The sequence below is a fragment of the Lygodium microphyllum genome, chromosome 10, assembly GCF_053477565.2.
Source record: "Lygodium microphyllum isolate KBCC chromosome 10, Lygodium_microphyllum_v1.1.10, whole genome shotgun sequence".
NCBI lineage: Eukaryota > Viridiplantae > Streptophyta > Polypodiopsida > Schizaeales > Lygodiaceae > Lygodium > Lygodium microphyllum.
In genome coordinates, this window is record NC_141144.1 from 37,158,049 (window position 1) to 37,302,227 (window position 144,179).

Here is a 144,179-nt window from a genome sequence, read left to right on the forward strand (position 1 = left end):
CACATTTGGAGTTTTCTTGGACTTCTTTTTCTTCGTCTCAAATTGGGGTTAACACCCAACTACACAATACCTTCCTAGGAGAGAGACGTGGGTGGCCCAATTGTAGGATTAGAGTTAGATGCTCCATTACAGCAGCAAATAGATGATGCAGAGAAGGCAATGTTCTCAATTTCCCACACAACTTCACCAGTAGGGCCTCTAGGGCATCAGGACCCTCCATATCAAATTTTGTCGGGATCGAGCTCCCAAAGCAGCCCTGGCCAAAGGCCCGCAAGGCCCTAGATGTGAGCCTCTGGCTAGGGCTGCTCTGGGGGCCCGTCGATTGGGGCCTTACGGGCATTTGGCCAAGGTTGCTATGGGGGCTTGATCTTGACAAAATTTGATATGGAGATCCTAATACCCTAGAGGCCTTATTGGTGAAGTTGCGTGTAAACTCAATGTATATATCTTTAGCACACTCCATGCATAGTGAGTCTGACACTAAACTTATGTGATGCATGACATTATCTATATAGATGAGTTTTCATCGAGGCAAGATGGCCAATTTGGTAGCCAAGGAAGGGTGCAATACTCATTATTGAAGGAGTATATTGGGCAACTTGTCCAACAATATTATTGTATTTCATAAGACATGCTCTCCTGCTTTTGGTGAGAACTTCCTGAAGTTGAGGACACTAAGGGCCATTCAAGACCATCCCGATGAACTCAAACTTGGAGAAAGTAGAGTTGCTTCGACGTTTGAAGCCACTCTACTTATTCACTAGTACTAGGTCTGGCCCACCTTTCTCCAGTGGCCTATGGTATGGTTGCTAATGTTGAAGACCCCAGTGTCATTAGATAGGAACTACTAGGGCAAAATGTATTGTTGCCTATGATCAAGAATAGCTTTGACCATGGGGAGCCTAGCTCAAAGAAGCCTAGGAGAGAGTATATGTAGTTATTGCCTAATGATATATCATCATTAATGTAATACACTTTGTAATCTTCTCTTGAAGTAATGAAAATTGATGTTTGTTGGATTTTCCTGCAATGTAATTTGTGATATGTGTCGTTTATTATTGTTTTTTACTTGAATGTCACATTTATTTTTTAGATTTATACACACCACAATTCGTACCCTAAATTTAATACACACTACTTTATTGAATTTGTATGCAACATGTATTTGTTCGAACACATGTAACGATAACTTAAAGACATAAATAAAATAAATAACAAGTGACTCAAAAAAAATAAGATGCCCCAAAAAATTTGTATTCATATTCATAACAATTTACATGGGATCCATTACAACCATGGTTTTACAATATCTCTTCAAAAGCTGCATTCCATATATGCTTAAGTAGTACACCCTTATCGTTATTGATCTTCGTGAGGACTACCCTTCCATTGCCAAAAGAAGCTCAATATCTTTAGATCCCTATCGGTAATGATGACCCTCCTTGCATGCATCGCTACATAGACCAAGTCTCCGAACAAGTCGATGAGGTAGGCTTCAGTAGCTTTCTTGTAGTGCAAGGAGGGCCTAGGAAGTCTAGCGTGATTGGGTTATTCCACATGTGATTCATCTGGAAAGTGCCTCCTGCTGTTCCTAATCAATATACCATCCATAATCTCTCACACTGCCCTCTAGAATGGAGCCTTTGGTATCAGGAGGTGCATGGTCTTTTGGTAATGGTGGATCTCGTAAAGAGCCAATGTGCCTCACCTCCAACGATGCTTGCAATGGTGGCATGGTGGTGGTGGTGGTGGAGTTGGGGGAGGTGTCCTCTGTGTATGGGATTTCTAGGGGGGTGTCTCCGGGCCACTTGCTTGGTATGTGCCATGTCTTCTAGGAGAGAAAACTCAAAATTCAAAAGTCAAAGTGTGTAAAATGAGGTGAAACTTTAAACTTATAGCCAAACTTTTAAAAAACCCTTAAACTTGAATTAATGTATCCAGACTTTGGAAAAATATGACCAATGATCCAATTGATGAGAAATTTTACACGTGGACTCCTCTAGGACACATCAACCACCCCAAAAAATTGGTCCCATCAGAAGCCTCTGGGACACCTGTTCAGAGGCTTGCGTTTGGATCCCAAACGTGAGCTTTCAAACAGGTGTCCCAAGGGCTTTTGATAGGACCAATTTTTTAATATCCATGAGTTCTTATGATGCTCGACATGTAGGTGAAGTTTCACTAGATTCCGATTTATAAAATTGACAATTCAATATTTCTTTGAAAATGCATTAATTGGATTATACTTCACTAATAACGAAAAAACTCACCAACGAGTGTGTGCAATTGCATATTAGATGTATTGTCAACCAAACTATGTGAAACATTGGAAACTTAAAAATTCACAAAAAAAATAAATCATGGTTATCGCATATCAGATATAGTATTGCCAAATCACTAAATACAGTAAAGATATAGTGCATTGGCCCATGTACAACTGATCATCGACATGTAAGTGATTGTGCATTGGATTTATCCTCAATGAAACTATTTACAAAATTGGAAACTTGAAAATTCACACAATGCAAATCATGGTCAAAATAGAATATCACATATCATATTTATCATTACACGAAACCATGAAATACACAGGAGATAGTGCATCGCACCAAGTATAACTAGAGCTAGGCAAAATTTAGCTCCATTTTGCATGCCATTGCTATCAAATACTTGAAGAACTGCTAGAAAGATAACCCAAAACTAAGCTCCTTACAATCTACAACCTAACCTGAGCTAAAAACATAAATCCAATTACAAGGTAGCTTCTCAAAGAATATTGTTGACATTAATATTAAATGCATTCTTATTGTTGCGAATCCTATGAATAAGAACCAGATCTATGGGCTTAATAGTGATATGTTGGGCATGAATGGCTAAAAGCTGACAATCACTTATTAGCTCAATCAAGTAGCTTTTAGCTTCTTCTTGGAGAGAAAGCAAGGCTTGGCTTGACTATCAGGCCACATTCCTTGCATGGTTCCTTGATTGAAAAGAACTTGTGAGTGATGATGCCTTGCTTGTAGATCATGTAGTATTTCTCACACCAACCTAGAGAATGGTACCTTAAGAATAATCAAGTTGGCACTCTTCTAGAATTTCCTTATCTCATATAGAACAGGTGTGCCTTGTCTCCATCTTCGCTTCTTATGTGTTGGAGGATGTGTATTATACCATGTGGAGTAGTAGTGGGAGGTGGAGCAACTGGAGCATGTGGACCACCATTTTTGGACAATGGCAAACCATCACTATTGACCACACTAGGGCCACCATTGTTTCCCATAGTAGTGCCACCATTACAAGCTGCAATAAGGCCACCATTGTTGGCCACTATGGGACCTTTGTCACTCACACTACACTCACTAGTTTCAGAAGAGTGTTGAGCTCTTGCTCTTGCAGGTGTCTTCTTGATAGGAAGCTTGGAATGTGCCATGGTTGTGATGATGAAGGATACAAAGGTGGAGGGTTAGAGTGAAGAGTAATGGGAAAAAATGAAAGGAGAGAATTGACTTAAATACGAAACTTTTAAACTTACTATGGTGTAAATGAACTTTAAAGTTATCATTTCATTTCATTTCTCCACCCCATCCCTACCTCTCTTTGTCTCTTGCCACCCTCCTCATGCCCCTCTCTCTCTAGGGGGCTAGTGAATGTTCCAAGGTTTGGAATTTTCATATCGTATCTCTAATCTCCTATACCACCATTGGAATAATTACCTCATAGAATTGGAATCATTGATGCCAATTCTATGAGACAATCGAAATCATTGATGCCACCTTCATGATCAATTTCCTTTTGAAAAGCTCAATAAGCTTGCCAGTGAGATCAAACCATGCCTTAAGTTTACCATACTGCCAAACTTTCTTGATCTACAAAGTATGGACCATGTGCTTCAAGTATATGTTGCACAAGAAGAGAGATTAGAAACACAAACTAATTCAAAATTATGATATTTTTTTCTAACGATGACAATACTAACCATGTAGTGTATTATGCTATTTGTAGTCCCATGCCTCCACCATGGGATTATGAAATTTAGCAACTATCTTTTTAAATGTATTGGCATCACCATCCCTAAATCTCAACTTTTGTAAGAGAGCTGCTAATCTATCTAGGTGTATCCACAGTTTTTCCCTTTGTAATCCTTGTTCGTCCCCCATTGCTCCAATCTGGAACAACAAGGTGCAATTTTTTTATATGCTTCATACTTCTCTGGTTGTTTTACAAGTATATTGCATTTCTCATCTCGAGGTGGAGATATAAACTTTCTAGCCTTGGGTTGGCCAAAGCATGGTGGTTTACAATGGATATTTCCATTCTTGCTCGATTTTTTCTCATCCTTTTTTATTTCTACTTGGCCCCTGTGCAATCCAACTTCATAGAGGACTTATTCTACCTTCTTGCATGTAGCATCAGTTCTGACACGGCTGTATCTTGTATGCAAAGCATATACATTCATATCCTAGCTTCTCAATTATTCTAACCAAATAATGCAATGTGGAAAAGTGAACCCTTATTAGTGGCAATTTCCAAAATAGGGCACCAGTTTCAATCCATTGGAACTAGCATTTCATTTCTCATGACTTTCTAATCATGTGTTGGAGCACCTTGTTTTCTTGACTTGGCAAGCCATTCTTTCTTTCCATCTTTTCCTTTCTTCCTAGTTTGCATGTAGTATATGCACGGAAATTTTACATTTTGCTACATTTGATAAACCAAACAAACACTTCAATGTTTTTAAATCACTTGCAAGATGCCATTCAACTTAATAGTTCCCAAACCCCTTGTTGCTCCATTATTTTGATGTTGAATAATACTAGGTATATTAGTGAGGTTAAAAAAAATTTTAAGCACTTCATGGTCCTCCTTTGGTACTTCAAATGCTACAAGCCACCATATTTCACTCTCTGATTACACATTGAAGTATAAAGGATGGTTTTCATTGATGTTGGGATCCAATGCTCGATTCATAAGTGTTATACTCACACGTTCAAGTTTTTGCCCCTTGATAATCTCACTCTCATCAAGTTTGAGGACAAAAACTATAAACATATTATAGAACTTGACCATAGCAATCTGAACCCTATATATATCCAATACAAAGTATTGGTGAATTGGTTTAACTAATCGGATGCGTTGACGTGCTTTTTTGGTTTTCAAAGTGGGCCAAATCTCCAAGGTTTCTGTAATCATCCTCTTTATGTTTCGATTCTCCTTCTCTAAGTCCATAACTTTAGACTTTAACTCCATATTCTACACATGTGTAGCATGCCTAGCATCTTCAATGATAGACATTGCTTGTTATAGGCTTTGGTTCTCCCTATCCTTCTCAACCAATAATTTATCATTTTCCATTAAAGAATGAATATTTCCTTATAATCTTGTTTGCATATTTGTTAAGGCTTGATGAACCCCTGCTAATCCTTGTGTGACAAGTCTGCATGTAGATCCATAAAATCCTTCATTTCCTTCACAAATAAACTTTACAAATGATGTAAGCCCTTCAAATTGTGGTGGCCTTTGAGTGAGTGGATCGGGTGGATAAATGCACCCATCAACCCAAAGGTCCACCATTCTTTTCCTTGCATTTCTTTCTTGTTGCATCCTTTATCTTATTGCATCATCCCTTTCCATAGTTCTTTTGAACATTGATGCATATTCATCCTCCAATTGAAAGTGAATATCTCTCTCTCTTGGTGTGTCCTGCACCTGCATTCTGTAAAGAAAAATGTATGCCAATTTTAACTTGGATTAACATTTAAATCACACAATTGCACCCCTATGATTCACTATATATGTGTTCTTTATTACCCAACTGGATCTTGTCTCTTTCTCTTAATTTCAATCATGATAAACCCTAATCAACCCCTAATCAACCTGTAATCTTAGCTCTTAATGTACCTTTAATTAGCATCAAATCTTATCTTCTATTCTATCCAACACACACACACACACACACAATCCATGGGGATGTGCCTTATTTCCTCCAAGTTTCTGCCCTTGCACTAGTAATAGGGCCTCGAGAATCTATCTTGAGTCATGTAGATCGTTTGAGTAGGACTCGAAGGCATGGAATTTATAACCAGAGCCCCCCCTGGCATCCAAGATCCTTCTACATTCAAACTAACCCATGGAGAGACCTCTCGTGGTGGGTTTGGTCCATGTTCCTGTCACGGTTATTTGGAACCCCCTTGGCTAGGGTTGGTGGCCAGCTGGGGGTAGCTTGGCGTGCCCTCCTTGAATTCAACCTGAGTCATTAACCAGATTTCCTTTTGTGAGCTTGAGTCATACATTCCTTTTGTAGACATTGAGTCTAGATTTACAGCCACAAACAATCAATGAAGGTGAGTGCTGAGGATATCTGCTAAGGTGGAGTCCTCATCTTTGACGCTGGCATCACCCTTCTTAGTCTTTCCTGCCTAGGCGTCATTTTTCATTTTTTTCCGAGGGATAGAGAATACCCTCTTTCTGATCTCACTACTATGTATTAAGGTAGAGCAATTACGCTATAGTTTCAGATGGCAGCTCCCCTAGGTTACTTACCTTTGGTTCCTATCTTAAGATCTTGGTTTAGGGTTTTGTTTGGTCAATTGGTAATCATCGTTTCCATCTTAGAACTCCATTGGGTTCTAAGTTCACCCTAGGGTCTCCTCCCTTCAAGATAACAAGAACTTGTATTTACTCCTCTTGCAAGTCCAAGCGTAAACCAAGTCTATTTACCATTCCGAAATAGTTATGAGCATTGAATGTAGCTTGGCAAATAGTCATCATTCTCCTCATGGGTACTACATTCGAGCTTCCTTGTGTTAGCTTTGGGATGTTTCATATTTTGAAAATGATATATCTAAGAGTATTTTGGGTCCATCGTGATTGGCTATTGGGGTAAAGTCCAAAGGATGTGTTGACTCCAAGTCAAAATATGGTCGTAAGGATAAATCAATCTATTTGCAACTAAGGTCCTAGCTAGGTCGATCTAAATCTTGGCTTTGCTTATCAGCCAGGACTTCATTTACCAAACCATTCCTTTCAAATAAGCTCAACATTTCACATGTGCATCTTAATCCACCTTTTTAGATGCATATCCCATTATGTGGTGCGATTGGGGCTATTCATGATGCCATGCAAATCTAGATGCAGGTCTGCCATGAGTTGTCGATGTGATGCGAGATCCCTATTCATAGAAATCCATGCAACTCAAAAGGTATGACCTAATTATTCAAATGCAAGTGTACATGCATTCATTGTAAATGGAGTGCAACTGATCTACACGGAATATTTATGTACCCTGACAATCTATGTTGTATCTATGAAAGTTCGATCCTAATACTTGACTTGTTTCCTCTATAACCATAGATACGTAATCTATTTTCCAACAACTCATGATTATTAAACTCTTTTCAGCTACCTTTCAAAATATGCAAACTATCTGATGCAAGGTGTGACTTTTTTCTAATGACACCCATGCATAAATTTTTTATTTCAATTTCTAGATATGGTAGCAGTACCTGGTTCTGGAGTGTCGAGTTAGCGTTCGCATCTGATAAACTGTTCGTGTTGATGATGGCGTCTTTGCTCGATCCTTCTCCCGTAGTCACGGCTTTTCCAGTTACTTGGGAGAGCTTACGCTTTGGGGCCATTTTGGAGCTGGAAAGTGACCTTCACTTCTCTTAATAGACTCCTTGGTATTGGATTCCCCTATGCATTGTCTTGAATTTCGCAATCTCTTATCCACTTTAAAGGCAATTGATGGAGTGGTTACAGGACTCGCAATGGGAAGAGAGGGTACCCAAGCCTTTTGCCCACAAGAGTAGTCATACTTGGCCTCTTTTCTCTCTCTCTCTCTCTCTCTCTCTCTCTCTCTCTCTCTCTCCCTCTTTCTTCCTCTCTTACTCCAGGTTCTATTTCCCTCTCTTTCCTTCTCTCTTCCTCTCCTTCACTACCTCTCCCTCTCCTTCTCTCTTTCTTAAATTGACAGCAAGGGAAAGAGAAGAATAACAATTCTGCTTGTTGAAAGAAAAAGGGGGGGGGGATTTAAGGGAAAGGGTGACAATTAGCAAGGGAAAAGAAGAGGGTTTCCTCCTGCCCGTTTAAGTAGGGGGAGGGAATTCATAAGGGTGATGTGGGTAAAAATTGGGGGGGGGGGGGGGGGGATGCTATGATAGGGGGTCCTTAACTACACAAGACCCCCAAATCTCCTACCGTCATGCGGCCTATCAAGGGGGGGTTGGAGGAGGCACAAGTGTGCCTCATCAAAGTCATCATTGGTCTCGTGCTCTTTGACGGTTCTTTTGCCTGCCATGTGAGCTCCTTCTTTTTCATCGTGATCTCCTCCTTCCCCGTCGAATACCAGACGCCACTTGCCTTCACCTCCGTTTCCTCCTAGTTTAACTCTCCCTCCCTCCACCATCAAACATTGTTGATAGGGGGGGACGTAATTAAAATCATTACGTTATTTTAAACAAATCATTCATTAAAAAAAAGGTTTCTGAGCACTGGAGGCGGAGTTAAAAAGGAGGAGGGAGGGTCTTTATAATGGCGGCGGCGATGGGATGTTACATCCTTTCTCCCCTTAAGGAATCAGGATGTCCTCATCTCGAAAGGAATTGGGGGTATTGTTGGTTGAGAGTACTTTCATCAATCCATGTGGCATCTTCTTCTGGATAGTCATTCCACTGGATGAGGTACTCTTTGAGGGTTCTACTCCTCAATCTCTTTTCTTGGATTCTATGTGGCCAGAGTTCAAGGACTCCTTGGCTTGGCATTACAACTTGTTAATCATTGAGTACATGGCTAGGATCAGATACATATTTCTTTAGTAGGCCAACATGGAATACTTTGTGAACCTTTTTACCATCAAGAAGTTGGAGTTTGTAAGCATTGGACCCAAGACATTTGAGGATCCTATAGTGTCTGAAATACCTTGGACTTAGTTTCTTGAATTCTCCCAGTGAAGGAACTCTTCTTGGGTCGTACACACAAATAAAAACCATATCTCCTTCTTTGAAGAGTCACCCTTGTCTATTTAGATCCACATAGGCTTTCTGCCTATCCTTGGTGGCTCTAATATCTTGTTTGATGGCATTGACTTGCTCATCCATCTCCTCAAGCATTTTTTTGGAAGCTTCTACCCTCAAGGTAGGATCTGAAAAGTTCAATGGAGTACATCAATCATGCCCATACAATGCTTGAAAAGGTGTCATTTGAATGCTTTGTTGGTAAGGAAGCATTATAGGCGAACTCTACCAATGGTAGATATTAGATCCATTTCCTAGGTTCGCGACAACAATATGCCCTAAGAATGTCTTCAATGACTTGGTTGACTCTCTCTCTTTGGCTATCAGTTTGAGGGTGATAGCTATACTGAAGTAAAGTTGAGTCCCAATGGCCTCGGATATCCCTCTCCAAAAGTGAGATGTGAAGAGGGAATCGCGGCTACTAACGATCCTTCTAGGTAACCCATGGAGTCTGAATATCTCCTTGATGAATAATATGGCAATATCTAAAGCTTTATAGTTTGTCTTGATTGGATTGAGGTGTGCAACCTTAACGAGCATGTCTATTATGACCATAATTGAGTTGTATCCTCCTTGGACTGAAGGTAATCCAACAACAAAGTCCATGTTGATAAATTCCCACTTCATCTGGGGAATGTCAAGAGGTTGCAGCTTTCAAAGCATTTTGACATGTTCCCCCTTAATGCGCTGGCAAGACAAACATTCCGTGACATATTTGAGCACTCCCTTGAGCCTTTCCCAATGGTTGCTTTTCTTGACTGTGTTGAGGGTCTTGACATATCTGGGATGGCCTGAAAAGGGGGGGAATCATGTGCTTCCCAAAGTATTCTCTATTTGAGTTTTCTGCTTGAGGGTATGCGCAATCTTGTTCTAAAGTAGACAAGTCCCTCATTGAAAAAAAATTCTTGGTACTTGACCTTAAGTTTGGCGTTTTGGTCCTTCCGCAAGATCTCCTTCATCGTCTTCAGATATTCTGGGTCATGGATAGCTTCCTCCTTTGCTAATTCAAGGATAGGGTTGCTAGGCATTGATACCATAGTTGCCAATGATTCTACCATCGAGGGTTCCTCCATAATAAGAGAGTTGAGGAACACTTTGCGACTTAAGGCATCAATAACTACATTCTCCTTGCCAGGTCAATACCTGATCTCAAAATCATATTCATGCAAAACCTCAATCCAACGTCGTTGCCTCATATTGAGGTTAGTTTGTGTGAAGATCCGTTTAAGGCTTTTATGGTCTGTGACCAAAGAGAACTTGTTACAAGAAAATAGTGCTGCTAAAGCTTGAGAGCATGAATAACTGCTAGTAGCTCCAAGTCATGGGTAGCATAATTTCTTTCATGGGTTTTTAGCTTCCTCGAAGAATATGCTATAGGATGACCTTCTTGCATTAGTACATAGCCTAGTGCAAGTGTACTAGCATCCGTGACAACTTCAAATTCCTTGCTCAAGTCAGGGAGCTTTAGAATCGATGCTATCACTTAGCTATTCTTGAGCTGATCCGAACTTGATTGTTTAGTGGGCGTCCATGCTATGGCAACCTGCTTCTTCAACAAATTTGTAAGTAGTGCTTTGTGTTTCTTTTAAATCGGCCAAGTAGGTCTTAGTGACGTTGGTGCTTTTTTTAGGAGGCCGACTAGGCCTTGTTAAGGCCTAAAGGCCTTAATGAAGACCATTAGGCCAAATAGCATTTGACCTTTGTAAAAAGGACGAAATCATCCATGATCCTTCACGACAATCGATGTTCCTCGTATCAGTCGGTTGCAGTCAATTAGAACCTCTCATCATCTCCACATACAACTAAGTGGCTTAGTCATTGCAATGAAGAGCATCATTATCGCTAAAATGCGAGTCAATTCTCTTTGCTACAATGAATAGTGCTTGAGCGTGAGCTGACAATTAATATTGCTATAATATTTTGACTCAACTACTCTTGACGATCAATGTTCGATTGTATCGAGTCATGAGGGCAGAGTGGTGGGCTGACACTACCGTCGAGTCTCGATAATGCTATCTACACACCCGTACAAGAATCGACCGAATGTAGGCTTGCGCTGCAACAAAGCGGCCGATTGACTCATCTCACCGACCCAATTCAGTCGTCGCGCATTTCCTCCATCGCATGGTCCCCTCACCACAAGGCCACTTTGATCGCCCACTTGTCGGCCAGTGAGTTAGGCCACGGCCACCAGTCCCCCACCAGTTGCCGAGCATAACGGCCACAGCCGGACCCAGTCGCCACCAAGCAGAACCGCCGCCCACCACCACATAGGCAGCCTGCTCGACCATCTCACCAGTGCCTCATCCCTCCACCATGCTACAGAAATGAGTGGCCACGTGCTGACCACCAAGGCCATCAGACTTAGCAATCGGCTGCCAAAAACAAGGCCGCCGGCTCCTGATGCTTGACTAACTAGCCACTACCTCCACCACCTCATACTAGGGATGGGACCACTCGGACGGTGGCCTCACAGCCCTTCTCTCCACACACCATCTTGCCATTCAATTGGCCGAATCTTGCACGACTGCTGAATCTTCCGTCACGGTGAATAGGCCATGCACGCGGCCGAATATGGCTATTATTAGGTTTAACTAGGGCCTTACTAATGATCATAGGGATCATTCGGCCTTGCAAACGGCCAAATAGGCCATTATTTTATCATGTAAGAAAAGAACCCAAAAAACTTGTTGAACTTCTTGAAAAAAGGAAAAGGGAAAAATGCATTCATGTGCTCTCGGGCATATTGGGTTAACCTTCGTGTATAACTAGAACCTCAGTCATGAAATGCTCGATTGCCAACCTTGAACTTGGCATGCTCATACAGAGGCGTAAATGGTAATTGATAGGTGCATGAGTCTATTGCAACGAGGTGACAACCACCCATCAAAATAGATGTTTGATCTTTTTATATTTAGATGCAATGGTTATGCTTTGAGGCATTGACTTCTCAAGACCCCCAATGGCAAAGGCATATTGTGGTTGGTTGGATCAAGCATCTCTGATGCACACATCATCCAACCTATGCTTATTAATGCTTGACTTGCTAGGAATAATGTTGCGATTATCACTATTATCCAATACTTTACCCTTGCCATTTTCCTTGTGCTTGTATTCGTACATTTTATGGCACTACAATCAAATATGCACTACAAGGAAAGATAGGTATAGCGACGGTGGGTAGTGACGCAAGAATAGCGGCTTCGCTATTTGTGTCGCTAGCAACGCCCCACAGGGAAAAAAAGAGGGCCGAAACCCGAGCGCATTTCATTTCGCGCATTTTCGTTAGACATCTCAAGAGGGAGAGAGAGAGAGAGAGCGACCGTTTTGCATAGAGGGTGAGAGAGGGAGAGGAAGAAGGCTTGCCGTCGCTGCCACCATTCGCGAAGGAGAGGAGGAGCCGCCGTCATGAAGAGGAGCCGCCAGACCCTTGCCATATCTTTACGGTGAGTCCATTCTCTCTCTCTTTTGCTTGTTTAGGGTTTAATTTGTGTATATTGGAGGGAGAGGAAATGAGAGAGAAAGAGAGGGAGAGGGAGGGAGAGAAAGAGAAAGAGAAAGAGAGAGAGAGGGAGGGAGAGAAAGAGAAAGAGAGGGAGAGGGAGAGGGATGGGGAGGAAATGAGAGAGGGAGAGGGAGGGAGAGTGCATTCTCTCTCTCTTTTACTTTTGCTTATATGATTTGTGTATATATATTGAGAGAGGGAGAGGAAATGAGAGAGAAAGAGAAGGAGAGGGAGAGGGAGGAAATGGAAGAGGGAGAGGGAGAGGGAGAGGGAGGGCAAGAGAGAGAAAGAGAGGGAGAGGGAGTGGGAGGAAATGAAAGAGAAAGGGGGATGAAATGAGAGAACGAGAGGGAGGGAGAGTGTATTCTCTCTTTTTTATTTATTTTTTGCATAATTTGTGTATAATGAGAGAGGGAGAAGAAATGAGGGAGAGAGAGAGGGAGAGATAGAAAGATAGGGAAATTAAAGAGAGGGAGAGGGAGGAAATGGGAGAGGGAGGGGGAGGAAGAGAGAGAGGAAATGAGAGAGGGAGAGGGAGAGGGAGAGGGAGAGAGGGGGGGGAGACGAAAATATAATAGGGAAATGAGAGAGGGAGAGGGAGGGAGAAGAAATGAGAGGAGAGGAAGAGAGCAGAAGGAAATGAGAGAGGGAGAGAAGAGAGAAAAAAAGAGAGAATGAGAGGAGAGAGAAAAAGAGATAAGATGTTAAACATAATAGGCAAAGAGAGAAAGAGAGGATGTGGGTGAGGGTAAGGGCGAGGGAGAGAGAGGAAATGAGAGAGGGAGAGAAAGAGAAAAAACGAAATGAGAGAGGGAGAGGAGAGAGAAAAATAAATGAGAGAGAGAGAAGAGAGAAAAAGAGAGAAAGATCATTAAACCTAATGGAAAAAGAGAGAAAGAGAGGGTCAGGGTGAGGGAGGGAGAGGAGAGAGAAAAAATTAGAGAGGGAGAGGAGAGAGAAAAAGAGAAAAAAATCATTAAATCTAATAGAGAAAGAGAGAAAGAGAGGGTCAGGGTGAGGGAGGGACAGAAAATGAGAGAGGGAGATAAAGAGAGAAATGTAAATGAGATAGGGAGAGGAGAGAGAAAAAAATGAGAGAGAGAGAGAGAGAGGAGAGAAAAATCATTAAACCTAATAGGGAAACAGAGAAAGAGAGGGTGAGGGCGAGGGAGGGAGAGGAAATGAGAGAGGGAGAGGAAGAAAGAAAAGGAAATGAGAGAGGGAGAGGAGAGAGAAAAAAATTAAGAGAGAGAGGAGAGAGAAAAAGAGAGAAAGATCATTAAACTTAATGGGAAAAGAGAGAAAGAGAGGGTCAAGGTGAGGGAAGGAGAGGAAATGAGAGAGGGAGAGAAACAAAGAAAGGGAAATGAGAGAGGGAGAGAAAGAAAGAAAGGGAAATGAGAGAGAGAGAGGAGCGAGAAAAAGAGAGAAAGATCATTAAACCTAATGAGAAAAGAGAGAAAGAGAGGGTCAGGGTGAGGGAGGGAGAGGAAATGAAAGAGGGAGAGAAAGAAAGGAAGGAAAATGAGAGAGGGAGAGGAGAGAGAAAAAGAGAAAAATATCATTAAATCTAATAGAGAAAGAGAGAGTTAGGGTAAGGGAGGGACAGGAAATGAGAGAGGGAGAAAAAGAGAGAAAAATGGAATAAGAGAGGGAGAAGAGAGAGAAAAAGGAATGAGAGAGAGAGGAGAGAGAAAAAAAGAAAAAATCATTAAACCTACTAGGGAAAGAGAGAAAGAGAGGGTTAGGGTGAGGGAGGGAGAGGAAATGAGAGAGGGGGAGAAAGAGAGAAAGGAAAATGAGAGAGGGAGAGGAGAGAGAAAAAAGTAGAGCCACGAGAGCGAGGAGTCGCACTTGTATCCCATGTCGTACTGCGGGCTCACTGCCTCCGTATCTTTGCAGCATCCCCCTGATCCCGAAGCACTCCCTCCCTCTGGCCAAAGTCTGGAGCGTCGAGCTCGTTTGCTCGAAGCCGAAGCATCCGATCGCCTTGAAGTAGATCTAATAGAGTGCCCTGACAAAGACCGAGACAGCTCTTGGTCTGCCATATCTCTGAATCTCGCAATCTGGTCTGGAGACATGCGTGTGAGGATACCATGTAACTCCTTATCGCTCATCCCTCGACTCATCCGAAAAATGTTACCTGCACATATAAAAAATGATGTTAGAATAATCAATTTAAATCATACAAAGTACAGTAATATAAATCATTTTTAAAAAAACTTCACTTAAAATGCATATCTTATGTACCCTTATAAGCGATTGGTCAACGAATTGAGTAAGTGGATGCTCCAAGTATGAAGTATCCTATGGTCCCATGTTAATCTCTTAACACAACTCCGCATACACTAGAAGGTCGATAGACATGTCATCACAAAAGAATGAGTCCACCTCATTCTCAAAGAATTCTTGGAGTCTTGTATTTCCATCATTGTTAGCCGATGTTGGCTCCAAGCTTTCGACGGCCTCCACCCCTTGCAATATCGACCCCTCTATTTGCATATTATCTTCATCTATGCTTCGAACATCGCTTTGATCATATACTCTCGCACTTCGGGGAGTTGAAGGTATAATATACCACCATCGAGGTTGTCAGGGATTTGGATAGAAGATTACATGTTCACAAATACATACAAGAGAGTTCAAACCATTGTGACATAAACCATGTCGTAATACAATTAGCAAACAAATGAGTCCATGCACCTGTTCACAATAGACTGGCAACACAAATGTGTCGCGCAAATCCGTCCTTTTTTTTTTGGAATCTATTTCGAGAAATCCAAATGGACCTCGTCGAACTGTTGCTCCAGCTCCTCCAAGTACCACTTTAAACCATTGCATATCGAATAGTATCATGGAGAAGCTACGGTAATCCACCATAACAATACTTTGCAAGTTCCCAAAATACTCCATCTCATCCACAACCGTGTTTAGATCCATTGCTCGTCACCGGCTCTCTTGCTCGAACCTTGCCATAATACCGCAATCCATTGTGAAGTGCATTTTGTCAATACGCTCCACATGAAAATGTCATCCGCTCGACCATGCTGCACTATATATTTTATACTGTACATTGAAACACTCAAATTATATGTCGCATATAAAATTTAGATATGACAGATTCTAAACCCTCATCACCTTTGGACTACATCCCCTCGAGAATTCCCACTCCTCCATTGAGACCTCTGTCCCTTCGCGAGATGCTGCGGTCAAAGCTCCATGCAACCATCGTGTTGACATGAACCGCGGCATCTCCTCCATGCCTTCGAGATATCGAATCGGTCGATGATGTGTACTATGTCGGAATTCAGCTCGCGCTTCCTCTCGATCTTACTTAGCGATCCAGTACTTGGCGAGCCACGTCTCCATAGAGGCATGGTACAACATACAAAAGTAATTCACATTCTCCTCCATTGAGGCATCCATTCTTTTTTCTATCCCATTTCCAACCACCACATCTCCAATCAGTCTATCATCATCCTTCAACGGCCATAGCATTTCATTGTCTGGATCCACCGTTGGTAGCCATTGTGAAATATGCACTAGCGCCTCAGACACCAACAAACCTTCAGCCATGCTACCTTCTAGCCGAGCTCGTTGTCGCACAAAGCCTTTTAGGGTTTTCATGAAGCGCTCCAAGAAGAACATCCATCGCGTATGGACAGGTCCAGCAATCTCCACTTCATCTACAAGATACACAAGAAGGTGGATTTGTATCGTGACTATACTGGTAGGCAGGTATTTCTCAAAGAGACAGACTGTCTCCACTGCTCCCCGCCTCGCGGATTCAATAGAAGATGTCTTAATCTCATTCTGTGAGATCCATTGCATCAAAGTTGACAACCTATAAATGGCCCCGCGTATTTCTAGAGTAAGACATCTTGCGATCGTGATCGGTAGTACAAATTGCCACAAATGAGAAAGCATTATGAATAATGGCTACACTCCAAATAGCAAAATGCGCACGCCAATTACAATCCATTCGTAGTACAAACCTGACATATCTTATGCCAGTCATGGGATTTTAGCCCTGATAATTGGTCATCTTTAGAAAATGCGGACCTGAGAGAACGCATCATACTCGTCGGAGTGCAGATAGACTTGATTACTTACTTCACAATGCGCTCTTCTTTAGTAGACAAAACCCAAGGAGCACGAGGAAGCTACATGCGACCATCAGCACTCAACTGCGGCCAAAGCGCCTCCATCTTACCTATCTTCTTCAAATCCATTCTTGCCCCTATAGTGTCTCTCTTTCCTGTGATGTGGTCCCATAGTAAGCTGCCCACATTCTTGAAAATATGCATGGGATCCAACAAGTGGTTGACCTGTAAGTGGATCCAATATGGCAACTCGTAGAAAACTAAGAACCACCGCATTCCATTTGGATGTGATTCCGCGTTGACCATTTTCAGCTCGAACCAGCTTGTGGCGTTCATACGTATTGGAGGTCGTCCAAGGAAACCTTCTCTAAGTTCATGATCCTGTGGCAAGAAAGCAGTGTGTCCTTGATATACCATCTTCTTCATGGTTCATGACCTTCGGGAGTCTAATTGTGGCCCGCACAATGGACATGCATCATAACTTGAGGTAACCAGACCTATTCCAACACCACGACCTAGTGAATAATTACTTGAACGAGATAAAATATAGATATTACCAACGAGAACGGAGGCCTACTCACCTAAGCACTCTCTGAATCTCGAAAAGTCATGCATCGTCCATATGAGAATGGCTCGAATATTGGCTGACCGCCGCCGACCATCGCGCTTGCTCATATCTTACACGGTGACCCCCTCCTCCCACAAAATCTTAAGCTCATCGACTAATGGACGAAGATATACATCCATATTTTTGACTTTGTAGCGGTCGAGGATGAGTAAGCTAAGGATGAGATATCATTTCTTCATAGAAAGCCATGGAGGGATATTGTAGTTGACAAGGACTATAGGCCATACGCTGTAAGAAGTTGAGCGCAGACCGAATGGATTCATGCCATCCATTGCAAGACCGAGCCGAAGATTCCTTGGCTCTCGAGTAAAGCTTGGGAAGGTAGAGCCAATGTGACTCCATGCGCGTGAATCCGCTGATATTCGTTGAACTCCATCGTGGACCTATTCTGCGTATACCACGTTGTCAAGCTCGCTACGCCGGATGTACGAAACATGTGGTTTATGCGGGGGATAAGCGAAAAGTGTCTGAGAAATTTTTGAGGGATGGTTTTCCCTTGTAAGTCCTGTCGATACCTGTGATAACCATACTTTGGATATATCTCCATAGTCTCGTATTCTCCTCGAAACAGTATGCAATTGTTGATACATGCATGGATGTTATTGTAGTCCATGCCAAGCTTTCGTAAAACATGTCGTGCATCATCACGAGACTCAGGCATGGTATTTGCACGTGGTAATATATGATATTTCAATAACTTGAAAAAAATCATAAACACCTTGAAAAAGTACAAATGTTTATAATAATAGTGCCGAAAAAAATATCAACGAAGCGTATGTACAAGGTACCTAAACAACTCGATCACACTCGTATCGTTCCACTCGTATTTTGCTTGCACACTTAAGAGTGCAAGCAGTGTCTTCAGCTGAGATACTCGGCACCCATCATATAATGGTATGGATGCTTCCTCTCTAAGCGGATCAGAAGTCTCGACATCCATGGGAATCAATGCATCGATCATTGCCTCCATCTCTCTCCAAGATTGTAGGTAGGTCTGGAAGGTTGCATGTCTCCTCTGGCATTGACGGTATAGATTGGCCATGCAAGTGGTGGATTGGCTCCTACACTTCATCCATCACACACCCACGTACTCTTCTAATTGGCCGCAAAGGGTGCACTCCTCCTTGGGATGAGACATCACCTCCCTGGATAGAAAATTTGCCAGCCGAGACCCAATCTTATTGTATATGGTATTCAATTAGCTTGCGAGTACAATGCATGATTGATATTAACTTAAAATTACCGTTTTCTTGAAATCCACAATCGCCTGATCAATGACCTCAGATTGAAACTCGCCAAATCACTGTATGTGTTCTATAGACAATCGGCATTTTCGTCTAATTGCTAGCTTGCATTGAGAGCAAGGACATGGGACACGCTGATTAAGATACGCCTCACGATCTTGAACAACAGGACCTTCATTTTTCATTTTGTCTATGTTACAACAAACAATTTGTTTTTGTTATCATTCTTTTCTTTTCTTAGATTGTTATCCTCTCCTTCCATCTCTCTCTTTTTCTATGACCAAGCATATAATATCATAGAACACTGGTATTTAGTACCTAGTACTCAGTACCTAGCACATAATATCATAGCATCTTAGTATCTAGCACCTAGTACTCTAGTATCATAGTACCAAGTACCCAGTACTATGATACTATGTAGCAGGTGCTAGGGTACTCTCTCTTTCTCTCTTTTCCTATTAGGTCTAATGATTTTTATCTCTTTTTCTCTCTCCTCTCTCTCTCATATTTCTTTTTCTCTTCTCTCCATCTCTCATTTCCCTCTCTCATTTCCTCTCCCTCTCTCACCCTCATCCTCTCTTTCTCTCTTTCTCTATTAGGTTTAATGATTTTTTCTCTTTTTCTCTCTCCTCTCCCTATCTCATTTTTTCTCTATCCTCTCCCTCTCTCATTTTCCTTTCTCTCTTTCTCCCCCTCTCTCATTTCCTCTCCCTCCCTCATCCTAACCTTCTCTTTCTCTCTTTCCCTATTAGGTTTAATGATTTTTCTCTTTTTCTCTCTCCTCTCTCTCTCTCTCATTTTCTTTTCTCTCTCCTCTCCCTCTCTCATTTCCCTTTCTCTCTTTCTCTCCCTCTCTCATTTGCTGTGCCTCCCTCACCCTAACCCTCTCTTTCTCTATTAGATTTAATGATTTTTTCTCTTTTTCTCTCTCCTCTCCCTCTCTCATTTCCCTTTCTCTTTCTCCCCCTCTCTCATTTCCTCTCCCTCCCTCACCCTAACCCTCTCTTTCTCTCTTTCCCTATTAGGTTTAATGATTTTTTCTCTTTTCTCTCTCCTCTCTCTCTCATTCCTTTTTCTCTCTCCTCTTCCTCTCTCATTTCCTCTCCCTCTCTCACCTTGACCCTCTTTTTCTCTCTTTTCCCATTAGGTTTACTGATCTTTCTCTCTTTTTCTCTCTCCTCTCTCTCTCTCGTTCCTTTTTCTCTCTCCTCTCCCTCTCTCATTTCCTTTTCTCTCTTCCTCTCCCTCTCTCATTTCCTCTCCCTCCCTCGCCCTCACCCTCTCTTTCTCTCTTTCCCTATTAGGTTTAATGATTTTTCTCTCTTTTCTCTCTCTCTCTCTCTCATTTTTTTCTCTCTCCTCTCCCTCTCTCATTTACCTTTCTCTCTTTCTCTCCCTCTCTCATTTCCTATCCCTCCCTCACCCTAACCCTCTCTTTCTCTCTTTCTCTATTAGATTTAATGATTTTTTTCTCTTTTTCTCTCTCCTCTCCCTCTCTCATTTTTTTTCTCTCCTCTCCCTCTCTCATTTCCCTTTCTTTCTTTCTCTTCCTCTCTCATTTCCTCTCCCTCCCTCACCCTGACCCTCTCTTTCTCTCTTTTTCCATTAGGTTTAATGATCTTTCTCTCTTTTTCTCTCTCCTCTCTCTCTCATTTCCTTTTCTCTCTCCCTCTCCCTCTCTCATTTCCTCTCCCTCCCTCGCCCTCACCCTCACCCTCACCCTCACCCACACCCTCTCTTTCTCTCTTTGCCTATTATGTTTAACATCTTATCTCTTTTTCTCTCTCCTCTCATTCTCTCTTTTTTCTCTCTCCTCTCCCTCTCTCATTTCCTTTTGCTATCTTCCTCTCCTTCTCTCATTTCTTCTCCCTCCCTCTCCCTCTCCCTCTCCCTCTCTCATTCCCTCTCCCTCCCTCTCTCTCTCTTTAATTTCCCTCTCTTTCTATCTCTCCCTCTCCCTCTCCCTCTCCCTCATTTCTTCTCCCTCTCTCATTATACAAAAATTATACAAAAAATAAATAAATAAGAGAGAGAATACACTCTCCCTCCCTCCTGTTCTCTCATTTCATTCCCCTCCCTCTTCCATTTCCTCCCTCTCCCTCTCTTTCTCTCTCTCTCCCTCCCTCCCCCTCCCTCTCCCATTTCCTCCCTCTCCCTCTCCCTCTCCCTCTCCCTCTCTTTCTCTCTCATTTCCTATCCCTCTCTCAATATATATACACAAATTATATAAGCAAAAGTAAAAGAGAGAGAGAATGCACTCTCCCTCCCTCTCCCTCTCCCTCTCTTTCTCTTTCTCTCCCTCCCTCTCCCTCTCCCTCTCTCGCTCTTTCTCTCTCATTTCCTCTCCCTCCAATATACACAAATTAAACCCTTAGCAAGCAAAAGAGAGAGAGAATGGACTCACCGTAAATATATGGTGAGAGTTTGGCAGCTCCTCTTCGCGATGGCGGCTTGCCCTCTCCTTCACGAGCGGCGGCGGCGGCAGGCCTTCTTCCTCTCCCTCTCTTACCCTCTATGCAAAACGGTCGATCTCTCTCTCGCTCTCCCTCTCGAAATGTCTCACGAAAATGCGCGAAATGAAATGCGCTCGGGTTTCGGCCCTCTTTTTTTTCCCTGTGGACGCCACTATTCCTGCGTCGCTACCCGCCGTCGCTATACCTCTCTTTCCTTGTAGTGTAGTAACAAATCAATGCCAAAGATAGACAATCACTGATATAAGACAAATTGCAACTACCAGGGAATAGCTTCAACTAGCAGTGAGTGAACATGCAAGTGGCATCAAGAATTGTCAAAAAAACAATGTGTGAGACTAAGATATATCCCATAAGCATAACCATCATGCATATAGTAGATCTCACGGGTAACAAAAGAGACCAACTAAAGGCACAACAAACTAAGCAATGTAACACAAGCTCAATACATAACCAACCAAAATGTATATAATTCTAACAACATCATGACAAAGATAGGTGTTGGTCCAAGAGGAATGTCAAATCAGCACATTAAGCATCAATTGCATACATAAAGCATAACAAGAGCATGTATAAGTCACCAAGTCCCATAGGCTCACTAGAAGACTCTCAAGCTCAACTGCATAACCAAATGGTCAATGTAATATCCAAGTGTCAAGCAATGTCTCCCACTTGAACAAAAAGTGAATGTCACATGAGTAAACAAAGCTCAAAACATCATGTGAAAGAGGCATCCATGCATCCAAGATCCAAGTAGCATATATCCGAGAGCATTCGCATGAAGATTGTCAGTGCAAGTCAAGATGAAGCCCAAATGTCCATCATACATAGCCAAATTATATAGCATCCATATCAGACATCTAATATCCAAGCGAATACCCCGAGTATCATCCAAGGATAATAGGCATGAATTGTCTCAAGTGAATGCCAGTTGTAGCAAATGACAAAAAATGGCAATCAAAATGAGCTTCAATCATTGCTCAAATTCATTCTGGAACCATGACAAAGCATGTCATATCATCCATAAGCACTGGTACATCCCCCGAATAGTCGGTACCTACCCCAAGGCAATAGGCATATGCTTTCACTAATAAAATAAGCTTCACCCTGTTATAAACAGTAGCAAATTTCTATCCAAGCTAAGCAAATCAAGTGCTCTAATCAGCCGAAAATAATCTCCAATGCATTGACATAACATGCACAAGTGATCCAATATCAATCGATATCAATAGAAGCATCACATAAGCATGTAGTGGCACTGTAGAACTCAGGGCAAGTTGTCCCAAAACTGTGAATAGTAATGACAGTGAATGTAGAGCTCAAGTTCGATACCCAATGCAAAATACAAGTGTCGAGAGGTGTTGCCAATTATTGCCAATGTTGTTGAGTGCCATGAGCCTTTTAGAGGCTAAAGGAGTAGTTGAAATGATTTGGGGAGATTAAGCCAAGAACAAGCGCAAATCACACAGCCTATCTTGGGGGTGTTGTAGGGTGTGGTGAGGAAAATGGGGGGCGAGGCAAGCTCCAAGGGTTACCAAGGAAGGCTTGGAAGAGGTCCAATGCACCTGGAAATAGCCTAGAAAATACAAAGTATCAAAAGCATACCTTCGAATGAGAAGCCATGGCTACCAATGAAGAAACCTTAGAATGTAAGTTGCAGGTTAGGCTTGAGTTCTCGGGCAAGATGACTCTAATACCAATTGAAGGAAGTGAGCCCTGAAGAGTGGAATCATGGAGCAAAAGGAAGAGCTATGGTGGAAGGAGAGAGAGAGAGAGAGAGAGAGAGAGAGAGAGAGAGAGAGAGATACACAATGTGGGAACTCCAATCATCACAATGGATGACTAGCCTTCCCTTTCTTCAAATGTCACTGAAAGAATAAAGAATGAAGTGATAGTGATGGGTACTAGCCACTTGCAGTGTACAATGTGCAGCTATACGAGTATTGTATGTGGCGTAACTAATACATGGGGAGTTAGGCACAAGCGCCTTTACCCATCCACTTAGAAGCAATTACCCCCACCAATAAAGCTTCCACCATGCACCATGAGTGTATCGTTGTGAGTTGGACCTAGCTTAATTCAAATACCTTATGAAGGGAAACCCCCACACCTTAGCACAAAAATAACACAAAGGCCATCACAATTGGGAAGAAACAACCGTTTTCATGGATAGGAAGCTAGGTGCAACTAACTTATAAAGGGTGTTGTGAGAAACGCAAAGCAAAGTCAAAAGATATTGAACAAACAACTCCAATAGAGCTTAGACATGACCACGAATTAGAGCTACCATGTGACTTGACTTGACACTACAAAGGCCCATAGTTATGGCCTGGCTAATTAGCCTGCCAATCTACAATCATCTCATTCCACAATGTTGTGACACCAGGGCACCCATGCAAGAACCTTTTCCACAAGGGTGAAAACTAATGGTATAAGAAAAACCCCCAACCAAAATATCACTCTTGAAGTTGTGGCTATAAGAGTTCTACATGTGTACAACCATAGTTGTAACAAAAACCATCACCACTTGCAATACTCCTAGAATTCTGCATCAATGAATTTAGCAGACACTCAGTTGAGATAGTCTAGCTAGCAATATGCTACAGGAATCTCAATACTACATATAACTAAATTAGAGCGCTAATAAGGGGTACTACATCAGGCAAGGGATGCAAGGAGATCATCTCACCAATTGAACTCGTGCTTGTGCATTGGAGCCCCCTCCCCCTTGCCTCCATTACCCCATAGACCGCAATAGGAGCTAAGGGTCAATTAATGCTCAAGGCCAAGGACCTCACACTAGAAGGTGATATGTGCATTAGCTTTATAGTGGTTCTTAATTAACTCCACCAATCGATAGCTTGGTCACAGTGTTTAAGAGCTATCAAACTACTACCCTTGACCATAAGCATGAAGAACTACCTTGCAATGGGAAATAAACTCAAGACACATGCTCCCTTTGAGAAACTCTAGATAGGATGCATATAACTTTTTGGTCTATACTCTAAAGCTCTTGCTTAAAGTGTTAGGTTCAACATCACCAAAATGAGCTGGTAACCCAAATGTTGCATCCTAGGAAGCAAAGCTAGTCGCTTCCCCTACGACATCTCAAAGGGGCTTCATGTACTTGTTTCCACACCAAGAGAAAATCAATGAGACTCTTGCATCTAAAGATCAAAACTTAGAACCTCCAAACAAAACCCCACTTGATGAGAGAGCAAGAAGCCACGATGAGCATCAATAACCTCAAGACAATTGGGTTATTGAGCATCTAATTGTGTGCTTTTGAGTAAGGAAGTGCATTGGAGTGGCATTATCAATTCAAAAGGGATATTGATATAGTGGCAAGTATCTTCTTGCAAATTAGAATGGACAAGAAGACTTATGTGTGTCAAGTGAAGTCATTAGACAGCCTCACTTGAAGCTATAGTTACCTAAATACCCCAACAAATTAGAATGGACAAGAAGACTTATGTGTGTCAAGTGAAGTCATTAGACAGCCTCACTTGAAGCCATAGTTACCTAAATACCCCAACAAATTAGAATGGACAAGAAGACTTATGTGTGTCAAGTGAAGTCATTAGACAGCCTCACTTGAAGCCATAGTTACCTAAATACCCCAACTAGGAGCTTTGCAACTACTTCCCTACCTACAAACAATTCGAAGACCCTACACCAAAATTCCATGCGTGATTTTGCTTCATTGTAATTAGGCCCAATGAGGTTGCGCTACATTGAACAACACCCAGTTACACCCAAGGAACTTGAAGAGATCATACTCAAGTGAAGGTAACAATGTGTTGAAGATCAAAGGATACCACATTGCATAATGCTAAACAACTTCTTTGCACACATGATATGATATGGTGTAGAAAAGTGACGGGCTAGGTGGAACATAAGTTACACTTGGGACACTTGAACTATATTTGAGCCATTGGATAAAAAAGCAAAAGCCATTGTGCATATTCTTGATGTCGCAAGATTCTTCGAAAAGAACTAGGAAATCATGTATCTCGCAAGGGAAACCATTGCAATCAAAAACACGAGAGGAGAAAAATGAATTGTCACTACACCTAGCAAGCAAGCAAGAAACACAAGAATCACACATACAAAATGGTATGAAGAAACAACAAACCACATCAAAATCAATATGGGTATAAGGAGGGATAATTTATACTAACAATATCCAAAGGAAGACAAATCAAATTAAGAGCCTATGGGAGATCAAAATAAGGAGTGATTGTACCAAGCAATAGATCTCATAAAGGAATTACAAGGATGCAAGAGAAACCCAAATACAAAAAAGGCAAAGACAGAGACCATAGTACTTAAAGAATCCATGCTAGCCGTTAAGGGCAACTAGGCCACGTAGAAACACATGTAGGCTGTATTCAGATTGCACTCAGTTTGAATAGAATGCAATATCATCGAAGGACCAACATGAAGATGGGTCAACTCAACAACCTTAACCTTGAATGAGATAAGAATAGCGTTGCACAGAAGAGCCACAATTCTAATACACAATTTGCACCCAGTAGTGCAGTTAGGATCCCAAGGATCTGCATTTGAAAGGTTGGGGTTATAGACCTAAACTCGGAAGAAAATGAGATAATTCCTCCTACTTATCTTAGGTCCAAGCTTATAGCAAAAAGAGAACACATTGTTGATGCTCTTATCAACAAGGAAGCGGACTTTGATATTTTGACCTATGAATCGTGGACTGAAATAAGCCAGCCAAAGCTTATACTAACCAACACAATTCTCAATCCCTATGGCGGGAAACCCATATTCTCTCCTAGGAAAATGCATAATTCTCAAAACTATCAAGACCAAAAGTCTACCCATTTTATCCCATGTGCTTTCAACGTGGGAAAGAAAATACTTCTTGGTAGGGCTTTCAAGCAAACAACACAATGAGAGGTTGATTATGTAACGCAACTAATACATCTAAGACTCCCAACTATGAGGATAATTATAACTTTCAACAAGGGTGAGCTTGCCAATCCTCAACAAGAAAAAGGAAAGGAGCAAATCCTCAACTCAAAAGAGGTGCCAACTAGTGAGAGAAGTAAGGAGATGCTTGAGTAGATGCTTCAAGCACACCCAAAGAAAGAGAACATGTTAGCACGATCATTCTTCAAATGAAAAATCTGAGGAGAAATGCCAACAATAAAAGATGGACCGATAGAAATCATAGAAAACCTCAAAAAATACCCAAACCTTATTGGCAAAGACATTGGCAGAGAGTTGGTACGCAGCAATAGGTTCCACAATCTTGATGAATACTATGATGATATTCGAAACACTCTTCTATAGCATATCTCTAATGAGAAAACCGAAGAATGACACTTAACAATTACATTCAATAAAGTGCTTAGTCAATATGATATGCTCAAGATCAAGAAGATCAAATAATAAGCAAAGGGATGAAGTCAATTCGAGAAATGGTGGTTTAATTATCAACATTCGATATTTGAACTCAAAGGCCAACTAATGACTATCTTAAAGGAACGATGCGCCATATGGTGATCTGGAAGAGACCCAACCTATGTAGCCCCTACTTCCTTCCACACGTACTTGCTACTATGTGTGGTATGGTTTTAGCAAGACACATCCTAGATTGTCCCTTGCTGACAAAATTCTAATGAAAGAGGAACTACATGCTCCCAGCAAACTAGGACAAGGAATGGTACTAGTTGATGTTACACCATACTTATCCTTTCTAGCAAAGTTTTCACAACTCCTTGATGCTTACACTTCACTAGAGTATAATCTTGAGTTCTACAATTAGCTTCTAATACTCAAAGCGACCAGGATGCATAGCGATAAACATGTACATAAATTAAAAATGCTTTCAATGATTGTGTATAGATCAAACAATATGTTATTTGTTTATGTTTGTTTTTAAAGCCACACCCCTTATAAACAATGACTGTCAAGTAGAGATAACCAAAATCAAGGTCAATGCAACAAGACTCAAGTGGTACTTTTTCCAATAGTGCTATCAATGGAACACATGTATTCTCATATTTTTATCAAGTGACTATAGGATAGTCAAATGATTATATTGGTGGATCAAATATTTGAAGTCACCAAGGACTATCATCCCTCGGAGGAATTACCAAAAGCACTACCAAGCAATGAATGCATAATTGGAACATATCACTAGGAGAGACCTTAAAGACCACATCTGCAAGATCATGCTCCATATACAAGTTTGTATCCATTGGCATTCTCTCAAGTATTCTCTCTTTCCAAGAATAAGACACAATATCAACAAGAAGCCAAGCTCCTTCATTAATCGAGTCACAATTTTAGCAACACCTTGTATTGATTCCAAAGAATCACTCCATCATCACTTCTTACATATCAATTGGGTTCTCTCTCCTTAAGGACCTCCTTAAGTCTCTAATCTTACTGTATCTTTCTTAGGGAGGTTGGAAAGTCCTTTTGTATTATATTGTATTTTCAAAAAAAAAGAGGGGGATGGGGGAGGGGAGGGAAAGGATAATATGCATGCACAAACATAGCACCACACCCAAGGATCCTTAAGTTAGGTATGCATGGTGGCCTTGGTCAACTAGCTCCATCCCTAACCCCCTAGCGCCACTTCTTAGTCCCCCCACAATAAACTCAAGGTACATCGAGGACAAGACACACTTAGGGAACCTCGATTTTAGACCTATCTCCCTGAGTCACTCACACAAAAATTCTTTCAATCTTTTCCAATCTCTCACAACTACAACAACAATACAAGAAGCATCACAACCAGCAAGTTATCTTGTCATCATGTCCATGAATGTGAGCCCCATTGGCTACATGGTACTTTGAGGTTTTTCTCATGATGCCCCATTGACTTCTCTATCCCTCAACAACAATAATACTTCCCTTCACCTAACCGTCAACAATAGGTCCCCTACTTCATTGATTATCGACAAACTATAGCCACAGCCATCAAGTTGTCTTCTAACTATGTAATAGCATATGTAAGCATGTGAACTCGCATAATAATCACACCATAACCTAAACATGAATTGGGTCCTCAAAGTGTAGGACAAAACTCTAGCTTTTACCTGGAGTTCAACCTATCTTCTAATCCATATTTTGCGAGGGGGCAAAAGGAGGGGAGGAAGGGGGGAAGGGGGGGGGGGGGGGGGGGGGGGGGGGTATGCATGCACAAACATAGCACCCAAGGAGGGGATATGAATGCACAAACATAGCACCACACTCAGGGATCCTTAAGTCAAGTATGTCTGGTGGCCTTAGCTAGCTAGCTCCATCCCTAACCCCCTAGCGCCACTTCTTAGTCCCCCCACATAAACTCGAGGCACATCGAGGGCAAGACACACCTAGGAAACCTCAGTTTGCCTTTGACCTATCTCCCTAATTCACTCGCATAAAAGTTATTTCAATCTTTTCCAATCTCTCACAACTACAACAACAATACAAGAAGCATTATAACCAGCAAGTTATCTCACCATCACTCAATGGTGCTACACTTCTATTTAGCATTTTAATCTCTATTCAAGAAACCTATGTCATCATATCCATGAATGTGAGCCCCATTGGCTACACGATACTTTGAGGTTTTTCTCATGATGCCCCATTGACTTCTCTTTCCCTCAGCAACAACAATAATGCTTCCCTTCGCCTAACCATCAGCAATAGGTACCCTATTTCATTGATGATCGACAAACTGCAATCATCATGTTGTCTTCTAACTATGTAATAACCTATGTAAGCACATGCACTCACATAATAATCACACCATAACCTAAACACGAATTGGGTCCTCAAAGTGTAGGATAACACTCTAGCTTTTACCTGAAGTTCAAAGTAAGCTAGCTCCATCCCTAACCCCCAAGCCCCACTTCTTAGCCCCCCACATAAACTCAAGGCACATTGAGGACATGACACACCTAGGAAAGCTCAGTTTCTTAGACCTATCCCCCTTATTCACTCGCATAAAAAGTATTTCAATATTTCCCAATCTCTCACAACTACAAAACAATACAAGCAACATCATAACAAGCAAGTTATCTCGCCATCACTCAATGCTACACTTCTATTTAGCATTGTAATCTCTATTCAAGAAACCTATGTCATCATGCCCATGAATGTGAGCCCCACTAGCTACACGATACTTCGAGGTTTGTCTCATGATACTCCATTGACTTCTCTATCCCTCAACAACAATAATGATACTTCTCTTCACCTAACTGTCAACAATAGGTGCCCTACTTCGTTGATGATCGACAAACTACAACCATCATGTTGTGTTCTAACTATGTGATAGCCTATGTAAGCACGTGCATTCACATAATAATCACACCATAACCTAAACACGAATTGGATCCTCAAACTGTAGGATAACACTTTGGCTTTTATCTCGAGTTCAACCTGTCTCCCAATCCATATATACGTATTATGTAAGCAATCAAACTAGCACTCCCCTAGGGAGAGAGCATGAGAGGTTTGCCCTTACAAATACGAGTGAATGTAGCAGCTTGCAACTTTTACCTTGAGCCAACATTGTTTGTGGTGCCTAATTGATCCCAAACGTCCTCCCACCAAGAAATTCTAATTCCATAAGTCACATTCAATCCACATTACCACTCTTTGCTTGGCATCCAAAGTGTAAACCAACTCCAATTTCCACAAAGACCTTCCAATGACTCCAACATCCAAATCAAGCTCCAACCACCACCACCACCACCACCACCACTCTCCTTGTAATGATCCCCCAACTATTCCCAACATTCTTCATATTCGATGCAAGCTAAAACATGATACCTCAAACAAAGAGTACCATAGGATTGGCACCCGTCTAGGAAGGGGATTATGTTAACCATAAGATAGAAGGTAGCAAGAGACTACAGCGAATCAGCAAACATGCAAAGACGAAAAAAGTAAAGATAAGTGTAAATCAAGCAAAGGGTACCAAGGCATATAATTTTCGATCAAAGTTACAATCATATAATTAATCATTAAATCATTTTGAAAGCCGGATATAGCACTCATGCAAGTTGTAATATTTTGAAAGCTGCATGTAACACTCATGCAAGTTATAATATTTTCAACTAGGTAAAAAGACCTGTAGCTTGATAAGGGTGCGAACACTAGCTTTCATACACTCGTGATAGTCAATATATTTTAATATATATGCATAAAACAAGAGAAACTAGTGCCCAAATTAAGTGAAAGCTCAAACTCCAAACCTCAGATATAAAAACCCAAAAGTGAATGAATAAGCTCATTCTTGTGATATGCAAACTTGAGAGTATGCTTCTTATTCTTTCTTCTAGTCTATCTACTTGTGCTCTATCTTGAGAGTGAGGGACTTGAGAGATGAAGCGACTTCAAAGATGAAGCCCCTTCCTTGCATGCGCTCCTCTTTTTCCCCTTCTTCGGTGAGAGGCAGATTAGAGAGATTGGGTGGTCGTTCTTCTTTGCATTTCCTCTCACGAATCACATGCTTGTGGATCGAATCGGGAGCTATGGAGTAGAGGTTGTGGATCAAGTACCATTGCACGAAACGTAGAGCCACCATCGAGTCTTCACTTTGTGGCATTGAGAAGAAGTAAGGCAATGAATTCACTACACCCTTATCGATTCATTCATTCTTGCTTTCATGTGGTTTAGGAGAAGAATGGATAGATCAATGAGTTCAAAGGATGTATAGGCTATATGAGAGGTAGTCGTTGCCAAATCGGATGAAGCACTTGAAATAGTAAGCATTCCGTCAAGTCCGACAGTCGAGCTTGTGAAAGCTCCAACATAACAAAGCTCCCAAAATCTCCCATTGTATCTCAGTTCACGGTTCACAAGCAAAGTAATGCTAACAGCCCTCTTAGTTACTGAATATGGCTGAAAATCCAAAATTCGAGCACCACCACTGATCATCATATGTTGGTACTCCCATCTCCATAGAGACCTCTAGGAGTCAAAAGGGCACCTGCATGGCCCTCCATTTGTTTATACAACATAAGTCTTGGAAACGCAAGAATTGTCAATAGGTATGTAATAGGAAATGCCCCCCACCTCTCAAACAAAGAAGAAATATAGTCTTAAACCCAAACCTGAGCCTCCTAGACTGTGCAGAAACATGGCAGGTAGAAGGATCAAACTGTTGAATGCAGTCTGCAGCAGCTCCTAGCTAAGATATGCATCATAAAATTCAGCTCAGTAGAAGACCCTAATGCAAGACACATGATTGCTTTCTGTGGGCCATCTAGAGAATAGAGAAAAATGCAGTTTGCAATGGTTACAGGGCAGCAAAATGCTACAGATCTGCCGCTCCCTTGCAGATTGACTAGCCAAAAGGCATCTCCTTAAACCCATGTAGCCCACCTTGCCCAAAACACAGCGAAAAAGGTGTTGCAGGTTCCATACAGGCCACCGATGCACAAAAGGCAGCTTCCTGAGGTCCTCTAGCTGCAATGCAAGACCAGCATCTCCTGTCACAGAAAATACACATTTAGGGAAACACATGTATGGAATATGGAGAAATAGCATAGCCCAATAATGTCTCCAAACCCTGAAAGTCTCTAAAAATGGAGCGCTCCTAATGTAAACCACAAACCTACCCCCCGCCCCCCGGTCTCTCTTTCGGGGGGCCGTTTTTGGAGCAAGTGTAGGGCTCACAAGCATGAGATGACCTTACAGCAAAGAGACAATTGACCTTTTGATTACTTCTGGCATTCAGCTGAAGTGGAAGACCATAGCTGATACCAGGTTTAATTTAACTGTGATAGAAATGACAGCCCATAAAAAGAAAGATGACACCAATGCACAAACTTTACAGCAAACAAGGATGATAATCCTATAAGGAGCCATTAAAAATCCCTGTTGAATCAATTTACAAACTCGCACCAACCACATGTTTGCTCTTGGCCAATCAGAGACTTCCACCCACAAATGACACAACGTTTGTTTCATCATTTCTTGGAAACTTGCAAATACATGTTATTTCAATGCTGGAATGGTTTCCAGGGCTAGGAAGAGCTCCTAGCATCTGCTGGGATGTGAGTCTTGAAATCATAAAGCATCTTACAAATCTTAAAAGTAAATATGTTTTGATCTTGACTTCCCTACATCAAAAGAGGCAAATATGTGCCATTTTTTATAATGAAATTTTTACAGCCGGATTACTATGAGATAACCTTTAACTTTGGATGTATTCGTTCTAAATGTTGCTTCCTTGTGGTTGCGTAAATATGACTAAGTACAAAATCCTTGACCCAACCTGACCCAATGTGCAAGATACTGGTAGAAGATCTCAAAAAATATAGAACCTTGATTGAATCAGAAAGCCAACTATGCAAGAATCAAAATGGCAAAAAGAAAATACGGTTTGGAACATATTTGTTAGTGTGAAACAGAACAGATTAACTTGATCCATTTGTCTTCCATTGCAAGGATACTCCTTAAAAATGGATCATCAAGTTCTCAGATATAGAGGAACTTGCATATGTACACTAGCCATTTGAGTATTATGTATATTGACATTTTGAGTGCACGTGTACTGACAATATGAATGCACAATGAATCTTCCTGGTATGCAACATGTTAAGCTTTCGTCATATTGATCTCAGTTATGAGGAGGGGTCCTTCCAGCTTCCTGAAGATTTTACAAACCTGGTTTTTTTTACGAAACCTGGAAAACCAGGTTAAAAACTGATTACAACACTCATCTCTAGCTATTACTGACTTGCAGCTTCTACCATCCGTAAAGTAGGAATTCAAAACAGCATATTACCTCAGAACTATCTAGTTCAACAGTAGAAAATCTGTAGGGTTGTTAGGATCCAAGGCACTTAACAGTGCTCCCATTGCTCCTGCATGTCCTTCATGTTGCAAGAAAATAGCCTGCCATGTTGTATTGGTACATCATTATATAACTTGAATCAAGGACATGAAATGATTTGGTGCTTAACAAGAAAGTCAATGGTTTCAACAAGTCATGAGATCTAGCATTTAAGAATTCAATCACTTCAACAAGCACCAATACTTCAGAAACCAATGATACAAAAAACCCTGGCAGCTAAACTTCAGGTATCTTTTCCATACAAAGAAAAACTAAGTGCCCTTATTCAAGACAAAAAATAAGTTGAATACAAGTAAAAAGATGTGACAAGGATACTAAGAACCAAACCTTGATCTGTCCTTTAGACCAAAACTCCATTGCTACAGCCAACAACCGCATGGCCAACTGGATCTCAATACGATAGAAGCAAAGTTAGGCCTTCCTTTGACAGCTGATCATGAAAATTGTATAGAAGCTATGTATTCTCAACAAGCCATCAGGCACAGCCAATATGTTATGGCCCTCAAGTTGTTTTATTTAGATGCCACATACCTTGTTACCATGCATGAAACTACCAGTGAAAAGCACACGATCTGCCCCTGTTGCTTGTGCATGTAATTTAGCCAGGGATCCAATGTTGTTGGTGATCATTAGCAATGTTGCTTTGGCTAAGTGCTGTGGCATCTTCAAGGCTGCTGACCTCCTGGATGGCTGAACAAGCTGCCCTTCACAACCAACATACTATAAACTAAGAGAAACTGAGTGGCAACTGATTGTATAAAAGCTACAAAAGTAAATCATAACTAACCTTGCCAAAGGAACTTGCAACTGTGGTCGCAGCAAGACCCATTTCAGAGTAATCACCCCCTGTTGATTACAATGCCTTTTTCAGGGCACTCTTAAAGTTTTAAAACACATGCCAAATGCCTATAAGGACAATCCAACAAACTATAAGATTGAAGTACCATAAATATCCCCCACAAGCATGTCAATCTCTGTGGAATCACCTTCAGCTGCAAGGTCAATAGCTTCCTGAAAGCTAGGAGAAAAAGAAAAACAAAGCAGTACTTTAGATGGGATTTTGCTTCTTACCTGAGTTAGACATGGCAATTGTTACACTGCCATTGTGACCTCATTCTCCCACCCTTTCTCAAAACACAAATCCTCTAATCTTTATCTTGATAGGTTTATTGTGGTAGTTTTCACCATGAAATATTGAGCAGCAGAGGTTACAACATTTGGTCCCACTTGAGACAATTTTATAAGACAACTAATTTAACCAGAGTATGCAAAAAAGTGAGGTCCCTTGGTCATTTTTTGCCCCTAACCAACTTACTGAAGGGGAAAATATTACTGTGCAATGCCGAGATGAAAAGAGTGGTAGTACACAACTGATGAGATACCCTCTAGGTGGGTCACCATGCCAAAAAGTGGGGTCCCTTGGACATACATTGGGCAAAACCAAAATGAGCTGAAGACAATATCTCAACCCTCAACAACATTTTGGGAACAAAATGGAGACGAGATCCCAAATGGTGCATGCTAATGCACAATGGATGAGGAGCAAGAAAGGCCCCCTCTCAAATGCTAAGCGGTGGGGGTCCAACCCTCAACTCTGCAATGTAGTCAATCAAGGTTGCTCCGAGGTAATGCCTTGGTGAAGACATCAAATGACAAGCATCTTATCTGGGGTAAAATACTTGAGGATTATCACTGCCTGCATCAATTTTTCCCAAATAAGGTGGTAATAGACATTTATGTGTTTGGTATCAAATGGAAGAGAGTTTCATGCCAACACTACAGCACTGATTGTCAATCTACAGCATGTTGGGCCACTGCTGAGAATAGGCTAACATTTGTAAAATCTGTACCAAGCAATGAATATCTGATGTATCCCTATCAAGCAAAGAGTATCTAATGTAGCATCAAAAAAGGCCCAATACTCAGCCTTGCAGAAGAACCTGCAAGTATAGGCTGTTTTTTTTAGACCAACAGCTTAAGTCAGAACAAGAGAGAAAAACCAGCCTCCATGAGATCTGTAGATTCCCAAATGTATAGGTCACCTGTAAATATTGCAACATCTCATGACAGCCCATCAATGACACAGTAAAGCACTGGCAAAAACCAACACAGTAGTGCTCACAGAAAACCGTATGTCATGGGTGTTGGCTAAGTAGAGCGAAGAGCCAACAAGGTGCCTATATTTGGTAGCAACTATAAAGAATACTTCTGTTGATTACAGCTCCAAACAATATGTTTACTTATGATAAGCCATGATCTTGCTAAACTCTCTTCACACCAAGAAATCGATGAAAAGAGTATATAAAGCATCTCAAAAGTCATCTGTCACAGATGCATAGTGGCAGCCATCTTCACTGTGTGATAGTCAGTACTGACCACATCATCCATACACAAAATAATGAGATGGTACAGAATCTCAGCAGTAAAATCAGAGATATTGCACCCCCATGAGTGTGCTAGCACCTTCCCTACTAAATGGAAGTAACTGAGCAAAAACAGAAAAAAAAAGGCTACAATTTAACAAACTTGCATTGAGAATGGTAAACGCTAAAAGTAAGAAACCAACCTTGAGCATCCTGTCAGCACGGATGTTAGTCCAAAAAATGTGCTGCAACAGAGTGAAATAAACAATCAATGCAGGTAAGGTAATGAGAGATCTCCGCATAATCAATAGCTATAAATTTTTGACAATTAAATACAAGAAGCCAGATTGAACCCTTAATTTCCAATGTATGCAAGTCTTTAATCATAACAAAACTAAAATGTATTGCACCTATGCAAACAACATAATGTAAGCTCATCAAATCATTTCTCAAAAGAGTTATGAAACAAGACCTAAGCTGGAAATTAACCAAAGCTACTACATTTTTGGATACAGTCTTACACAAGATAAATGACCTGCAGGTTTGCAGCCATTAGTGTGCCTTTCCTGATGCACCACCAACTAGACATGTAAAAACAACATCTGTCATCAAATGGCATATATACACATCTATACTCTTCATGATAGAAGATGCAGATGCAGCCAAACCAATCAAGGGATTCCAACACAAATGTCAAAAGTTTATCACTTTCATCCACTGAATAGGTCAACCTGTGATAAGGCTTTCTATTGTTGTTACAAGAAACAACCACGGGTCAACAAGGTGCAAAGTGACCAAAAATATGATCTAAACTAAGCAAGAGAAAGGCACCAAATAGTTGGCCCCAAATAATGCCTCAATGGGATGTACATATCCGACAATATGAAGAGGCAATCAACTTCCATATCATAAGCATGGAACATTTGGATCTCAATCTTAAGATGGTGTCACTAGGATGTCTTTGTCCAAGCTCAAGATTAATATGTGATTAACTCCTAGCTCTTTAGCAAGCAGGACATTGCATAAGTTGTGCAAGACATGGGCAAGTCCATCAATGGTAAGCTTCAACAATGAGAGCCACAACATTAGTTAAATATCTAATATTCAAGTGGAAAGTACACATTTACATAATTTGGGGCTTTTGAACCTTAATGTCAGAAATTTCATTAAAAGTATTAAATTTGGATGGTTCCTAAACACCTTGTGCAATGTGATATGCACACAAGTGTAACATTCGGTTATTTTTTGGAACTTCACAATTCAAGAAAAAAGTATATATACTTGCAACCGAATGTGACAATTTCTTTAAGAAAATTACGACCATGGACACATTAAAGAAATGGAGACAAGTTGAGGGTTGCAAATCAGCAATGCCCCCCCCCCTCCCCCGGCCTACCCGAAGAAAAGTAATTTTGCTCAACCCAAGTCCCTTAGAGATAAGCTCAATTACAATCAACCTAAGAGTGAGGAAAGATATTCCTTGCACTCACAAGATCATGCAAAGGGTGTATATATGAATAAATATTAGGGTGTGCCATGAGAAAACATAGAATTTACAAACACGACTGCAATACAAAAACTCAAAACAAACCGCAAAAAAGCATGGAGCAAACTCGGCAATGCCCCCCCAACACTCCCTCCCCCACCCGAAGAAAAGTATTTTTGCTCAACCCAAGTTCCTTAGAGATAGCCTCGATTACAATCAACCTGAGAGTGAGGAAAGATATTCCTTGCACTCACAAGATCATGCAAAGGGTGTATATATGAAGAAATATTGGGCTTTGCCATGAGAAAACATGGAATTTACGAACATGACTAAAACAAAATAACTTAGACAAAAACACAAAAACGCATGGGAGCATGTTGAGGGAGGTGTCAAAATGTGATGCCCACCAGAGATAGATCTTGAGAATTGTAACGACCAGCTGCAGGCAGGCACCAAAACACAGCCTGTAGGAGTGTGTGACAGGTTGACGAAGACCTGAAAAAGCATGGCGGCAGCAATATGACCTGACTGAACCAAAGCGCAATTGTCCAAGACGAGATCTGATCGGGGTGGCAGCTGGGAAGTGCAGAACAAGGGCTGATGTCATTGTGGAGTCTGTCCAGGCAGTGCAAAATGTGAACAGCAGCTAGGCGACAGCAGTAAACTGCAAAATGCAAGTAGAAAACTTGTCATGGATTTGAGCAAGATGCTGGCATCAGAAGGAGACAGAAAAACATAGCAGTATGACTCCTCCAAAGGGCTGGAAAGCTGCTGGAATCAGGGTACCAGGGACTCAAGAAGGTGGCAGCAGTCACTAGAGAGGCTGCACAGCCACGTGGAAGGTAGTGGTGACGGCTGGAATGAAATAACTGGGATGGAATGGGATGCTAAGTGACTAAGCATACCATCTGCTTATAGATGGGGAACCAACCAAAAAATGAGTCAGCTTATGGGACACAAAAAACTATTTGTAGCATTGAAGTAGAGTTTTGGGGCTGTTTAAATGAGCTAAAAAAGGGACTGCAAGCATAGCTCACCCCATGTATACCCTAAGGCATCCCACCCCAAGCAGCCAAGGCATCGGTCAATAGGTGCACGTTGGCTGTGCAAGAACCTACCAAGACTACAAAGGCAATGGTTATCTTTCCTTGGGAATCCAAGTTCTTGGCATCTCAGAATTCCCTTTGAAAAAGGGGATACCAAACCCCGTCTGAAAGTGTGAATGGAGAAAATGTCTTTTTGTGGACTTGATCATGTAGCCTCACATAATGCAAGAACTAGCATTCAAACTCATAGAAGGGTAACAAAATAATTTTCTGCATAAAGTAAAAATATTTTGGGAGGCAACGTATTTAAGAATAATGTAACCTGATCGTTATCTACCTTTAGGGAGGTAGTGGTTGCGAATTCAACAAGTAACCGCCTATACTCAACCAACTTGACTTTCAGACCATCCCCTTCCTTGATGAAAAAGTCTTGTAGCTCATACTCAAGACAAATACATCGGGCTCAACCTCGCACTACATATCAATTTATGAGATGACTCCAACAATCAAACGCTAGGGGAGAATGTTGTAACTATCAATGAAACTCAGAAAGCAACCCCTACATCAACTCGACATTTGTTGTAGCATTGCAAGCTCTCCATTGATGGATACCAACCACTAGTTCCCAAAGACCTTGAGACTCCACATTTGTTGCATAGAGTTAGAACAAGTGGTAAAATTTGGCCACAGCAACTGGAGCATTAGTGCTAAGTGAGGAGCAAGGTGGGTAGGGAGGGGGAATAAGCGGACATGAGGATTGACCCCAAAGTGTCCACCATGCAAGCGGGTTGTATGCATAGTGAACCCATAGGTTGATATGGGCTGCTAGACATGGGCATGGTAGTTGCATGAGTAGCCCAAGGAGAGTGGATAGACACACTATATGTAGAGAATGGATATCCCTATGTTGAAATGGCCCATGGTGTGTGTGAAGATAAGCTAGGGTTTTCACTGAGAAAACACAGAATGTACAAACACAACTACTCGAGTGCTATAACCACTAGTCGGAGCTATAAGAGAGTGAAAAAGTGCCAAAAACTGGTCATGAAAGGCAATAGGCAGCTAGGCGATAGTAGAAGAAGTGTCAATCTTCAAATGATGGAGGCGGCTTGTCAATTTGCAAAACGCAAGGCTAATGCAATCGCCAAGAAAAGAACAACTTGTTGCCAAGTAGCAAATGCTGCAAATGCAAGCTAATCACGTGTTGGAGGTGTAGGAATTGTTGGCGATGGTTGAAAGCTGTGAATGTAGCAATGTAGGTTGTCCACACAAGAGAGTGACAACTAGGAAGATGACACCAAGTAATGGATATGATGATGTGGAAATCCGTGAGAGTTGGACAACAGATGGAAGGTGATTGATAACCAAAGTCTACACATAGAAGTGAGTAACCCACACACAAGGATAAGGCTAAATGATGGGCAACCTATCTATTTATAGATGCAGAAGGATTCTCCCAAGTTAGGTTTTTGCATGTGGGACATAGAAACTCTCTAGAACCGCCGCTCATTTAATAAAACTTTTGGTAATTCACATGTTTTTGGGCTATTTTAAAGAGCTAACCAATATGGAATGAATTTTTAGCTCCACACTACCTCTCATGCCCAAAACTAAAACCAAAAGAGACTGTAAGAAAATCTCAAGCCCATTGTTACCCCAAGGTGTCCCACCCCAAAGTAGCCAGGGCATTGAGCAAAGGGTACACATTGGCTGCCCAATAGCCTACCAAGACTACAGAGACACTGGTTATCTTACCAAGGGAGTACAAGTGATCACTGCAAAGAGAATAAGGCATTGGACAAAGGGTGTTTGTTAGCTACTACGTGGCCTACCAGGACCTACAAAGACAAATGAAATCACGTTGAACTTTTTATTCTTGAAGAATAGATTTGATTTGTGTTTCAAGTAACTATGCCCCATGGGGAGGATGAAAAGGAATGGTTAGATCCAACACATCACAAAACAAACAAGCTAACCCAAATACTCCAAGGTGTTGATGACAAGGGAAAGGCATGAAGAAGTATGGTGATGTGATGGTAAGATACGACCAGACACCCCCCCATAGTATTGTGGATGACAAAGCAAAGTTACGACTACTCGTAACGAAAAAGCACCCGTCACATCGTGCAAGCTACCCCCACCCCCCGACTCTTCATCATGCCCCAAACCCCCCCCCCCCCCCCCCCGGGCGCTGGATTCACTGCGCCCACCCCGGCCGTTCCCCCCCGTCGCCATCGCCAGCCCCCCTCCTGCCTACGGCATGTTGCCCCTACCTCATCTGGTGCCTGCTCATCACCCCCCCTCCTCCGCCTGCGCCCCCTTTGTCTACCCTCCCCCCCCCTCCCCCCCTCCCCCCCCCCCCCCCCCCGCTGCCTGCACCCACCCCCCCGGCCCTACCCCTACACGCGCCCTACCCCCTACATCCGCTCTGCCCCCCCCCCCCCCGCCTGCCCACCTTGCTGCCCCCCCTTCCACCTGTCCCACCCACCCCAACCCTATTCCCCCCCCCCCTTCCCCCGGCACGCGTTGCCTCCACCTTGAGGCCCGCACCCCCATCAAATAGACACACCACCGGCAACGAAAGCAGCAACTTCCTCCCCCCCCCCCCCCAGTTGCTCCCTCCCCCTACAACAACTCCCCCCTCCAGTAGCACAACAACTTGATAGGTAGGTTCTCAGTAGGGACGCGCAATGGAAACCTTTGGTCAGACGCCAATGCACTCAGCGAGTGCCCCCCCAGTCAAACACCTTGCACGTCATCATTTCTGAGGAACAACTCTTAGTTGTCCGGGCCACAGAGTTGGAGCTCAAAGAAACAATGATATTTAGTCAGGTAGTTGGACACTCCCCAGCGAGGGCCCAGCTACAAGATTGGCTCCACTCCACGCTGTGCATTGGCACAGCACAGATCGTGGAGGCAGTCCTCATGGGCCAAGGGATCTTCATGGTTCGACTCACCTCTACGGACGCAGCTCGGGAGTTAGTGGAGAGCTCGCCCTATGCCTCCACAAAGGGGATCATTCACATGGTTCCCTGGTATAGCGGCTTCACTGTGGAGACTTTTGGGCTCCACAACAGATTTCTCGGACACCCAGTCACCTTACTTTTCCCCGGACTGGTGGTAGAGTACTACCAGCTAGTGGAGGACTTCGAACGGCTCTTCGACACAATTCTTCCTACCTCTTCGCGGATGCAGTGATAGCCGCAAGAGTCCCGAAGGTACGAGTGGCCATGAAAGACACGAAGAATATACCAAAGTTCCTAGAGATTGAGACAAAGGTCACTCCTTTAGGTAGCAAGTCATTGTGACTAGGAAATCAAGACAATGCCTACGCTGCCACAACTTTGGGCATCATGCAACAACTTGCACGCGTTTCGGAGTCAAGGCGGTTCCTCTAACAAGCCCCCAGATAGACACCCAGAGACGATAGAGAGGGAGACGGCAAGGGGGGCCGCAGCTAGCTCCTCAGACATAGCCTTGACAGCAGGGAGCATGAGGGCGACCAACACCCCCTCGGCAAAGCACCTCGCAACCCCCCCTACCCGCCCCACCCAGCAGGACCGCAACCCCCCACATCCACCACCCGTGCCACAGACTACCACACCTGAGATCCCACAGCCCCGACACCCACCTCCCATGCCTCCCCCACTGACACTAGCCCACAGCCCCCCCCCCCTCCAAGGCCACCAGTTCCCCCCCCCCCCCCCACCTGCCACGTACCTCGGATCATCCCACCATCCCTCGATCTTCTTCTCCCCCACCACCTCGCCTGCCAAGCACCCCCCTTGATCCCCACCCAATTGAGGTGATCCCCCCAAATCCACCCCCCTTCCTCCCACAGGAGCTGATGAGCCACATACGCCGACATTCTCCACACACCAACAGTTTTCACCCTCCCACATAGCTACCAGCTCATCTACCCCTGCCGCCCGCCACACTTTCCTAAGACGGGCACAGCTGTTGCCACAGGAGTTCTTCCGCAGTGGCCCCTGGTCCTACCTGAGAGTTGCGGAGCACAGAGAGTTTCCACTACCTCTAGAGGTGGGGATCTTTGTGGTTCATAAGTCAAGGAGATGCAAGGTCCATCTACTAGCACCGCCGGATGGACTAAACGACGCTTATTTTCTTTAGTCCTCTCATTCAGGGGATTGGACGACGACACAGATAGAGGAGTTGAAGAGTCAGGTGGTGGACCACATCTCCTAGTGGATGGGAGAAGAAGGACTAGCACTATTTGCACAGCAATGGCCTAGTTGCATGATGGACATTAACTGGTGGGCTGGTGCCGAGGTCCCACACTTGAGCATTATCTTCCGAGCCCCTCCACAGTGGAGAGCTCCGAGGGATGTGATCGAGTGGCCCCCGACACAGGCGGCCCAGTTCTACTAATGCACAGAGTCACGACTCTCAGCATGGCTGATAGCTGCATTGATAGTACCACCTGGAGCATCTATCACCCCTATGGTCCAGCCGAGGGCCACCATGGGGAACTGGAGTTTGCCGTCCAAACCGTTTTTCCAAGCGCACCAACCTCACACCTCAGGAGAGCAGATACGCAGCCTTCGAGATCGGTACGGGAGGACTCGCTCTAGCCCAGACGAGGTGATGGAGATTGCCACCGACTACTACAGACGCCTTTTCTAGCAAGAGACGGCCTCAACTAGAGGACAGCGATGTAGGCAGCAGGTCTGGGATCACATCATCTCTCGTCACAGAGAAGATGGGGCGCTCCCTCCTAGTCCCCCTTCACAAAGAAGGAACTGGAGGAGGCTTTCCATACACAGGACAGGCAGAAATGCCCGGGAGAGGATGGTCTCTCTAAGGCCTTCTTCACTACCTACTGGGAAGTGGTGAAGGACCCCCTATTGATGGCCTTCCAGGAGATTTTCACTTCAGGACAGATGCCAAGGAGCCTTTCGCCAAGTCTTATCATTCTTCTCCCCAAAGGGGGAGACCGGTTGGAGCTTTCTCAGTGGAGACCAATCACCTTATTGTCAGTGGCCTATAAGGCACTGGCAAAGATGATTGGTAGGCGACTATGCCCCGTGCTTCTAGATATCATCCATGATACACAGACAAGCTTTGTCTAGGATAGGAGCATCCTCAACAATGTATTCACCTTCTTTGAGGCGATAGAGTGGGCTTAGCACAGTGGGCAAAAACGGGCCGTACTACTCTTGGACTTCGAGAAAGCTTATGACAAGGTGAACTGGGATTTCCTAGAGGGCACCATGGTGAGGTTGGCTCTCCCCAAGGCTTGGATTCGCAAGGTCTCCGCACTTTACAAGTCGGCCACCAGCAAGGTTCTCATAGGTGGTAGGTGAGGGGAGGAGTTTCGGTTGAGAGATCGGTCCAGCAGGGCTGCCCCCTAGCCCCATACCTATTCCTACTCTTTGCAAAGGCGATGTCTCACTTCCTCAGGTCACGTGTGAGCGGATTACGCGGACTCCGACTTCCAATGAGAGAGGAGACTGAGTTGTCAAACTCAAAGTATGCAGACGATATGGCACTCTACATAGAGGACGATGAGTTGATACTGAAGAGAGTGAAGCTAGCTCTTGAGGTATATTCTATTTTGCAATGGGAGCGAAAATCAACTAGCGAAAGTCGGTTGGTTTTCTCGTAGGCCCGGACTCTAGCACAGAGTGGGGCGTCCACCTGGAATTTAGATGGGTGAGCAGAGGGTAGACCGTTCGGTACCTAGGGTTCCATGTGGGACTCCACATCACTTCTACCCAACAGTTTCTTCTAGTCCTCAATTCTATTCGGAGGAAGCTGACATACTGGAGCACGCCTCACCTCTCACTAGCTGGCCGTCGAGCCCTAGTGGTTAACCAGGTCCTCCTAGCAATGGTCTAGTACATCACCTCATGTTGGTGCTTCTCCTCATCCTGCATAGTGCAGCTTTGCCGCCTAGTGCAAAACTTCCTTTGGCCCGGGTCAGACGGCTCCAAGGATTCCAAGGCCAAGGTGGCGTGGGTGACAATCATACGGCATCGGTCAGAGAGAGAGCTTGGGATCATAGACCCAGAGTATCAGAGTATGGCCCTCTTGGGCAAGCTAACTTTCCACGGCCTTACACCGGGAGGGCAAACCTGGAAGATCCTATTGCAGGAGGGTCTCCAGGATTGTAGACTGAGGCTTAGCAGTGATTGGAGGCCGTCCCTGAGATGGATCTTCACGTCAGCCAAGATCACCCCCTCCCCTAGATCACCTTTTCTACGCAGCTTGCTCCGCGTGTGGCAAGGCCTCTATAAGGCCCTAATCCAGATCCCCCCAGGCTACCAGGAGGAGATAGATCATTGACCGGTGATCTGGAATCCCCTTCTCAGGGATCAAAAAGAGCACAGATTGGCGAGCGCCCCCACATCCAATGGGCTAGTTGGGAGGCTTGCCCGGCTTGTACCATCAAGCCATGGTGGGAGGTGTACAGGATGGTGGACGAAGAGGTGCTGCAACGAGTATCAGGCTGCCAAAGAGGGGTGGAGTTGAGAAAAAAGGAGATAGACGCAACAATACCTTAGGAGTGGCTTGCTCCCCCAATACGAGAGCCGATAGAGCCCGCGGAGGTATGGGCCGCTAGGTTTTCACCAGCAGGCATCCCCTTATAGGTGGCAGGTAGAGTGGGTGGCGCTCCATCTGGGACCTTCACCGTACAGCGGGGGGCGTCTGGCTCTTGACAGAGGGCAGCAGGATGAGGGAATAACTGTCCTTTCGTGGAAGAGGATCCGGGTAATTAGCCTTCAAGGGAAGACATGGCGACTGGACCCTTTTGTCTTTTGATAGGAGCTCAGGAAGTGGCACCTTTGGATCTGGGAGGACAGGCCACTTGATGAGCTGGAGTGGGATCCAGGAGAGTGGCTATGGCCGGCCACTGCGGTCGCCAAGAAGCCACCGAGGTTCCTGGAGTACACCGCCAGGATTGGTAAACACATACTGATGCAAGAGGATATGGATTGGGCGTCGTCACGTAGCAGGCACTCAGCGGAGCACAACATCACGAAGCCTTTCCGACAGGCCTTTTAGTGCCGCCTATGGGATAGCTGGAGGCCAAGGAGGGTATCATATTTTTTATGGCTGGTGGCACATGGGGGCTTGGTGGTGGGAAGCTAGCTTCCCCAGATGCAGGAGGGAGGGTGTAAGCGCTGCACACAATAGCCTCTAGAAACCCCAAAGCACTGCCTTTGGTCGTGCAAGGCGGCGCAGCTCGTGTGGAGAGGAGCATACTAGATCCTTCGCCATATAGCACCCAGTCTTGGATGTATCTCATGGGGAGCTTTTTGCTAGCAGGTGGTCAGTCAGGGCCGTCACCTTCTGTATGAGGCCAGGATGCAAGACACGATATTCATTATCGAGGCACAGTCGTGCATAGTGGTCGGCTTAGAGGCTCTACCCATCCGCTAGGTACTGGAGGCCACAGCAGACTGCTCTAAGGTATGGAAGATCATAGGAAGTCTTACTGGTTGGCATATCTGGAAGGCACAGTGTCGAGGCTTTCGACGGAGAGAGACTTTTAGTATAGGCAACCTTAGTAAAGCTCTGGACCTCCATCATCCACTCCCTCCGCGGCCTATGGCATCACGTTCAAGGCGAGTCTAGGGCTCGTCAGGAGCTCTGATGTCATTTCCTATGCACTTGGGGCAGCTAGGACCTATTTTTCATGATGCAATCAGGCAACCTCAAATGGCAATACACCCCCCCTCCATGGCTTCTTGCCCCCATTCCCCTTAAGAGGCTTGTACACTTGATATATTTGTGACTCATTATCAGCTTTAGCTAGTCTGTTGAGCACGAATACTTCTTTGTATTTCAGTTTTTTTCTAATGTAATATAATCAGCCACACTTTATTTGCAAAAAAAAAAAAAAGATACGACCAAACTTCCTTCTCGGATAGGGTAGTAATCCATGATCAAGCACTTAATTACAGCAATCAATAAGAAAACATAAGCTGAAATTCACACCTCACCTTCATAATCTTGGACAGTATACACCTTGTTGGCCCCAAAACCAACGCCCCTTTTAGTATTTCTTTAACTTTATTGACTAATGGGCAAATTACAAGCTTGAGAAACCACAATCTCCTTAGCTGATCCAAAAGCCCCTTGCTATGGATGCAACCAGCAAACAAATTGGACCCCTTAAATTTCACCCAGGACTTTGCTTGATTGGACCCCAAATGGCCAAATGATGTCCCAAGTTCACAATGGATGGGCTAGCATATGAAATCCCTATCAATACTGCAAATTGCAGGTGTTGATTTCAATGTGCACTGCCTTCTACTAATGGCACAGGTGGCTGCTAAACCCTAATTTTTGCAAAAATTTACAGTTTACACCAAAATGTCTTTTTTTGTCCACAAAATATGGCTGAGATAAGCTATCTTTTGAGAATGGGCTGGAGAATGTGAGAGAATGACAAAGTAGAGAGAAATTCCTAATTTCCATGCATGAAATGGCTGAATTCTATCTGCTGCCTATCAAATCTGCCCTAAGAGCTATTGCTTCTACTGCCAAGGAAGCCAAAAACTGTTGTCACTTGCTTGTTGAGGCCCCCTGATGGCTGTCACCTGTAGCAATTTATTGTTTTGATCGGCTTTGCCCGGTTCTTTTGTAACAGGATATTGTAGCACTATTTTTGCCAAACTGCAAAATTATGTGCGCCTTCAAGCTTCTTTATGTGCATCAAATTACTGCTGTCATTGCTGCCAGCCATGATTTTCAGCCCAAATGTGACCAAAAAACCAGCAATTGCAGGCCCAAATTGTCACCCAAGTGACCAAGGTACAAACAAGTACCAATCAGCAATAAATGACCACACAGAAGTACAGATTTCAGATCTGTAATTAAATTTTCAGGAGCACCAAACCATGTGCTACAGCATTATCCAACTGATTACAGCTGTTCCAAGGGCATATGCATCATATTACATGAGAAATCCCAAAATTTCAGCTGCAATTTCTGTTGTACATGTACCCACGGGCATAAAATTTGACACGAATGGTCAAAAGCCCCAAAATTTTGTGCTCAAAGCATCAAACACACATCTGCATTTCCTCTATCATGCATACGACAGTCCAATTTTGCCAAAATAGAGCAATTTCAGCAAAACCCACAAATTTTACTGAGTGTTGATGTCTGAATTGCACGGAATTCAACCTGCATCTACATAAAATGCCCAAATGCGGCACAGATTTTGCCCAAACTGCAAAAGCCCCAAATTGCACGGGGTCCAACGTGCCTCAATATCAAGAAATTGGATTAATTTCAGCCCAATTTGCGCATGTACATTAAAATCCCCAAATCTCGGGGACAAAATGTCACAAATTCCTGCAATTTCTGAGACAGATATCACTGTTGCATCTTGTTCGCATCAAATCTGGACAAATCCCCAAATTTTCCAAGTCTTGCATGCACTAATTTCAGTGAAATTGAAAGAATTTCACTGAAATGTGAAAAGCCCCAAAGTTCCCAGACAAATGTGCACGAACTTTGCAATTTCTGAGTTAGATTGTCCAAATCTGTGTTAAGATCCCCAAATTTGGGGAAAGCCCCAAATTTATGGACCACAGTTGCACGAAATTCGGAAGCTGTGCCTCCACGTGTGAACACTCGTCAGTGGGCACAAGGAATCTCAAAAAAACAAAAAAGATTTTGTTAGAGACTATGACGGGTCCGTTGACACACCAGGCTTCGCCATGAGCCCTGCTGACGATTCCGTCCGTCGCGCGCTTGCCAACGAGCGTCGTCAGCACCCGCTGGTCAACATCCCGCCAACTACTGCTCGCCGCACCCAGTCCCACCGACTACTGCCCGCCACGCTTATGCACCAATCAACTACTGCTGCCCGTCACGCTTCTGCACTGCAACTCGAATGCACACTAGAACTGTCGCCTGGAGCAACTATCGCCTATCCACAACCTGTCACACGCCGTCCAGTCATCCGTCACTGCTACACGCCCCCGTCAGTCCTGTCACCCACGCTTGTGCTCTGATACCAGTTTGTAGGGACCGATTAGGCACGGAGATCGAGGCAAACAATCGTTACGCACAGTGAGAGACTCAAAGAGTGCGAGAGAGCAGAGTAGAGAGTGTGAGCACGTTTTCAAGTACAATGACGAGTGTGTACCTTTAGGTTTTTAGATAGATATATATGTGTAAGTATAAGTGCTAAGGGTGTGTTTACACCCGAGCACATTTAAAAGGCACAAGACCTTTATTCCCAACAAACTGATCATAAACTGTTGCAAATGTGACCCCAAACTCATTGCATATTGATTGCAAAAACTGATCACCAAGTTGACCATAAACTCTCCTCAAACTAATCAAAAACTAAGCCAAAATTTATCTGAATTGTGTCTCAAAACTGAGGCAAAAACTCATGCCAATCTGATCATAAATTGATGCAAAAGTATAGTTTCAATACCCGAATGAAACTCATACTTATTTACATACATTGCACAATGACTAGTACGTTGAGTAGTGACCTCATGGCAAACATAAAGTCAGTGTTCCATGTAAAGGCCCCTTACGCTCTCCCGTGTATATATTACTTTACACATGTGAACTCACCCTAGCGAGTGTAAGTGTACCGTACCCTAAAGTATAAATACATTCTTTTAATCTTTGTGTGTACCACACTGGTACACACCTATCCGTCAACTCACTCTCACACTCACTCATTGTTCAGCACCTCAATTGATGTGTGCTCTCTCTACTTCTGCTTGTACTCATCAAACTAGTATCAGAGCTGATGGTCCACGCAAGCAACTGCAACATCAACAGCCATAGGCAGAAGTCACCAGTTGCAGGCGGCATCCACGCTCACCAACTGCAAGCGACAGCCATAAGACCAAGTGGATGGGGTAGCGACAGTCATCAGGCTCAAGCAGCTAACAAGTAGTGTAGGCTAAGGCAACTTGCAAGTAACACACAAGCGTGACGGTGACCAGCCGGTTGGGACCAACACGCGGCATCAGACAGTGGCTAGGCAATCGGGACCAACACGCGGTATTAGACGGTGGCTAGGCGGATGGGACCTGCACGTGGCGACCAGCACACGGTGTATCGGGCAACACGTCAATAAGACAAGGTGGCTGACGGGTAGGTCAATGACCCTTTTTTTTTTAAACAAAAGTTTTCAATTTTTCTTCCTTCTCTACCGAGCGTTCACACGGACAAGCACAGAACATAAATCTGCGCAGATTTGCTCCTAAAAATTTGGGGCTTTTCCTCGATTTGGTGCCGAACACAAACTTCAGTCACTCTTGACCCATAAATTGCAAACATTGAGTTCACGGGCCTTAGAAATTTTGGGGATTTTCATGTGTAAGTGAAATTTGCTCCGTTGAGCCAATTCCTTTGAAATTTGTGCACTCTTGGATCCTGAAATTGGGGCTTTTGCAGAATTCATAAAATTTCTGCAACATTTGCCCGCATTTGATGCTCGGGCACATATATTGATGCAATTGGGGCAGTTTTACTGTAAAATTTTGGGGCTTTCCATATTGGTGATGCATTTTGAGTTGATTTCAGGCTAGATAGTGAAATTTGCAGCAAATTCACTGCTGAGTGCGAGAAATTTGAGCTTTGGACACTTCAAATGTTGTAAAAGGGCAGCTTCTCTTGGTAGAAGTATTGTTGAATGCTCACTATGCAGTGAAACAGTGGTAAATACAGCATTTGGGCTGTTGCATTTGGGCATTATGGTGATATATTACTAAAGTGGGAGCTGTCATTAATGCAAATGTATCAGATTTGATTCGTGAATATGTTGTAATGAAATCAATACTTGAGACTGAAATTGCAGCTAAACATCTACTTCTTGGACACCTTAACCCTTTATTGCAATTTTTTTTATTGCTGAAGATTGTTGGCAGTGCATCTACATTTGACATAAAGAATCTCTTTGAGATTCGTAAATTCGATGGCAATGGCTTTGATCTCTGGAAAGATTGTATGAAGCGTATACTCTTTCTAAAGGATTATGATGATGCTTTAGCAGAACATAAGCATGTTGCTTTGCCAAATGAGGATTGGGTTAAAATGAATAAAAAGACCATTACTTACATTAAAATGGCAGTCACAGATGACAGCTTGGTTGATATAAAGGGGCTTGATACTACCTATGCCAATTAGGTACATCTCATGCGAAAGTTGGTCAACTTGAAGCTTAATGAGTCTAAGCCTGTCTCAAAGCATTTGAATGCTTTCACTGATATTTTGAGTCAGTTACAGGATGCAGGCTTGCCAACTTTTGATCCCAAATTGAGAGCTATCTTCTCGCTCGTGACCTTGCCCGATTCATGGGAAGAATTGGTTATGTCATTGAGCAATAATCCCAACTTGACATTAGATGGTGTGCGTGGTTCTATTCTCAATGAAGAGATTGACGCAAGGCAAGTGGAGAAAACAGTGGATCAGCCTAGAATGTAAGAGGAAGAACTGAAAACAGATCTAATGCTGCAAAAAGAATAAAAATCATCACTTTCAAGTAAATATGGCACAATGGAATTATGCCACTCCTATCCTTGTGCATAGTTGAGAACTCATACTTTTCCATGTTGTCTAGGTTGAGTCTTTTAATTATTAAAATTATTTCTTGTTCATAGGCAATTACAGCCGCTCATAAGACATGGCTTCTGCTTTAAATCCTTTTGAGAATCTTCTTGCCCATAACAAACATTGCATCTTTGATTGCAAAATTAACCAAGAGATACATATCTATCTCATCCACTACCCATCCTGAGCTAGGCAATGGAAAAAAGCAAGATGTAACTTGTTATCAATGTAGTCGCAAAGGCCATAAAAAGCCCAATTGCAGGTACTTTAAAAGGGAACAAGAATGCAAGAAGAAAGCTAATGCAAATAGCAAAAAGAATGAAAAGGATGGCAGCTCTACCCCTAAAGAGAGAGAAAAAGCAAATGTGGTATCTAGTGTTGTTATTGAGGAGATAGAAAGGGATAAAGATGTTGATTTGCTGATTACATTTTCAAATCCACATGCTATGACAATGGAGGACATGTATATCACTAAAGCAGGTGCGATAGATGCCTTGTTGTCAGCTGATAATGGTTTGTCACAGTCATGGATTGTTGGCAATAGTGCTTCATTTCATGTAACTCCATCTTTGGAGTGTTTTTCTTCTTATGCAAAAGATAATCTTGGATAAGTCTACCTTGGCAACAATCATGCATGTGATATTGAAGGAATGGACACTATACACTTGACTCTTGAAAATGGTCAGGAATTGATCCTTCATGATATTAGGTGTGTACCTAGCATCAAGAAGAGCTTGCTTTCTATTGGGGAACTAGACAACAAAGGTTACTTCACTACTTTTGGTGGTGGAATGTGGAAGATACAGAAAGGGTCTATGCTAGTCACTAGAGGTGGCAAAAAGGGGACTCTATATTATCTCTACTACAAGGCACTTCTTGGAAAGTTTGTTGCAGTTGTTGACATGCAGTCGCACATGGAGTTATGGCACAAACGTCTTGGACACATGAGCCAAAAGGGTTTGCAGGCACTTTCCTCACTTGGAAGAGTTGATGTGAAAAACTCAAAGCTTGACTTTTGTGATGACTATGTTCTAGATAAACATGTAAAGGGTACATACTCTCATGGAACCTCTAGGAAGGCATGTATCTTGGATTTAGTCCATTCTGATGTATGCACCATGCCAATAAAAACTCATAGTGGTTTTCGTTATTTTGTGTCTTTTATTGATGGCTATTCTAGAAAGCTATGGGTTTACTTGCTTAAGTAAAAAAGTGAGGCATTGAATGCTTTTAAAAGGTTTTATGCATTTATTCGTATTCAAAGGGTTTCAAATTAAAATGTATAAGAACAAATAGCAAGGGAGAGTATGTATCAAAAGAATTCAATAAATTTTGTGATGCCAATGGGATTAAAAGGAAGCGTACAACTCCTTACAATCCGTCATTAAATGGTGTCACTAAGAGAATGAATCGCACGTTATGTGAGAAGATACGGTGCATGCTGTCCACAGCTAATCTCTCGCAATTGTTTTGGGGAGAGACACTTAAAACTACGGTGCATATCTGCAACTGATCTCCACATCATGCACTTGAAAGTGGCATTCTTAAAGAGATTTGGTCTGGCAAACCTTGTTCCCACTTAAGAGTCTTTGGCTGCGAATGCTACGTACATATACCTATTGATAGCAGGAAAAACTTGATATGAAATCTCATAGAGGCATCTTCATGGGTTATGCAAATGAAAGTGAAATGGGCTATAGAGTTTGGGTTCCAAGCATAAAAAGGGTGCTACGCAACCGGGATGTGGTATTCAATGAGTCGAAGCTGCTGAAAAATGTCACATCTAATGACTCAAACAAAAAGCAAGTGAAGTTTCAACATGATCAGCCTCTTGAGCAACCATCAGCTACTGAAAATTCAGCTCCATTTGATGCTGATTATGATAATCAGCGTATCATCATTGAGCCAGATGAATATGGGCAGCAAGGGGATGCTGAAAATCAGCTAAGGCAACAAAATCAACATGCTGAAAATGAATTACAACCACCTGAAATTGTATTACAGCAACCTGAACATGCAATTCAGCAGCCAAATAATGAGGTCATTGGCATTCCTTTCGATATGGATCCATTACCTGATAACACAGATCATTGGGTAAGAAGGTCTACACGTGTCAGAAGACCTATACAAAGGTTTGATCCCTCTTTAAACTGCATTTTTCTCACAGATGAAGGTGAGCCTCTTACATATAAAGAGGCTTTATCATGTGAATTGAAGAAAAAGTGGAAGCTAGCTATGCAAGAAGAAATGAAGTCATTGTATCTAAATGATACTTGGGATTTGGTTACATTGCCTAAGGATAGGAAAGCCATTCCTAACGATTGGGTCTATAAAATCAAATGTGTGGATGGCAAACCCAAATACAAAGCCAGACTTCTCGGTAAGGACTATACACAAAAAGAGGGCATTGATTTTCAAGAAGTATTTTCTCCCATTATCAAAATGACCACTCTTCAAGTATTATTTGCCATTGTAGCATCTATGGATCTTAAACCTGATCAGACGGATGTTAGAACTGCACTCCTGCATAGTGATTTGGCAGAAGAGTTGTAAATGAAACAGCCCAAAGGTTTCGTTATACAAGGGAAGGAGCATTTGGTATATAAGCTTAAGAGAAGCTTGTATGGTTTGAAATAGGCTCCTAGACAATGGTATAAAAAGTTTGATGCCTTCATGCTCTCACGTGGGTTTAAAAGTAGTGCATATCACTGCTTATATATTAAGAAGGTTGATGATGGAAGCCTTATTATACTTGTGCTTTATGTGGCTAATATGCTTATTGTCGGTACGCATAAAAGCCAGATTAATGCATTAAAAAGACAACTGAATTAATCCTTTTCCATGAAGGATTTGGGTGTAGCTGAACATATTTTGGGCATGCGTATGACAAGAGATAGAGAGCCATAGCTCTTATTTCTCTCACAAGAAAAGTACATCAACAAAGTACTAGATTGTTTTTCTATGGCAGATGCTAAGCCTCTTGGTGTTCCTTTACCACCATATCTTAAGCTTAGCAAAGCAGATTGCCCAAAAGATGATAAGGCAGTCAGCTCTATGAACGGTGTTCCTTATGCTTCAACTTGTGGTTCACTCATGTATGCTACAGTTGCCACTAGACCTAGCATTGCTCATGCAGTGGGAGTTGTGAGCAGGTTTATGTCAAATCCTGGCAAAGTACATTGGGAAGCAATGAAATGCATCTCACGGTACCTTAAGGGCACACAAAGAAAATGTATTTGCTATAGAAAGGGTACGTTAGATCTACAGGGGTATTGTGATGCAAACATGGCACGTGACTTAGATACTCCCAAGTCTACCAGCGGGTATATATTTACCTTGACTAGTGGGGCAATTTCTTGGTGCTCTAGATTACAAAAGATAGTAGCACTCTCTACTACTAAGGCTGAATACATTTCAGCCACTAAAGCTTCAAAAGAAGCTGTTTGACTTGGTCATTTGGTCAAGGATTTTGGGCTGCCCACCAAAACACCTGTACTTGGATGTGATAGCCAGAGTGTTGTATGCCTGGCTAAGAATGCCAGGTTTCATGCACATACCAAACATATTGATGTTTGGTATCATTTTATCAGACAGGTTTTGGATGATAGTCTAGTCACACTAACTAGAATCAAATCACAAGATAACCCTGCAAATGTTCTCACTAAAAGTCTTGCAAAGGCTCAACATGAGCATTGCATTAGACTTGTGGGAATTGATTAAAGGTTCGCTTAGGACCTTTAAGTGGGAGGTAGTTGGGTGTAAAGGCCCCTTACGCTCTCATGTGTGTATATTACTTTACACATCCGAACTTACCCTAGCAGGTGTAAGTGTACCGTACCCTAAGTATAAATACATTCTTTTACTCTTCGTGTGTACCACACTGATACACACCTATCCCTTGATTCTCACTCTCACACTCATTGTTCAGTACCTCGATTGACATGTGTGCTCTTTCTGCTTCCGCTAGTACTCATCAGTCAACACAGTATCTTGGATGCATACTAAATACATCTGAAATACACTACATACGAGAGTCGTCCACAACTAGTGGAGTGGAAGTGCTACCTTCCCCTTGAGCATCAAGCAATGCTCCAGACCCCTACCCTGTTGTGTACCTGATTGAACCTGAAGTTGGCTCTGACTAAAAGACATCTAGGTAAAGCTACAATAACTCAGGATGGTCATCCTCTTCCATCCACTTTGCATCCATTGGTGAATAATTCTGAAATTTCACCAAATATCTCATGGAAACTTTACCTGTGACTTTCTTTCTTTATGTGCCAATGTCACGAGAACATGAAATTCTATTGCTTTGCTTAGCATTTGATTAAAAGTTAACCAAATGTGCTAATGTGACTTGTATATGTGAGGTGGTGCAAGTCAATTAATTCACCATATGGGACCTAGGACCCTGAGATATCAGTTGGGCGCCAAAGGCAAAAGTTATAATAAGCTATGCTGGACAGATACTAGATGAAACTTGGTGTCAAATTTGAACCTAGACCAATTTATTGGCCACTAATGTCAATGGTGACATTAGAGACTAGACATGAATTAATTAATTAATGTTGGTCTAAGGATCAATAACTACTCAAGGATACTTGGAAAACAAACTGGCTTGGCTAATTTAATTATTGATTGATAAAATTGATTTTTTGAGCACTATAATAATTATTAAATTGGTTTTTAAATTTTATATTTTACAATTATTCTAGTGCTCAAAATGCTAGAAAATAGGATTAGAAAGCTGCCACTTGGAAAAACTTGTCCATGCAAGTGGAAAAAACGTTTCTAGGGGCTGGTGGAAGTCTATTCCAACCATTGTGAGAGAGGAGGAGACTATTAGAAAGAAAAGAGAGGCTATTGATGTGATTTGCGTCCACCAAGGATTAATCCTACAACATGTGACAGCAGTTTGGAGCCCTCCAGGAGCACGACAACAACCCAAGGTCCTTCTATTACAAACGACAACATACAAGAGAGAGCAGCAGTCTTTCCGAAGGTCCTAAACTATAGGTGACAGCTTTCATGGCTGTTTGAGCAAGGCAGTAACAGTTTTTTAGTATTTCTCGTGATGAAACTCTGAAATTTCTCACTCCAAGTATTATGGATCCCCCTTGGTCCTAGTCACATGCATCGCGCCACTGACTATCTCAACACAACGGCAAATTGGTTTGGAGGCTTGCTAGTCAATTTTGACAACAAGAGACACTCGGACTGGCAAAGAAGATCAAAGGATCTTAATTGTACTCCATCTATTTACAATAAAAATTAAAGAAATACCGCAAGGGGCACCAATTTTGGGACCAACATGGTGTCCAACATCCAAGATTAAAGTGGTAATGTATGCATTTGCAGTTTACATGAATTTTATACTTACTGTAATTAGTGCTTAATCAGGTTATTTACCACCCTATCCAAGGAGAAAGTTCGGTTTCTTAGTCTCTTTACCAGGATACCACTCAATCCCTTGACTTGGTGGGCCCGAGGTACCTAATTCAAGGTCAAAAGCTTTGCTCTGGTGCTAAAATTATATTCAACTAAGCATTACAATAAAAATGTCTTTAGAAAATGAGATAGGATCAAGCAAGGATAATGCCTCTCAAGAAGGGTCAATACAACAGCATGATGTTTCAAATGTGGGCAATGGGCATAAGCAAATGATGCAATTGATACATAGCAAGGCCAACTTGGAAGTGTCAATTCAATGCTTTTTGGATAGCAAGGCATGCATGCAATGATGGAGCAATCAGGATACTTAAGTGGTAGCACGATTTCATGCTATGGTTGGACAAGGACAACATATCCTTATGGTATGCAACAACCAATGCGTGATCTCCAAGGCCCAATGTATCGGAGTATAGTTGGTAATATGCATAACCCTATATACAACAATGTTGCCATGATGTTGGGGCACAAAGTGGTAACTTTTGGAATTGCAACAATGTAAAAGTATAAAGCATCGCAATGCTCAAGGGGAAGAAAGGCCTATAACCTAGCAGAGCTTTTAATGTAAGTAACGTTAGAGGTAAAGTTTCCATATGCTTCTTGGTGAAGCTTCCACATTGTTTCACCAATAGATGCAAACTCTGAGACTATACTTTTGTATTAGTTTGGAATCAATTCAGAATCAATTGGATATGAGCTTTTGCCTCAATTTTGAGATCAATTTCTGATCAGTTTCTGCTCAGTTTTTTATCAAATTGAGAACAATCTATGGTCACTTTTTGGATCAGTTTTGCATCAGTTCTTTCATTAGTTACTGATCAGTTTTTGCAATCAATTTGTGATCAAATCTCAAATCAGTAATGATCAGTTTATGATCAAATTATACTCAGTTTTCAATGGTTTACAACCGGTTCCATGGACAACAGCATGTTAGTAAATGCCATTGATAATTTCAGCCATGGTTATGCTGAGAATATGCTTTACTATGGTTGTGAAGTCAGAACAATTGAGAAACGTGAGTTATGGATGCATCCAATGGATCTCTAGCAACATTTCTAGCTAGTTTTCAGTTTTATGTTATGTATATGCTAGTTGAAAATTTTCAGAGGTTTGGGACATGTGGCATGGTTGGACAACAATGGCTAATGTTGTGACTATGATGCCTAATATGCTTTTCTTTTAGCACAATGCAATAAAATCGAGGACAATTGCAAGGTTTTCAAGGGAGAGATCCATCACAAGGATGTGAAATTTTATTGCTTTGCTTAGCATTTGATTAAAAGTTAATCAAATGTGCTAATGTAACTTACACATGTGAGGTGCAAGTCAATAAATTTATATCGTGGAACCTAGGACACTGAGATATCGATTGGTGCCAAAGATAAAAGTTATAATAAGTTATGCTTGACAAGCATTAGGTGATACCAAGTGTTAGATTTGGGCCTAGACCAATTTATTGACCACTAATGTCAGTGGTGACATTAGAGTAGGTATTAATTAATTAATTAATGCCGGTCTAAGGATCAATAAATGTGGACAGTGCACATAAGCAAATGATGCTAGTGGGGCAATTGATGCATAGCAAGGTCAACTTGAAAGTGCCAATCCAATGCTTTTTGGACAGCAAGGCATGCATGCAATGATGGGGCGGCCAAGGTGCTTTGATGGTGTCATGATTTTTCATGCTATGGTTGGACAGGGACAGCATATGGGAATATACGGCACAAATCCCTATGATATACAACAGCCAATGTGTGATGTGCAAGGCCCAATGTATCCAAGTATAGCTGGTAATATGCATAACCCTATGTATAACAATGTTGCATTATACTAGGCACAAAGTGGCAAGTTTAGCAATGTATATATGCAGCCCACTGTGTTTGGGACTCATGATATTAATTCAGGTCATGAAATGCTCCGTATAGTTTTGGTCATGAGGAAAAATACAACTAGTAATGTATGTAATATATGGAAAAATGTATCTTGGTATGGCTGGTAGTATGCAAATTCCCATGCACAATCACATTGCAATGGTGCAAAGTATGCAAACAAGAATGGTTCCTAACGCATCTAGTACTCCTAGTGTGTGAGGTACACATGAGGGGCTAATTAACTAGATGCAATGTTGCATATTAGTTAAGTTAGAATTGCAGCAATGTGAAAGTATAAAGCATTGCAATGCTCAAGGTAAAGAAAGGCCTACAATTAGTGGAGGTTTTGACGCAAGTAAAGTTAGAGGTAAAGTTTCCATATGCTTCTTGGTGAAGCTTTAACATTGTTTCACCAATAGATGCCGCAAAGTGGATGGAAGGGGATGACTTGGTAGACCATCCTCAATTGTTCCAACATTACCGAGATGCCTTTCAATTAGAGCCAACTTCAACTCTAGCTTAGTTAGATTCAGCAGAGCAAGGGTTCAGAGTATTGCCAGATGCTCAAGGGGGAGATAGTGCTTCCACTTCGCTAGTCGTGGACAACTCTCGTATGTACTGGATCTCAAACGTATTCAATATACATCCAAGATACTTTGTTGATAGTATGTCTACCATGAGGTCACTACTCAGTGTACTAGTCACTGTGAGATATATGCAAATGAGTATGATTGTTACCGTGGCTTTGAGACTATCCTTTTGTATCTATTTGGGATCAGTTCTGAGCATAAGCTTTTGCCTCAATTTTGAGATCAATTTTTTATCAATTTCAGCTCAGTTTTTTATCGAATTGAGAACAATTTATGGCCACTATTGGGATCACTTTTGCATCAGTTCTTTCACTAGTTACTAATCAGTTTTTGCAATCAGTTTGTGATCAAATCTCAAATTAGCAATGATCGTTTATAATTAGATAATGTTCAGTTTTCAATGGTTTACAGCCAGTTCCATGGACAACAGCATGTGAGTAAATGCCATTAACAGTTTCAGCCATGGTTATGCTGAGAATATGCTTTACTACAGTTGTGAAGTTAGACCAATTGAGAAACATGAGTTATGGATGCATCCAATGGATCTCTAGTAGCAATTCTAGACTAATTTTCAATTTTATGTTATGTATATGCTGGCTGGAAATTTTCAGCACGTTTGGGGCATGTGGCATAATTGGACAACATTAGCCAATGTTGTGACTAAGATGCCTTATGGAAATTCCAATGTAATATGCTTTTCTTTTGGCACAATGCAGTGCAATCGAGGACGATTGCAAGGTTTTCAAGAGGGAATTCTATCACGAGGACGTTAAATTTTATTGCTTTGCTTAGCATTTGATTTAAAGTTAATCAAATGTGCTAATGTGACTTGCACATGTGAGATGTAAGTCAATTATTTCGTACTATGGAACCTAGGACCCTAAGATATCGGTTGGTGCCAAAGACAAAAGTTATAATAAGTTATGCTTAACAAATGCTAGATGATACCTGATGTTAGATTTAGACCTAGACCAATTTATTGACCACTAATGTTAGTGGTAACATTAGAGACTAGGCACTAATTAATTAATGCCGGTCTAAGGGTCAATAACTACTCAAAGATTCTTGGAAGACAAACTAACCTAGCCAATTTAATTATTGGTTGGTGAAACTGATTTTTTAAGTACTAGAATAATCATTAAATTAATTCTTAGAAATAATATTCTATAAATTAATTTAATAAGTTGGATAATGTTGAAAAATGGGATTAGAAGATTGCCACTTGGCAAAACTTGTCCATGTAAGTGGAAAAAACGTTTTTAGAGGCTGGTGGAAGTCTATTCCAGTCATTGTGAAAGAGAAGGTTACTAGAGAGCAAGAAGAGGCTACTACTGTGATTTGCAGCCACCAAGGATCAATCCTACAACATGTGACAATAGTTTGGAGCCCTCCAGGAACAAGTCACAGCAACCCAAGGACCTTCTAGTGCAAATGACAGCATGCACAAGGGGATAGTGGTCTCTCTGGCGTTCCTAAGCTATAGGTGACAACTTCCTTCCATGGCTATTTGAGCAGGGCAGTATCAATTTTTCAGCATGTCTCTCGATGAAACTCTAAAATTTCTCACTTTATAGCAATCTCTCTCACCCGCAACCATCTTTCAAGTTATCTCAACATTTTCCAACAATTTGAGCCATAGAAGAAAGAGATTTCAATCAATCTCTGCTCTAAACTATAATTTACAATAAAAATTAGGGTTTTGACAATTTCCTCGAGATGCATGCTCAAAATTGAGGGCCTAGGACTTGAATTCTAGCAACCAAAATTAACGAATTTCAAAGAGATTCGAGAGGTCAACTATCCAATATCTTATTTGGGACTGAATTTGTCTTTCAAGGAGTAGGGTGAAGGCCAATTCCCAAGCAAACCAAGGGGAAAATTGGTTTGGAGACTTGTTGGTCAGTTTTGACAATAAGAGGCACTTGGATTAGCGGAGGAGGTCGGAGGATCCACGTTATACTCCATCCATTTGCAATAAAAAGTGAAGAAATACCACAAGGGGCGTCAGTTTTGGGCCCAACAAGGTGTCTAATGTCAAATATTAAAGTAGTAAAGCCTGCATTACAATTTACGTGATTTTTATGCTTATTGTAATTAGTGTGTAATCAAGTTATTTACCACCCTAACAGGGGAGGAAGGCTGGTTTCAACCAAAATCTGCTCAGGTACCAATATCTCATCTAGCTCCTCAACCTCATGCTGAATTTCTGCAAATATATCCTCTAGCACATCACCGCGAAAAGGTCTCAACAAACTGACATGAAGAGCATTGTGTATCCGCCAATGTGGAGGCAATTTTAGCCAATATGCCATGTCACTAATCTTCTCCAACTCTTGAAAGGGCCCATAGTATCTCATACTTAACTTCGGATACATCTCTTTTCCTTTCATCTTTTCAGTCTTGTCTTTTCAAATGCAGCAATACATAATCACCCTCTATAAACTATAAAGTACCTCTATGGCGATCAACTACCCTCTTTTGCTTTTCCTGTTACCTTTGAAACACATATTTAATCTTTGCATAAGCTACATCCAAGTTTTCCACATGGCGATCATCCTCAAGGATTTTATCCTTAGTCTCACCAATGGCAAATACTACTCCCACTATGTCTTGTGGTCTTAAATATAGCACCTCAAAAGATCCAACACTATGGAATTTGCTTCCTTAGACTGACCATTTATTTGTGGATAAAAGGCTTACGAGAATTTTAGGGTAATACCCATATTCTCAAACAACTGCTTCCAAAATAAACTTGTCATCTGAAGGCCTCGATCATTGACAATCAACTCTAGCATACCATAATACTTAAAGATGTTTTGCAAAAATAATCGTGCCATATGATCACCCTTTATTTTCTTTCTCTATACATATCCTAGGAAGCTCAAAAATAAAATCCATTGTAATTCTTGCAAAGGTCTATCTAGAATTGGCAAGGGCTACAACAAGCCTAGCACCTTTTGCCTATCATGCTTTACCTTTTAACATACGATATATATCCTAACAAATTACTCCATAACATGCCTCAAAGCTTGCCAATAAAAGAAATGCTCCACTTATTTGCATGTGGTATTAATCTCTCTATGTCCTACATACGGAGGAGTAGGCCTAAACTTCTTTGTGGCACACTGTCGTCCATACATCATTAGAAATCCATCTCTAAGAACAAAGTGCTTATGTCTCTAGCCATTGCAAAGCTTATCATATACATTGGCAAAATCCGAATAAGCAATTTTACTGTTTTTTCATGGCCATAAACCCAAAAAACTACGGATCTCATATATATTTCTCAAAGGTGGCCATGATTATATGGCCTCAACCTTTGCATGGTCCATGTGAATACCATCAATCAATACAATATGTCCCAAAAAGTGGATTTCATGCAAAAAGAATTCACTTTTCTTGTCATTGATAGTCATTCTATGCTTAGGTAGCTCATTGAACACAATGTCCAAATGCCTTCTATGCTCTGCCTCATTCTTTGAATAAACAATCATATCATCAAAGAAAGTACCCACAAATACTCTATGTGGGCTAAAGATGTAATCTATCATCCGATCAAAAGTGGCATGAGCATTCGTAACTCCAAAAGGTATGACAAGAATCTCATACAACCTAAAAGATGTCCTAAAAGTTGTCTTAGGCATATCCTCCAATCTAATGTGTATCTGATGATATCCTCTTTTCAAATCTATACAGCTCAATATGGCTGCCCCTTGCAATCTATCCATAGCATCATCAATCCGAGGGATCCAAAACCGATTCTTTATCATGATTTTGTTCGAAGCACAACAGTCAATGCGCATACACCATGAACCATCATTTTTCTGCACTAAAAGCACTGGAGAAAAAAAAGAAGATGAGATGGGCTAAATCAACCCTTTTTCTAATAACTCAATCTCTTCCTACTAGGCTGTACTGACCCTGTAGCATGGCTTATTAGGTAGTACTTTCCATGGATAAGATATATGCCATGATTTTCAGTCCTTTCAAGCAGTAGTTGCCCTTGAAAAGTGACTAAGAGAAGCAATCAGTATACATTTTCAGAAATGACATAAGGTCTTTCTCTAACATAGACATATTTTCAGTATTCTCACTATCATCCTTATCCTTAGTAAAAACTAAGTACGCTGAAATATGATTTTTCACTACTTTGAAAATGGCAATTATAAATACAACAAGAACAAATTTCCCTTTCAACTTTACATCAAGTGTGAGTGTCTTTCCCTTATACTGAATAGTGATCTCTTTTGCACGTGAATCAATCGCTACATGTAAACAGTGACACCATGGCATACCAAGCAACACACCACAACCCTCAGGTAAAGCTATGAGAAATAAAGAACTCTTTGCTATCTACATATTTATATATATGCAACCGAAGCTTTCCAATGATCGGTGTCATAGGCTTTATATGGCCTTTACATGCCATTCCAACTTTCCCCATAGCTCCCATCTCGTCCTCTCTGATGTCTAGATGGATTGTCATGCCTACAGAGATGAAGTTGACTAGTGCACCATTATCAAAGAATATCAATGCATATTGATTCCTAATTTTGCCCCATGCTCTGCACAGCTCAATAGCATCATCATTGGGTTAATCACTAACAACATCGGACACCAATTCCACTAATGTTTTAGGCTTCTTTCCCTTAGGAACTCCCTAATTTTCTGATTTTTTAGCTTGCTACCTATTGGGATAGTCCCTTGCAATGTGACCCTCCTATTCACAAATAAAGCATTTATTTGCACCCATCAATTCCATATGATGAGCCAATGTTTTCAAGGCCTTTCTTTGATGTTTTAGCCTCTTTTCAAGCCGACTTTCAGATCTACCCCTTCTCTCAACCTTTAACAATTTCTTATTCAACTTCTTCCAACTCTCTAGGAAGCCTGAATCCTTCGCACACAACAAAGCATCGGCTGTAGCAACAGTCTCTATGAGTTGAGACATACTAGACACGGTGGATTTTATGCAAAAATCCTCGATTCCTTTAGGCAGCCCACAAACATATTTTTCCACTGGCTCATGAAGGGATACGAGGTGATAAAAAGTGAGGGGCAGCAATGCATCCCAAAACTTTTTATTGTATTGCTCCAAATTCTTGCATTCCTTAGCATCTAGCTTATTCGAAGTTGTCATGATGTCCACCTCAAAGATACTTATCAATCAATTCCATGCAAACATCTACTTGAATTGTACCCATGTTGACAGTGCTCTACCTTGTATCAAAAGCATGGACCACCACTGCAATGCATTCCCCCTCAAGAAAGTGACTGCCTTTCGAATCTTTGAGGATTCGGTGAAACTTCCCCCTAAATACGCTAAATCAAACTATTGAATGAAAGTCAAAGCTTTCAGCCTATCTTAAGCACCACTGAAGAACTCAAGCTTCATTGCTTTTCCATCCTCATCATAGTCTTTTGCTACCCCTTTAGGTGTCAAGTTGTCATACACTAGCTGCTGCAAAAAAGATGCATTTACTAAATTTACATCAAAACCAACACCAAACGGAGCATTTGCATGATCAGTACTCATTCCTTGAACCCCATAAACATTATGGGATGCAAATGCATTACCAAGCATGCTATTTTGTGCCCCATGCATCAAGCCAATGTTGCTATGCATAGGGTTTTGCAAATTTCCAATCATACCCGCATACATTGGGCCTTGCACACCATGCATTGGTTGCTACATACCATAAGGATTTGTAACATACATTCCCGTATACGATCCCTGTCCAACCATAGTAGAAAAATTATGCTACCACCAAAGTACCTTGGCTGCCCCATCATAGCATGCATGCCCAATTGTCCAAAATCCATTGGATTGGCACTTCCATGTTGGCTTTGCGTTTGGATTCCTTGCCCCATAGTTACCAACTGTTTTGCTTCATTCTCTTTGGGAGCTTCAAGTGAAGGCTTTGGCATTACCTTCAATGCACCTTACTGTCCCAGAGCTGTAGATGATGACTTCTTGCCCTTGTTGTCCTTCTTCGGAGCATTCAAAAATCGAGCGAACTAATGATCCTTTACTAATTCAGCAAAGAGATTTGTTGTTGTCCTCATCGATTCTTAAATTGGTCATCAAATTCCTCTTCACTTTGCTAGTCATTAGCCTCATTATATCTTGAAGGCCCTACATCTTGCCCAACAGCAACATTTTCAGCTTGTTGTCCATGGTCTAAGCCTTGTCCGAGATCAAGCACTACATGTCCTTCTTCCCCATGTGAACGTCTATATTGAGAGGTATCATCACAGCTTGATTCCATCTCACTTTATAAAGACATATTGCTGTAATTTCTCAACTGAGCACAAAAATCAGCACTAGCAAAAAGCTTTGGCTTGCAATCAAGTGCCTTGGACCCACCAAATCAAGGGATTGAGTGGTTTCCTAGCAATGGAACTATGCAACCAATCTTCCTTCTCGGATAAGGTGGAAATTCCTCATTAAGCACATAATTACAACAATCAATAAGAAAACATAAACTGAAATTCACACTTCACCTTCATAATCTTGGACAATAAACACCTTGTTGTCCCCCCTTTCAGTATTTCTTAATGGACAGATTACAAGCCAAGATTCTACAATCTCCTTGGCTGATTCAAAAGCCCCTTGCTATAGATGCAATCAGCAAACAAATTGGACAAATTGCCCCTTAAATTTCACCCAAGACTTGCTCTAATTGGACCCCAAATGGCCAAATGTTGCCCCAAATTCAAAATGGATGGACTAGCATCTGAAATCCCTATCAATACCACAAATTACATATGCTAATTTCAGTGTCCAATGCCTTCTACTGATGGAACAGATCTAGAGGTGATTGCTAAACCCTAATTTTTACAGAAATTAAGGGCTTACGGCAAAATTCCCTTTGTTGTCCACCAAATCTGGCTAAGATCTGCTCCAATTGGCTAAGATAAGTTGAGATATTGTGAGAATGGGCTGAAGAAGGTGAGAGAATGCCAGAGGAGAGAGAAATTCCTGATTTCAACACGGGAAATGGCTAAATTCTGCCTACTGTCTATCAAATCTGCCCCAGGAGCTGTCACCTACTACTACTGCCACCACGGAAGCCAAAAACTACCGTCACCAGCCTGTTGATGCAATCGCCAGCCCTAGATAGTGATTCTCCTATTGTTGCCTACCTATTGAGGCCCCCCAATGCCTTTCACTTGGACCAGCAGCTCTTCTCTCTCCCTCAGGCTGCTGAAAACTGACTAAATGGCTAAAATCAAGCCCAAAAAACGTTTTCTCAATTTACATGTGTATTTTTGACAAGTGACAGCCTTCTGAAGCCAATTTTCAGCATGATCCATCATTAAATTAATTTTCGGAATTAAAAGTTCTGAAAATTAATTTCAGCCCTTTTGATCCTGTCTAAATTTAAATGTGCCCATCCATAATTAAACTAGCTAGGCCATTTGCAACTCGGAGTGGTCCCCAACCTCTGTTAACCGTTAGATTAGTATTCATTAATTAATTAATCAATACTATTCCCTAGTATCACCACTAACACTTGTTGGCCAAACAATTGTCCTAGGATCCAAACTGGCACCAACTAACCATCAAAGCCAGGTGGCATAACTAATCGCAACTTTTTCCTTTGACACCCACTACATCCTCAAGGTTCTTGGTCTATTACCATGAGTGCCATGTGCATCACATGTGCTAAACGACCTTGCACATTTGATTAGTAACCTAATCAAATGTTATCAACAAGATTAAAGCATCTCAAAATTTCACGTCCCCGTGACATAAGAAACCGTTGATGGAGACAGCTCAAGATCTACCGAAACTGTGCTCTGCACAATGAGATACATAGTTGTGCTACATGGGTGAGAATGCACATGCACCAAGTGCCACTTGGATAGTATCTCTCGTGGGAAAATTGTTCTATAGAATATCGAGAAAGATTAGGAACTCCCTCTGAACCCTACATATCGATGCTAAAGAAGGAAGAGGAGCATAATGTCAATCTTTGTGTGGTACCGAGAACCATAGCGATAGATAAAAAGGAGGATGAAGCACCTCGACTAGAAGAGCAAGGTAGAAGTCGTTGCCATGATAGTATGAAGAGAGATGTTGCACGATCCACCTCGAGAGGGGAAGCCTCCATGTTCATAGAATAGCAAATCTCCTAGGAAGATGAAACCACGAAGCAATGGTGCACATCCCATGTCCCTAGGCTAGGAAGGACCTATGGCAAGAGAGATCAAAATTTGCAAAACAATTAGTAATGAGATGCTTCAAAGCCAAATAAAACAAAAAAGAACAACTAAATGAAAGATGTGCAATAAGTGTATGTATATGAGTGAATGTAGCAAAAGACTAAAGACCTAGAGGGATGCTAGACTAACATTTTTCTCAATTACCTAGTCAGTGCATTGTTGACATGCCACCCTACCATCACACTTGAGTCACTATCCCCTAAACTCACCAACTTACTCCTTGAATTATTGTCATCTAATCGCCATGACTTTGCCATTTGCCTCAGCCACATCAACATGGAAAAATGGACCTACTATCTTCTGGTTGACCTGTCATGTATGATGTCCTTCTCGACCAAGTCAAACGCATCATGACACCCTACATTTCTTTCAATCAACCCACTACTTGTGCACAAATTTCCTTCAAAAAATATATTTTATTAGTTCTTTTAATCAGCAATACCCACATTCCCACACCAACCCGCAACCAAGCACAAACAATGCAAAACTTAGGGATTTCCTGAAACCCTCCAATCCAACCCCAATTTGCACAAAAGTTTGAGGATTCTCATTATTTCACAAAAATTTATCATTGAATTTTCAAAAAATTTCATGAAATATCATCAATTTGGGGCTTTTCATGAAACACATTCAATTTCTCTCCAATTTCTTTAGGGCTTTTAACAATTGGCCAAACTCATTCGAATTGAGTCCATTAGTTATTTGGACTAATGAGCTTGATCAATGTTTTCAAACATTGAAACAATTGGTTATTACTACACCAATGTTGCAAATTATTGATCCAAATAAACTTTTTGAAGTTCATACAAATGCAAGTGGCTATGCTTTAGGTGCTTCCTTTATCAAGATGGCCAACCTATCACATTTGAGAGTTGTAAGGTCGACAATGCCCAAACATGTCATACCACCTAAGAGAAGAAATTATTGGCGATTATCCATGCACTTAAAGTATGGTGTCATCATTTGTCGCCTGATTTATTATTTAGATGAACTACCATTCATTGAAATGTCTTTGTGATCAGCCCAATCTCTGTAGCCACAAGGCAAGATGGGAGAAGCTTATGCAAGAGTTTGGCTTCAAAATTCACTATACAAAGAATGTAACCAATATGGTTACCAATACTCTTAGTCGAATTCCTAAAGTTAATGCCTTGTCCCTCTCCGAAATTTCAATTGATTTTCATATTTCTCTTAAAGGGCATTGCCAAAACAATCTTCACTTTGATCAAATTTGGCAACTAGTTCAAGAGGGGTCTTGTAGCCCAGAAAGCTTCGGCAGTCAGGATGCTTGAAAGATGGCAGAAAGTATTCCATTCGTAATGGATTGCTTTTTAATAAGGCAAAGTGTGTGTGTCCAATGATCAAGATACCCACAATAAAATTTTATACAAGTGTCTTAATGCACTGAGTGCTAGATATCCTAGCATACACTAGACTTTGGCCTTGTTTACTCGCTTGATTTATTAGCCCCATATTAAGACTATGGCTGAGTCTTATGTGCATGAATGCCCACAATGACAGCTTAATAAAGTTGAACAACATAGATAGGCAAAAATATTGCAACCTTTACAAATTCCCAATAGAAAGTGAAGTAGCATTTCTATGGATTTTGTAGTAAGATTGCTCTATATGAATCGAGGTTGTGACACAATCTAGGTTGTGGTCAACCAATCAATGAAAATGGCTCAATTCGTTCCTACAAAGATGACCATGAAAAGCCACAAGTTGGCCGGTCTCTTTGTTGAACAACTTTATTGACTTTATGGTTTGCTTGATGAAATAGTTAGCAATCAGGATCCTAAGTTCACGAGCCATTTTGGCAAACGGTTTTCCAAAAACTAGAAACTCGATTGTCCGTGTCGTCCTCGGAACATCTTGAAACCGATGGATAGACCAAAAGGACAAATCAAACCATGGAGGATATATTGCATACACATGTGCCCCATAGGCAATCTTCCTCAAATTGAGTTTGCTTATAACCATGCTACGCATTCTGCTACATGTAATAGCCATTTATGCTTATGTAAGGTTTGCCACTAAACTAAGGGGGGTTAAATTTGCAGTCCGTAATTGACTTCCTACATGATATGCAAGAGATGTTAACAATTGCTTGCGAAAGTATTAAAACCGCCTAGAATGGTGTCACATTTATGCTAATCAACACCACTCTCCTTCAAAGCTCCAAGAAGACATATGGGTTTACCTTAAAGTCCCAAAAGACTACAACCAATGACTATTGGTAAGTGCTATAAACTATCTTTGAGATATTGTGGTTCTTTCCAGATTATCAACAAGATAAGTAGCCTATTCTATGAGTTGGATTTACCTTTGAAAATCCAAGTTCACCTTGTGTTCCCCGTGAGTTGTTTGAAAGAATGATTGGGACAAGTTGAACTAATTGTTTGAGGAAGTTTCGTAGCTTGAAAATATTACTTGTTATATTCCACTCAAACCCAAATTGGTTCCTCATCTTAGGACTAAATGATTCTATCAAACCATTTATCTCGAGTAAGAGAAAAACCCACCCTGAGGCAGACACTACTTGGGAGTTTGTACGTTCATTAAAGAATCGTTTTTCTCACTTCATTCCTGAGAATATTGCTGAGAACAACAACCATTTATAAGGGGGGAAGTGTTACATGGGAGTGTAAAAAGGAGGGAGCTGAGCGTAGTGACTCAAGGAGAACAGGGCATCGGCCTCAGGCCCTGTCTCGGTACCCAAGAACCTACCAAGCCCTCGCAAGGCGACACTGAATCCTTTTCTAACACTCACTTTTATTTTCACTCCAACCTTCTTGTATTCTTTGTTTTTCAGCTAGATGCCACCCCTCGCAAGACAAGGCATCGGCCCCGAGTCTTGTCTCGTCCCCAGGAACCTACTAGGTCTTCGCAAGGCAATAAACATCTCAAGGATTTTTATTTCTTTCCTTTTCTATTTTTATCGGGGTTAGAATCCCTGGACATTTAGATAGGCACTAACTGTTGAGATATAAAGGCCTGGTAACCTCCGTGTATAGTATACACACATTGTTTTTGTGAACGCACCCTTTACGTACCCTAAGTATAAATACATTTTATTCTTTGTGTACCAACACATTGTTGGTACGCTCTTATCGTCTCGTACTTCCACTCTGCTCACACTCTCTCAAGCCATCACACTCACTCGTTCACACCTGCTCAAGCTGCGTCCCTATCTCTTCCAACAACAACTGGTATCAGAGCTGTAGGTTCTGTGTACGCTTCCCAAAGTCTTACCAGTCGAACACGACCAGCAGGCAGGCGACTGAGCATTCGTGTCATGGACCAGCAGGCGACTCTCTGCAAGCGGACGATAGGCAGGCGACCTTCAATAAGCAGGCGGTAGGCAGCGACCTCTGCGGGTAGTAGGAGACACGAGGCGCAAGGACCTAGCAGGAGTCGCGACGACTTGCAAGGCGCACGCGGGCACGACAGCAAGGACCACGGGCTGAAGCGTGCTGGGTGAAGACGGCGTCGAACTGCAAACGGGCGGTGATTGCACGACAGTCACGCGACTTCTCTGGGCACAGTGTCATGACGAAGGGAACCAGGACTGCCGACGGCGTAAGACACGCGCGCGTGGAACGGACATCAACGGGCTGTCACTAATGCAACGGTCAACAAACCTCGTCAGTCTTCAAAAAAAAATCAAAAATCTCTTTTAATTTTTCAATTACTCTCTTCTTTTTTATGGGAGTCCACACGCCAAAAGCACAGATCACAGATCTGTGAGGATTTGAGCCAGAGAATTTGGGGCATTTCCCAGATTTGATCCCATCTAGGCTTGACAATATATTCCGAGTCAGAAATTGCACACATTGTGAGAGGTGACCCAAATTAATTTGGGGATTTTGCCAAATTTGTCGAATTTTCGCTCTTCTGGGTAAAATTTCTTGACATTGGATCCCAAAAATTTAGGGCTTTTCATGCATTGGCAAAGTTTTGCTCAACTGGGTCAGTTGATTGACATTTATGCAATTTTGGACTTGAAATTTTGGGGATTTTCACAGAATTTGGCAAATTTCTGCAATTTTGCCCGTTTAGTGGCTGGTTCATGTACAAATAGCAGAAATTTACTTCTGGTTGAGAAAGAACAGCACTGTATCTTGCTGGTACAGCTTGTGCTTTTGCAAATTAGTGCATTTACTTTTGTGTTCGTGATAAAATAGCTGCAACTTCTTCCAATTCAAACATCAAGAGTTTGATGGAGATCAAACGGTTTGATGGTCATGGCTTTGACCTTTGGAAAGAACATATGCATGGCATTTTGTTCCTAAAGGATTGTAAGGATGCTTTGCAGGAAGATAAACCCGCACTAATGTCTGATGCAGATTGGGTCAGAGTGAATAGAAAGGCTGTGGCTGACATAAAGATGGGTGTCACTGATGACATTTTGGCAGACATTAAGGGTTTAGACGCAGGTTATGCAATAAGGGAAGCTAAAAACTACTTATGAGATCACCACACCTGTTAATCAGATGCATTTAATGCACAAGTTGGTAAATATGCGGCTGGATAAGTCAAAGCCTGCAGCTAAGCACTTGAGTGCATTTACAGGGATTCTAAATCAGCTCAAAGATGCCAACTTGGACTTTGATGATAAGTTGAGGGCGATCTTTTTTATCATGACACTATTGGACTCCTGAAAAACCTTGGTGATTTCACTCAGCAATAACCCCAATCTCTCATATGATGGGGTGAGGGGTTCTATCTTGAATGAAGAAATTAGACATATGTCTAGTGGAGAAGGCAGCAACTCAGCTTATAATGTAAGAGGCAGGGCTGAAAAGAAAAATACAAATGCAAGGCAGAGAAACAGGAGCAAGAGCAAAGGAAAGGATAAGAGTGACATTACTTGCTATCATTGTGGTCGGAAGGGCCACAAGAAACTTGATTGCAGGTATTATAAGAAGGAACAAGAGAGAAAGAAGCATGCAAGAGATAAAAAGAATAAGGAAGAAAAGACAGATGCATCGGAGACAACCCAAGGCAAAGAGAAGGCCAATGTGGCCTCTAGCGTGGTCATAGAAGAGCTTTCAGATACAGAGGCTGATGTATTATGTGCAGTTGATTATGATGCCCTTGTATGTCACATGCAGGATATGCAGATTACCAAGACTGATATGATTGATGCACTCTTGTCAGTTGATGATAGTGTCACTCAGACTTGGATTGTAGACTCTGGTGCCTCTTTCCATGTAACTTCTTGCTTGGAGTGTTTTGCTATGTTCAATGCAGGCAGCTATGGAAAGGTGTACTTTGGAAATAACCATGCTTGCAGCATTGATGGGATTGGCACCGTACACTTGTCTTTAGATAATGGTCAAGAGCTTGTGTTGAAATATGTCAGATATATGCCTGGCATTAAAAAGAGTTTACTATCTGTTGGTCAGCTTGACTTGCATGGCTACACCACACTGTTTGGTGGTGGTTTGTGAAAAGTAAAAAAGGATTCCATGCTGATTGCAAAAAGAACCAAGAAGGGCACATTGTATTGTTTGCACTGTAAAGCCTTGAATGGCAAGTTTCTTGCAGTTGCTGAAATTTGCAGCCACTTGGAGTTATGGCATAAGAGATAAGGCCATATGAGCCAAAAAGGACTTGATGTCCTTACCTCTCTGAAGAGGGTTGATGGAAAAGGCTCTAAACTTGATTTTGTAATGAGTGTCAATTTGGAAAGAAAATAAAAAAATCATTTTACTCTGGTGTCTCTCGTAAGTCCAATGTCTTGGACTTAGTATATTCTAATGTATGTAGTATGCCCGTGAAATCATTGGGTGGTGCTGCATATTTTGTCTCCTTTATTGATGATTGTTCCAAGAAAATTTGGGTGTACTTGTTGAAAAAGAAAAGTGAAGTGTTTGTTGTTTTTAAAACTTTTCATGCATTTGTGACCACTCAGACAGGTAGAAAGCTGAAATGCTTGAGAACTGATAATGGGGGTGAGTTCACATCGACTGAATTCAAGTCATTTTGTGACTTACATGGTATTAAGAGGGAGCTTACAACCCCTTACAGCCCTTCTTCGATTGGGGTGGCTAAAAGATATAACACGACTTTACGTGAAAGAGTGCGGTGCATGCTATCCACTGCTAATCTCCCTTATACATTTTGGGGAGAGGCACTCAAAACCGCGGTTCACATTTGCAACCGCTCTCCAAATAGGTCCTTAAATAATGGCATCCCTGAGGAGGTTTGGTCTGGCAAATCGGCCTCATATGACCATTTACACATATTTGGTTGTGATGCTTTTGTGCATGTTAGGGATAAGCTCACAAACAAACTTAACCCAAAATCCACCAAAGGCATTTTCATGGGCTATAGTGATGAGGGTGAATTTGGCTACACAGTGTGGTTACCTCAGTCCAAGAAAATTATTCGCAGCCGTAACGTTGTGTTTAATGAGGCAAATTTGCTAAAAGGCTCTTTAGCCTCTAATGAAGATCTGAAAAAGGTGAAATTTCAGAGTTTGCAACCACCCATTACTTCAGAAAATGAGCCTCAAAGTGCTGTACCACAGGCTGAAACTGATGATCAGCCGGTTATTTTTGAGCCAGATGATGTTGGACAGCAAATAGAAGCACAAGGAGGTCATGGACAGCAAGATAGGCTTGCTGATTATGAAAATGCAGGTGTTGGAAATGAAAATGAAGGTGCTGTACAGCATGAACAGCATGCTGAAAATGGTTTACAACAGAAAATGAATGCTGAAAATGGTTTACCTCCATATGTAGACCCAATTCCTGAAAATGTTGATCATTGGATACGTAGGTCTACACACATAAGAAGGCAACCACATAGGTTTGACCCCTCCTTGCATTATGTGATGCTTACAGATGAGGGTGAGCCTCTTACATACAAAGAGGCCAAGTCATGTGAGTTCAGCAGTAAATGGGAGCTAGCTATGCTGGAAGAGATTAAATCTCTATATGCAAATGATACTTGGGATCTTATGTCATTGCCAAAGGGAAGAAAGCCACTTCCAAACAAATGGGTGTACAAAGTCAAGACAGTTGATGGAAAACCCAAGTACAAGGCAAGGCTAGTTGCCAAAGGTTATGCACAAAAGGAAGGGATTGACTTCCAAGAGGTCTTCTCACTTGTTGTGAAGATGACCACTTTACGTGTGCTTTTTGCTCTTACTGCTCTTTTGGATTTAGAGCTGTATCAAATGGATGTAAAAACATCTTTTTTGCATGGTGACATTGATGAGGAAATCTACATGAAACAGCCCGAGGGCTTTGTAGTTCCTGGAAAAGAGCAAATGGTGTTTAAGCTAAAACGCAGCCTATATGGGCTGAAGCAAGCACCACGGCAATGGTACAAAAAGTTTGATACTTTTATGCTATCTCATGAGTTTACACGCAGCCATGCAGATCATTTCTTGTACATGAAAAAGGATACAGATGGCAGCCCCATCATACTTGTTTTGTATGTGGATGATATGTTACTAGCTGGGAAAAGAAAGACTAGCTTGGATGCTCTCAAAAATCAGCTGAAATCAGCTTTCCCTATGAAAGATTTGGGGAATGCATAGCATATTTTGGGCATGAGGATTCGTAGAGATAGAATGCAGAAATTGTTGTTTTTATCTCAAGAAAAGTAAATTGGAAAGGTACTGGACAGATTTAGCATGGCTGAAGCTAAGCCTTTTGGGGTACCCTTACCTCCTTATCTCAAGCTTAGCAAAGCCAACAGCCCAAAAGATGACGTGGAAGCAAATGCTATGAAGGGAGTTCCTTATGCATCAACTTGTGGCTCTCTTATGTATGCTATGGTTGCTACTCGTCCAGACATTGCTCATGCAATGGAAGTTGTTAGCATGTTTATGTCAAATCCTGGCAAAGCACATTGGGAGGCTGTGCATTCTTCAATACCTTAAGGGTACACAAAGAAAAAGTATTTGCTATGGGCAGGGTGCACTTAGTTTGCAGGGTTATTGTGATGCAGACATGGCAGGTGACTTGGACACACGTAGGTCCACCAGCGGATATGTCTTTACAGTTGCTGATGGGACTGTTTCTTGGTGTTCCAGGCTGCAGAATATTGTTGCACTGAGTACCATTGAAGCTGAATATATATCAGCTACTAAAGCTTCTAAGGAAGCTATATGGTTGAGCAAACTTGTAGATGATCTCGGCATGTCTATGGGTACTGCAGCTTTGGGATGTGATAGTCAAAGTGTTGTGTATCTGGCTAAGAATGCCATGTATCATTCATGCACAAAGCATATAGATATGCCATATCACTTAATCAGACAGATTCTGAAAGATGGCCAAATCACATTGACCAAAATTAAAACAAAAGATAACCCCGCAGATGTTCTCACTAAAAGTCTAAGCAAAGCTCAGCACGAGCATTGCATTCAACTAGTGGGAGTTGGTTAGCTAGAGGTTCATATCAGACCTTTAAGTAGGAGATTGTTGGGATATAAAGGCCCGATAACCTCCGTGTATAGTACACGCACATTGTACATGTGAACGCACCCTTTACGTGCCCTAAGTATAAATACATTTTATTCTTTGTGTACCAACACATTGTTGGTACACTCTTATCGTCTCGTACTTCCACTCTGCTCACACTCTCTCAAGCCGTCACACTCACTCGTTCACTCCTGCTCGAGATGCGTCCCTATCGCTTCCAACACTAACAACAATGGTCATAGTGGTTATGAAGTGACTTAGTACAAATGCACTAAGGACACTTTGGATTTAGAACAGTCGAGTCCTATTTATAGGACTCAAGGCCCTATTGCGCACATTCATTGTATGACCACCACTCTTGGGACTCTAGGATAGTGTGGGCTAGTAGTATAGGATGCCAATCCTTGGGATATGGTCATGAACCGGAGTGCTACTATATCCCAAGCTCAGGGGTGAGCTCATTTGTCTCTATAACTAGGAGGTGAGTTTGATGTCCAATCCCTTTTGTTGTGAGTATAGCTTCCATCATGTCTCGTGTGCAAGTTGAATCCTAGGGGGATGTTTCATCCATCCTCTATTAACCCTCCAAAAGGACTACTTCCAAACTGAAGAAGTGCAACTACTGCCAAGAAATGGGGCACAACTTCATTGAATATTGTAAGTACATTATATCTCAAAAAAAGAAGAGGAGTCGTCCGATCTTGCAATCATACATGAGACCGTGAACTATACTCAATTCAAGAATTATACTTTTTTCATTCAATGTTAATATAATCCTCTATTTATCATGATTATTTGGACGTATTAATGATGATTTTTTTTCTATCATTAATGTGGCTTCTACTTGGTATTTCAACAGTGGTTAAGTACATCACTACTTGCCAAGCATTTTTCTCATCTATTTCTCATATAACTAAGGGGAGAACAGTTATGTGGACAAACAATGCCTCTTACGTAGTTAAAGGCATTGGTCATCTATAGGTTGTCTTTGTTTATGATACTTCTATGAAATCGTAAGATGTTCTCTATGTGCCCAGAACCAAGAAGAATCTTATTTCTATTTCAGTCATTGCCAATCCTCACCTTTGAGTCATTTTCGACGACTATGATCGGCAGCCTCCAGAAATATCTATTGATCATACTTTTTCAACAAGCAATCCTTTTATGGCATTGTTCCTTCAATGCCACATATTTCTAATTTGGTAATTTTTATTTGATGTATTGATGATCTACTTATTATTGGGATCAATGCTGTCCAAATTGTAGTAGTATAGGCATTGTTTACAGTAGCCACCCACTATCATTACTCTTAGTGTACTTCATCCACCTCTAGCTCCCCAATTTGTCAATATTGAGAGGGGTATCCTTACATCACTAACAGACTATTCAATTACCCAATCAAGCATGATCATTTACTACCCTTTTTTGAATCATTGGTAAGCAACGAAGAGTGCCTTCACATACCTCAAGGACACCAAGGATTTAAGCCTTTTCTTGGAAGGTTTTTCATCACTTATTACGCATCGATTCATGGATTGTGATCGGTTAGGCTAGTTATGTAAAAGACATTGTGACAAATCTTTTTATAAAGGCTCTTCCTTCATTATATTTAATACCCTTTAAAACATGATCTGTCATTCATTGTATTGTCGTAGGTTGCTATATCCATCTAGATAAACATATGTAACCATAACCATGTACATAATTTTCTAAGATTTTTCTATTATTCCTCAACCAATCCACCCATTCCATGAAGGGGGATTTATAGGCCATCTCATGGGCTTCGCATTGATGCCCTTTAATCCATGTTATGGGCTCCCTAGGCAATTCAAACTATCATTAAAACACTTATTACCCCTAACCACTTATTACCCCTGTGCTCTAGGACTCTAGTGACACTATGACAAGGTTTATTATGACCATTAAGCCATTTAGGGTTAGGGTATTCTATAAAAGCACACTTCATACAACCCTAGCAGATAGAGTGTGGCATTATTCATTTGGCCATTCCAATGTTGTACTCTCATTCATTCATTAATACATTAGCATTCATTTTGTGATCGAGTATCATTGTGCATCGATTAATTCTCTCATTATCTTTCATTCGCTATCAATTAATCACACGATACTTCACACCTAGGCCAACATCAATTCATAATTGTATGGAAACTTGATTCTAACAATATGGAGCTTACAAAACTTGTAAAAGGTGTTTCTTACAAAATAAAGGTGTTTCTTATCATCCAAAATATTTGTGATCTCAAAAAATATGAAAGAAGCACTTCTTGCTTTTTGCCTTGAAGATTTGACAAACCTAAACATTTGATACCATGTTAAAATAGCAAAATACACATCGAAATAATGAAAGACACAAGTGTTGATTGTAAGGCCCCTTCGAAATCATGATAGATCATTATCCCTCCCTCTCTCTCTATCTATCTAATGCATTAGTATATAGTCTATTGCTCTACATAGAATACATACAAATTGTATGAGCATTTTATTGCATTATTATACAATTAAATGCATTTAGTTAACTACTATACACACTACACTATAGTCAAAATATTCACCTCCCTCTTTTTTTATTTACAAGGGTGCAACACCAAGACTTCTCAAGAGGCCACCCATCGCAATACTATTTTGGCCCAAGCACGCTTAATTGCAAAGTTCCTCTGTCTCTCTCTCTCTCTCTCTCTCTCTCTCTCTCTCTCTCTCTCTCTCTCTCTCTCTCTCTCTCTCTATAAATAGATTATAGTATTATGGCACCTCTGCTTCTAGCAATGTGAGTAAGAGCAAGGAGATTGAAGAGGATGTGGACAGTAGTCATGATATGTTCTCTAGGATTCAAGAGTGACTTTTTAGTACTTTCAATTTATGTATTGAACATTTTGTCAAGGTCCATGGGTCTTGTTTGACACTTTTACTAGATATATCCATGTTTATCGCTTTTATTATATATACAATATATCTTTGCTTTAACTTGATACTTAATATTTGACTTTCCTCTTAAATATTCTCTCTTTGATCTTTGTAAATAATAATATGGTCACTTTTCTTTTACCACAATATAAATAATAATGTGGTTTAAAAAATTATAAGTAGCATCCATATTCTTGAAGAGATGACATTGTTTGGAGGTTATATTGTAAAATCTGATTATCCATCATGTACATAATGAAATAAGTCTATTTTTTTGAACATTTATATATACTAGTTCTATGACCATTAACTACCATAGGATAATTTCTAAGAGTGTACATAATTTGAAAAATGCAAAATGGGTAAGAAATTCTCCTATCTTTCATGTTTTTCCTATAAACACATTTGACTCTTGAAATACTTCAAGCTTTAATGATCAATTTTTATGAGAAATTCACTGCCTAAAAGATAACGCTTTCATATCTTCAAAGCATGAACCACAACTAAGAGCTCCTTTTCATAAATGTCATACATTTTCTTCACATCATTTAGACTAACTTTCAAGGCTACATCATGGCCTTCTTCATCAAGCACTACACGAATACAGTATCTATAACAAATAGTGTTTGCTTCATTATCCCCAAGCTTTTAATAGTTCGCACATCTCTAGAGTGTGGTGTGTATTTACTACTAGATTGATAGCATTTTGATTACCATTGGCGACTTGGGCTTGTTATTAAAGACCTTGCTTTGTCATTTGTTTGAACATTGCTTCACTATGTGGCCTGTTTATCCACATGTAAAATAATCTCCTTCTTTCACGAAGCATTGTCTTTCTTCTTGAAAAAGTTATTTGACTTATGGTTATAGATTGGAGCAAAGTTAAGGAGCATTTGGAGGTGCATATGGATTCGTCTTCTTTTGCTTTGCTGGCTGCTTTTGCTGTTGTTTTTGTCCTTCTTTAGAGGCTGAATATTTCTCATGAAAGCCACTCTTTTACTACCATTCTTTTGGATTGGTCCATGTCTCATATCTCAACATGGTCAATGAGTTCCCTGAGACCAAAACCATGATAATGATTAGGAGCAGTATGAAGTTTAAAATGTAAACCTCCTCCAAACTTTCTTAGCTTTTCAAAGCTGCTGATTTTCTTGAAATGTTGAACCTTCAAAAGTAGCTCCCAAAATCTCTTTTTGTAGTCATTAAATGGCTTGTTTTCCCATTGACAAAGCCCCATCCCATTCCAATTTTAATCTCTTTTGAGATGAACAAGAAGAATTTGGCCTTGTACCATACAAACAAAGGATCTCTATGATTTTGGGGCTGCAAACTTAATATTTTCTTTTTCCTTTTAGTTGTCACAACCATATAAAATCTAAAATTGATAAATAGACTTGTGAAAAAGATTTGGATTTTGCGAACTAGAATACATTTTAAATTTGATCATCTTTTCAAACTGAGATAGTGACTTAGTCTTCTTCTTATGTCTTCATCCATGCCCAAATCTTGAGGTTGAAGATGAAGTAATTGATCCATATGGCAGCTCCATGGATGGCCGTGTTATAGTCCTTCTATGAGCAACACCAAGCTTGGGTGGACATTGCTCTGGCTTTCATCGAGCAAGTTAGCATCTCACCTTGCTGTACTTGAATCTAGGCATCATTGTGACACGTCTTGAACTAGACTCAAGAAAGCAAAATGCCACAATTTTCTATTCTCCCACTTGATTGCCTCTTGGAAGGAGATACTACATTACTACTTGGCATCCCCTTAATTCAAGACAAGCGACTAATTCCCTTCAAACTGAGAATCTAGTCACCTCCAAATTGCTTGACTAACTTGATAAGCACTTAGAATGTGAAATGTAACAAGATGGTAAGATTGAATTTGAGCACTATCGGAGATGCTATCATTCCTCATCAATCTTAGGTTTACCTATTGTATCATCAATACTTTTGGATTCCTCAATCTTACAAGCTGATTCAAACTAGCTTGGAGGAATGGCTCCAGCAGCATCCACCCTTTGCCTAGATTGCAAAATTCATCTCTATGGTTGAACCAGGATTTTGTGCATCCAAAGATTTTATTGAAACGAACTGCCAATCATATTTATTATAAAATGGTAGTGGACAAGAGATGGATGACAAAAGGCAAATAGAGTTTGGTCATCCAAGAATAGTAGCGCTAAGTAGCATCATCACCTAGTTCAATTGTGGAGTTCCCTATAGGAGAAAGTTCTAAAGAGTTTTAATAAGGGGTCTCCCCATCGGTGATATATTGCAATGCAGCAAGATCTCTTGTAGTAGATACATCTTGTGCATCATGAGACTCTTGCTCATCTCTTCATGTCCTACTCAGTGACCAGATGGGTCTAGTCATTTTCAAAGCATGGATTTTAGCGACATGAGCACATACAATCATCCATTCCTAGGTTTTGGGCATGCCATTGATAGTCACTCTACAGTTGACGCATTACCATGTCTTTCATTTTCTACGTTGGACTGGTCATTTGTATATCTGGAGTGACACATAATGCCTTCAATTTTGATTCAACCTCAAGTATCTTGGGTCACGTGGACTGTTCAAGAACTATTATTTCAGCGAGTGAATTCCATATCTATGTTGGTGTGGTCGTTAGAAAGGCAGTTGCTCTGTGGAAGAAGAGCATCCATTTTGCCCCAATTGTACCCACTTCATGATTGCCTTTCCTTGTCATTGTAGCCTTGTGGCTTCCTACCTTGTTTTCTACTTGTCTTTGACACAAGTGGGGTTGGCTAGAAGGCCCTTTGTAGATATTTCATTTGTTTAATTCAAAATCCTGAGAGAGAGAGAGGTAAAACATTTCAACATCCACAAAAGGACAAAATGACCTATGAGACCATGAGTTACAACCATGTATAGAGTAATGTAACACAACTATCTGGAAAAGAAACAGTATATAAAAGCTAAAAAAGAAAATCCCGATACTATCACACATGATGAAGGCACTAAGATGCCAAGGTTGGGGTACTATAGATGACACGAGCATCCATAATGTGTGTGTGTGTGTGTGTGTGTGTGTGTGTGTGTGTGTGTGTGTGTGTGTGAGAGAGAGAGAGAGAGAGAGAGAGAGAGATGTGGCCCTCTCTAAATATTCCAATTCATTAATTCAAACTTCTATGGAGAGAAGAGAGAGGTAAGTGTTGCAAATTTGCGCTAGAAATGGCACAACATCAATTAGATTTTCTTGGAGACAGCTCAGCTAGAAGAGAGGTATGTGTTGTAAACTTGCACTAGAAAGGGCTGAACATCAATTAGACTCTCTTGGAGACAGCTATCAATTAGACTATCTTGGAGAAAGCTCAATGAGTTACTACAAAGAAGCTTTCAAATCAAATCAGACATGAACTTTAGCTAGAATGCAAATATACTCTAAACAGGTAAATAAATTATGTTTATAAGCAAGAGCCCATATAGTGAGACCATTACAGAACGTAAAGTAGAAATGATACATTCCAGTTCATTAATCCATTTTGATTCCCCATCAGGCATAACAAGAGCAAAGATCTCATAGGTGAACCTTCATGCAACACTGTTGCATGTATCACATACATGACAATTATATAACAATTGCTAACTATATACTAGCACATTACAATCATATCCTGTAGTCATTTGTGAATTTCTCACTTGGAAATGCAGGTAATGTTTAGTTGGCATGGCAAAGAAGATCGAAATGTTCATACATCTAGTGACAAAGCTGAAATTATTTATTACCTTCCTACGATGTCTATTTAGTGTCTAAGCAAAAAACCAGAACTGTATTTAATACTTTCCACAAATAGAGATATTGAGCAATCTTCAAGTACTCTCATAGTTCATTTCTTGCATTCTAACTCGTTTCAGAGCACTGCAATCAATCTACCATTTCACAAAATCAAACAATAAAGATTTGATGTTCTGCCTGAGCTCTGAAGTTTTCAAAAAGGCGGCAGTGGCTTACAAAAACCTCTATATCATTACCTTTCCATTATATTGAAAAGGCTAAAGCACCAAAGTTCATACATATATTAGGTGACAATGTTACAAAACCTGATATTGTGAAGGAAAAAAGCATACCTTCCACCTAAACTTGTGCCTCCCACACGCTTAAACTTATCAGGTGACTCCACAAGCAGGATACTTACTCCAGACCCAATATTCACCTACCATGAGCAAAAGAATGAGATTATGTTAATAATAGATAAACCCTTTGTAAATTACTATGATAATGAATAAACAAAGACATAAAGAAATGTGCCACAAAGAACTGACAGAAAATAGAAAACTAAATCCTCCTATAGCATCTTTTGGTAGATCATGCCAAAGGTCACACTAGTAATGTGTAAACATTAGTCCATAGAGCAATCGCCTCTGACATCAGATAAGTGTTGTAATGGCTCCCCAACCTAATATTGTCATAACCATTATTAATCAAGCAACATTCGATTGACTGGATACTAGTAATGTGTAAACATCAGTCCATAGAGCAATTGCCTCTGACATCAGATAAGTGTTGTAATGGCTCCCCAACCCTAATATTGTCATAACCATCATTAATCAAGCAACATCCAATTGACTGGATAATTTCATCAAACAATAACAATATGAAAATGCAGATGCAACTGGAACTTCTGTTCCAAAATTCAAACATATTGACTTAAAAAGATGCATGTCACATGATATATACACCACACCTCGAACACAAAGGTACAACAGCCGGTTTGCAAAAGAGATGCCAGCCAATTAAGCCTCTGCCAAAAAACAGCACGCACTAGAATGCCAATAGCCTACCTACTAGCACACAGTCAGCAAACACATTTAAAGAATAAAGGTTTCAACAGACTTGCAAAGTAAAGAAGTGAACAGGTTCTGGCTAGTCTCATGACCTGTGGCAAATTTGAATGATTTACTACAGGACATATAATGTACATGTACTTACAACAAGGTAAGGGTACAGGGTCAGGTTGCCTTCTATCAATACACCACTTTCACAAGGACTCTCAGGTACTCTAGTATTTCTCACACTCTTTGTTTCCTTTACATACTTCTCCTTCTCACTGTGAGGATTGACAGCAGGTTCCTCCAGTTCATTACCAAGTAAAACCTCATCTTCTCCAGAAGAACCATCACTCTCGGAGGTGCTCTCTTCTGGTGACTTGATAGGTCGCTGAATGACACCCCCTTGGAAGGACCCTGCCAATAAATACAAGAAGTGTCCCAAGTGTTAGATCAGTACAAAGAGCCATTGTAAGTATCTTTGCAACTACCTTTTAGATATTAAAATTCCACTATAGCTGCAACACAAACCTAAACTTGTGTTTAAACAGAAAATCTACAATAGCATAAACATTTCTATAAAGATAACCAAGAACAGAGAAACGCAATGTGGCACAAAGGTCAAATACCAATTGTAACCCAAGCAAACAATTGGAACATACCTTTTGGATATTCAAAGGTCTCATGCTGAGAGTGTTTTGTAAGAAAGTCAATGCCTCGAACCAAGCTTCACGTCAGCAGCCAAACAAGGCAAGAGTATAAGCTGTATTCTGTTATGAAAACGCACATGCTGCAAGTTCTCAACGAGATTTAAATTAAGCCCATGGATTAAATGCCCCTATTCATGGGAGATGATTGTACTAAGCAAAACAAAAGATGGCCCTTTATCACATCATTCGCTAGGCAAAGAAGCTAAGTTCCAACCAACCTTATGAGCTCATCTGCACGCTTTAGCTGCAATCCAGCAATTTCGTAGAACTGACTATTGAATTTTCTGGCTCCGCCCCTGCAAAGTCACAATTCTGTGGTTCAACCTCAAAATCTCAGCCTCAATTAAGGTCAAATATTTCGTGTACACCCAAGAAGCATACCCTGTCGCTCCAAGGGCCCTGCCTCCTGTCACCAAAGAGTGCTCTTTTGTAAGCAATAGAAATTCTTCCATTCTCCAAGTTTCTGCTCAAAGGGAACATACCGAGAGCAATCTGAGAAGCAACAACTTCAGCTACTTCACAAAACTTCCAACAATTTACTTGGAATTAAGCAGTCGTACCAAAACACTTGAAGTAAAGCGTGCCTCTGCCAGGCAGTACAACCGGGGCATGGCTGGAAGTCCAAATCTTGTGAACTTGGCTCATGCTCTTGGCCTTGCCAATGTGCCCTCCAGTATTTGCTTCAACCTCCAGTTTGCCATTCACCACTTCACAGTTCACACAGCTATCTTTAAGTTTTTCTTCCTCGTAATGAGAGACACAATTGTCCATGACATACTCTCCATTGCGAAGTGTACAGTATGATGAAGTACCAATGCTACTATCCCTCATTGTAGCTCCATGCTGCTTGCCCTGCCATGCACCTGTTCCATTCTCTGACATACAGTCTCCTTGAACAATGGAATCTACAAAGAAATGACTGTCATTGTTATTAACAGCCCTTCCGATCAATGGATTGGCTGAAGACATATCACCTGGCAATGCAGGTGATACAAGGTTCTCAAATGGCTCAAAGTACACTACTTTACAAAGTGTACCACCAATGTCAAGACCAAATCTTGCATGAGATGATGCACCTCTCCAAGTTGTTGGATCAGCAGGAGATTTTAGGCAATCCAATGTAAATGAGTTAGATTTGTTAAACGACTTGCAAGAACCTGAGGTACAATATTTCCAGGGGTCGACTGACAACTCCCTTTTGACAGTACTCATGTTGCCAGAACAAGGCTTGAAAGTTAATATGATGGTACAAGGAGAGGCAAGATCTTGAAGGCAGGCCCAGATAAATCTGTTCAACCACCAGTTTCATTCGATTGTAGTCACGTAAAACAATTTGAGTGGAAATTCATTCACTGCCGTGCTGCAATGTTTCTGTATATAGCCACCTTCACGGCCAATTAGATACCAGTGGTCATACCATTCAAAGCACCTCCATACGGTTGAAGGAGCTCTTTACTGTCTTCGAATATACAAAAGTGGCTATCAGGGCTGATAATCAAGAACCACATGCATGAAGCCAGCAGACTCACTAGCTGTTGATTTCTGCAACAGTTTAAAAGGTAGGATTTCAACAAGTAGAGAAATAGGCACACTTTACTTCAACTGTTGTACTTGTGGCGACAAAGCTGACAGCAACAAACATAACCAGAAGAACTAAAAAACATGAAAAGCATTATAAACAAAACATTTGATCAGCCTCATGACAAATTAATGGCTCTGAAACTTGTATTCTACACATGCAATTCAGACTGCTAACCATCCATAGTTTGCCACTCATGACAGATGAAGACTGCTATCCTCATGACAGATAAAATGTGCTGCTATCCATCTATTTTGCCACTCTTTGATAAAGAAATTGATCAAAAAGTGAGAAAGCAGTCAGGCGAAGAAAAATACGATCAAAGTCCACAACCAAAAAACAATAATCCAAAATGCGCGCACTCGCACACGCACACACACACACAGAATTCAGGGAACAAAGTCGAAATCAGACATTGAGAATGCAGTTAGACGAAACCATCAAGGACCAAAGTCCATTAGTTTGCATATAAAAAAGCGTGAGAGAAGTCTCTCTGGGGGAGACCAAGATCAAAAACTGAGAAAGCGGTCAGGCAAAAAGGGAAGGATCAAAATGCTCCAAAGAAGTTGTGATTGAGAAAATAAGAGAAGCAATTCCTGAGAAAGAAAGTCCAAACGCACAGACAGAAGGACTGAATCAGGAACTGAGAGCTAAAGGAAGGAGACGAACCTGGAGGATTAGCAGAGGGGGGAGGTCAGGAGCATGCGATTGCTGCTGCAAGACGGCTGTCAGGTTGCGCCCTGTTGATGAGACAGGCAGGAGGAGGTGAACAGCCAACCAAACATCACCAGCCAAAGATGGAGTCCACCTTCTTTTCGCCTCTCTCTCTCTCCCCCCTCCTCCTCTCTCTCTCTCTCTCTCTCGCGCCAGACGTAGACGACAATCACAAAACGTTTGTTGCATTCATCAACCAGCAACCTTTTGTCGAAAAAGTCGTGGATCGAGTCAGACTTCTCAATTAGTCCACTTCCACATGGCACAAACTTCTGTGTTATTTGCCAATATTTTAGTCGATAGTATTTGTGCATTTCTTTCTTCTGTTGTTATTCTCGCTTGTTTACTGCAGTCGACTAGCCCTAAGGCTTAGAAGTTAGTGCATGCTTTTGTCATGGTCCTTTCGATAAAGTAGAGCCATTGACTTTCGATGTTAAACTTATGGATCTTTTTTGCACTTTTTGTACATTGTTGGGCTTCCCTCTCACAAAGTAGGCTAGAGCATTTGGTTGTGGTAGCCCGTGGGAGTTGAAGAATTTTCCCTTAAAAAAATCGTATGAAGAATTACTAGACGTCCTGTGTTTAGATTCCCTCGATGTGACTTTACTAACAATTAGGGTACTTTGCATCCTAAGACACGCTCTATGTGGCAAGAGGGTTTTGTATTTTGGTTTTTATGTCTCGTATACAAATGCCCTCTTGGTCGTTACAAATTGTTCAATATTGTTGAGTGAACATTATGAGAGCAATGGGTGTGGACACACCCTAAGCCACGCTTCACACAGCCAGTGTTTTGTGAGCATTAAGAACTTTACACATACATATATGTAATTTGTTATTGTGATCCTTGTAGTATCATTTTTGGAGAACTCCTACATATTTGCACCTTAGTATTTCAAGGTAAAGCATAGAACATAATTCACATTTCCATGAATTTCAATTTCTTTGACTTTAACACCAAAAATGTGATGAGGGCAAAATGAATGACCATACACGTAGATGCATGTAGAAGGCCCTCTAGATTCCAAAGTCATTCCACACACAGTAATAGGGGAGAAATGGAAGGGGAGCTTCACTTTTGTTTAAATTGCATATAATAATGATTTTATTACTATTGTAGAAATATTTACATCTGTGTCTCGGTAGATGCCACAATGATCATTGTGTATAAACCCCAAACTTATTACAAAACAACATGCTTTAATAGCAGTAGACATACTTTGAAGATGTTCCCTTTTTCATAAGATTCCTCAAAAGTCCTACCGCCTCTCTACCTATTCTCCCAAAAAGAACATGACTGGGAAGTCTATCAACTATAGCAACTACTACAATGTTCCTATTTACCCATAATGCCCTTAGAACTATTTTTGTAATTAGGTTCCACACCTTCAATATCTCATCATCAAGTTTCCTTTTGTCTCCAAATAAATATGTTTTAATATTGATGTTATATTCAATCCCACTATTTGCACCCATTCTTGACTCTCTTACAAACTGTCTGGACCACAAGGTAGTGGCAAAATATATGGGATTGATTCGTTTAGCTTTGAAGCAAATCAATCATTATTTTTCAACCTCAATGAATTTGGCTAATCTATCTTTAGTGGCCAATTTCTTCATGCATATTCTCCAAAACACAATCTTTGACTTCTTTGAAGGTATGGCTTTCCATAGTCTCCTAATTCTACATCTCCAAGTTTTCCTCTACTCATATGGGAATAAATTTTTACATTCCTCTTGTATGTGAAGTTAAATTTCATCTGTCTTCTTCTCAAGATCTTTACTACCATGGACTACCCATAACTTTTTTCCTCTAGCAATCACTAGTGATGTCAATGGATGTTTGGCATTACCGATTGAGGAGGTGGGCCATGCCAACTTTCTTGCAATTGGTGGTCTCCTTTAGCCATTCACTTTCATTGAAATCCTAGTTACGTGCCCTTAAGATAGCATCAACCTCAAGAAATTCCACTTTTTGAAAATCCCAAAGCTCTTCCCATCCCCTAATTCCTTTCTTTCTTATGGGTTTGGATTTCTTCAATTTTTTGTTGATTGGGGCAACATTATTTTGTGTAGACAAATGCAAAAAGCCAAATGTGACTTCTTAGAGAACTATATTCTCCTTGTTCCTTCAACTTCAATCATTAGAAGTTTTTTATCTCATTCTTCCAAGACTTCAATAAAGCATTTGTAATGGTTGATTGCGTAATCTTGAAATCTAAGTCCACACATAGTACATCTTGCCATTGAAGTCCATCCCACCTCTTGTTTGTTGAACAAGCTAATGACATCCAACTATTCATTATTCTTGTCCAAGGCAAATCAATCTCTAGTCTCAATGCTAGCTTGAGAATCATACGACCAACCTCCTCTTTGATCATCTATGCTCCAAGACCCCCATTTTCGCTTGATAGACAAAGAATCTCCCACAACACCAAGTGTCAATTTTGATTTTTGGAAAAGCTCCAAATGAAATCTCCCCTTATTTTTTCCATCCTATTCTAGCAAGCTTTAGAGAATGCATTGACTCTAGCCAACACAAACATTGCCATTGGATTAATGACAATGTTTACTAATACAATCCTACAATATAATCCATTTGGAAGTTTTGATACTTTGAAACCTTTGCCTCAACTCTAGCTATAAGCCAATCCAACCTCTACATTTTAGTGACTCCTATCCCCATTTGATATCCTAAATATCTAAATATTTATCCCAACCTAAGGGCCTTAAATCCAAATTACATAAACTCTTCCTTCTTCTGATCCATGGAAAAGTTGAGCATCTTCATTTTTCTCTTACTTATTTGAGATCTTAAGACAATACAAAACAACTTGTAAATATTAAGCATAACCTCGATGTTCTCTTTGCTAACCTCACCAATATTGAAATTATTGTCAACAAACGTTTGGGTGCCAAAGACTGAACCATTTTAAAATCCACCATTTCGAGTAGAGGGTGTTACTAAATTGATTGCTTATTACACATTCTCTATTTGGTAAATTTATGTCAATAAATTAATGACTCACTTTTCTTTAAGTATTGATGATGATCTAGCATGGCCATGAGACCATTTAGATACCAGTATTCCTAGTGCATCACTTAATGGGGTGATCATAGCACTATGACGGGGATATCTGGTACAGGCAGTACAAGTTAAGAAGGGGGAATGAAGCGTCTGCCAAGTGTAAGAATGTACACAAGAACCAAGGAGTTACACATAAATGAAGATGGATTGAGTTCTAAGAAGAGAAAGTGCATTAGCATTGTGTATATGTATTTATGTGTGCATCTAGGGACGCTTGGAAATGTTTACTTATGTGTGATGAACATTGCATTCATTTAGGGTCATCCTCTCCCTTACAAGTCAAGGTTTAAGGTCTCTTCTCTCTTAATGAATTAAGGAGAGAGGTAATTCTTTCACTAAGAAAGACGAGAGAGGTAATTCTCTCACTAAGAAAGATGAGAGATGCGATCCTCTAGAAGTGAGAAGAGAAGTGATATTCCCTTTCTAAGGTCTAAGATGGCACAAGCTTTTGTGTGGAAGTCAATCTTAAGGTTGAGGCCCAAGGTAATCTAATGAACTCTCCTTATCTATGGCTCAAGGTGGTTGCATGGACCATAAGTTAAGAATATAGTTTAAAAAGTTGCTTTTCTTAAAATAGACATGGTGAATCCATTTTTAAAATATCTCTCGATAGAAAGCTGATCTCTAAAAATGGCATGCGTGGGTTATCAGAAACAACGAGATCTACAAGTTTTGTGTTGGCATTTTTCCATTCGAGCAACGCATAGAGAGATGTTTTAAAATTGGTGTTGCAGAGTAGGTCTTGGAACAGTCACATCTTGCATGAAGATCAACCTTTCCAATCTTGGCACTCAAGTCTCTCTCCAAAAAAAGAATCTCTTGAAGCCTATAAAAGGGAGACTCTCCTTGGGTGTGGAGGAGGTGAAGGAAGTGTCACTTTGCTTGCATGCAAGAGGAGGAGAGAAGGTGCAAGTGCTGCGAAAGCTCTACTGAAATCAAGCCCCAAGAGGAGATCCCTACGCATATTGTGTAGGAGAGAAGGAGAGACTTGAGAAGGATCAAAAGGTATCAACTTCCAAGTTGTGCAAGTGTTAGCCGGTTGTATACCGCTCAAGGAGCCATGATCTTATTTCCAATATCTACAAGTTAAGAACTGGTTTACGTGTAACACAGGAGCTTGCTCCTTGTCAATAATATAACACCACAGGGAGGGAACTAGCCCATCTTCCAATCCCTAGTGTGTTGTCAAGCTCTCTATCTCTCTCTCTTTCTCTCTACATCTTTCTTTTCTCTCATCTATTCTCTCTCTGTGCCAGCATAATATTCACTATATATCTTTTAAGTATATAAGAAGGTCGAGCATGTATCTCGAATCTTATAACATTGGTATAAGAGTAGGACTCTTTGCTTTTCTCAAAGTAAAGGCGATCCTTGCAAGAAGAAGGTAAAGATGGCAATTGATGAAGTGCCTCCAAGTGAGCAATTATAGGCTCAATTGACAGAGTATCGTAGCTTGTTGGAGATTGCCTAAGTATGTCATTTGATTGACAGCTTAAGGGCAGGGAAGAAGCTACTTATGAAGGATCGGATCCTCCAAAATATGGTGATACTGGAGGAAACACCATTGCATCAATTGATGGTGAAGGTGCAAAGCATCCAATTGTTGAGAAGCATTCTAGAGGAAAGAAGGACTTTCAGGTCAAGAAGAGTAAAAAGACCTCACCTCGAGTGAGGCAGATAAGAAGGAAGTCATCTCCCTCAACAACCAGCTACTCCCCTGATTACTCAAGTTCCTCATCCTTCATCATCTTCTAGTTCCTACTCTCTTGGTTCTAAGTCTTGTGCAATCCGCATCAGTTACTTTTTCCACTACCTTGGGTTTCTCCACAAAGCAAGGATAAAAATCCTGTTGCCCAAAATCTAGTATCATAATTAGTATGGGTTTCTCCATGGAAACCATATCCATGATGCCATCCTCAACATGACCTACGTTGTGGACCAATGCCAGATTCTGGAGAGACCTAAGGTAGTGGAAAAAGCAACTGATGCGGATTGCACAAGACTTAGAACCAAGAGAGTAGGAACTAGAAGATGAGGAGGAGGAGGAGGAACTTGAGTAATCAGGGGAGTAGTTGGTTGCTGAGGGAGATGACTTCCTCCTTATTCGCCTCACTCAAGGTAAGGTCTGTTTACCCTTCTTGACTCAAAAGTTATTCTTCCTTCTAGGAAGCTTCTCAATAATTGGATGCTTTACACCTTCACCATAAATTGGTGCAATGGTGTTTCCCCTAGTATCACCATCTTTTCGAGGATCCGATCCTTCATAAGTAGCTTCTTTCCTTGCCCTTAAGCTGTCAATCAATTGACATACTTTGGGAATCTCCAACAAGCTACGATACTCTATCAATTGAGCATGTAATTGCTCACTTGTGCAAGCAAAGTGATGCTTCCTTTGCTTCCTCCACACCCAAGGAGAGCCTCCCTTTTATAGGCTTCAAGAGCTTCCTTTCTTGGAGAGAGACTTAAGTGCCAAGATTGGATACTTGAGTGCCAAGATTGGAAAGGTTGATCTTCATGGAAGTTGTGGCTATTCTAGGACTTACTCTGTAGCACCAATTTTGGAATATCTCTCTGTGCATTGCTCGGATGGAAAAACGTTCAACACAAAAGTTGTAAATCTCACCTTTCTCATAATCCATGTAGGATATTTTTAGAGATTGGCTTTCTAGTGTGAGATATTTTTAAAATGGATTTACCATGTCTATTTTAAGAAAAGCAGCTTTTTAAACTTTATTCTTAACTTATGGTCCATGCAATCACCTTGAGCCATAGATAAGGAGAGTTCATTAGATTACCTTGGGCCTCAACCTTAAGATTGACTTCCACACAAAATCTTGGGTCATCATAGACCTTAGAAAGGGAAAATCACTTCTCTTCTCACTTCTAGAGGATCATGTCTCTCATCTTTCTTAGTGAAAGAATTACTTCTCTCCTTAATTCATTAAGAGAGAAAAGACCTTAAACCTTGACTTGTAAGGGAGAGGATGACCCCAAATGAATGCAATGCTCATTACACACAAATAAACATTCCCAAGCGTCCTCGGATGCATACATAAATACATATACACAATGCTAATGCACTTCCTCTTCTTAGAACTCAATCCATCTTCATTTATGTGTAACTCCTTGGTTCTTGCATACACTCTTACACTTGGCAAACACTTCCTTTTCCCTTCATAACTTGTATTTTTTGTACTAAATATCCCTGTTACAGTGCTTTGATCACCCCATTAAGTGATGCACTAGGAATACTGGTCTCTAAATGGTCTTATGGCCATGCTAGATCATCATCAATACTTAAAGAAAAGTGAGTCATTAATTTATTGACATAAATTTACTAAATAGAGAATGTGTAATAAGCAATCAATTTAGTAACAGACAAGGCCAACAGACTTGTCCTCAATGACCCTACATATAAAGTGATACCTCACCTCAATGTGTTTTGTCTTCGTATGGAAGATCGGATTCTTGGCTAATTGAATAGCACTCATAGAATTCGAATGCAGTGTAGGGATAGCGTCAATACAAAGGTCATGAACCAAACAACTTAACCATACGGTCTCCTTGCAAGCCTCAATGGTTGCAACATACTTGGCCTCAGTGGTGGAAAGAGCCATACAGTTCTACACCCTGGACATCCAAGAGACATCACCTCCAGCATAGGTAAACACATAGCTAGAAGTGGACTTCCTACTATCTGCATGTCTTATATAATCAGAGTTAGTGTACCCCATGACTCTTGTATCCTGGCTACCATAGCATTTACATATATTTGCAGTGCCCTTTAGGTACCTCATGATACCCTTTACAACATCCTAATGCTTCTTGCCAGGTGTAGCCATATAGTGTGCCACAACACTAACTGCAAAGGCAATATTGGACGAGTGACTATCATGGCATACATAAGACTGTCCACTGCGGATGTATAGGGAATCTTGGCCATCTCATCCCTCTACTCATCTGTTTGTGGATAATCGGCCTGTGATACCTTCACATAAGAAGGCAATGGACAACCAATAGGCTTCACGTCCTGCATGTGGAAAAACTCAAGGACTTTATGAATGTACTCCCTCTGTGACAAGTAAAGGAGTCCTTTATGCCTATTGCGTCTAATGTGCATACCAAGTATGTAAGAGGCATGTCCCACATCCTTCATCTCAAAGCTCTTCTTGAGCTGATCTTTAAGAGCATCTAGCTCATCAAGAGCTTTCCTTGCTAATAGCATGTCATCCACATAGAGTTCCAAAATAAGCAAAGATCCATCATGGGCTTTCTTTTATACAAGTGCGGATCCATAGCACTACGGTTATAGCCCTATGATTGCATAAAGGCATCAAACTTATGATACCATTCCCCAGGTGCTTGCTTCAAGCCATAAAGACTTTTCTTCAACTTGTACACTAGGTGCTCCCTCTACCAGGCTCTGCAAAGCCCTTAGGCTGCTCCATGTAAATCTCATCATGCAAGTCCCCATGTAAGAAAGCCGTCTTGACATCCATTTGGTACAAGTCCAAGTCAAGCTATGCAATCAAAGCCAAGACTAAGCACAGGGTGGTCACCTTAACTACAAGAGAGAAGACCTCATCAAAGTCAACGCCATGCTCCTACTTAAAACCCTTTGCTACCAATCTAGCCTTGTATGCCGGCTTGGGGTGTCCAAGGGTACTTTTTAGCTTGTACACCCACTTGCATAGGAGAGCCTTCTTGCCAACAGTGATGCCAGGAGGCATATTCCACGGTGGATTCCGTAAACTTAGATGATCGGGGCTCATACGCAAAGAGGATTCTTTGTGCGAGAAGTTGATGGGGACGCCTGTCCTTTTCGGGCGTTTCATTAATTTAGTGTGTACATGGGTGATTCCATAGCGGGTGATTCCGCAAAATGCATATTAAATTAATAAACGTTTATGAGTTTAGAGTGCGCACTCGTAATAAATTAAGGTTAGGATTTATTTCTAACCAGTTGATTTATTTATGTAGCTGAAGACTGCTAGGTATTCACTTTTGTCGGTTTAATTGTATTATTTTACTAACGATTGTGAATGCTTCAGTTGATGTGTAGAGATAGCAGCAGTGGCGGAGGAAAGCATTGGAGTCTAGCGGGTATTCGACATTTGGACTATATTTTGATAGGCGCCACGCCTATATTTTGTTATGTTTATTGAGACATCGATTATTTATTATTATTTTGTATGCGCTTATGCGCCCGGATATGTTATTTCTATTTGGACATTGAGATTGGGCGTGCCAGACTCTATGGGCACCGTCCATTAGCTTTATTTTCCTATTTTTGTAGAAAGCAAACTCAAAAGCTAAAAGCTTGTCATATTTTTGTAAATTGGGCTATTATTGAGCATGAAGATTGGAAATATACATAAAATACATACTTTGTGAACCGCTCACACAAGGCCTGGGGGAGATTGAACCCAATTTGTCTCTTGCCTCTTGTCATGCATGCTTTTACATGGGTTTTTGTGCAAAAAGGTAGAGTACTTTGTTCTTGGGGACCTTCCGGGATTCACCACGTGAGCTATCTGTGACCGATCTGCGCACCAGTGGTATCAGAGCGGAGCAGAGATCAAGAGCTTCCAATCGCTACCAATCTCGGGCGAAGGCGGAGCTCCAGGAACAAACGGGCTCTACAGTCAATCTCGTCGCGAACCGTCGATATAGGCAGACTTCTGGCGATCAAGAACCCCTATTTCCACTGTCAGATCGCGAAGGACCAGGCTCTGTAGGCGGAGGACCACGCAATCATCTCCATCAACAAGTCGTTGAAAAACTGTGAGAAAAGTCTTAATCCTCTTCACTAAAAGCTTAATTACAAAGCTTTAAAAACTTAAAGGAAGCTTAAGCTTCCCAAAAATCTCCTCGGCGTATCAGAAGATAGGCCCGAAAATCTCGCGCGGCCAAAAAACGGCCCCCCCCCCCACGAAAAAAAAACGGCGGCCTGTTAGTCCTCCTTAAGCTTCATAAGCTTAAGCTTAATTACTTAAGCTTAAGGCTTTCTGCAAGTCACACAGATCAAACAAGTCGGCAAACTCCGGGTCTCGCACTTTTGAAGTTAAGTTCTGCAAGTCGACGGTAATCAAGTTCTGCAAGTCGGCCTAAGTCCAGCAAGTCAACAACTCTGCAAGTCTGCTAAGTCTGCAACTCTGCAAGTCAGACTAAATCAGAATTGACTAGTGCTTAAAACTCATAGAAGACTTGTTCGTATGCAAAAACTCTGAACTTGAAAGTTGTTCGCAGCAAGCTGTTCTACCTATCTACAAGTTCGTTGAAGTACTTTCAGCAAACGGATACAAAAATATTGCAGAATTTTTGAAAATTGAAGAAGAAAATACCCAAAAATACATAGCCTTGTAACCCCAAATTTGAGCTACGCTCATCCCGCTAACCTGATTTTGAGTGAGAAAGGTTTGTTGAGTTTTGCAGGATGACTACCCCACATATGGATGATCCTATGGCTGAAGACGACCTACCCGAGCCTACCATGGAACAAAAGCTGGATCTAATCATGCTACAATTGGAAGAAAAGCGAAGAGCTAGGCAAGCCTTGCAAGCGCAATTGACAAAGCTACAAAGAGCATCCACCAATAAAGAAGAACCTCAAGCTGAAGATTTGATACGACGTACCATCGACGCCACTCTTGAAGCACAAACCATTCGTAAGGAATCCAAGATAAGTAAACGAAGTTTCAAGTTCCGCACTTTCAATGGCATAAGAGAAGGAAAGACTGTTTTATCATTCATTAGCCAGTTTGATGACTATTTCCATGAGGAAACTTATCCTGAAAAAGATAAAATCAAGTGTGCTACTAATCATCTGATAGACAGAGCATCACTTTGGTGGACTGTAGTCCGTAAGAGTATAGAATGTCCTGCTACATGGGAAGATTTCAAGAAGAAGTTCATGCAAAATTTCCTTCCACCGCAATTTCATGAGAAGGCTATCAAGCAATGGGATTTACTTCAACAACGAGATCGTGAGCCTATTCCACAGTATACAGAGCGTTTTTGGAATGCACTCTTACAGTTACGCATGCTTGAAGACGTACCAGAGACGACACATAAGTGGAAGTATATGTCTGGACTTCTTGGACATTACTACGCTGAAGTAAACATGTTCAAGCCTGCTACCCTTGAAGACGCCATCTCCTTAGCTCACGACACTGAAGATAAGTTACGCGGAAGAGATCGACGACCACAGCCATTCCAAGCTAACGGTAATTATGGAACTAAACAATTCAATTCCAATTTCAGAAGGTTTAATCCAGGTCGTTTCTCATCACCATCTTTCCGCAAGAATTGGCCTAAACCACCTGCATTACCATCCACTGTCAATTCAAATTCTAAGCCTATTCCACAAGCAAATCCAAATATACCCAGATTCCCAGCCATTGCAAATAATGTGACCAAAGCTAAGCCAATAGTATGCTATAAGTGTCACCAGCCAGGGCATCTCGCAACAAATTGTCATTCAAAGAAGCCACCAGCACATATCAACTACCTTGGAGCTATGGACGAAGACGAGCATGAGGATATGCCGGATTTCACTGAAGAAGAAGATGATCCTACTACTACTTCCGACACTTTACCAGGTATGCCTACTTCACATTCATTGTTGACTATGAAATGTATGGTGCATGGAAAAGAAAGAACTATATTGCATGATGACGGTAGTACCCATGACTTTATTTCAGCAAAATTGGTAAAGGAATTAAAATTGCATACTGTACCTACTCATTATCGCATAAAAGCTGCATTTTTAGGCAGTAGGTATAATGGCACACAAGAAGTTCAAGATTTAGAAATTCAAATTGGTCCATACATTGAAAGAAGAAATTTCTTAGTTGTCCCATTACAGTCAAGCGACATTATTCTAGGAATGCCATGGAGACACCAACATAATCCCAATATAGATTATTCTACACACACAATGAATATTAATTTTCAAGGAAAATCTATTACATTATTTGGTATGCATGCATCTCATATTTTTCCACTGCTTTCGCATACTCAAGCAAAACGTGCACTACGCAAGAATACTAAATCATATCTCATTTGGGTGAATGAATTGCATGCAAAGGAAAATCATGTGCACCCTAGGCATAAGGAATTTCTCGCATATTTTAAGGACTGTTTTGCAGAAGACCTACCACCAGGTTTACCTCCATCACGTCCAGAAGACCATAAGATTGATCTAATACCTGGCACACAACCACCTTGCAAAGCACCATATAGGCACAATCAAATAGAGCAAAAAGAAATCCAGAGTCAAGTTGAAGAATTACTAAATAGAGGCCTAATTCGACCTAGCAGTTCTCCATTTGGTGCACCTGTGCTCTTAGTCAAGAAAAAGAATAATACTTATCGTATGTGTATTGACTAACGAGCATTAAATAAGATCACTATTAAGAATAGGTATCCTATACCTAGAGTTGATGACCTTATGGACAAACTGCAAGGATCTTCTATATTTAGTAAAATTGACCTTAAGTCTGGATATCATCAGGTGAGGCTAGATAGATCCGACATATTTAAGACTGCATTCAGGACACAGTTTGGCCATTATGAAATCTTAGTCATGCCATTCGGATTAACTAATGCACCTGCCACTTTCAGTAGAATGATGAACCGTATTTTTCTAAAATATCAGTATTGTGTGATTGTTTTCTTTGATGATATTTTAGTGTTCAGTCAAAGTGAAAAAGAGCATTATGAGCATTTATCATTAGTTTTTCAATTACTGAAAGAAAATCAATTGTTTGCAAATCCTGACAAGAGTGAATTCTTTAAGACAGAAATAGAATATCTAGGTCATATTGTATCAAAAGAAGGAATTAAAGTTGATCCTAAGAAAATTGACGCAATATTGCATTGGCCTGTTCCTAAAAATGTACATGAATTACGCTCATTCCTTGGTCTTGCTAGTTTCTATAGGAAGTTTGTACGTAATTTCTCATTACTTGCTTTACCATTAACAAAACTTCTTAAGAAAGGAATTGTTTATCAATGGACTGAAAATCAGCAGAAATCCTTTGATTTACTCAAACGTGCATTAACCAATGCCCCTGTTTTACAATTGCCTGACTTTAATAGACCATTCTTTTTAGTTGTAACCGATGCTAGCGGATCAGGAATATGAGCCGTATTAATGCAAGACAACTATCCAATAGCATATTCTAGTTCTAAGCTGAAACCCTCTGAGCTTAAATATTCCACTTATGACAAAGAACTATTAGCAGTTGTACAAGCATTAAAACAATGGAAGCATTATTTAATGGGTTCAGAATTCATGATAAAGACCGACCAACAAAGCATTAGACATCTACTTAGCCAACCCTAAATTTCTGACTGTCATATCAAATGGGCTTCCTTCATTCAAAGTTTCCATCCTATCATTCAATACCAACCTGGAAAAGAAAATGTAGTTGCTGATGCATTGAGTAGAAGACCTGCAATTCATAATATTTCCATAATATCTTTTGATTCTTTGATTGCTATGAAAGACACATATCACCAGGATATTACTTTTCATTCTGATTGGCAAAAATTAGTTCAAAATAATTTCATTCCTGTTGATTCATTGTCATATAATGATGGATTTATGTTCTTTGAAAAGAGACTGTGTGTTACTATTCCATTCCGATCTTTTGTTTTGAATGAAATTCATTGTCCCCCATATCAAGGTCATAGAGGTATCATTTCTACATTACGCATGTTAACTGAAGATTTTTATTGGCCGCATATGGATGCAGATGTATCTAATTTCGTTTCTGAATGTTTGATTTGTTAAAGAATAAAGAGACATCATGGTAAACAGTATGGATTATTAATGCCTTTGTCTATTCCATCTAAACCTTGGGAACATATTTCTATGGATTTCATTACTGGTTTACCAAATACTAAATCTAACCATGACATGATTTGGACAATTGTAGATAGATTTAGTAAGCAAGCATATTTCATTGCATGTAAGAAAACTTTAACAGCATCACAAGCAGCACAGTTATTTTTGAAAACTGTTTTTACTAACCATGGATTGCCAAAAGTGATTATTTCAGATCGAGATTCTAGATTTTGTAATAATTTTTGGATTACACTGTTTGCAAATCTAGGCACAAAGATTGATTTCTCATCTGCATTTCATCCAGAAACAAATGGACAAACAGAAGCCACAAATAACACTATTTTAGATCTTTTACGTGCATACACTATCTCTAAACCTCAGACATGGGATGCTCATTTGCATTTGTTACAGTTTGCTTACAATAATACACCGCACACATCTACAAAGAAAGCACCTTTTGAAGTTATTTATGGATATAGATTATTTACACCTGTTGCATCTTTGTCTAATAAAATACAAAGTGCTGATGATATAGTTGTTATGCATAACACTATTTTTGATGAGGTAAAGGATATGATTGCTAAAGCCCAACAATCATATACCAAACAAGCCAACAAGAAAAGACAAGCTATGAATTTCAAAGTTGATGATTATGTTTGGCTTAGAATAGAAAAGTGTAGACTGCAAAGTGTAGATAGACATCCAGTTGTCAAATTAGCTCCTAGATTCTATGGACCATTTAGAATCATTCATAAGATTAATGATAATGCATTCAAGTTAGAATTGCCCTCTCATTGGAAAATTCATAATACATTTCATATTAGTTTATTGAGACCATTTAGAGGCCAATTACCTATCCATCCTGTTTATGAAAACCCACCTTTACTAGAAGAAGAGATTGAAATACTTGAACCAGAAGCCATTATAGACACTGACTACATGACCACTAGAACTGGTCGAAGGTATTCTAGATATCTAGTGAAATTTAAGAACCATCCTGTAGAGGAAGCACAATGGATGCACGCTAGAGACTTAAATGCTTTCCCCACTCTGTTAGCTCCACATTGAGCTAATAGCAATTGAGGTCAATTGCTATCCCACCCCGGCGGTATGATGCCAGGAGGCATATTCCACGGTGGATTCCGTGAGGTTTTACGGTGGATTCCGTAAACTTAGATGACCGGGGCTCATACGCAAAGAGGATTCTTTGTGCGAGAAGTTGATGGGGACGCCTGTCCTTTTCGGGCGTTTCATTAATTTAGTGTGTACATGGGTGATTCCATAGCGGGTGATTCCGCAAAATGCATATTAAATTAATAAACGTTTATGAGTTTAGAGTGCACACTCGTAATAAATTAAGGTTAGGATTTATTTCTAACCAGTTGATTTATTTATGTAGCTGAAGACTGCTAGGTATTCACTTTTGTCGGTTTAATTGTATTATTTTACTAACGATTGTGAATGCTTCAGTTGATGTGTAGAGATAGCAGCATTGGCGGAGGAAAGCATTGGAGTCTAGCGAGTATTCGACATTTGGACTATATTTTGATAGGCGCCACGCCTATATTTTGTTATGTTTATTGAGACATCAATTATTTATTATTATTTTGTATGCGCTTATGCGCCCGGATATGTTATTTCTATTTGGACATTGAGATTGGGCGTGCCAGACTCTATGGGCACCGTCCATTAGCTTTATTTTCCTATTTTTGTAGAAAGCAAACTCAAAAGCTAAAAGCTTGTCATATTTTTGTAAATTGGGCTATTATTGAGCATGAAGATTGGAAATATACATAAAATACATGCTTTGTGAAGCGTTCACACAAGGCATGGGGGAGATTGAACCCAATTTGTCTCTTGCCTCTTGTCATGCATGCTTTTACATGGGTTTTTGTGCAAAAAGGTAGAGTACTTTGTTCTTGGGGACCTTCCGGGATTCACCACGTGAGCTATCTGCGACCGATCTGCGCACCAAACAGGCAAGGAAACCGAATCCCAAGTCATATTCTTATGTAAGAAGTCTATCTTAGACTGCATAGCCCTCTCTCAGGAGTAATTATCACCCTTGCGCATAGCCTCATCATAGGTAAGAGACTCTTTTGCATTTGCAACCAAAGACATAGTGCATGGAGGGCTCAAATCTATCAGGTAGGCGTGTCCAGGGGTACTTTGTAGCTTGTACACCCACTTGCATGGGAGAGCCTTCTTGCCAACTGGCAAGGAAACTGGATCCCAAGTCATATTCTTATGTAAGAAGTCTATCTCAGACTGCATAGCCCTCTCTCAGGAGTAATTATCACCCCTACGTATAGCCTCATCATAGGTAAGAGACTCTTTTGTATCTGTAACCAAAGACATAGTGCATGGAGGGCTAAAATCTATCAGGTGGGCGTGTATCTCTAGTAGAACGCCGCACTGTAGGCTCTGCTGCCTGCCCAACATTCTATCCAACATCCTGGCTATGAACATCTGCTATGCTGCTACAAGTTGTCCAACTGGTTGTACGAGAGCTCGTGGCTCCTCCTGAAATATAACCCTACGTATCTCCACGACTCTCTCAGGTTGCCTATGTATCTTGTCTTCATGGAAGACTACATCATGGAAGACTACATCATGGATGCGGATGACTTTCCACGCATGCGGATCCCATAGATGGTGACCCGTCTCCCATGCATCTCCATAACTAAGGAACATGCATTTAACACTCTTAGGATTCAGCTTGTTATGCTTGTCCTTGGGCACATGGAAGAATGCCTCACATCCAAAGACATGTAAATGCGCATAAGAGGGAGGCTTTCCTATCCATACCTCCTCTACAGCCTAAAAATCAATGGCACTACAGGGTGATCTATTAATGATATGCACGGCAATCGTAACTACCTTAGCCCAAAAGTATTGGGGTAGGCCTACATGGCTAAGCATACTATGAACCCTTTCTTGGATGGTCCTATTCATCCGCTTAGCCATACCATTCTGGGGAGGGGTGTAAGGGGAGGTCAACTGATGTTTAATATCCCTCTCATCACATAACTGCTCAAAAGCACGTGATACATATTCATCCCCATTATCTGTCCTAAGGCATTTCAGCCTATGCCTGGACTGGTTAGCCATCTCTAAAAACTGCCAAGACATCGGACTTCTACTTTATGGGATAAGCCCATACCTTATGTGAAAAATCATCTATGAAGGTAACAAAATACTTTGCACAACCTAAAGACTGACAAGGCATGGGGTCAAGACATCAGAATGTACCAAAGCCAAGGGCTCACTCATGCATGACATACCAGACTTCTTATGCATAGACCTAGTCTACCTACCAGAAAGACAATGATCACAAGAGTCAAAATGAGAATAGTTAAGGGGCGGTAAGTACTGCAAACCAGAAAGCATTTTCATTCCCTTAATAGACCTGTGACCCAAATGAGCATACCAAAGAGATACATGAGGTAAAGATCCCACAGACAAAGTATGATCAATTGTAGATCCAAAAACAACTAAGGGGTAGAGGCTGCCAGCCTTGGCACCTCTCGCAAGCACAAGCTTGCCATGAGTAATCTTCCATGTAGAGCCTCCAAAACATACATGAAATCCTGCATCATCAACTTGTCCAGCAAACATGAGACTGTGTGTCAATGCAGGTACATGACATACATTGTGCATAACAAAACTGCTGCCACAAGGAAACTGCGGCCTAACATCACGAATACTGACAATCTCAAGAGACATGTCATTTCCCAAGCACACAGAACCCGAAACAGAATGGTATGAATGGAACCACTCTCATCAAGGTGTCACATGAAATGACGCATCTGAGTCCAAGAGCCAACACTGTGCATACATAGAGTGTATCTCTGACATATGTGAAGCACTAGATGAAGCTACTACAAGGATATACTATCCTCGTGCTGCATAACATCGATTCAGTTTTAACACTTGACTTAGCAGGTACTATGCTATGATTAGAAGAATTTTCTTGCACTTTCTCTATCCCCTTGTCTTTGCGCCTTTCATTGTGCAATTCATGACATTGTGGCCTTACGTGGCCTTTCTTCCCACAATGATGACAAGTTAGATTTGCATTTCTCCCACGAGACTTACCGCACGACTTGGACTGAGATTTCTACAAATTCCATCCATGACCATTACCACACTCACTCTTTGCATTTCCATCATGTCAGCCTCTAACTGTCAAAGCATGAGACACACAAGAGGCATCCAAATTCTTACGGTTTATCTCTTCCTATAGAAGAGAGCTCTCAACATTAGATAGCTTATGAGTAGTGGCAAAAGCACATAAGGAAGTGCGGAATACATCCCAAGACTCATTAAGAGTTCCAAGAAAGAAAAACGGAGTGAAATCTTCTTTGAAATCAATGCCCTGTGAAATCAAGTTCTTAAAAATAGCATGAAACTAGCTCTGATGAGCTGACATGGTCACATTCTCTTTCATGAGGAGATCCATAAGCTGTTTCAGCCAATACATTTGACTTGCAGGACTTTGCTTGTTATAGAGGTTCTTAATCTTACCCCAAAGCTGCCAAGTACTCTATGCTTCCTCAACCACATTGTAATGCACCTATTTAGTGATAAACAGATGAGGATGGACTTGCATAACTCATCAAGTTCCATCCATTCGTCATTAGTCATAGTTTCAGGTTGCTCTCCACTCAACCTTAGTGATTTTATTTGTGAATTATGCACCAATACTTGCCAACAAACTTGGCTCTTACAATAGGCATAATTCGTACCATCAAGCTTAATGATGTTGAAGATAGCACAATTAGGGGAAGAAGATGCCATACTACAAGCTGAAACAATGTAGATAGTTCAAAACTGCTTGCTTAAAACTACAAAAAATGATTAAAAACCACCAAAACCAAGGCAAAATGGTGAGAAATTAGTATTTAATGATACTGTATGGTAATTAGAATGTAGTATTCTTTGATGGACCAGCCATCCCTACTTATGCTGAAAATTATCCTTCAGCTAGTATGTCTATGAGTGGACCGACAAGTGATGGTTCAAGTCCTTGGACATGACAACTCCATAGTCATGCTACTGCATCCATTGACACGTATATGTTAGTGAGGGGGAGATTGGATAAAGGCAAAGAAAATATGTTTGAAGATATGACTGGCCCTCTTACAATTGGATACGAGTCACCTGGCAGTGATAGTCTTGACAGTGAATTGGGTATACCATCAGTTATGATGCAAGCAGGTATGTGCCACCTCATGAAAGGCAAGCCCAGAGTGCACCGTAGTTGAGGAGGTATAAAAGGGTTAGAAAATTAGTTGATAGGTTGACATACAGTGGGTATTTAGCCAAACATTATGGATATATGACTAAAGTGTTAGGCTTTTGAGAGCCTATGAAGTTCAATGAGGTAGTTACAGATGAGAATTGGTGTGCTGCCATGGATGAGAAAAATGCAACATTGGCTGAAAATGAGACATGGGAATTGGTCTGTTTGCCTAAAAGGCAAAAGTACCCTTTGGTTGCAAATGGGTTTATAAAGTGAAATGCAAGTCAAATGGTTCATTGGAAATGTATAAAGCCCGACTGGTTGCAAAGACATATGCATGACAGTACGGCCTAGATTATGAGGAGACTTTCAGCCCAGTTGCCAAGATGGCAATGGTGAGAACAGTCATTGCATTAGGGGATTTTAAGGGCTGGAAATTATGGCAGATGGATGTTAGAAATGCATTCCTAAATGGTGACTTGCTTGAAGAGGTGTATATGGAGCAACTGAGGGTTATGTATACCCTAACTATTTGACATATGTGTGTAAGTTAAAAAATGCCTCGTATGGGCTGAAACAGGCATTGAGAGCATGGAATGCTTGCATAAGCACTTATTTACAGTAGCTTGGTTTTCAGATAGGTCATGCAGATCACAGATTGTTTACAAAGTAGACAAAGTATGGTTATGTTTTTTTGGTGGTTTATGTCGATGATTTGATCATCACAGGAGATGATGATCATGGGATTGCTGAAATTAATGCAATGTTACATCTTGAATAAGTCAAGGATCTTGGTGAGTTGAAGTATTTTCTCGAGATTGAGGTTGTGTCTACATCTCAAGGTATATGGCTGTTGCAAAAATAGTATGCTCATGATATATTGCTGAAATATGGCATGATGGAGTGTAAAGCCATGGAAACACCATTGGATCAGAATGTGAAACTTGCAGTTGATATTGGTGGGTAGCCTAATTTACCTTACTATTGCCCATCCTGACTTGAGTTATGCAATGGGGATGATTAGATAGTTTCTGCAAAAACCTCATAAGCCACACTTAGATGTAGTCATGAGGATTATATGGTATGTGAAGGATACTACTGATTATGGGTTGTTTTATGAGCATGGGAAATCATTCAACTTGACAAGTTATAAAGATGTTGATTGGGCTGGTTGTGTATATGATAGAAGGTCAACCAGTGGTTATGCCTTTAGCCTAGGTAGTAGTATGATTAGCTGGAGTAGTAAAAAGCAATCAACCATTGATTTATCCAGTATAGAGGCAGAATACAGGGGTGAAGCCTTAGCGACAAATCACTTTGGCTTGTGAAACTGCTACATGACTTGGGTATATAGTTGGATAGCAAAGTCACATTGCATTGTGACAAATCTTAGTAGTGTGATGCTAGCTAGCAACCCCGTCTATCATACTAGATCCAAATACATAGAAGCTCATTACCATTTTATTAGGGAGATAGTACTTGCTAGAAAGATTGATCTAATCTATGTAAAGACAGAAGACCAGGTAGTAAATATTTTTACCAAATCACTTGGTAAAGAGAAGTTTGTGCATTTCAGGGAGCTACTTGGAGTACGACAATTAGCTTGAGCTTGAGGGGGAGTGTTGAGAATCAAGCTCGTGATCTAGTATCACTGACATGACCAATCTTATCTAGACAATTGTCATCTTAGAGCTATCACTCTACATGTATGTTGTAATAACTGAGTTGGTCAAACTCAACCACAGTTAGTGGTATGGTCAATTAGTGACTTAGTGTGTTTATCAGTCGTGTGTGATCAGACTTTTGTAAGCATTATGGAATAATGAAAAGAAGAGAACAATGAGAGTTCACGACTCTCTGTTATAGCTCCATGTCTTTGTCTCTCTCTCCCTTTGAGAATCTTGAACAATTAGGAAATTTAGCAACCTGAAGATAGAACTTCAAGAAAGTTGCAAGGAGGAGGTTTTGATGATTTATCTCAGGCTCTAGCAATATGTTCTCTACACTTGACAAATCTTGGGGTTGATACATGGATTCAAGGAAAGGATTCTCTTGAAAATTAAACAGAAGCAATAGGAAGTTCTTGAATAGAAATCCTTGCAAGTGCAAGAAATTCCTAAATGTCAGGCAACCATATTGACATAGATGGATGTGGTAGATTATGAGGTTCCAACAGTTCAAGTTGAATATGCTAGAGAAAAGTTTGATGATGTCCTTCTTAATGGTGGCTTTGGAGTGAATATTCTGACGGTGGATATATATTTGGCTAAGTAGGAAAGTCTATTGCCTGTACCATTTCAGGTGAAAATGACAAATCAAATGAGATTACAACCCTTAGGAATTTTGAAGAATCAACTTATCAAAATTGCAGGCCTCAAAATTCAAAGTTAGTTTTGTGGTGTTAAGGATGTCAGAAGTTGGTGGAGCTTATAGCATGCTATTGGGAAGACCCTAGTTTAAGCTAACCAAATATTGAAGCAAAATTGGGGATATGATTATGTGTCTATTCCTAGAGGGTCAAAGGAGATCAAGTTGTCTACAATCAACAAGGTGATCCTAAAAAGCAATGCTACACCTATGGTGGCTCAAACCATCAACTTGGTAGAAGAAATTGAGGATGATGAGGAAGAGTTATTCCTTCAAGCATATCCATCTGTGGTCCTTGTATTTGAGATTGATGGAGAAAGCATCATGGAAGGGTATCAAGAGCACTCTGGTGTTGTTGGAAATGTACTTCCTAAAGAACAAAATATTCAACTTGCTAATCAAAGCCGATCAAGAGTACAATATCTTGAAGGTTCTTTTACAAGTCAAGAGCAGTCAAAGTTTTAGGACAAGCCAAGAAGTGAGAAGTTTAAGGTGAATTAGGACCTTGAAACCAACCATCCTGAATCTGGGAAACAAGGGAAACCTGAAAATCAGCAAACTGATGGGGTCCAGTTTATGGACAGCTCTGATGTTCTAGATGAGGAAGGGCAGAAAGCCATAATTCAGGCTAAGCAAAGGTATGAACACAACATTAAGAAGTCGGTCTGATAAAGTAGTTGAAGATGAAGTGCAATAAGTTATCTGAATGAGGATAGGGAGATTAAACCTATCAAGGTTAGTATCTATGTGGAAGAGAACTTTAAGAAAGATCTCATTAAGTTGTGCAAGGAGTTTCAAGATATCTTTTCATGGGATTATACTAATATGAAGGGGTTTGATCCAATAGTATGTCAGCATAGAATCAACTTGAGAAAGGGTGTTAAGACAATCATCCAAAAGAGATATAGAATGAACCCAAATCATGCTAAGTAGGTTAAATAAGAGATTGACAAATTGTTGAGGGTTGGTTTCATTAAGCCAATTAATGAAGTGACCTAGTTATCACCAATTGTGGTAGTATCTAAGAGGAATGGGAAGATAATGATGCCACGAGGCATATTTCATGGTGGATTTCGTGCCACGGTGGATTCCCTAAACTTTTATTACCGGGGCTCATACACAACGTGGATTCTTTATGCGAGAAGTCGATGGGGACGCCTATCCTTTTCGTGTGTACATGGGTGATTCCATAGCGGGTGATTTCGTAAAATACATATTTAAATTAATAAATGTTTATGAGCTTAGAGTGCGAACTCGTGATAAATTAAGGTTAGGATTGATTTCTAACCAATTAATTTATTTATGTAGCTGAAGACTGCTAGGTATTTACTTTTGTTGGTTTAATTGTATTATTTTACTAACAATTGTGAATGCTTCAGTTGATGTGTAGAGATAGCAACGGTGGCGGTGGAAAGCATTGGAGAATAGCGTGTATTCCAGTTATCGTCAATATTTTGATGGGCGCATACCTTAGGTATGGCGCCTATATTTTGTCACGCCTATTTATCAAGGCGTTTGATATTTATTTATTACTTTTGTATGGGCGCATGATTTAGATATTTGTATTTGGACATTGTATTTGGGTATGCCTGACTTCTTGGGCACCCATTAGCTTTATTTCTATTTGGCACAAAAGCAAACTCAAAAGCCAAAAGCGTGCTATTTTGTAATTTGGACTATTATTTGAGCTTGAAGATGATTAATACATAAAATACATGCTTTGTGGAGCGCTCACACAAGGCATGGGGGGGAGATTGCACCCAATTGGTCTCTTGTTTATGTCATACAAGTCTTGTACATTGATTTGTGTGCAAAAAGTAGAGTTCTTTTGTTCTTGGGGACCTTCTGACGCTCACTACGCACCCTTACGGCATCCGATCTATGCATCAATGGTATCAGAGCGAAGCTGAGATCGAGAGCTTCCAATCGCTTACCATCTTGCGTGAAGGCGGAGCTCCTGGAATGATCGAGCTCTACAGTCAGTTTCATCGCGAACGGTCAATACGGGTGACTTCCTGGCGGTCAAGAATCCCTATCTGCAACCTCTGATCGCGAAGGACCGGGCCTAAGGAGGCGGAGGACCACTTGTATATCTCCTTCTTCAAGTCATTTTGTAACAGTGAACAGTAAGTTTCCATAGCTCACAACCTTCAAAAGCTTTAAAATAAAGCTTAGTAAGCCTTATTAGTAAGCTTTAAAAGGCTTACTTAAAATGAATCCAATGACTCTGTGGCCGCGGGATGCTGACGACGGAATCGGGTGAAACCCCCCCCCCCCCCCCTCCTAAATCGTCGATAGATCATATTGAAGCTTAGTTACTTAAGCTTCTTAATTCACTAAGTTATCCAAGTCCTCCAATTTTACTTATTTCTGCAAGTCACAAAGGTTAATCAAGTCACCACAGACTTATCCAACTATTCCCATAAAGACTGTTCATGCGCAGAAGCACATAATCACAGAATGGCTCTCTGGAAGACCTTGTTCCTATTTGCAGACTTGCTGAACTAGTTTCAGCAAATGCAGAAGATCATATGCAGGTCATACAAAGATTATACACAACTTCTACGAAGATAACGACTACCGCAACCGCAAAAGACAAAGACCGTAAAAGCCAAACAAAATATATAAGCCTTGTATACCCGACTTTGAGCTACGCTCATCCCGCTAATCAGATTTCGAGAGTGTGAGGTCTTTTGGATTTTACAGGATGACGGAACAAAATACAGACGATTTTATGGATGAAGGTGATTTACCCGAATCTACGATGGAACAAATATTGGATTTGATTATGATGCAGCTTGATGAAGAACGAAGAGCTCGACAAGCTTTGCAAGTTCAATTGGCCAATTTGCAACGATCTACTACCAACAAAGATGGACCGCAACCCGAAGATCTTATACGACGTACCATCGATGCGACACTCGAAGCCCAATCCATCCGCAAAGAAACAAAGATAAGTAAAAGAAACTTCAAATTTTGTATATTCAATGGATCTCGAGATGGAAAGACTGTACTTGCATTTATCAGTCAGTTTAATGATTACTTTCATGAAGAAACATACGTTGAGAAAGAAAAAATTAAATGTGTCACTAATCATTTAGTTGATCGAGCATCTCTATGGTGAACTGTGGTTTGCAAGAGCATTGATTGTCCCACTACCTGGGAGAGTTTCCAAAAGAAGTTTTTGCAGAATTTCCTTCCTCCTCAATTCCATGAAAAAGCCATAAAGCAACGGGATCTTCTATAGCAAAGAGATCGTGAACTTATTTTCCAATACACTGAACATTTTTGGAATGCCCTACTGCAATTACGCATGCTTGAAGATGTACTTGAAGTGACTCACAAACACAAGTTTATGTCCGGCCTACTTGGACATTACTATGTTGAAGTCAATATGCTCAAGCCAACAACCCTTGAAGATTCAATTTCTTTGGCTCATGACACTGAAGACAAGATTCGCGGAAGAGACAAGCGTCCACAATAATTTCAAGCTAATGGTAACTATGGTTCCAAGCAATTCAATTCAAATTTTAGAAGATTCAATCAAAGTCGTTTTCTTCCATCGTCATTCTGTAAGTCTTGGACACGACCACCTGCTTTGCCATCAAATACCAATCCAAACACTAAGCCATCCTCATAGCCAAATCCCAATATTCCTAAACTTCGTGCCATTGCCAACAATGTATTTAAAGCCAAACCCATAGTTTGTTACAAATGCCATTAACCTGGACATCTAGCAGCCAATTGCCAATCGAAAAAGCCACCTGTCCATATCAATTATCTTGGAGCAATGGAAGATGAAGAACGTGAGAAAATGCCTGACTTTACAGAAGATGATGATGACATTGGTACTCCTTCAGATACTTTTTCAGGTATGCCAACTCCACATTCTTTGTTGACAATGAAATGTTTTGTGCATGGTAAAGAAAAGATTATTTTGCATGATGATGGTAGCACACATGATTTTATTTCTGCAAAGTTAGTGAAAGAATTGAATTTACAAACTGTTTCTACACATTATCGCATTAAAGCAGCATTTCGAGGCACAAGATATAACAGAATACAAGAGGTGCATAACTTAGAAATTAAAATTAGTGAATATACTGAATGAAGGAATTTCCTAGTTGTACCTTTGCAGTCTAGTGATATTATCCTATGTATGCCTTGGCGTCATCAGTATAATCCTGACATAGATTGTTCTATGCATTCAATTAAAATTTATTTTCAAGGAAAACCAATTACATTGCATGGTATGCATGCTTCTAATAATTTTCCACTGCTTACTCATACCCAGGCTAAACGTGCATTATGTAAAAGTAGTAAATCTTATTTAATTTGGGTGAATGAACTTCAAGCTAAAGAAAAGCATATGCATCCTAGGCATAAACAATTTCTTGCTCAATTTAAAGATTGTTTTGTTGATGATTTACCACATGGACTACCACCTTCATGACTTGAAGATCACAAAATATATTTAATTTCTGGTACACAACCACCATGTAAAGCACCATATAGGCATAATCAAATGGAACAGAAAGAAATTCAAAATCAAATAGAAAAATTGCTAAACAGAGGATTAATTAGACCTAGTAGTTCTCCATTTGGTGCACCTATTTTATTAGTGAAGAAGAATAATAATACTTATCGCATGTGCATTGATTATCGTGCCCTGAATAAAATTACTGTTAAGAATAGATATCCAATACCTAGGGTAGATGATCTTATGGATAAACTACAAGGTTCTGCCATATTCAGTAAGATAGATCTTAAATCTGGTTATCATCAAGTGAGATTGGATAAATCTGATATATTCAAAACTGCATTTAGAGCACAATTTGGACACTATGAATTTCTAGTGATGCCTTTTGGTTTAACTAATGCACCAGCTACATTTAGTCGAATGATGAATCGCATATTCTTGAAATATCAGCATTGTGTTATAGTATTCTTTGATGATATATTGGTATTCAGTAAAAATGAGAATGAGCATTATGAACATCTGTCTTTAGTTTTCAAGTTGTTAAAAGATAATCAATTGTATGCTAATCTGGAAAAGAGTGAATTCTTTCAAACAGAAATTGAATATCTAGGTCATATTGTTTCATCAGAAGGTATTAAGGTTGACCCTAAAAAGATAGAAGCAATTTTAAATTGGCCCATACCCAAAAATGTGCATGAGTTATGTTCTTTTCTAGGTCTTGCTAGTTTTTACAGAAAGTTTGTGCGAAATTTTTCATTACTTGCATTACCTTTGACTAAACTTTTAAAGAAGGGTATTGTGTATAATTGGACTGATAATCAACAAAAATCCTTTGATTTATTGAAACATGCATTAACCCATGCTCCTGTATTACAACTACCTGATTTCAATAGACCATTCTTTTTAGTAGTTATTGATGCTAGTGGATCTAGAATAGGAGCCGTATTTATGCAAGATAATCATCCCATAGCCTATTCTAGATGTAAACTGAAACCATCCAAACTTAAATATTCTACATATGATAAAGAATTGCTAGCTGTAGTACAAGACTTACGTCAATGGAAACATTACTTAATGGGTTCTAAGTTTATGATTAAAACTGACCAACAAAGCATTAGACATCTCCTTAGTCAACTCTAAATATCTGACCGACATATCAAATGGGCAGCTTTCATTCAAAGTTTTCATCCCCTTATACAATATCAACCAGGAAAAGAGAATGTAGTAGCTGACGCTTTAAGTAGAAGACCAACAATTCATAATATTTCTGTGATATCATTTGATTCCCTTATCCCTATGAAAGATACTTATCATCAGGATATTACTTTTCAAGCTGATTGGAATAAATTAGTTGCAAATAATTGGATTCCTATTGATTCATTGTCTTACAATAATGGATTCATATTTTATGAAAAGAGATTATGTGTTACAGTTCCATTTAGATTATTTGTTTTGAATGAGATTCATTGTCCTCCATATCAAGGTCATAGAGGTATTATATCTACTTTGCATACATTTACTGAAGATTTTTATTGGCCACATATGGACACTGATGTATCTAACTTTGTTTCTGAATGTTTAGTTTGTCAACGAGTTAAAAGACACCATGGTAAACAATATGGTTTACTGATGCCCTTATCTATTCCATCACGACCATGGGAACAGATTTCTATGGATTTTATTACTGGTTTACCTAACACTAAAGCTAACCATGATATGATTTGGACTGCTGTCGACACGTTTAGCAAACAAACATATTTCATTCCATGCAAGAAAACTCTAACTACATCTCAAGCAGCTCAATTGTTTTTGAAAACCGTGTTTACTAATCATGGTTTACCAAAAGTTATTATTTTCTATCGTGATTCTAGATTTTGTAATAATTTTTGGATTACTTTGTTTGCTAACTTAGGAACAAAGATTGATTTTTCATCTGCATTTCATCCTGAAACAAATGGTCAAACAGAAGCTACTAATAGTACTATTTTAGATCTTTTACGTGCTTACACTATTTCAAAACCACACACATGGGATACATATCTACATTTACTTCAGTTTGCATATAACAATACACCACACACAGCTACAAAGAAAGCACCATTTGAAGTTATTTATGGATATAGATTGTCTACACCTGTTGCATCGTTATCAAACAAGATTCAGACTACTGATGATATTGCTAACATACACTCTACTATCTTTGATGAAGTTAAAGATATGATTGCCAAAGCCCAGCAATCATATACAAAACAAGCCAATAAGAAAAGACAGGCCATGAATTTTAAAGTTGATGTTTATGTTTGGTTACGAATATAAAAACGTAGATTGTAAAGTGTAGATAAACACCCAGTTGTGAAATTAGCACCTAGATTCTATGGACCATTCAAAATCATACAAAAAATCAATGACAATGCATTTAAATTGGAACTACCACCACATTGGAAAATTCATAACACCTTTCATATCAGTTTATGACGACCCTTTAGAGGCCAATTACCTGTACACCTTGTCTATGAAAACCCACATTTGTTAGATGAAGAGACTGAAATCCTTGAGCTTGAAGCTATTATAGATACTGACTTTATGACCACTAGAACTAGCCGTAGATATTCTAGATATTTGGTCAAGTTTAAAAACCATCATGTTAAAGAGGCCCAATGGATGCACGCTAGAGACTTAAATGCTTTCCCCACTCTATTAGCTCCACATTGAGCTAATAGCAATTGAGGACAATTGCTATCCCACCCCGGGGGTATGATGCCAGGAGGCATATTTCACGGTGGATTCCGTGAGGTTTTACGGTGGATTCCATAAACTTTTATTACCGGGGCTCATACACAAAGTGGATTCTTTGTGTGAGAAGTCAATGGGGACGCCTATCCTTTTCAGGAGTTTTGTTAATTTAGTGTGTACATGGGTGATTCCATAGCGGGTGATTCCGCAAAATACATATTTAAATTAATAAACGTTTATGAGTTTAGAGTGCGCACTCGTGATAAATTAAGGTTAGGATTGATTTCTAACCAATTAATTTATTTATGTAGCTGAAGACTGCTAGGTATTCACTTTTGTCGGTTTAATTGTATTATTTTACTAACGATTATGAATGCTTCAGTTGTTGTGTAGAGATAGCAGCGGTGGCGGTGCAAAGCATTGGAGAATAGCGTATATTCCAGTTATCGTCAATATTTTGATGGGCGCATACCTTAGGCATGGCGCCTATAATTTGTCGCGCCTATTTATCAAGGCGTTTGATATTTATTTATTACTTTTGTATACCCATAGGCGCACGATGTAGATATTTGTATTTGGACATTGTATTTGGGTATGCCTGACTTCTTGGGCGTCCATTAGCTTTATTTCTATTTGACACAAAAGCAAACTCAAAAGCCAAAAGCATGCTATTTTGTAATTTGGGCTATTATTTGAGCTTGAAGATGATTAATACATAAAATACATGCTTTGTGGAGCGCTCACACAAGGCATGGGGGGAGATTGCACCCAATTGGTCTCTTGTTTATGTCGTGCAAGTCTTCTACATTGATTTGTGTGCAAAAAGTAGAGTTCTTTTATTCTTGGGGACCTTCTGACGCTCACTACGTGCGCTTACGGCATCCTATCTATGCACCAAATAAGAGTGTGTGGATTACCACTTTACCAAGAAAGGCATGCGGTTTTTTTGGATGGAAGATCAAGAAAAAGGTTTCAATGTCCTCAAGAAAATTCTAGTGGTGGCTCCCATACTACAACCTCCTGCATGGGACTTACCCTTTCATGTATTGTTAATGCACCTAATGTGGTTGTGGGAGCTATGCTTATGCAAGATAGGGTACCTAGCTCGTCTACACTCATATATTATGCAAGCCAAATGCTATTGAGAAAAATTATTTAGTAAACTGAAAGAGAAGTAATTGGCATGGTTTATTCTTTGCAAAAATTCATGCATTATTTGTTGGGTAATCAGGTTATATTTCATGTGCATCACCAAGCTCTCTTATTCCTAATTAACAAACCTCAATTGATTGACAAATTAGTTAGGTGAATGTTACTATTGCAAGAGTTTGGTTATAAGATCATTCACACTCTAGGGAAAGAAGGTGAAGTGGCTAATTATCTTAGTAGATTGGAAAATGATGATATAGAAATGGGAGTTCTTGATCAACTACTTGATACTGAGTTTTTTGAAGTTTAGATTGTAGACCTAGATTCATATTATAACCAACTGTCACATTTCTTGTAGGAAGGGGTTATGCCACCACATCTTGCATCAAATAAGGAATTTGGCATTGAAGAGTAGATTATTTCAGGTTATCATGAATACATTATACAAAAGAGGAGTTGACAATGTACTAAGAAGTGTGTGCTTGCGTATGAACAACTAATAGTTCTTCAAGAAGCTCATGTAGGAATATTTAAGAAAACTTTGCAGGTTGGTTTGTGATGACCTACTGTCTTGAGGGATGCCCATGAATATGCTAAAGAGTATGTGCAATGTTTGAAGGAGGGTCAACCTCTCTTGATAGAGATAGGATACATGATCATCCTATATTGCCACTTGAACCATTTTAGAAATGGGGGATATATTTTGTTGGACCTATCAGGTTAGTTGCAAAGCAGACATGTAATTAATATATTTGGTCTACATTGACTATTATATGAAGTGGGCTCAGGCCCTAAAAGAAAATAAAACAACCAATGTAGCCAAGTTTTTATGTTCCAATATTGTGACCAAGTTTGTCTACCCTATAGAGTTAGGGAGCAAGCAATTTTTTAATCACGTCATTCAAACATTGATAGAGCCAAGCACATGATTTTACATAAGAAGTCAAATCCCTATCATTTGCAAGCTAATGCACATGCAGAGAATTCTAACAAGTTTTTGCTCCAGATCTTGAAGAAAATGGTTAAGGATAATAAGAAGGATTGGGATGTAAAGCTCGATTCTATATTTTGGGCTTTTTAGGACTACATATAAGGTTACAATATGTCTGACACCTTTCACATTGATGTATGGATTAGAGATTGTGGTGCCCATGGAGTTTGTGGTTCTTCCAAGCTTGAGAACTGCTATAGAGCACAAATTAGATCCTAAAATTTTAGTGCAATATAAGCTGGAATAGCTCTTGAAGCTAGAAGAAGCCTAAGAGTTAGCCACATATGTATTAGGAGTTACACAAACATGAAGGTAGGGTTGGGTGAATAGACATTTCAAGAAGAAGATTTCTAAAGAGGGGTATTGGGTCATAGTGTACAATTCAAGATTGGGAAGTTTCCAAGCAAATTGTAACTTGGGTATGCCAAACCATTCATTATTTGGAAGGACATTGGACAAGGCACATTTTTGTTAAAGGACCTGAAGGGTGATATATTGAAACTTGCAACGATTGATTTTAGGTAAAAAAGATTAGTCCAACCTTATTATACCCCTACTAATCTTATTATTCCTAGTTGTTAAATCAATTGCTCAAGGACAATTACTTGTGTAAATTGTCACAACATTATGAGGATGACTTAACATTTGACACAAAAGAAAGAAAGCTTCAGTTGTGGACTTGGACTTGGAAAGGAAAATGGAGCATGAAAGGGGTCACTTCTCTTTCTTGCCATCGCCCTTGTGGGACCGAAATGCTCTAAATGCAGTGACATACACTCAAAGGTAGTCTGTGCACAAGTCGGCACTCTCAAAACACGCTCGGGTAGACATTGATGATGATGATGATGATGCTGCTGGAGTATAGGGAGGATGACATGCTTAGACAACCCAAAGATGGTGAGGTAACTCCTAAGCATTCTATCATTCATGCTACCTTAAGTACTATGGTTACTCTATTTATGGATTTGGTGTTGGTTCTAGACATTGATGAGGGTGTACATCGAGCATGGCTCAAAAAAATTGGGCTCTTGGCATATGCATCTTTGTCATGGGAGAAGTGGTCTTCAATTGTTCATGCTTCAATTGAATTGGACATACTTAGGCAAAGGAATGGCCATGTTGCAAGGAAAATGGAATTAACAATTGAAGGTTTGATTTGCCATTGAATACCAATTTGATATCTTGGAGATGTTCAGAGGAGTAACCCAAAGCTTGATGTAGTTCGAAAATTACACCTACATTGGTTTATGGAAAAGTTCATGATGTTCATCATCAAACCAATAGCATCACATGGGAGACATATGGCATTATCTATTATGCAAACCATGTTGGGGTATCAAATTGGGCTAGACTCATGTATGAAAGGATTATGGCAAAGTTAGAGTGTAACGTGTCCACCTGTTCACTCGTAGGACACGTCTTAGCAGCCCATCGGAAAGAGAGTCTAAAAAGTGCCGCCCGGCACTCCCATAGAATGTCATGGGGTTTGCGATCTAGGTCTTCCCGAGTCTGCCACGAAGTGGAAGCATTCCGGCCATTCTCACTTAGGACCGACCTGAATCAAGGTTCTCCTAGTGGTCAAATTCCTAGAACGGCAGCTAGCGTCCCTAAGCGAACTACTTTACGTAGAAACGTCAGGGTCAAAGCGGATTCATGTTGCACTTGGTTCAAGGAGAATGGGAAACGAGAGGGATGCAAAGCTCGACCTCTCTGCCCATAAGGCATAGTCCCATTCCGTTCCCCTAAAACAGCATAAATCGGGATTCTAGTATCCTAGATTCTAAGTCATCGTTTCTTGCTGTCAATTGTGTTGAGAAAAGTTCCCGGCCAACTGGGACCACCCATCCGTAGGATGGACCCATGGCCACATCCACCGCACTTTCCTCAGGTTTGCTTTAGTTGTCTAATTACCTACCACATTTTAGTTGGACACGCATAAAACAACTTCCTTAATTAGCCAATTAGTCACTGCTTCCTTTACGTAATCTTAGCACTGACATAGAAAAACAATGTCAAACAAGTTCCTTTACAAAATTGATCTTATTTTATCTTTGAAATACATCATATAATCCAGCCCGTAGGCTAATCCATAATCCGCCCGAAGGCAATCCAGCAATCCATAGGGATTACTAATCCAAGATTCCGCCCGTAGACTAGTATGCGGGCCTCGAGATCCAATCCCGAGTCATGTCGGCCTCTTGTGCAGGGCCCGGAAGGCAAGGGATTTACGGCCAGAGCCCCCCCTGGCACCCAAGCGTCCTCCTGCTCCAAGTAGCGTCCAACGGAGAGACCTCTCGCGGCGGGTTCGGTCCACGTTTTCGGCGCGGCTAACAACCCCATTGGTTAGGGTCAGCCAGACAGTCGGGGGTAACTGATGCTGCCTCTCCCTCCAGGCCTTCAACCTGAAGCATTAATTATCTTTCCATCTTTAGTTCCTTGAGCAAACAATATAAACAATGCTCCTAAACTGTACAAACACAATCAATCCAATGGTTGTTTATTTGGCCAACTGCTAAGGAGTGAATCCTTTTCTTCGAATGCATCCATCATTCGATCCAGGATCGAATTGCTGCTTGGCAAGATCCCCAAGGGTTTGTTTGTTTACCCTTTTGTCCTTGGGTTAGGGTCATACCCTGTCAACCCAAATTAACCAACACCTTAGGTTTCTTAGGTTATGATAGTAAATCTTGGCGACCATGTTGCTCTAACTCGATTGATCCTTTGCTTAGTAAGCAATACATAACTTCCCTTAACTTGGAAAATCAGCCCAAGAAGGGTGATGTAGCAGGATGTCTACTCATCCTCTTGCAAGTTAGACTTGCGCTAGAAGCTACCAACCTTATTCCAAGGAGTGGCAACTCTACTTTGTGTTTTAACACAACCATGTGACATTGCAACTTGTTGCATAGCAATCGCATCTAACTTGTGGGATCAATCTCCCATCAATGACGTTCCTTAGTCAAGAAGTATGTTTTAGTCAAGATGTAGGGTTTGGGGTGTCCTCTTGCCCAATCCCTAACCTTTCAAGGTCACCATGCTTAGTCCTAGGGATTCTAAACTCAATCGGAGTTTAGTATTAGGTCAATCGATCCTTAGGGTAAAACCCTAGATCGTTAGTGTATGGGCATCCAATTTACCCAACATCTCGTGATTGTGGACAGGACATTTGGGTTTGAAGGTCATGACTTGGCGACCCAGTGCGATACTAGGCAGAATTTCTAACGAGCTAAACCCTAGCTAGCACTTTGAGGTGTTCGTTGTACTAACTAGTTATGCTCATATGAATCCCTTGAGGGTCATAACATCACAAATGATCTACCAAATCTATCTACTTGTCTTGCGACAAGAAACGATCTCTTCTTAGAGAAGCTAGATTTGTTCTAAAGGTGTAAATAGTTTCAAGACATCACATTAGGTGTAAATATGTGATTCATCACTTCTATGCACTATAAGGTTCGCAATAGCCCTTTCTTTTCTTGCTAAAGTCATGAAGAATGACAAATTGGTGGATAACTTGCATAAAACCTACAAAGATTTACATCAAGGAACTATGCCTACAACCTTTCATTTAATGCAATTGAATTTCATGCTTTGATATGACATGCAACCTTTTCTAAATGCAACTTCGATGAATGAAATTTACACATGACGAATATGTAATATGCAACCCTTTTCTAGATACAACATCATTAATGAAGTTTATGCAAGACGAATATGTACCATGCAACCTTAATCCATTCTACAAGCGTCTTCGCATGCAACATGCAATGTCCATGGTTTGATTTTCATGCCATGCAACGGATGTTAACAATTTTCTCATGCGAGTCATAACAAGGAAGTTATTGACTAAATGCAAGATACGCTTGTTCTTTCACGACCAATCAAGGATGCACTTAACAATTTCATCTTTTAACCCTAAGCAATATGCGTTTAGGCTTATCACTTTGGAAATGCACAAAAAAGGCAACATGCAACTAAGCTCATAAGATGGGCAAGTACTTAATGTTCACAACTTTGGAAATGCAAGCAACCCAATTGCATGACATGCACCAACCCTTGTCCATAGTTCAAGGAGATAATTTCTAAAATGTACTTTTATCTTTATTACATGAATAAATGACAAGCGTAAATGCATTCTTCCTGTGGAGTTAAGCGTGCTTAAAGCATTTCTTTTATGTGGAATTAAACTCATGGAACTTGGGCTTGAGGGCTCGTGGGGATGTCCACGTGTATGCTCGGGGAAGAGACCTCCACATGTGCGCTTTGTGACTTTGGCTTTGGAGCCATCGTAGATGTAGAGGATTTGGGCTCCGGGGTTTGTCCTTACCCTTTATGCGCTCTCTAAATTCCCTCCGAGCTTTGGCAAGTAGCCTCAAAATATGTTTACTTCTCCCTTATGTAGGAATACCCCTTTACAGGGTGTGGGTTTTAAGACCCCGGGAAAGCTCGTGGAAACGAGGCTTATGGGAGCCCAACCTTAGAAGCTTCTCAAGAAGCTTCTGCTTCCACAGATTACGTGGGAGAAGGGAGGGGTAATGATTGGGGGAGAATTATGACGACGAAAAAGGGGGGGAGATTATGATGATGATGGCAGGGGATGGGCGACGGCAGCAGGCATTGTAGGCGGTCCTCACGGCGGCGTCAATGGCGGCCAGCATGGTGTTGTAAGGCGGCACGGCGGCTGCAGCACGTCCAGCAAGGCCTCCTTTCTCTCTGATCGTGCCTCCCCCCAAGGCTAAGGGGGAGGTTATATAGTGTAAGGGAGGGGGGAAGATCCACCACGTGGAGGCATTCGTGCCTCCCCTCCCTCATGCATCCACACCACACTCCTCGTTAACTCACTCCTCGATACACTCCCTCTCCCCTTGCCATGCATCGGCTGAGGGGAGGGGTAATTATTAAAAAATTTTGACTTAACCTTACCCATTATCCAATTTCCCCTTTTTCCAAGAAGGGTGTTCTCACGCGGCTTTGTGGTTTTAAACCCTGACCTTAGTTTGCGCAATGTGGAGCCGAAATTTAACATGGTGCGTGGAGGGAACACTTGGCCACTGACATTATTCGATGTAGGGGATTATTTTACACTACTTTTGCGCAAGATGTGCGGGTTTTATAGTCGTCTTAATATTTCGAGCGGAAATATTACATAGAGTTTCTAAGTCCAAGAAAGTGTTTCATTAATCTCGAATGGATTTTTTTCTTACTGCTATTTATGAATACGTATAGACTTTGCATCTAGAATTGGCCTTGGAATATTTGCTAAAGGTGAATTTAAACAATTGGCAAGATGATATAATTGACGCAAATCTTAAATCTAATGGTCATGAGCAATCACAACATGTTGATGATATTGATGTCATGTTTGGTGGTGATCAAATAAACAATTTATTTATAGGGATTTGGTGCAAGTTGGATATGATGAGCAGTACGCTAAATGGGTTGCCTCTCAATTTGTCAAAAAAGATAACAATGATGTTGGTCTTGATGCTTCAGTGAATGCAGTGAAAGAGGGTATTTTGCAAATGCCTAACTTTGAAGGCCAAATTCATCCTAAGAAGAAGATGAGAATTGAGAAATTTTGGTTAAGAAGTATGCATATGTAGGATGACAAGAAACAAGATGTTTCTCATGAACCTAAGCTTCGCCAAGGGTCAAGCTAATGGATGAATATGTGGATGTTCATGTGGCTAATGTTCCTTGTACTTCTATGCATTTTATGGCTGATGGTTTTACAATTACTAGCATGATAGATATATTTGATGTCATGCAAAAAGATATGGGTTATCTACAATAGTCAAACAAGGAGAGTACTCTGACAATGGCATTGATTAGAAACTTGTAGGTTGAGGTTCATGATCAGCAATTGAAATCCAAAAATTTGGCTCAATAGTTACAGGCAAAGCAACATGAGTGTGATGCATTGGAATTAAAGCTTGTTGAAAAGATTGTCGAGATACAATAGGTGATTGATGAGAGCAAGATATCGATCGCTCTATTTGAGAAGTGGGCTCATGAACTCATAAGTAAATGCATTGCTAAAATGGATAGCTTTATGGAGATGTATGTCGAGTTGAAGGTTGACCACCACAAGCTCTTGCTTGAGAGGTTTCAACATCTACAAGAGGTTGAGAAGCAAATTTTGAAAAACATTGAGGTTGATGTTGATGCATCGATGGTTTTGAAATTTGAACTTCAAGATGTAAGAGATGCTTTACTGATGATGTCAAAAATTCATGGGACATGGTAGTTGAGAGATTTATTAGTGTTATATCTTGACCATATACATGCTCATTATCTTAGTGGAAAATGATTCATTATTGTAGGAAGAGGAGGCATTGGTTTATAAGATGCATGAGTTGAAGACTAAAAGTTCAACTTGGTTGAACAATTGGACAATGCCTCAAATGCTAAAAGGAAAAGTGATGAATATGTTGCTTCTCTGTCGTTGTAGCAGAAAGAATTTCACACTATTGACAAGGATGCTATGCTTAATGTAATTCTTCATGAGGTGACTATAGAGTTGACAATGATGGAACACGATTCTTCTTTGAGATTTAGTGGTGATTGATTAGCTATTGAGGTTTCTTCTTGTATGGCCATTATACCTTATATGCCTAGCTATGGTCTCTATTTTCTATTTTAGTTGTACTTTTGCTTTGTTTCATCATACTCATTAGCCTCATTTTGTTAACTCTTGGGATTGTTTATAAAAATTCCCTAGAGGGCTTTGAGTATACTAGAGAGGCTCTACTCATTACTGCTCAGTGTGGCTTGTTGAGAGGTCCAAGGCCTCTCGCAACGGATACCCATGTTCTATGAGTTAATCTTCATGCTACTTAGTTTTTATGCTTTATATTACTTAGCTACATGTTGGTGGATTCGAGTCCTAATGATTGTCCTAGTCGTCCACCAAGTTGTGTTAGGTGTTAGGGTTGGAATTGCAACATCAATCTTTGTATTTTTCACCTCTTAGTACTTGTATGCATGGAGGTGCATGAAATCAACATATCTAAAGTGACCTTGGATGTCATGAGACTTCATTTGAAAAGGTGGCACCTATCCTGGGTATTCCAATTGTATCTTTTCAAATCTTTTTGGTCATGGAAAATGCAAAATCTTTAGGGCAACACCTGTATAGGGTCGTTGATGCTTGATTCTACTACTCTCTTATTGTTTCCTAAAAATTAGTGCTATCTGTGATAAGTTATCTATTTAGGAATGATCATGTTGAGAGTATTATAATTTATAGTTTCCTAAAGACTATTTGTCTATTAACAATTATAATGTATACTTTATGTCTCCATAACAATCCTTAATAATAAATGATTAATATGTATGTAAATCAATTCAAGAAGTTGTCTATAGTAGTAGGAATATTTCACGTAGAACTAGTAATTATGAGTTTCTATTTTGGACTTGTGATGCCATGACAACCCTCTTTTGGCACCTTCAATGATTGTCTATTTTAACAAAGTTTATTAGCTTTGCTAGTCCTAGAAAGAATATGCATGAAATAATATGCACATGCACTACAACTAGTGAGACATGATACCACATGCTTTAAAAAAAAAAAAGAATCCTAGACTAACAATAGCCAAGTTTCTCTCTTTTGGTGCCTTGAATGATTGTCCATTTTAACAAATTTTATTAGCTTTGCTAGCTCTAGAAAGAAATGAGCATCTTTAGTTCATGCACTTTAAGGTCCCACTATTGAAAAAATTCCTAAGCTAATTAGAGTTGTGGGTGAGATTTTGAGCTCGAATTGGCAACTAAGGGAAGAGGAAAATTGGGATCAACTAGATGGGGGGAGAGAGAGAGAGAGAGAGAGAGAGAGAGAGAGAGAGAGAGAGAGAGAGAGAGAGAGAGAGAGAGAGAGAGAGAGAGAGGGAGAGGGAGGGAGGGAGGGAGGGAGGGAGGGAGGGAGGGAGGAGGAGGAGGAGAATGTCATGGTTTGACAAGGTATTAACACTTTAAAAGCTATTTGGCACTTGCACATGGTTGGCCCCTTTTGTGCATGCATGCTTGTCATGACCAAGAGAAATGCAAAAGATGGAGAAGCTCGAGTAGAGAAGTTTGATAACCAATAAGGAAGCCTTGGAGCGAGACTTCACACATGTTCAGAAGTAGGTGATCGATCTTGAAGAGATTGAGAAGCAATTGCATGACAGCCTCAAAATGTACAATGAACAAAAGAAGAGGCAAGTTGGAGAGGGCTGCAAGGTGTTATGAGCCTTTGTTGCATTTAGCCTACCCATGCTCAAAACTAGAAATGCACAACACACCACTATTAGTGTATATTTTTCTTTTGTGGGCTGTATTATAAGTGAGATGGAGTTCCCCCGATGATTCATGTCCACTTATTAGGTAATAGTAGAGCTCCTAAAACTTAGATTTATTGAGAAAGAGTTTTTATTTGGCTTGATGGGAAGCAATGGTGCTCGTTGGGATTTTGTTCTTGGGAGCACTATACACTTTGCACAAAATTTTGTCTATGCAATCTCATGGTCATCTAGCTTCAAAACCTAAGGAAGTTCTTAAATATGAATTGCCCATGTGAGTGCACTTCCCCTCATTTGTCTATGAAATCTCATGCTCATCTAGCTTCAAACACAATGAAGTTTTTAAATATGGATGTCCCATGTGGCTACACTTTCCCTCACTCCTAGATTGGATTCAGAGCAAAGTGAGGGCTATTGCCCAAGCTTAGGGGTTGGTCCTATTGTTGGGCTAAATACACCACAATCAAGACATTATGGACTTTCATTGTTTCAAAAGCTACAACTCACTTTGACGACAATCTCTCACCTTGTCTTCTCAATACTTCACTCTAACTAATATACAAGAGATTATTTAAATGCTTTTAACAATTGCAAGGGTATGCGAGTGGATCCTGAATGGAAAACCAAAGTAATACGAGTACTTCTTGAGAGCAAGTTAAATAACTTGGTGCATGTAAAGATATGGAGAGGTGTCTTGTGTTACCTACAAAAGTAGCCATGTAGATGATTAATGAGGACTAATGCAAATTATCCTATGTTGCAAGTGTTAGCAAAACAACTCGGTTGCCATCCCTTTTGTCATGTCAAAGAAAATACCAAATACCTCGATTGTATTGCTAAAATTATACACTTCGAAAGCTCAACCATTGCTCCAATCTGCAACATAAGTGAATGTAGGGTGTCTACCAACAATCCTTTGGAGATGTGATGGAGTATGAGAAGAAGCGATAAGGGTCAGTGTGCTATTCGGACATAGTTGGGGTAGCATGTAGGTATACCAAAAAAGTTCACTCGTGCGCGTAGCATACACCCATAGAATCATCATTCTTGAATGGAGTATGAGAGGAAGAAATACTGGACATGCTATCTAGAAATAGCTTGTAGGTACACCCACATATATAGTGTGGGTAACCATACAAGCCATAATGCCAGTGACAACCCCTTAGAGTGGATGAGATGTCCAAAATGGCTCGTGATTGAAAGTGGAGCCAATTAGCAATGACTAGTCACAATTCCAAAAGCTCAAAATGATCATGCTTCTCACAGTAGACAATGCCATAATCAGGTACACAACATCATAGTTGGGACACTATTCAAGAGTTATTTTCATGAGATAATGATTAGCAATGATAAGCTTAGAATTGGAAATTGAGGGGAGGGTTGGGCATAGTGGATGTGGATTATAGCCAATATAAGGCCAATTCTAGTGGCCATCAAGAGTAGTAAGAAGGATCATCCCTTTTGTTTAAATACGTGGATGAGGGAATTTCTTAATGTGGACGAGTGTAGCTACCCAATAAGTATGAATTAGGATAGTTTTCATATGGTAGATAAAATTGCTTGCTACAAAGCAATTACAATAGAATAAATGGGACTAGCTATCACTATCAATCAGGGCGATTTGCAAGATGCATTTTCAATGCTACTACACCATTGAATGATGGCATAGTGAGAAGTAGTGTATCAAATTGCAACATGATGATTGATTTTGATAAGCTTAAAATATGGTATTATACTTGCGAGAGATAAACATTAGAAATACTAACAATACCTTGGTTAGATAGTGCCCAAGCCTATGATCCATTGTTTACCAAGAAACATTGATTTGTTTATCAACCACCAACTAAATATAAGGGTGCATTTAGGAGGACTACACATTACTAATTGGATATTGGGATGTATATGTGGGTTGAGACCACGCTATTATCCAATGTTCATCAACATTGATCAATTTCTTTATCCAAGAAGCATGTTCAACCCTTTACAAATGTTTAAAATGAGACAACCATACATGCATTAAAGTAAATGGTTGTGAAGATTCTTTCTCATAAAAAACATAACTCATGCATGTCTGTTGTTTCCTAAGTTCTCTTTTGAGTTGTGTGTGGCTGATCAAAGAGAACATCTCAAATCAAGATGCAAAATAGAAACAAGAGTGAGAGAATGGCACACTTGAGTATGCATTAGTTATATGATGATATGGATAGAGGATGCATGTTGTAATGGACAATTCTGAGAAGTGGGCAAGCTTTTATGTTTGAATGGACTATATGCTTTGCATAGAGTTCTTTGAATTGCCCACTTGAGTATGCATGTTGTAATGAGCAATTCTAAGAAGTGGACAAGTTCTTATGTTTGACTAGACTATATGCTTCTTGAAGGAAGAGAGAAGTGGGTATGTTATGGTAAAATCCACAGCTTATTTATACAAATATTAGTCCATATGCATTAGTCACATGATGATACGAAAGCAAATACCGATTAATGTAATTCTTACATATGTAATAGAACATAAAATAACTTCAACAAGGCTTGCAATAGCATTTGATCATGCATATATGTAGGTGGTAGTGCATTAAAGAGGGTGAGGATGGAAGGGAGATGTTGATTAGGGCAATAGTCTCCAATGGGTAAGCTAGCTATAATGGATGTGAACCACTTGAATGTGTTTGCTAAATTTTCAAATTTTATCTACAATTGAGAAAAATTAGGCACCGAATTCCTATGATGCTTCATATTTATAATAAGACAACCATCTTGACACATGCTTAAGTAAGACAACCATCTTTATATAGATGATGTTTTTTCTTAAAAGGTGCCTTTTATTTAAGGTTTGGATTTTGATTGAAATCAAAGTTATGATATAGTAAAAAATCAAAATTCATTGTACATGTTTAAATGTGTACCTCCAAGTATGCAAAAATACACTTGAAGAGGAACATTTGAATTGTTATAGGGAAATATAAATTGTGATAGCCTATGATAAACTTATGAACTTACAACATTTAAATGCCATAATGAAAACACTGATATAGGAAGCCCAACTCTACTACTATTCTATGTAAACTCATGTTTCTCCCCTTGTGGTAGCTCTCAACACATTTTAGACATTGAAAATGATGTTTTGTGAAATTCACATGATATTATGGGTTTGGCTTCTCACTATCATACTTTGTACTTTTCTCAAGGCTAAGTTAAAGATACTTTTGAATTTGATGTCCTCTGTAACATATTTGAGTGTTACAATGTCACCAACAATGTCACCAACTTGGTGGCTATATTAAATTAGGTATATTTTGCAAATTGTAGGTAGCCCTTTTGAGTGTGAATCTTCATAAAGTTATATATGTAAAAAGTTGATTAATGACAGTCCACACAAACATATGGTCTTTATTTGAATAGATGCTATATGTTTTTAGAGTATTTGTGATTCAAAATGTCCACGTGCTTCATATTCTAATATTGTGCATGATGTGTTAATACTCATCTAGAGAAAATATCTTAGTACCTTTAACCCGCATTGTCATAACTTTGAATAAAAATCAAATACATGTGATTTTTCATTTTCAAAAGTTGATTGTATATGTAAGAAAGCAAACAACTATCCTATCTCTCCCTAGGCCTAGCCCCCACTTGCATGCCCTTTGTTGAGAGAGAGAGAAAGAAAAGAAAGAAAGAAAGAAAGTTATATTAACATCTTCTAAAGACCCAAACTGGCCTATGAGACAAACTGTGATACAACTAATGAGGTCCAGCTATCCAAAATAAAAGTGCTAAATGAAAAGCTAAAAACTGGAAACTGAAAATACGGTGCTGTGAGTGTGATAAGTGTTGTGTATGTGTATGTGCATATGTAGCTCTGGTACTCCAGATAATGGCTACAAAAGGGGAACAAATGTCGGCTGTGATAGGGGAACAACTGTCAGCTGTGATAAAGTGGTGCGATGTGTATATGTAACAGATGCAGGGAGATATACTATCCTGGGATGTAGTAGCAGTCGTCGAAGTCGCTAATAGCAGGTGATCCCTCCTGGATGCATGATGTGGTACATCGGCGATGGAGAAAGAGCAAACTGGAGATTTGAGATCCAATGTGTCGAGTGTCGTCGGATCTCAGTCTGCTGTTGATGTAGATCAAGAATCCTCCGGATCTCCTGTCGGTGTGGCTGTGGGGTCCGAAACCCACGGATCCTCGTGCGGCGTCGGGTACGCTAGTCCTCAGCCTGTTGTAGTGTGAGCCCGGAGGTCTGGCTGGAGGCTGGTATAGTAGCTCTCACTCTGTCTGTCTGAAAGAACTGTGTAATAGTCGTCTGGGTGGGCCCCTCTCTGACTGGGACCCGCTGTGTGCTCTGCTCTTTGATGTGCCATGCCTCTCCCAGAAAACGGCCAAATGATCTCTGATCCATATCAGTCATACATCCCTGAAGTGAGCTGCTCAATGTGTATCTAGATCTCAACTTTGAGTATGCCGGGCATCTGAGAACAAAATGCTCCTCACTCTCCACCTCTGATTTGCAAAGGGGGCATATCCTCTCCTCCCGTGGGATGCCACTGGCTCTGCCACTCTCAATAAAGAGAGAGAGAGAGAGAGAGAGAGAGAGAGAGAGAGAGAGAGAGAGAGAGAGAGAGAGAGAGAGAGAGAGAGAGAGAGAGAGAGAGAGAGAGAGAGAGAGAGTGAGTGTGTGTGTGTGTGTGTGTGTGTGTGTGTGCACGCATGCACAACCCCTTCTAAAATATTACTACCTTTCTCACAAAAAAAAAAGAAACTCACTCATCTTATAAGATAAATTAGGTGATTTGTGCTAGAGTTTGGGTTCATGCAAGTGGGCTGGTTGGATTGCGAGTGTGAGTGTGCCTTTTGTAGGGGGGTTGTGTACACTACACATGGCGCCCCACCAAACCTTTCAATAAGAATATAAAAAGATTATGGAAGGACCTTTGCCAATTATTAGGCTTTTTTTTGTCTCTTGCTTTGATTCTACTAAGGTTTTGATAGAGGACTATAAGAAAAGAGGAGAAATAAGTGATAATATCCTTGCTATATATTAAGGGGAGGTCGGGGCTACTGCCACGTGGCAGCCCCCGACCCCCCCTTCACTTTCCGTGGGGCTGCCACGTGTCCGGCACCCCTCGCCCGTTGGCGATTCGCGGGTTGAAGCGCCCGCCGCCCCCTCTCCTGCGAATCCATCTCCTCGGCCGGCGTGGCTAGGCTCGAGCTACGTGGGGCTGCCTCGAGTTGCATGGCGATACGATCTTCGGGCTCGCAGACGATACTCGCCACGCAGTAGCCAACTCTATATAAAGAGCTGCGACTATGCGACTGCTGCGACTGCGATTGTGCGACTGTTGCGACTGTGCGACTGCTGCGAGTATTGTCTGCGACACTGCTGCAGGTATCTCATTATCCTCAAGCAATATCAGAATTGTGACAAAGAAATCAGAATTCAAACAACACACCAATCCCAGGGTCTATGTCAATTATGATCTTTCTTGGATGGCCTGGGCTCTTGGCAATCCCACACTGTTGCTGCATGATGCACCCAGACTTTGTGAATGTCTTTGGCCACGGATGTGTATGTTCATACTGATCCGATGGCCCAATATGATATTAGATAATTAGGTAAAGTATCGGAAAGGGAAAATCTACGTACGATCACTGACCAGCGTGTCATTCCGATTTCCCACTGACTTTCTTTAAGACATTCAAGGCTGAATTCTCAAATCTCAGTGATCTCTCACCCACGGCCCACATGCACCATACAAAAGATTCTTGCATCACGCATGTTGATGCTGATGGGCATCAGGCGACAGCATTTGATAGATAGGGGTTAGATGAAATGTCTCCGCGGCCTGATTTTTAAAATTGGAAATGGCACAGGCACAGCTCGAAGGGCTATTTCCTGGCCTTAATCAAAATAAAGGATAGCAAGTTTTGTCTACTCAGGCATTTACTAAGGTGTGACTAAGGAAGCAAGACAAGATTTGATCAGTTAATGTTGAGTGTGTATGCTGCGCGCGCTCTATCTCTCTCTCACTCTCCACATTTGATTGATTACTCTTATGATGCATTAAACACATGACTTGATCAAGAAAGTTAAGCCATTCATCCTCTAATTAACATTTCCATCCATTCATTATGATGCTCATTTTCCTGAGCACCTTTCCTCTTTGCATTTCAAAGTTTAGTAGGCTCAATAAAATATCTTTGGAAAGAAGAGTTCCATAATTTGAAGCTATTCTAGAAGTCCACATAGGATTTCTCACATATTCAATGCATGGCTCTAGGTCACATTCTTTAGGTTCCTTCTAAAAGCTATATTTGATAGCTTACAAACTATAAAGTATAGCTCTAGGTCTCATTTTCTAGGTGAGTCCTTTTGTGTAATGGTAGCCATTTCTATAACTTTCTTAAATAGGCCAAAGTTCAAAATAGCAAATGCATCTTTCATAACTAAAGATTTGTGCTACATTAAAGTTGAATGGAATATATAATAGGCCTTTTAGCCCATGTGCAAGACCCAAACCCCCATGTGAAAAATGCTTGCGTGGTTTCAAATTCTCTATCTTATCTTTACATAATAAGGATGATTTTAGTGGTTAATATTGATCAAGTGCTATGACTTTTTTTTCCAAATAATAGGCATTTTAGCCCATGTGCAAGACCCAAACCCCCATGTGAAAAATGCTTGCATGGTTTCAAATTCTCTATCTTATCTTTACATCATAAGGATGATTTTAGTGGTTAATATTGATCAAGTGCTATGACTTTTTTTTTTTCCAAATTGAACTTAGGAATTCAAAGTTTAGTAGGCTCAATAAAATATTTTTGGAAAGAAGAGTCCCACAATTTGAAGCTATTCTAGAAAGTCCACATATGATTTCTCACATATTCAATGCATCTCTAGGTCACATTCTTTAGGTTCCTTCTAAAAGCTATATTTGATAGCTTACAAACTATAAAGTATAGCTCTAGGTCTCATTTTCTAGGCGAGTCCTTTTGTGTAATGGTAGCCATTTCTATAACTTTCTTAAATAGGTCAAAGTTCAAAATAGCAAATGCATCTTTCATAACTAAAGATTTGTGCTACATTAAAGTCTTTTGATATGAAAGTGTGTTAATATTATTTCTTAATGTGTTTATGTGCGTTATTAATTAATGTGTTGTGTGTGTCATTACATTGTTAAGGTGTATTACGTGTTTTAAGTGTTTGCTTAATTAATATGTATGTGTTTTAGTATAAAAAATGTGTGATAACATTATTATGTTTGTGTTAATAGTATGTATTCATATGTATATATGTGCTAATAATATTTTAATTAATATTTTGTTCATTTAAGTTGTAATCAATGCTTGAATACTTTAATAGTTTAATGCTTTTATGATGTCCCTCATGTGTGTATGGATATTCATGCTTTGATGTGGAGAAAAAGATGTGTCAAATATTTTCTCGACATAGTCTCATTGTGTCTCTCATGTATGCATAAATATTGTAATACTTTGGTGTGCCTACGTCATGAAAGTATTCAATTACTTTTTAAATATGTTCTCTGTGTGTGTGTGTGATCTCTTAATACTTTGTGTAACCATGGCAGTATGGAGCATGCTGAAACATCTGATGCAAGAAACAATGTCCATGTACTAGACATTGTTTTGTGTACTCCCAATGCACGAATGAATGTGCGTAAAGCCAAAGACATGGCTAGGAGGAAGTCAGTATGGTGTGCCCTCAAACGTGTCAAAGGACACAACACTTCCCTTGTATCCCTAAAGATCCTGCATCGATTAGATGCAATTGAGAAGCAAATCAAGAGTTTAAACAAACGTCAAAGAGCTTCGAACTCCTTCTGTCAAAACTTTGGTGATCGCCTTCAAAGAATCAAAAAAATCCTGGTAGAAAAATATGAAGGAGGCTTGGCTAATGGGATAATGTTGCAAGACGAGATAGATGAAATAAAGGGCTATGTAGGAGAAATCTATGAGTTGGTTCGCAAGCACTGGCCAAGGTGTGCTTTGAAAGACCATGCAGAAAAGTTGCAAGACCTTGCTAAGAGCAATAATCGTATAGAGGATAGAGTGTGTGAATTACTGGCTCAAAAGAATGCAAGCGTGCTTGCACCTGAGAGCATTTGCCTTGATGTGCATGTCACATCTCTAAAAGTTTGCCTCAATAGGTTCTCTGCAATGTTGAACCTATTGAATCGTCACATGAGTTCATCATCCAATGCATAGTTCTCTTAGCATATCTAAGGATTTCAATAACTTTTTGTCGGATCCTCCGATAGATATGTCATTCTATTGTTAGGTTTGAGAATTTTCATGTCATTTGGACTTTTGTATGCCCCATGATAATGACATAATATGCTCTTTCAATTTATATTCTTGCACATGTAAGATTATATTGTTGCTTATGTGATGTTATAATCTTCAAATTTTATATTGAAATAGTGTTTAGAACAAATTTATATTGAGGTATATCTTTGCTAAAGTCTTCCCTAAGAGATAGGAAGAAATTTTAGTATGCATAGGACATAAAAGTATGCAGTTACTAATATCAAAGTACATTTTTCTTTTTCTCTCAGGTTTTTCTCGACAATGGTACTTCCAACACATTCTGTGCCTAGAGATCGTGTATTATGTGCACGTAGAGAAATGCTCAAAATTACTAGACATAAACGTAGGGACGTTGCAAGAGTTAGGACTGAATTACATGTTCGTGACCATGCAAGAGATATGTATGAACAACATCATGCAAATGGAAACTATATGGATGTCAGCATCCCAAATCAGCTATATCAAACCAATCAATTTCGCATTGCATCTTGCTCTGCTGCTCATGATTTGGTATCCCTTGAGGTTCAGAAGTCTACCGCAACTCGATAATACAATCCTAATGGTGGCTTGAGTGTGCATAGGCAAATGCTTAATGTTACGAGAGCTGAATGTATGCACATGGCAATAGTTAGAACAGAATTGCAACAACTGCATCATGCTACCATAGATAGAGATAGATACAATGGCATCCAAGCTACAAGTGACCAAATGCCAGTTGCACCATTGTTGCCGTTGGAAGTTCAACCACCTCCTATTCGTCAAGGAGACAATGCAACTATCCACAATATAGATGTTGAGATATTGGATAACCATGAATTGCTACCCTTCGGAGTGGGGGTACGTAGCACAAGTTCACAAAGAAATGGAAACACAAATAATCCAGATGGTGGATTAAGAAATTGTAGGCAAATGCTTGATGCTACTAGAGCTAAACGTAGACATAGGGCAAGAGCAAGAACACAATTACAACAATTGCATCGCATTACAACAAATACAATTGATATAAGTGCTCAAATGCCTAGTGCACCATTACTGTCCTTAGATGCTCAATTGCCTCGCCTTATTCAAGAAGAGAATGAAGCTATCCATAATGCATATGCAAGTATTGAGATGCTACATGACCAATACAATATTCAAGCTCCTATATTTTTACCTCAAAATGGTGGATTTTGTTCAATTCTCCATGACATGCCACCTAATTTGGATATTCATCCATCAATAACAATTTTGCTCTTCCAAAAACCAAATTTGCATGCAATTGGTACCCTTTGCAAGGTTTGTCACCATTGCATGGCTAAGTTGTGGCACGAGGAAACTAAAACAATGCGTACAACTTCGATTGGAAAGCATTGCTGTAGAGAAGGGAAAGTAATTTTGCCACCTCTATAGCAACCACCACAACCTCTATGTAATTTGCTTGATGGCACACATCCACAAAGCAGAGAGTTCAAAAAAAATATATGTGCTTATAATAGAGCATTGACTTTTGTTTCAATGGGTGCAAAAATTGATGAGCTTTTGCCTCAAAATGGAAATGGTTATACTTTTCGAGTTCATGGATCAATATATCACCAGATGGATTCCCTATTGCCAAGTGAGGATGGACAACAAATACCAAAGTTTGCACAACTTTATATTCATGATATTGATCATGAGTTATTGAATCGCATGGGGGTTTTACCTAGGCTTTTGCCAAACTTACTACAAGAGCTTCAACAAATGATGCATGATCACAATGCTTACGCACATGCCTTTATAGCAATTGGTGCAAGCTTGCAATGCAATCCATCAGTAGAAATAAGAATGTCTATTTATCAAAATCGATCCACCTCTAGACGATATTCAGTTCCCACTGCAAGTGAGGTTGCTGCGATCATGCCTAGACAAGGTGATGATGATACACTTGATCATCGTAGCATTCAAGTTCGCACACGACAAGGCCATTTGATTTATATTTCTAGCTTACACAAGGCATATATGCCACTGTTATATGTTCTTCTTTTTCCAAATGGAGAGGATGGATGGCATACTAAAGTTCCATATGCATTTATGGATGATCATATTAATGCCAATAATCTTGCAAATAAAGATTGTGTCACTCAAATGCAATATTACGCTTTTCAACTTTAGATTCGAGATGATACTAATGCATGTCTTTTGCGTGGTGGTCGCTTGCTACAACAATACATTGTCGATGCTTATTGTAGCATTGAACAATGTAGATTGGCTTGGTGTCATCGTAATCAAGCAACATTGCGAGTTGAAATGTATAGGGGATTGGCTAATATGGTCAATGGTTCAGATGCAGTTGATACTAATATCGCTGGGATTGGTGTGGGCAGGAGAATAGTATTGCCATCTAGCTTTATAGGTGGACCAAGATTCATGTACCAATTATATCAAGATGCTATGGCGATTGTGCGTAGCAAAGGTAAACCTGATTTGTTTATCACCATGACATGCAATCCTAAGTGGTCTGAAATTACAGATGCTTTGTTGCCTGGTCAAACTGCACATGATCGATCGGATTTAACTGCTAGAGTTTTTCATTTGAAACATAAGGACATGATGCAGTCGATAGTGAAAAAGGAGTTGTTTGGTAAAGTTGTTGGATATGTGTCCATCATAGAATTCCAAAAGAGAGGCTTGCCTCATTCACATACGCTCTTGATATTAGAACCACGCTTTAAGCCACTAGAAGCACGTCATTATGATAGACTGGTGTGCACTGAGCTACCTAATAAGGAAAGGTTCTCGGATTTGTATCGAATTATTACTAAATGTAACATACATGGTCTGTGTGGTGAGTTCAATCCAAAAAGTGCTTGCATGGTGGACGGAAAGTGTATAAAGGATTATCCAAAAAAGTTTATACATACAACTATAGTTGATAAATCTGGTTATCCTTTATATAGACGTCGAGAGGATGGAAGAAATCATAATGCTAATGGTAACCTCTTGGATAACCAATGGATAGTGCCTTACAATCCTTATTTGAGTTCCAAGTATAGTACTCACATAAATGTTGAGGTTTGCTCGACAATTGCAGTTGTCAAATATTTGTATAAATATGTATATAAGGGCCATGATCAAGCAACCATTCGGTTTACAAGTACGCATGGTTCCGGATCCAATGATATTGACACAGAAAATATTGATGCACAAAATATTGATGAGATTGAGAGGTACTTAGATGCACAATATATTTCAGCTTCTGAAGCATATTGGTGAATATTTGAATTCAAACTTCATGATGAGAAACCCGATATTCAACGATTTCAAATACATTTACCTGGAGAGAATATTGTTTCCTTTCGTGACTCTGATAACATACGTGATGTGGTGCAAAATGAAAATGCTCAAAAAACAACTCTCACAGAATGGTTTACATGCAATCGTTTGCACCCTGATGCTAACACTGTTCTCTATCAAGACTTTCCAATGTTTTGGGTTTGGAATGCACGCAAAAAAATGTGGACAAAGAGAAAGCAAGGAAACACATGTGGTCGAATATACTTTGTTTCACCTACGTGTGGAGAAAAATACTATTTGCGGCTACTACTCACTGTATGCAAGGGGTGCACATCCTTTGAGGCATTGTGTATGGTTGATAATGTGGTATATTCAACTTTTAAGGAGGCTTGCATTGCAAAAGGAATGTTGGAAACAGATGATGAATGGCAAATGTGTTTGCGTGAAGCTGCATTGATGCAAACTGGTGCTCAATTAAGAAATTTATTTGCATCCATCTTGGTATTTTGTTCGCCTGCCCGACCTGGGGCTCTATGGGAAGAGTTCTTAGGTCCGCTGACAGAGGATATAAAACATCAACTCTCCTTGCAAAATAGGCAAAATGTTGATATGCAAGATGAGGCCAATAATCATGCATTGATGCATATTCAAAAACTTTTAGATCAACATGGTCACAATTTGGCAGAGTATCATGGATTGCCTGAGGTGACAATGGAAGAGTATAAAAATCCTTTGATCCTTGATGAACAACTATATGATAAGGTAGAACAAGAGAATACCTTCTTAACAATGCAAGCTTTGTTGAATGACACACAAAGAAATTGTTTTATGGCAATAATGAATGCTATTGATAGTGGTTTGGATAAACCATTTTTCTTAGATGGCCCAAGCGGTTCTGGAAAAACATTCCTATACAAATGTTTGCTTGCAAAGCTTCGCAGTCAAGGTCGCATTGCAATAGCTACATCATCCTCTGGTATTGCTGCATTGCTTTTGCCACATGGTCGTACTGCCCATTCAAAGTTCAAAATTCCATTGCAGCTAGATAATAATTCTACATGCAATATACCTGTTCAAAGTTATCTTGCAGCACTGTTAAAAGAGGCAAGTCTTATTTTGTGGGATGAAGCTCCTATGTTGCATCGTAATACCTTTGAGGCACTGGACAAAACTTTAAAGGATATAATGCAGTGTGATATGCCATTTGGTGGTAAAGTTATTCTACTAGGTGGAGATTTTAGGCAAATATTGCATGTTGTACCAAAGGGTACCCGTGAGGATATTGTCGGTACTGCTATATGTTGTTCCAATTTGTGGCAATATTTCAATGTTTTGAAACTTACACAGAATATGCGGGTCGCATCAGATCAGGGTCAGTTTGTTGCATGGTTGCAAGACATTAGAGATGGAAAAGATTTGACACATACTAATAATATATTGCAAATTCCACCTGCATTGTTGTTAAAGGGAGGATCTATGGAAGACTTGATCAATTTTGTCTATTGTGAAATGAATTGTGTAATTGATTACAAAATGTTCTTTAGTGGACGTGCCATTCTTGCACCTCGAAACAATGATGTGGAAATGATAAACAATCATGCATTGCAGCTGATGCCGGGAGAGGTTAAACAATACTACAATGCTGATTCTGTGGATAGAACCAAGGAGAACTCATTCCTCTATTCTGTGGAATATCTAAATTCCGTTGACCTCGGTGGAGGTATTCCTCCTCATATCTTGTTTCTCAAAGTAAATGCTCCAATAATATTGCTCATGAACTTGAATCCTTCTAAAGGTTTATGCAATGGCACTAGGCTGGTATGCAAGGCTTTCAATAACAAGGTCATTGATGCAGAGATAATTATGGGGACCAATATTGGTGACAGAGTTTTTATCTCGAGGATAACTTTCATCCCAACTACACTGGAACTTCCTTTCTCAATGAAACGCTTGCAATTCCCAGTCCGTTTGGCGTTTGCAATGGCAATCAACAAATCTCAAGGCCAAACGTTATCATGTTTGGGAATATATCTAAAAACCCCAGTCTTTACTCATGGTCAACTCTATGTTGCTTTCTCCAGAGTAAAGTCTCTGGATAGATTGAAAGTCTTGATTAATGAGAAAGAGGACATGGTAAATGGTATCATCAATACTGTATATAATGAAGTTTTACAGAAAGTATTGTAGCCTCTATTTTTTTCAAAAGTGTACTGTTTGTTCTCTCATATTATATTTGCATAATGTTTTTATTTCAATACAATCAAAGCCCTTTTTTCTTCTTTGTTCACATATCTATAAAATGTAGTGTTGTACTTTCTTATGCTCTTTTTCAGTAGTGAGTTCTTCGTCGATGAAAAGCAAGTTTGCCTTATTTTCTCTGATTTAATACTTTAATGTTTTAATCATATCTCTCATGTATGGATAGATATTCATGATTTTATGTGAAGTTAGACGTATGTTTGTTTTACTATATGAGAACATTATGTTTAAATTATTTCTACCATAAAAAGTTATTTGATCTTTCTATCATATTATATTTGCATAAAATTTTTGGTGCAATATCATCAAAGTTTATTTATTATTTTTAAATCATATATTTTTAGAAAATGAACTATTTTACTGTCTCCTATTCTTTTTAAGTATTAAGGTTTTCAAAGAAAATTTCAAAGAAAAGTAAGTTCAACTTTTTTTCTTTAACAAAAAATGAAATGTTTTAATCTCTCATGCTCTTTTGAAATATTATATTCCTTGAATAGAACCATGTTTGACTTATTTTCTATAAAATTTTGTTTGCATTTATACAAAAGTAAGTTTTGAGAAATTATCATGTAGAAAGTTATTTTATACAATATGCATTACAAACTCTTTTTCTCTTCTAAATTGGTCTTCTAATTTCAATATTGTAAAGTCATTTTTTTCCTTTTTAAAAAATTTGATCAATATTACTAATTTTTATGTTTTCTAATTTTTATTGATAGATGGCCCAAACAGTATTTGAATATTATCGTGCCTCTCCTTATCAAATGAGACTTCAAGAAGCATTGCGAACTATTGCTACGGATGCTATTATCCAAAGAACTTTGGCTAGGATAATCGAAAGATTACCCAATGATGGATTTACTAATGGAAACACTCCTTTATATGTAGAAATTTTATATTTTGGATGGATCCAATGCTACTATGTTAGACAAACAGATGTTGAGTACTTCATATCTCGGTCCCATACTAGACACATACCGAATGACTGGAGTAAATGGGAGTTTAAAGATTTATCATGTTTTGTAACTTTGCATTAGTTTCATCCAAATTCCACCAACTGCTCTACTAATGTTAAAGCTAATCATATCACGTCCCCAGGTAATACTTACCATTTTCATTAATTAATGTTTTGCTTTATAAATTTAATATCCTTATTTCTAAAGTTTTTTTTTTCGTTTTTAGAAGTTGCAGCATAATCTGGGGTGGGGCGTGTCACAGCTTCGCCCACACATGTTCCCCGTGCCAGATCCACGGTTGATAATTCATCTAAGAAGAGAAAGCTTTCTTTTCGATAGTTGATTTTCTACAGTACAACTATCTTTTTGAAAACATTTTATACTTTCTTTTCCATTTACCTTTGTTATAGTTGGAATTTTTTCAGTGATATTTAAAAATCACTTTTGCTTCAGTTATGTTTTCCAATTATTACGGTTGAGATAATCAATGTTATTGTATTGAATTATTAGATTTTATAATGAAGTTTAAAAATTGCAAGACTACTTAATTCATTAATAAGTGGAAGAATGTGTGAACAAATTAAAACATTTGTGCTTCACATTCTGGCACGAAGTGCCGGGAGAAAGTTGGCATGTAGCACTGGCCCCGGCGCGAAGCGCCGAGCTGAGTCTAGGTGCGGGGCGCCTAGTTTTATCATAAGGCACATGTCTACTAAACTAAGCATAAAGAAACGACCTTAACAATTAAATAGTCTCCTCTCACATTCCCAAAAAAAAAAGAGGTTTATAAACAATATATTTAGTAGAATGAAAAGCTAAAATGATCCTTTGCATGCTAACTATATTAGATCAATAAGAGCAAAGTTGAGTGGTACACTCATAACAATTGACATATAATGATATTGTAATAGTTTGTTCCTTGCATATAGGTTGAAGCACAAAGAAGTGACATGAATAACATTGTTATGGTTATTGATTTAGTTGATTTAAACATGTGATTTAATTTTCGTTTTGTGTGGATTTCTATTTCTGATTATTTGCCACATGGTTGTGGCTTGTTGCACTAATCACATCATGCTAGGTGTATATCAAGGGATTTAACATGTTTTGTGTCTTTGGTGGACATATTATTAGATTAGAAAATTGGAGGAAATTATAGTTTTTGTATTTCACATAGTGTTACATAGAGCGTAGGTAAAATTTTTAATATTTTTGAGATGGTTTAGTTGCGTGCTTAGTGTGTAAAATATTTTATATCTTGTATGTTTCTATTTTGTAGTCCTAAGATTGGGCATTTTTATTTAAGCTCAAAAGATATTCTTTAGAATTTTTGGTTCGGTGTATTAGCAAAAGCTAAGCCATTTTTGTGAAATGAGAAAAAAGTATAATGTATTATCCTCTTTTTGGGCATAATATCAATGAAATCAACAAATACATGCATTGAGAAAAGTCCTCTCAATGCATGGGGGGAGATTGTACCCAATTTGTGTCATGCTTTCACTTCTTGCACTTTTTTTGGTCTCTAATTTGTGCAATCTATCAATTTACGGTTCAATTTCCCTAACATTGGTATCAAAGTCAAAGAGTGATTTGAGGACTTGTCATCACTATCAATGACGTCTCCATGTGCATAAGGCTATCCCTTATTACTATCATTCTCCTTATCAAGTAGTTATCCTTTTGTATGTTGGACAATCCCTTTGTCCATTGTTTCGAGAATTCAAGCTTTCCTCTTTGCTTTATTTGGGTCTATATAACTATTTCTAAGGCAAGAAAGTCATAGGATGATTATAGTCTTTCTTCCACAAATGACAAGATTCAATGCCTCTCTACCTCAAGGGAGAATAGACATATCTTATTTCCAAACTAGCCCTTTCAAGCATCCAAAACCTCTTTCCAATCACCCAAGGCCAAGCTCTTTTGCATCAATTCCAGCCACTAATGGTTGCCCAAATGCAAGAAAGTTGGGTTATTGAAGCCCTTAAATTAAGCTTCAATGGCTCCTCAAGTTGAAGCATTTGTTTGCCTTAGATGTAGAGCTTTGTGATGAGAATAATACCTCTATCAAGATGTAGACAAGTACCAATCATGAATAAGAAGCTTGAATCCTCAATCTTCACAATAAAGCTTCACTCCTCATGCTCCTCATTCCAAGCACAATCTTGCATGAGCACTGAATGCCACTCTGATACCAATTAAGACTCCCCAAAGTGGATGGATGACGAAGTTGGGACTTTGGCAAAATTGCTGAAAGTACTATATTTACTTATAGCATCCTATGGGGTTATTAGATTAGAAGGCATGTATTCTCTAGGATAGAAGAAGGGAAACACCTAAGTTTTTGGGGCTCTATGATCCACATGGTTTGGAAATCATGGTGGAGGTTAAGTTCTCATTTTTCTCAAATTCTTACTATATTGTCATGAGGTTGGGCACTATGCAAAAAGAAGCCCATAGAGGATGTAGAAGCTTAATCCAAAACTAGAGCCAAAGGCAAACAAAAAGAAGAAGAAAAGAATTATAATGCAGATACAAGGGGCAAATAAGTCAAAGTCTACGGAACAAAAAAATCTCTAGAGAAGCCGTCTACCTCAGGAATGCACAACACCTCAACCAAAGTTGAATGAAAAGATAGAGGGCGCCCAAACCAAAGAATGGCTTCAAGTATTCAACAGAAAAGGAGAACATCCAACTAGTGAATCACAAAAACTAAGCTCCTATGCAAAGTAAGAACAAGATTTTGCTTAAGAAGATGGCAAGAACTCCTCTCATGGATAGAAATGTGTATGCCATACTTGAGGAGATGGAAGATGGAAAATATCTATAGTATGACCAATGCTACTAAGCTTACATTGATCTCTTGGAACATTTAAGGCACATGCTCTAAATCTAGGAAGAAATAATGTAAAATATTAATTAAAAGAAGAAGACATGATGTGTTGGCTCTTCAAGAAATTAAAATATGAGAGAATGACTAGCTTGAGGATGACTTTTAGAGATACATGTTTTGTAGTGGAATTCAAGCATGAAAAAGGAACATACAAATGCTTGTTTAGGATAGCCTTAAGCTCATACACATGTACAAGGATACAGAAGGAAGCCATCTCATCACTATCATGTAGATATGCAATGAGGAATTGCAATTGATTTCTATCTACACTCCCAAATAATTCAGGTAGAAGAGTAGAAAAGTAAAAGGAGATGGAAGATAGATGAAAGGTAGAGCCCAAGTGGAAGCACACAAGCAAAAGCAAGAGCTATGGTAGATGGAGCAAGAGAGTAAGAGAAAGAGACACACTGCATGTGGGAACTCTAACAGTCATAATGTGTGATTGTACTTCCCTTATTCAATAATCATTGAAAGAATAAAGAATAAAGTGATAGTGATAGGCGCTCACCACCTAGAGTGTATAGGTGTGTGGGTGTTGTATATAGTGGCTAAGTGTGGGCAGCTAGGCACATGCGCCTTTACCCCTAACAACCTTCCACTTAAAGGCAAACATGCATTAGTGAGGAGTAAAGACAAAAAAAAGAGAGAAAAGTACAACATGTACATAGAGTACAATAGGATGAGGAAAGTCGTTTTCTCATCCTATGCCCATCAACCTCCTAAGGAAGGTATATTGTTCCATTAGGAGACTTTTACTAAGTTGATATGCATGATTCATATCCATAGGAATCTTGACAAGCTTAATGAACTTATCTTCTACCACCTCCCTGATGAAGTGATAACACACCTTGATGTGCTTTGTCTTTGCATGAAAGACTAGATTATAAGCCTACTGAATGGCACTCATCAAATTTGAATACAATGTAGGAGTCATCATCATACCAAGATCTGCAAGCAGACAACCTAACTATAGGGCCTCCTTGTAAACCTTAGTGGGGCTACAATGTCCTCCACTTCAATAGTAGACAAGGTCATGCATTTTTGCACCTTGGACATCCAAGAGATAGCACCTTTAGCATAGCTAAAGACATTGTTGAGTTAGCTACAATGGAGCTTCTATGTAGAGATGCAGGTTGAGAGAGAGAAGAGATAGAGACGCACGATTTGTGGTATTGAAGAGTGTACCTCAATAGTGATTTTAGATAGGCATATGTACTATGTACAACCTGGCCCCTTATGGGTGGACACGGGCACTGCTCTTTATCCTAACAACCTCCCCTTAAAGGAAATGTGCCCAAAGGTAGAGGAAAAGAATTAGCTAAGTCTAAGTATGTAAAAGGTGAAGAGACTATACCTATCCAATACCCATCATCTGCCCGGCAATGGGCAAACCTCTTTGCTAGAAGACCTTTCGTGAGAAGGTTTGCAGGGTTATAATCAGTGTGCACCTTGACTTGCTCAATGCTCTTGCTATCAAGTACCTCTCTGATGAAATGATACTTCACCTATATGTGTCTTGTCTTTTCATAAAAGACAGGGCTCCGTGCTAACATGATAGCACTCTAACAATCACAGTGGAGGACAAGAACCTCAGTAATCCCAAGCTCAGCAACCAAATGTGAAAACCATAAGGCCTCTTTGTATGCCTCAGTGGCGGCCACATAGTTTGCCTCTGTAGTAGACAATGCAACACGCTTCTACAGCTTGGATATCCAAGAGACAGATCCCCCTATGAAGTTAAACACATACCCTGTAGTGGACTTCATGTGGTTCGCATGTCCAACATAGTCTGTATCTATAAAGCTAAGACATATGTCTTCTGCTTAACAAAGCACATACATAAATCCTTTGTGCCCTTGAGGTATCTCATAATATGTTTCAATGCTTCCCAATGCTTCTTCCTAGGATTTCCATGTACCTACTAACCACTCCCATTGCAAAGGCAATGTCAGGATGTGTAGCAACCATAGAATACATCAAACTGCCAACAACTGAAGCATACAAAATCTTGGCCATTTTAGCCTTCTCGTCATCAGATGTAGGGTTGTCCTATGCACCAAGTTTCACATATGGAGGCAATGGAACTTTGATTGCTTTTCCCCTCTCCATATTGAAATGCTCCAAAATCTTGGTGTTACCGTGTTTCCCGTAGCACAGAGGAGCAGAAAATGGAAAAAATGGAAATAGCAAAAAAGGCGCATAATAAAAGCAGAAAAAGGCGCCTTGACTAGTAACCAGTCCCTGAAAAATTTAAATGTTCGGGCACGACCCTCAGAAAGTCTCGATGTTGGCCCGAGACAACAAAAGAGAAAAAGGGCGCACCATTAAAATGTGGGAGTGCTCCCGAATCTTTGTAAAAGAGTGCCAGGCTCGCTTCTGTGCAAAGTGTATGCATTAGTTGGGAAGAGGATAACTTAGAACGGTGGGAAATGGGAAAAAGGGCCTAGTCGGCCATGTAAAAGAGGGAAAAGGGGATGATCGCCCAAAAAGGATTTACGGCTTTGTATATAAAGTTGAAAAGTGAATGAGAAGCTCATTCTTTGGTGTGTGGCAAAAAGAGTCTTCTTCTTCCTATCTTCTTCTCTCCTTCTTGCTTGTGTGTGCTCTTGAGAGAGGGAGTGTGAGAGTGTGAGGGAGTGAGTGTGTGTGAGAGTGAGGGATCAAGAGGGTGAAGCTCTTTACCATCTCCTCTTCTCTTCTTCTCTTCTCTTCTCTTCTCTTCTCTTGCGTGCGCAGCTATGGAGGATGGAGCTTGGAGATGG

At 40.2% G+C, this 144,179-nt stretch overlaps 2 protein-coding genes across 5 annotated transcripts; one reads left to right on the forward strand and one right to left on the reverse strand.

The window, feature by feature from the left end:
• Positions 1-30,166: 30,166 nt before the first annotated feature.
• On the reverse strand, positions 30,167-85,722 carry LOC148029881 (pantothenate kinase 1-like). 4 transcript variants are annotated; one of them, XM_087686192.1, is made up of 15 exons: positions 85,499-85,722; positions 83,811-84,792; positions 83,632-83,713; positions 83,469-83,546; positions 83,203-83,267; positions 82,704-82,957; positions 81,842-81,927; positions 35,674-35,733; positions 35,356-35,397; positions 33,734-33,807; positions 33,577-33,635; positions 33,321-33,488; positions 33,117-33,173; positions 32,721-32,830; positions 30,167-31,419 (listed from the first exon to the last, which is right to left on the reverse strand). In XM_087686192.1, exons 2-14 carry the CDS (start codon positions 84,460-84,462, stop codon positions 32,732-32,734), a joined length of 1,776 nt encoding a protein of 591 aa, XP_087542318.1. In that variant the 5' UTR covers positions 84,463-84,792; positions 85,499-85,722; the 3' UTR covers positions 30,167-31,419; positions 32,721-32,731. The 4 variants fall into 4 exon arrangements, with proteins under 4 accessions (XP_087542318.1, XP_087542317.1, XP_087542319.1 ...); XM_087686191.1 differs by lacking the exon at positions 30,167-31,419 and adding an exon at positions 31,487-32,618 and having other exon boundaries at positions 85,499-85,721; XM_087686193.1 differs by lacking the exons at positions 30,167-31,419; positions 35,674-35,733 and adding an exon at positions 31,488-32,618 and having other exon boundaries at positions 85,499-85,721.
• Positions 85,723-134,346: 48,624 nt separating this feature from the next.
• On the forward strand, positions 134,347-135,291 carry LOC148029882 (uncharacterized). The gene has a single exon (XM_087687327.1). The coding sequence runs from the start codon at positions 134,347-134,349 to the stop codon at positions 135,289-135,291; it is 945 nt and encodes a 314-aa protein (XP_087543453.1).
• Positions 135,292-144,179: the final 8,888 nt, after the last annotated feature.

Bases quoted from the DNA above. Each gene is read 5' to 3' on its own strand.
- LOC148029881 (XM_087686192.1), bottom strand. From the start codon at position 84,462: ATGAGTACTGTCAAAAGGGAGTTGTCAGTCGACCCCTGGAAATATTGT. The intron at 83,268-83,468 runs GTTGGTTGGAAC...GCTGACGTGAAG, and splicing joins CGTGCAGATGAGCTCATAAG to CTTGGTTCGAGGCATTGACT. The intron at 33,174-33,320 runs GTATGTGGCATC...ATTGAGATCCAG, and splicing joins GTTTCATGCATGGTAACAAG to TTGGCCATGCGGTTGTTGGC.
- LOC148029882 (XM_087687327.1), top strand. From the start codon at position 134,347: ATGGTCAATGGTTCAGATGCAGTTGATACTAATATCGCTGGGATTGGT.